Source organism: Nelumbo nucifera, chromosome 8 (assembly GCF_055504915.1).
Source record: "Nelumbo nucifera cultivar China Antique chromosome 8, China Antique-T2T, whole genome shotgun sequence".
Classification (NCBI taxonomy): Eukaryota; Viridiplantae; Streptophyta; class Magnoliopsida; order Proteales; family Nelumbonaceae; genus Nelumbo; species Nelumbo nucifera.
The window spans coordinates 3,513,650-3,653,542 of record NC_142656.1 but is presented as its reverse complement, the minus strand read 5'-3'; the positions used below and the strand labels follow the sequence as shown (position 1 = coordinate 3,653,542).

General features: G+C 37.8%; 5 protein-coding genes across 10 annotated transcripts; 4 read left to right on the top strand and 1 right to left on the bottom strand.

The window, feature by feature from the left end:
* Positions 1-3,536: 3,536 nt before the first annotated feature.
* LOC104600613 (phospholipid:diacylglycerol acyltransferase 1-like) lies at positions 3,537-38,934 on the bottom strand. Of its 2 annotated transcripts, XR_735693.3 has the most exons (8): positions 38,034-38,934; positions 37,143-37,365; positions 36,711-36,994; positions 35,264-35,591; positions 17,342-17,601; positions 4,150-4,642; positions 3,790-3,872; positions 3,537-3,717 (listed from the first exon to the last, which is right to left on the bottom strand). XR_735693.3 is itself a non-coding variant. In XM_010263668.3 (7 exons), exons 1-6 carry the CDS (start codon positions 38,474-38,476, stop codon positions 4,159-4,161), a joined length of 2,022 nt encoding a protein of 673 aa, XP_010261970.1. In that variant the 5' UTR covers positions 38,477-38,934; the 3' UTR covers positions 3,537-3,872; positions 4,150-4,158. The 2 variants fall into 2 exon arrangements, 1 of the variants encoding a protein (XP_010261970.1); XM_010263668.3 differs by having other exon boundaries at positions 3,537-3,872.
* A 22,733-nt stretch (positions 38,935-61,667) lies between these two features.
* On the top strand, positions 61,668-67,753 carry LOC104600612 (protein Brevis radix-like 4). Of its 3 annotated transcripts, none has more exons than XM_010263666.3 (7): positions 61,668-61,831; positions 62,174-62,341; positions 62,420-62,616; positions 62,709-63,091; positions 65,513-65,648; positions 66,190-66,584; positions 67,460-67,753. In XM_010263666.3, exons 3-7 carry the CDS (start codon positions 62,497-62,499, stop codon positions 67,536-67,538), a joined length of 1,113 nt encoding a protein of 370 aa, XP_010261968.1. In that variant the 5' UTR covers positions 61,668-61,831; positions 62,174-62,341; positions 62,420-62,496; the 3' UTR covers positions 67,539-67,753. The 3 variants fall into 3 exon arrangements, with proteins under 3 accessions (XP_010261968.1, XP_010261967.1, XP_010261969.1); XM_010263665.3 differs by having other exon boundaries at positions 61,670-61,837; XM_010263667.3 differs by having other exon boundaries at positions 61,675-62,054.
* Positions 67,754-90,941: 23,188 nt separating this feature from the next.
* Positions 90,942-101,176, top strand: LOC104600611 (uncharacterized). Of its 2 annotated transcripts, none has more exons than XM_010263663.3 (10): positions 90,942-91,417; positions 93,824-93,867; positions 94,504-94,630; positions 95,472-95,610; positions 96,356-96,951; positions 98,269-98,602; positions 98,749-99,019; positions 99,208-99,300; positions 99,476-99,916; positions 100,710-101,176. In XM_010263663.3, exons 1-10 carry the CDS (start codon positions 91,243-91,245, stop codon positions 101,043-101,045), a joined length of 2,556 nt encoding a protein of 851 aa, XP_010261965.1. In that variant the 5' UTR covers positions 90,942-91,242; the 3' UTR covers positions 101,046-101,176. The 2 variants fall into 2 exon arrangements, with proteins under 2 accessions (XP_010261965.1, XP_010261966.1); XM_010263664.3 differs by having other exon boundaries at positions 90,979-91,417; positions 95,478-95,610.
* Positions 101,177-106,742: 5,566 nt separating this feature from the next.
* Positions 106,743-123,420, top strand: LOC104600610 (omega-amidase, chloroplastic-like). 2 transcript variants are annotated; one of them, XM_010263657.3, is made up of 10 exons: positions 106,743-107,329; positions 110,979-111,095; positions 112,237-112,461; positions 112,621-112,714; positions 114,328-114,402; positions 118,846-118,924; positions 120,821-120,836; positions 122,614-122,694; positions 122,817-122,899; positions 123,005-123,420. In XM_010263657.3, exons 1-10 carry the CDS (start codon positions 107,051-107,053, stop codon positions 123,090-123,092), a joined length of 1,137 nt encoding a protein of 378 aa, XP_010261959.1. In that variant the 5' UTR covers positions 106,743-107,050; the 3' UTR covers positions 123,093-123,420. The 2 variants fall into 2 exon arrangements, with proteins under 2 accessions (XP_010261959.1, XP_010261960.1); XM_010263658.3 differs by lacking the exon at positions 114,328-114,402 and having other exon boundaries at positions 106,819-107,329.
* An 8,522-nt stretch (positions 123,421-131,942) lies between these two features.
* LOC104600608 (protein BIG GRAIN 1-like A) lies at positions 131,943-133,979 on the top strand. Its single transcript, XM_010263656.3, has one exon. It carries the CDS (start codon positions 132,435-132,437, stop codon positions 133,779-133,781), a length of 1,347 nt encoding a protein of 448 aa, XP_010261958.1. The 5' UTR covers positions 131,943-132,434; the 3' UTR covers positions 133,782-133,979.
* The last annotated feature ends 5,914 nt before the right edge of the window (positions 133,980-139,893 follow it).

Genomic DNA, 139,893 nt, shown 5'->3' with positions numbered 1-139,893 from the left:
ATTTTTTTTTTGCCAACTACTATCATGCACCATCATATAGAATTGGGATATGTTGGAAAAACAAAAAAGCTAAGGGTAGAATCGGTATGAAAAATTTGGGTCTTTCGACCACACTAATTGGATCATTCTCATTTGTTATATATGGTAGTAGATATAAATTATTATTTTATTATGCAAATTTTGTTCATTTTCTATAATTTATGTTTTTTTCTTCATTTTTTATATTTTTTGTAAATTTTCTCTATGTTTGATGTTATTTGTAATTTATATTATTTTCTTCATTTTTTGTGTTTTTTCACAATTATTTTGCAATGACAATATATACAATGGGGAAAACTATAAAGTTGAGGGTAAAGTTGGAAAGTAAAATCAGGGTTTTTTGACCAAACCAATTGCAACATTCTCATTTTTTTGATATGGTATAGCTTTGTAATTTATGTTATTTTTCTTCAATTTTTATGATTTCCTATATTTGTTGTAAATTTTTTATGTATTTCTTTGTAATTTATATTATTTCTTCATTTTATTTGATTTTTCATAATTATTTTGTAATAACATATATAGAATGGGAAAAAAATATAAAGTTGAAAAGTAAAATCAAGGTGTTTTGACCCAACCAATTGCAACATTCTCATTTTTTTAGTATCATATAGAAATTTCCATGAATTTCTATAATTTTTGTAAATTTTCTATGTATTTCATTGTTTTCGTTGTAATCTATTTTATTTTCTTAATTTTATGTTTTTTGTAATTATTTTCAATGGCAATATATACAATGGGGAAATATAGAAAGTTGAGAGTAAAGTTGGAAAGTAAAACTAGGGTGTTTTGACCAAACCAATTGCAACATTGTCATTTTTTTAGTACTAAATTAATATTAAAGCCCACAATATGATTCATATTATCTAATTAAAATTAATATTAATTCAATAAGAGGGGTCTTTTGTATTATTTTAAAGTTTTGGTGTTTAGATGATTTCACATGCACTATGTTAATCCTAAGTGAGGTTCATGAATTTTTTATTTTTATTCTAAATATTAAGGTGGATTTATAAAATAATTGATTGATATATGATTTTAGCAAAAACATAAATAACGATAAATTACTAGTTATGAGTGGGGATGGCAATTTTCCCCATCTCTGACGGGGACCCAACTTCCCCAACCCGATGGGGTCGGGGATGGGGATTGAGGTCCTCGCCCCGCCCTGACCCTGATTATATATATAAATGTTATTTATATTAGACATATATTATTTATACTATATATATATATCAAAACATATTTAAAACATTATTTATAATTTAAAGTTTTTATTTATTTTTCAAAAAAATACTATTATCTAAAAAAGATTAAGGGATTCGAGTTCCCTGCTTGGGGATGGAGGACAAATTTTATCCCCGGTGGGGATTGGGGACGGGGAATATGATCTTTGCCCCATTGCCATTCCTAGTTATGAGATCTCCAATCACCATTTAACAGTCCTTAACTCCTTATGTGTCATGTGTGTAATTGATGAGAATTCATGGACAGTTGCAATGAATTAAATGAAAATAGTATGTAGCAACAAGGTAAAGATGATAAGATCAAATACTTGAGTGATCAAAAAAGAACATTGGAAAACAAAAATTGTTGAAGGTAAATATGACAAGTAAAATCAATATACAACCATGTTAACAGTTTGTATTCTCATTTTTTATCATTGAAAATAAATTACTGAAAAAACAAAAATCATAGATGGTGAAAAGAAAAAGTAAAATCGGGCTTTTTGACTTAAAATTGTTACTATCCTCATTTTTATAAATGGTATAGGAAGAAAATTTATTACAATTGCTCTTTTACCCTATATACCCATACCAATTTGTCATGGAGCTTTAAAACATTTTTTTTTCCCAAACAGCCAAGACTTTATTTGGCATCCCACTGCCCCTGAAAACGCCTGAAAAATGATATGTACATCATGTACGTATGGCACATATGATACTTTGAACCTTTGTTTAAATAGAAAAAAAAAGTTTTGGTTTAAATGTATAAGCTGCAGCCACTGTCCCTGTCAGGCAAATGCTCATGCGTCATGGTCATCTCTATCTCCAGGGATGTCAATTTAGATTTGGTCCAATCCAATGTGAGCTCATTACAAATGGACTAGGCCCACCCAATTCAACCAATCTGCTAAAATTTGTTTTTAATTTAGATTAATTATAATCCAAACCTGATCCATTGACACCTATATTCTTATCTTTTATCAATGAAACAGATATTGGCTCAATCCAACCCAATCTAATATAAATTTGTTACAGATGGACCAGGTCCAATCCAATCAAGTAAATACATTGGACTATTGAATCTGGACTGATCCAGTTCAATGTCTTGATGGTCCATCCAATCCATCTAAATTGATTTTGGTTTGGACAGGGTCCAATCCAAAACCGGTCCATTGACACATAGATGATACGCCAATATGCCTGCTCATGTTATAGACTTGAAAAGACAATAGAGTTTCGTAAGATGATGAAATTTTTATGTAACCTTTTTGCAAGTGCTAATAGAACTAGTCTGATGCACACAGCATACAATAGAGTTTTGTATGCAGCAGATCCCAATGCAAACCGATCTAGATCTACCCTATGTCATCATAGCATGCACACAGCAGCAGATCCATGCTCCAAACAACCATCCCTCAAAGTCAAAGCCCAACCCCCCAAAACCCTGATGAAAGAAGGATTCGATTTCAGGTGTCTATTACAACCGCCAGAAGGAGACTTTACCTGCAAAGCCGAGTGGCACCTTCAAATGGAACTTTCATTTACCATTATTGAAGAATGCATGGGTAAAACTGCTTCTATTCTACTAGCACCTGCAAAGGCAAAGGTTACATAAAAAACGCCATCATATGTTCGTATTACTAAACACCCCTTTCTCCCCTCGTATTGTGTAGACATGTAATTATATGATCACAATGGATTAGTCGTAATATGAAAGACCCGCCTTTTTTGTCCAGTCTAACAGTGGGTGGGCTTCGATAATAAAACAAGCATGCAGAAATGAGCTTTTATCATTTTGTCGGTTTGTCCATTGCTTTTAAGCCTCTTTCTGTACCATGTCTTTCCGGAATCATAGATTTACAGTTATGGCCTGGGGCCATCACAACTTACCAGTCATTAGAATTAGATTAGATAGATCTTACATAAGAGAGGGCTAGACAAAAAAGATGACAAGTTATTGGAGTCCCAGACTGCTGACAATTCTCGTGTCCCCGGCGTCCCAGACATTAGCTTCTGCTATAAATAAATATAAAGTAGAAACCACCTCACATTATAACAAAAATTAAACACATGCGCGCACACACACAAATCGCCTAATCTTCACATGTTGGGGAAAAAAGAGAGATGTTAGAAAAGATAAAAGTGAAAGCATTTTGGGGAAACAAATTTTTGTATACTTATTTCACTCAAAACAGATGCAGGACTCAAAAGTCAAAAGTTCACATGTCCTCTCATACTCCACCAAGTAAAGCTTGTCGCCAATTAGGATAACAAAGGAACAATACACATTAATTAATTATACCCTCATCATAACAACAGATCTTGATATCACAGCTTTAAATAATTAGATATCATTCACATTTTCCAAACCAGGAAAAGGGAGGAGCAAAGGAATGGCAGTAATAACAATAAGAGAGGAATTCAAAACCATGGGATCCTCCAAGTGCCAAACCTGACAATGTTACATTCCATGAAAATCAAACTAAAATAGAAGCAGATGAAGCTGGGAACCTTTCATTTATACCTTTCTTCATGTCTCTAGGTTTCATCTGAATTTGAAAAACTGCATCATTATCAACGGGCCTGCCATGTCCCAAATACTCGTCCCTACAGGGCAATGAGTTGAAACATAACTTGAGTTTTTTTTTTGATAAACATATATAAGCAAATTCAAATTTCAGGTCTTCTAGCAAAAACAGGAATAAGCAAAATCAAAAGGTTAGCTGCATCCATATTCCATAAGCAAGAGGGAAGCCAGTTACATTTGGCTCTCTCAAGAAACTGGAAAGCAGTGTTAATTTAGGCAAATATAAATAGGTCGAACAGAACCTGTATGTATCACATTAATAATCCTAGGCAGTAAAAATAAATATATATTCAATACCAGCCAAGACTAGAGCTGTAAGTTGATCTTTTCAGACCACTTGAAGATATCCGAGTAAACTTGATCACCCCCCAACTCTTCTCCTGTAGCACCTGCTGCCACCCGTATAATATCCTCAATCAATGCAAAATTGCCCATTATGTCAACATGTGCACCACTCTGGGTTCCCCGGCCCTCTAGAAGATTTGCTGGAGGGGCATGATCATACTCCCTAATGAATGTGCGAATGCCTGAAGGGTTGAATCTAGTTTTCCCACGCCAAGCTTTTGCGCACATAAAACCTGCACTTAGAACAGGTACAGTTTCGTCTCCATCAACTGAAAAAACTCCTCCTTTCAGACAACTACCCGCATTTTCATCCTCAGCTGATGTATCAATCTGGAAGGGGATGCAGCATTCAGCAGCTGGATTCAATTTGTAAACATATGCTCTTTCTGTGGGGATGCCAACTCCATACATTGAATAGATCTCCATGTCCGGAGCATATGGTAATCTGCCAAAAAATGGGATGTGAAGCAGTAGCAATCAAGATTAACTTATCCAAATAAGACGCTTTACTCATCAGAGGAAGAATCCGTACATCACCATAGCAATAAAAACTACAATAGGTCTCCCTTCAACCAACATGTTTTGGTATGTCAAGACCAAAAACAGTGTGAATATGTAATGTAACTGCTTATTTGTTGGAAAGTGATATCCAGCACTAAAGAATGAAGTCTTTGGAAAATTATATCCCCAGGAAATTTTGGGGATATCAAAAGTAGCAGTACAAAAATATCATCAAGTCTGAGGAATGTTATCTCCTAAATATTTGCATGGAAGTGAACTTGCTTGATATTTGAATAGTCCAGTCTTCAAAACTTGAGGGTCTAAAGTGGGAGGATGTTAAATTGGGTAGGTTTAGGATAATTATATAAGCTTTGTGAATTTTCTAGTCATTTTCCCTTTTGAAATTCATCTTCCATTCTTTTATATGTTATCTGAGTTAGACCAGTCCTGAAGTTAATATAGAAGAAAATGAAACTTAACATAGGTTGTGGGCAACATAGCATGACATATAAAATCCACTCTTGCAATTGGAATTTGATAGAATTCCAATGGGCAAGTCAAAATTTTCATTCCACTGTAATACATATGTTATCCTAAGTTCTTCTCAGATTCTGAATATGGGATAAATTAGATGCACAGCACAGACAATATCTTGTCTTATGCTGACCTGTTTTGAAAGATAGAAATAGGTGATTTTTTTTTTATGGCAAATCATATTTAGTTAGGGAAATCATTGGAAAGATTGAAAGCACAACCTTCAAGTACTTTTGTTGATATTAATCAGAAACAATTTTGGGATCAATGGGATAGTGTAACTTTTGAATCCTCTCCAGGTGTCTTGGAATTTTTATGTCACGTTTTATCTGTTTGGTTCTATCCTCTAAGGTTTCAATTTTGTGGGAACTTCCATTTCCCCCATTTACCAAAAAAATACCAACTCTATACAGTCCTTTTAATTTAATTGTTGTTTGTGCATTTTTTTGGCTTACATTTCCCAATCTTTGTTCTGGGAACCAGGTGAAGTTCTGGGAACAACTTTGGGTGGGAGATGTGCCGTTGGAAGATCAATTTCCCTCTGTATTTTCTCTTTCCGGTATAAAGGGGAACCTGTGTCTACTTTTTTGGTCCCTTTTGAGTCAAACTTTGGGTTTGATTGGGATTTGGCTCTTAGAAGAGGCCTTAGAGATAGTAGAATCTAGACTTTATCCCCCTCTAGTGTCTTTTCCTGTGCCTCTTTCTTTAAGTCTCTGGTGCAACCTACCAACAACAATGTCCAAACTTTTCCAGTAAAGGAAGTATGGGGTAAACCAATCCCTCCAAGGATTGGAGGTTTTTGTTGGGAAGCCTTATTGGAAAGATGCTGTTAGTGTCGAGTATGTAGGGGTATTTCTATCTTTATACTTATGTTGAGGTTGCTGATCTGTAATATTATATTAGAACTAGTGTCCCTCACTTAAGTAAGGGCACATGTGTTTTTTCCATTATGTTAGTAATATAAAACATGTCTGGCCGAATGGGAGAGGTAATTTTTCTCTCATTCGAACCAGACTTTTCTTCTCTCCTTTTCTCTCTCTCTCTCTCTCTCTTTCTTTCTTCTTTCTTCTTTTCTCTTCTTGGCTGTTATCAGACTAACAGAACTCAAGGGCAGGCCGAATCATAATATGGTAGCAGAGCACAACTAAGCAACTCGGATCTGCCCAGATTTCTGTTTTCTGCGCACTCAGTCTAGGGTTTTCTCTGTCATCGATTGGAGATTGAAGAAAACTGAAGAGAGGAGAGCTTGAGAGTTCAGCAATGAGGGTCTGAGAATGAGAGTTTCGAACCTACTCTCTCTTAGCACCCTAACATTCTTTTATTAAGATATATTTGAATAATTACAAGGAGGCCCTTAGGTGGGCAAGAATTTACAAAGAACTTAATATAGACAGAATGGGCCCAGAATAAGGCCCATTACAGAAAAGAAACATAAATAACAAGAAAGAATAAACAACCTATGGGCCATTCGGCCCATCTTCTCTACAGAGTAAGCCCGACTGTGTTTCGGGCCGGGCTCGGGATTTGTCAAAAAAGCCTGGCCTGAGCCCGGCCCGGCCCGACTCAGTATTATATATTTTATAAAATATATAATATGTATTTTATATATTATATAAAATATATATATATATATTTATAATTTAATATATATATATATTATTCTTTTCTTTATAATTTCAATCTATCTCTCTCTTTATTCAGCTGCTTCAACATTAATAATAATAATAATATGGGCTAAATTTCGGGCCCGGAACCAGGCTCGGGCTTCGGGCTTTTTATGAGGGCCAGGCTCGGGCCCAAATTGTAGGCCCGATGGTCGGGCCGGGCTCGAGCTCGGGCCTTAAAAAAATTTGTTAATACACAGTAAAAGCTTAGCCCGAGCCCGGCCCGGCCCGGCCCGACCCATGAACAGGTCTAGGTAGCAGTAAGAACAACATCACCCCAAAACCTGGTAGGAACATGTGAGGCAAATAAGATACTTCTTGCAACTTCAACAATATGCCTATTTTTCCTCTCAGCAACCCCATTCTGTTCTGGGGTCCTAGCACATGAGCTTTGATGAATAACCCCCATGTCAGAGAGATAGCAGGAAAGGTTTTTTTCAAAGTATTCTTTTGCATTGTCAGATCTGAAGATTTTAATCCTGGTATCAAATTGGGTTAAAACAAATTCATGGAATTGTCTTACAAGTCTTGGAACTTCATCACGGGATTTCATCAGGAATATCCAAGTGAATCGAGAAAAATCATCAATAAACAGGATAAAATATTTATAGCCACCCATGGAAGGTAAGTGGTAAGGCCCCCACACATCAGAGTGCACAATATTAAAAGGAAAAGAAGATCTTTTATTACTCAAAGGATAATTGTTTCTACAATGCTTTGACAATTTACACGACTCACAATGAAGACTAGACAAACTAATTCCCTTAAACAGTTCAGGGAAAAGATGACTCAAGGCAGAAAAAGACAGATGACCAAAACGATGATGACACAACATAATCCGACTAACAGACTCTGAAGAAACAGATCCAAGAGCAGCATTCCTAAGATGATCAGTGCATTGTTCTGGGGTATCAAGCAGGTATATTCCGTTCGCCTCATGGCCACTCCCAATCACCTTCTGAGACTCCAGATCCTGAAAAACACAGTAGGAAGGAAAGAAGGTTACACAACAGTTTAGTGATTTGGTTAAACTGCTTACAGACAACAAATTTGTATTTAGTTTAGGTACATGAAGGGCAGACGGTAGGAACAAGGAATCCGTAGCCTTGATGGTTCCCTTACCAGAGATAGGGGCAAGTGAACCATCAGCTAAAGTGATTTTATCACGTCCAGGGAACAAGTCATATGAAACAAATAGGGTAGAAAGATTAGTCATATGGTCAGAAGCACCTGAGTCAATAATCCAAGGGATCTTGAGATTACCTGAAGTGGTAGCATGATTGGCAGAAGCCCTTATACCTGAATGAGCAAATGCTGAAGCAGTAGAAGAATTGCCTGAAGGGTTGGAAGAAGAGGTCACATCACTCAGCTGACTGATCATCTTCCCAAACTTTTCATATTCTGCTCTCATGGCTGCCAACTGTGCAGAAGCAGACATTTCTTCACTATCTGGCCCGACAGCTACATTTGCACTTCCTGATCTTTTACTATCATACTTTTTCTGAAACCGACTGGGAACAAGATTAGGATGTAATTTCCAACACTTATCTTTGGTGTGCTTTGACTTCTTGCAGTACTCACATACAACTTCTTTCTTTCCTATGCCACCAGAAGTTCCAACATTCCCTTTGGCGTTAATCCCCATATTGGCAAAGTGATCATTCATATCAGCCCCTTGAACCTGAACAGCCCTTCTGCTCTCTTCACTACTCACCAATGCATAAGCTTGTGACAAAGAGACACACTCCTTGGAAAGAATATTTTGTTTTGTGATATCATATTCTGGGTTTAGTCCAGTTAAGAACTCAAATACCCTGTTCCTTTCAACCAATTTTCTATAGGTCTCTGCATCATTGGTGGTGTCCCAAGGTACAACTTCTATTAGTTCAATCTCTTGCCATAAGGACTTCAGGGTTGAGAAATATACAGCAAGAGGTTTCTCCCATTGTCTTAAATTCTTTACATCACTTCCAATTTATATGCCCGGGCCACATTGAGTTTTTGTGAATGGGTTTCCGCAACACTGTCCCAAATTTCTTTTGCTGAATTCATCCATAGGTAGTATTGGCTGATTTGCGGCTGCATTGAGTTCACAAGCCACCCAATGACAGTGTAATTTTCTTGCATCCACTTCTCGTAGGATGGATCATCTTCTGGGGGAGCCTTCTTACTCCCGGAAATGAATCCCCACTTTCCTCTACTACAAACATAAATCTTTACTGATTGTGACCATGCCAGATAATTAGTTCCATCTAGTTTAACTGTGGTCACAGTCAATAAGGAATCATTTGGAGTTCCCTGAACCAGTCCATATTCGGCACCACTTTTGTTTTCAGACTCTGAGGAGTACATCATGTAAACACTCTAAATAGAGTTCAGCCGACCACAAGAAGACAATATACTGAGTTCAGCCTTCAAGAAGTAATCAGAAACTCCTAGGCACTGTGCAATCAGCCGAAGTACCTTTTCAAAGTTGTGCACTCAGCCAAGAAGAGTAAATACCAATCGGTATTACTGAACAGGCCTTTTCACAAACACAGTGTGGGCAATAGAGACAGCCCCACTGTCAAGGAAGAGAAAAGACCCCAAAAAACAGTTCGTACAGCCCCTTAAAACAGCCAAAATATGAGTAACAATACACAGCCTTGTTACAAGGATGTTTCGGTAGGTTTTAACAGTCCAAGAAGAAGAGAAAAAACAGCCCAGAAATTTCTGGGTTAAACCAGATTTAATGCAGTCGAAGGTAGTACAGAACAGCTAGGGTTTTCGGACACTTCAACAGTCCAAACACAGTCGAAGATAATACAAAACAACCAGAAATTGAGCACAACTTACAGTTCGAGCTTCAACAGTCCAAACACAGTCGAGCTTCAAAAACAGAACAACCAGTCCAAACACAGTCGAGCTTCAATAGTCCAAACACAGTCGAACTTCAGAGCAGAAAACTGAGCACAACTTACAGTTCGAGCTTCAACAGTCCAAACACAGTCGAGCTTCAAAAACAGAACCGAGTTGTTCCCACCAGTCCAAACATAGTCGAGCTTCAATAGTCCAAACACAGTCGAACTTCAGAGCAGAAAACTGAGCACAACTTATAGTTCGAGCTTCAACAGTCCAAACACAGTCGAGCTTCAAAAACAGAACCGAGCTGTTCCCCTTCTCCTTCCCCTTTTTTTTTTCTCTGATTCTTCCTGGCCACCGAACCCCTTCCCCAAGAGATTCTAGTCTTGGGCTCGTCCACTGACCTCCAAGAATTAGGCAGTATGTGACTAAGCTTCCAGTCCTATGATATTCAGGTTCAGATATGCTCTGATACCATGAAGAAAACTGAAGAGAGGAGAGCTTGAGAGTTCAGCAATGAGGGTCTGAGAATGAGAGTTTCGAACCTACTCTCTCTCAGCACCCTAACATTCTTTTATTAAGATATATTTGAATAATTACAAGGAGGCCCTTAGGTGGGCAAGAATTTACAAAGAACTTAATATAGACAGGATGGGCCCAGAATAAGGCCCATTACAGAAAAGAAACATAAATAACAAGAAAGAATAAACAACCTATGGGCCATTCGGCCCATCTTCTCTACAGAGATAAGGGAAAGGGTTGAAAAGGAGTAGTCGCCCTCTTCCCTTGGAGGTCTCTATTGCCTCCAGTTGTGTTGTTCATGGTCGTTGCTGTGGTTTCTAAGAAGCCCTCCCCTAATCGATGAAGAGAAGAGGGCTGATTCGTGTGGTGCAGTGGGTGTCTTGTGTGGTCTGATTTCTTTTTGTGTGGTTTGTTTTTCGGGTGATGAGGTAAGAGATTTCTATGCATATTTTTGTTATGAATCAAATAGGAAGTATGTTTCAGATCGTATGGTGGAATTTCAGACTGTAGTGTGCTAGGGTTTATGTTGTTTTTTAGTGTGATTTGAAGGGGGAGTGGTCCTCATATAGTGTGGTGAGATTTCAGATAGTCATGGGGTAGGGTTTGTGGTGTAAAGAGTGCAATCTTCAGCAATAACAAGTGTTGAAACCAGTGTGATCAAGTAGTGTGCAATGTGCCGAATTCAGTAATAATAGAATTCAGCAATGGGAGAAAGCAGTGATAGCAAATCTAATGTGATGATACCTACTGACTACCTGAATGTTCAAATGACCTCCATTAAACTGAATGGAGAGAATTATGTACCTTGGGCTAAATCTATAGAAGTTTTTCTGAAGGGAAAGAAGAAGGTGAAACACATAAGGGATGAGAAACCTTCCACTGATTCTCACGAGTATGATGACTGGGAAGAAGAGGATGCACAAATTATCACGTGGTTATGGAACCGTATGGAACCCAAGATTAGTGTAAATTTCATGTTTCTTGACACTGCCAAAGATGTGTGGGACCATGCTAAGAAGTTATATTCTGGTCATGACAATACAACTAGAGTATATCAGCTGTATCAGGAATACTTTAATTTGCAACAGGGCAATCAAAGTCTTGAGGAGTACTATGCTAGTATGAGAAACATTCGTAATGAGTTGAATGTTTATCACCCCCTCACTTTTGATGTCAAAATTCAGCAACAACAGAGAGAACAACTTGATGCGACTCGATTTTTGGTGGAGCTGAAATATGAGTATGAACCAGTGCGGGCTCAGATACTAGGAGGGTTAGCTCTCCCTTCCTCAGAAGAGGTGTTTGCTCGACTTCGGAGGACTTCCATTGGATCTACTTAGAACTCTAATGTTTCTGATAGATCAACCTTTGCAGTATCAAGGGGCCGTGGTCTTAGAGGTGGAGCTTGGGGAGCTCAGTCTGACCGTAGTGGTAGCAGTGGTCCAGTATATGGCCGGAGTGGTGGTGGTGGACCTACATATAACCGTGGTGGTGGTCGTACTGGAGGTAGAGATTCAGGGGGAGCCCGTGGCAGAGGACGTGGCTCGGTTCCGAGAAGATGTACTCATTGTGGTATGGATGGACATACCATTAATTATTGCTATGACTTGCATGGTCCACCCTCAACTTGGGCCAATCATGCCATGACTAGTGACACCAGTTTTAGACAGGAGAGTCGTTCAGATGATCAGATGCCTCCTACATCCACAGATGTTCCCGGGAAGGAGATGGTGAGTGTTCCCCGTGATGAATATGAGAGGTTTGTCCAATCCACATCTCAACAGAACACGGCTACTTTTGCACACTCAAGTATGGCTTGTTTGGCATCCACACCCAATCCTTGGATTATTGACTCTGGAGCCTCCGATCACATAACTGGAACTCCAGGTGTGTTTTTTTCCCTCTCTCATTTCTCAACATCACAATCTGTTACCCTTGCTAATGGTTCCACATCCTCCATTTGTGGTCTTGGCAATGTTAACATGACTCCCTTATCTTTATCCTCAGTTTTGTATGTACCTAAATTTCCGTTTAATCTTATGTCTGTTAGTAAGTTGACCAAGTCATTCAATTGCTCTATTACTTTTTACCCTTCTTCGTGTGTTTTTCAGGATCTCAAGACGGGGATGAAGATTGGTGGAGGGCATGAAGCCGGTGGATTGTATTATCTTGACGGTGGTGGAAGAACATCAACAGCTCTCCAGTCATCTCTCTCTCATCTCTAGTGGCACTATCGATTTGGTCATCCTTCGCTGAAAGTTTTGAAGTCTTTGGTTCACTCGTTGAGTCAACTTTCTGTTTTAGATTGTGAGTCGTGTCAGTTGGGGAAACATCATCGTGTTCCCTTTAGTCTTAGGGTTGATAACCGTGTGTCAAGTCCTTTTTCCTTGGTTCATTCAGATGTTTGGGGTCCTTATAAAGTGATGTCATACAATGGATATAGATATTTTGTCATTTTTGTTGATGATTATTCAAGGATGACGTGGCTCTATTAATAAAAGAAAGGAGTGAATTGTTTACCATCTTCCAAAAATTTTATGCTGAGATTTGCAACCAATTTGGGGTTCACATTAAAATTTTTCGTTCCGATAATGACCGTGAATATTTCTCTTCATCATTTCAAGAATACTTGGACCAACATGGCATTATACATCAGACCTCATGTACCTACACCCCACAACAAAATGGGGTGGCTGAGAGAAAGAATCGTCATCTTTTGGAAACAACTCGATCCCTCATGCATCACATGAATGTTCCCAAACCCTTTTGGAGTGGTGCGGTGCTTACTTCTTGCTTCTTGATTAATCGGATGCCCACGTCTATCCTTGATGGTCATTCCCCATTCACTACCTTGTTTCCCACCTTGTCTCCGTTTCCTCTTTCTCCTCGGGTTTTTGGGTGTGTCTGCTTCGTCCATAATCTGGGCCCCAAGAAGGACAAGTTAGATGCACGATCCATTAAGTGCATCTTCCTTGGCTATTCCCGGACCTAGAAAGGGTATAAGTGTTATCATCCTAGTTCTCGACGTTCCTTTGTGTGTGCTGATGTTACCTTCTTTGAGTCTACTCCGTTTTTCTTGGGGTCCAGTGATGCTTCTTCCTCCTCATCACCTCCTCCTCTTCCACTTCCAGTTGCGGATTCTATTCCCCTTGTTCCAGTTGTGACCAAGTCCTTGCCTCCAATGCCACCACCTGTTGAACGGCCACCTATCCATCAAGTGTATACACATCGTCCACATGTACTAGCTGCTACTTCAGCTCCATCAACGTCAACAGATTCGGCAGTTGTCTCCACACCAACCCCAAACCCAGTATCTGATCTTGATATTCCCATTGCCTTGCGGAAAGGTAAACGCACTTGTACCCTTCATCCTATTTCTAATTATGTTTCACTCACTCACCTTTCCGCTTCCCATCGCCAGTTTATCTCTTTGTTATCCTCAGTTGTTGTCCCCAGGGATGTCCAGGAAGCCCTTGCCTCTTTAGGGTGGTGCCGTGCAATGGAAGAAGAACTCTCAGCTCTAACTCATAATCATACTTGGGACCTCACCACTCTTCCTCCTGGGAAGCAGGCTGTCGGTTGTAAGTGGGTTTATACTGTTAAGTATTTACCTGATGGTAGTGTAGAGCGCCTGAAAGCTAGATTGGTTGCTAAAGGGTACTCCCAAACCTATGGTATTGACTACATAGAGACCTTCTCCCCAGTTGCTAAGATAGGTTCGGTTCGTGTTGTGATCTCTCTTGCTGCTATGTATGATTGGCCCCTCTATCGGCTTGATATCAAGAATGCTTTCTTGCATGGTGATTTGCTCGAGGAGGTCTATATGGAGCAACCACTAGGGTTTGTTGCTCAGGGGGAGGATGGTAAGGTATGCAGACTAAAGAAGGTTATTTATGGGCTTAAACAGTCTCATCAAGCATGGTTTGGTAGGTTCAGTGAGGTGGTAAAGAAGTTTGGTATGAAACAGTGCCAAGTTGATTATTCAGTCTTCAGTCATGACTCTCAGGCAGGAAAAATCCTATTGGTGGTGTATGTAGATGATATTGTTATTACCGGGAATGGTAAAATGGGCATTGACAGGTTAAAGAATTTTCTACAGGAACATTTTCAAACAAAGGACCTTGGTAAATTGAAATATTTCTTGGGATAGAAGTAGCAAGGTCTAAGCATGGTATTAATTTGTGTCAGAGGAAATATGTGCTTGATTTGCTGGAGGAAACAAGTTTGTTAGGTGCTAAACCAGCTGAAACACCTATGGAAACAAATACTAAGCTGAGTAGTGATATGGGTGAAGTGTTTGAAGACCCTGGCAGATACTAGCGACTTGTAGGTAAACTGAACTACCTAACCATTACTTGGCCAGATATTTCATTTGTGGTTAGTGTGGTAAGTCAGTTCATGCAGAAACCTTTGGTTCCTCATTGGGATGCGGTTCTAAGAATTGTGAGGTATTTAAAAGGGGCTCCTGGTCATGGTTTGATATACAAAAGTAGTGGAAAACTTGAAATAGAAAGATATACTGATGCTGACTGGGATGGTTCTATGCCTGATAGGAGGTCTACCACAGGCTATTGCACTTTTCTTGGGGGTAATCTGGTGACATGGAAAAGTAAGAAGTAGACAGTCGTGGCGAGAAGTAGTGCAGAGGTAGAATATAAAGCTATGGCACATACTACTTGTGAATTAGTGTGGCTAAGGAACCTTTTACAGGAGATAGGATACAATGTTAACACTCTAATGAAGCTCTACTGTGACAATCAGGCTGCAATTCATATTTCTTCTAATCCGGTGTTTCATGAAAGAACTAAGCACATAGAGGTTGACTGTCACTTTGTGAGAGAGAAGGTGCTGAATGGAGTGATAGACATTGCATATGTTAACACAGGGAACCATTGGGCTGACTTATTTACTAAAGGGTTGAGTCGGGGAAGAGTGGACTACATATGTAACAAGCTGGGATTATATGATATATACTCACCAGCTTGAGGGGGAGTGTTAGTGTCGAGTATGTAGGGGTATTTCTATCTTTATACTTATGTTGAGGTTGCTGATTTGTAATATTATATTAGAACTAGTGTCCCTCACTTAAGTAAGGGCACATGTGTCTTTTCCATTATGTTAGTAGTATAAAACATGTCTGGCCGAATGGGAGAGGTAATTTTTCTCTCATTCGAACCAGACTTTTCTTCTCTCCTTTTCTCCTCTTTTCTCTCTCTCTTTCTTTCTTCTTTCTTCTTCTCTCTTCTTGGCTGTTACCAGACTAACAAAACTCAAGGGCAGGCTGAATCATAATAGATGCAATACTTGTGATATACTCCAAAGAAAAAGGCCTAATTGGTGCTTGTCTCCAAATTGATGCATCCTGTGCAAGGGTAACGGTGAAAGCCCCTACTACTTATTAATTTATTGCTCTTTTTGGTTCTGATATTTGGGAATGGTTTATGGCTTTATTTGGATACAAGTGGATCCCTCCTCCAAGTATACAAGGCTTGTTTGCTGTTTCTTTCTTTAGGTGGCCGAAGAGAAGGGGTAAAATCATGTGGAGATGTGTGAGATCTGCCATATGTCAGACCCAAGGGCGGAGCCAAGTATATTGTGGTGGTGGTGGGGTGTCCTTGGCCTCCCAAACTTTTTGTTAGATCAATATTTATATATAGTTATTGGGTCCTTGCCTCCCCTTCCCCCCCCCCCCACCCCCCCCCCAAAAAAAAAAAAAAAACAACTAAAATGTTAAATGATCATCTTTAATGCTCCTCCAACTCCCAAAATTAAAAACTTTGTTTATTTTTTCTTTAAAAAATCTATAATAACCTTCCACTCCATTTCCCTACACAGCCTACCTCCTCTACTGATCTACTCCCACCTCATTTTCTTGTTTTAACTCCCCCCCCCCCCCAAGAGAAAATTCTTGGCTCCGCCACTGGTTTTGGTTATGGGAGAAAAGGATTTTCTGAAAAACAAAGGAAGAAAGAACAGATTATTGGAGTTATTACAGTTGGGGTGGTGCAATGGTTAATATCTTTGGATCTATTTGCTGATGTCTCCACCGGTATGTTGCTTAACAATTGGAAGGAGGTGGCAATTTCTGCACCAGCTCATTCAACTGTGTCCTCTGTGGTCACCACCAGCCCCTGGTTTTGTAAAATTGAACTTTAATGGGGAGTAGTGAGGGCAATCCAGGACCTTCAGGTGTAGGAGGTGTTTTCAGAGATGAAAATGGGAAGGTGGTTGCATTGTACTCAGGTCCCATTGGGGTTGGTGACTCTCTTAGAGCTGAGATGTATGCTTTATTGGAAGGATTAAAGAAGGCAAAGAAGCTTGTTTTGGAGCAGCTACAGTAATCCGAACCAGTGAAGAAGGAAGAAGAAGATGAGGAAGAAGACAAGAGAAAGAGAGAACAGGAGGGTTTAGTCGAAACTGATTAGTCACCCATTCAGTCGACCCCCTTATGTTTATTAGGTTCTAATTACACTTACAAAGACTAAATTGCCCACACTTAAGTGTGGGGCAGAGTGCTCTAATAAAACAGCCACATAAGCAAAGTACTTAACTGACATGAGATTACTAAACTACCCCTATTCGGCTCACTCTAACAAAGCTGAATATTCAAAAGCTGATGGTTGAAGGAGACTCACAGTTAGTATTAAACTGGTTAGGGAAGGACAATGGACTCTAGAGTTATGCTAATGAGAGGAGAGAGGTTAAGTGGTTATCCAGGGGATTGGAAATTCAGTTTCATTGGGTGAAGAGAACTGAAAATGCCTTTGCACATATTTTGGCAAAATAGGGGGTGGGAAGGGTCCAAATGTTTTGGGCTAATTTGTAATTTTCTTTTCTTGTTCTCTTGGGAAGAGTTAAGTCATTTTATCTCCTCCCCAGAGTGCTGTATGTAATCCTGTTTTCTTATTAATAATATGAGTTTCTGTTATTGATAAAATATAGATTTATTAACTACAACTACTTGCTTTTACTTTACCTTTTCCAGAGAGAGAGAGAGACATCAACATTCTTATCAAAAGGAGAAGGGACAATTTCTTGAAGTAAAAAAGCAACTTGCGATAACAAAGAAAATGGGTTCTCACTTTGTTTCTAAGGGATTTGACCAGTATTTGTAGTGTTTATATTTAGGATCATCTAAATTGTCAGCAATTCCATATGAGAATTGAGCACCTCCACGCTTCATCATCTTTGGGGCAACAAAATGTAGTAGATCCAAAATTGATCCAGCTGTATAAACTTTGTAGTCTGCCACAGCTTTGATACCTCCCCAGCCCATGTCATGGTACTCTATCCATACATCGTGACAGGTCATATTTGCAAGGCTATTACCTTTAACAGCACCCTGTACATTAACAGGCAACTAAGTAAAGAAATAGATAAGACTTTAAAGAAATCAACTTATAAAAAATGTCAATTCTAATTGCATAGACAAGATGGTCACTCTAAAATGATAGATCCCATTGAATTGAGTTTATGAGCATTAAAATGCCATGAGAAATAAAAGAACCATAAACAACAGCACAAGAATCTTCCATAATTTGCAAAAAGACATGCATGTAATAATGAAGAATGCTTCATATTGAATTTTGAAATTGAGTGACGTTCTTTCTGACACAGATAAAGAGTTGCAGCATAATTCCATGGAAGTATTTAGAACACAAAGCACCTAAAGAAGCAGAAAGGTAGTATATTCAATCCCCAAAAGTTATTACATGATCTATAAATAAAATGCACCCCAGAGAATTCTTTTTCAGGCTTCAAATCCTCAAAAGTTATCTGTTTTCTCTTCTAACCATTAATAGTTATTCTTTTTGCAAGAAGCACAGGAGAATGTAAAGAGCAACCCTACTCTCCAAACTGGTTAGAGAAGCAGACAACTCAAAATCTCAACAGCCGTAAGCTGACAATATCAATTAATCAAATAAAATCTAAACTGCAGATGTTTCCCACCTGGCATCCCCCACTCTGATTCCCTCTTTTTGACCCCGACCTGGCTAGGCTATATACATGGAAATCCATTTGAACAAGCAGTTCAGGTTGGTAGATAATGCCAATGCAAGGTCCTTCAGTCTTTAGTGGAAACCAACTGAACACAACTTGACAATTTCTTTCACCAACTAAGCCATTCCACTCCCTTTATAAATCTCAGTTTGTAAGAGCTAAGAGTCCATCCCTTGGAGAAAAGCTAGCCAATGCATTAAACACTCTTAGGATTTAATCAACTGTGGTTCCTTGAAACTCCTCTTTAGTCTTTTCCAATGTGCCACCCTTGTTAAATAAGTGTATATAATACTTTCTGCATTTTGACTTTTGTTTTCAAAATTTCACTCACCTCAAAAACACTGTATATGTATAATGACCACTCTTCTACAACACCATAGAATTTCCCTTTTTGTGTGCATACAAAGATATTTAAATGTAAATAAATCTACTACCTTAGAAGGTGCTGACCATACAACACCCAAGAGATTACAAAAGTAGTCTTACACCCTCAAAGTAAAAGGACACCCAAGGAAGAGGTAATTTACATTCTCTCCACTCCTTTCATAACAAGGAGGTTTGGTCCAAACCTGTCCCTCCAAAAGTGGGAACCCTCTGTTCGGAAGTCTCTCTTGGAAAAATAGACACCTTGGATGTTATGCAAAAAAGAAGGCCTGGTCTTTGTATCTCTCTTAACCGGTGTACCCTATGCAAAGCAAATGAAGAAAGTTATTACCATATACCAATCACTTACCCCTTTGTTGTAGGCCTATGGGAGAAGCTTTTTGATCTTTTAGGGTGCAGGTGGACAGAACTGGAGCATATTTGCAGACTTTTTGACCCTACAACTTTCAGGTGGCCAAACAGAAGAGGAAGAGTCTTGTGGAGAAGTGCTAGAGCTGCTTTGGTGTGGACTGTTTGGGAGGAACAAAATGCCAGAGTTTTTAATGATAAGGAGAGGGATCAGACATGTGTGCTGGAAAGTATTCTATGTAGGGGCCATAATCTGGGTAAAATCCTTGGACCTGCTCTCACCCTACTCTTTTGAAGATATAAAGAGGAATTGGGAGCAAGTAGCCAAGAGTTCTGAAGACAGAAGTAAGCCTTTGGTGGAATGGAAACCTCCTGATGTAGGTGTGGTTAAATTAAAATTTGATGGCAGCAGTTTGGGTAACCTGGGAGATGGGACCATTTGGAATAGGGGGAGTCTTCAGAAATGCTGAAGGCCAGATTATAGCTCTTTTTTCCGGTCCTATAGGGAGGGAGATTCAGTTAATGCAGAAATCCAAGCTGTACTACAAGGAGCGGAAATTGCAAAAGAGTTGGCAGTGGAGCATTTTGTAGAGAAGATGGGCCGAATGGCCCATAGGTTGTTTAGTCTTTCCTGTTATTTATGTTTCTTTTCTGTAATGGGCCTTATTCTGGGCCCATCCTGTCTTTATTAAGTTCTGTGTAAATTCTTGCCCAACTAAGGGCCTCCTTGTAATTATTCAAATATATCTTAATAAAAGAGTGTTAGGGTGCTGAGAGAGGGTAGGTTCGAAACTCTCATTCTCAGACCCTCATTGCTGAACTCTCAAGCTCTCCTTTCTTCAGTTTTCTTCATGGTATCAGAGCATATCTGAACTTGAATATCCTAGGGCTGGAAGCTTAGTTACGTACTGCCTGATTCTTGGAGGTCATTGGACGAGCCCAAGACTAGAATCTCTTGGTGAAGTGGTTCAGTGGCCAGGAAGAATCAGAGAAAGAAAGAGGGGAAGAGGAACAACTCGGTTCTGTTTTTTGAAGCTCGACTGTGTTTGGACTGTTGGAGTTTGAACTGTAAGTTGTGCTCAGTTTTCTGGTTATTCTGTTTTGAAGCTCGACTGTGTTTAGACTGTTGGAGTTCGAACTGTAAGTTCTGCTCAGTTTTCTGGTTGTTCTGTTTTTGAAGTTTCGACTGTGTTTGGACTGTTGAAGTGTCCGAAAATCCTAGCTGTTCTGTACTATCTTCGACTGCATTAAATCTGGTTTAACCCAGAAATTTCTGGGCTGTTTTTTCTCTTCTTCTTGGACTGTTAAAACCTGCCGAAACATCCTTGTAACAAGGCTGTGTATTGTTACTCATATTTTGGCTGTTTAAGGGGGTTGTACGAACTGTTTTTGGGGTCTTTTCTCTTCCTTGACAGTGGGGTTGTCTCTATTGCCCACACTGTGTTTGTGAAAAGGCCTGTTCAGCAATACCGATTGGTATTTACTCTTCTTGGCTGTGTGCATAGCTTTGAAAAGGTACTTCGGCTGAGTGCACAATGCCTAGGAGTTTCTGATTACCTCTTGAAGGCTGAACTCAGAATATTGTCTTCTTGTGGTCGGCTGAACTCTGTTATTGCTTGTCCTCATTCAGTATACTTGTATAAGTCATCTGAAATCATATTTAAAATGTGTACATGATGTACTCCTCAGAGTTTGAAAACAAAAATGGTGCTGAATATGGACTGGTTCAGGGGACTCCAAGTGATTCCTTATTGACTGTGACCACAGTTAAACTCGATTGAACTAATTTTCTAGCATGGTCACAATTAGTAAAGATTCATGTTTGCAGTAGAGGAAAGTGGAGATTCATTTCCGGGAGTAAAAAGGCTCCCCCAGAAGATGATCCATCCTACGAGAAGTGGATGCAAGAAAATTACACTGTCATTGGGTGGCTTGTGAACTCAATGCAGCCACAAATCAGCCAACACTACCTATGGATGAATTCAGCAAAAGAAATTTGGGACAGCGTTGCGGAAACCTATTCACAAAAACTAAATGTGGCCCGGGCATATAAATTGAGGAGTGATGTAAAGAATTTAAGGCAAGGGGAGAAACCTCTTGCTGTATATTTCTCAACCCTGAAGTCCCTATGGCAAGAGATTGACCTAATAGAAGCTGTAACTTGGGACACCACCAATGATGCAGAGACCTACAGAAAATTGGTTGAAAGGAACAGGGTATTTGAGTTCTTAACTGGACTAAACCCAGAATATGATATCACAAAACAAAATATTCTTTCCAAGGAGTGTGTCTCTTTGTCACAAGCTTATGCATTGGTGAGTAGTGAAGAGAGCAGAAGGGCTGTTCAGGTTCAAGGGGCTGATATTAATGATCACTTTGCCAATATGGGGATTAAACCCAAAGGGAATGCTGGAACTTCTGGTGGCATAGGAAAGAAAGAAGTTATATGTGAGTACTGTAAGAAGCCGAAGCACATTAAAGACAAGTGCTGGAAATTACATCCTAATCTTGTTCCCAGTCGGTTTCAGAAAAGGCATGACAGTAAAAGATCAAGAAGTGCAAATGTAGCTGCCGGGCCAGATAGTGAAGAAATGTCTGCTTCTGCACAGTTGGCAGCCATGAGAGCAGAATATGAAAAGTTTGGGAAGATGATCAGTCAGCTGAGTGATGTGACCTCTTCTTCCAACCCTTCAGGCAAAACTTCTGTTGCTTCAGCATTTGCTCATTCAGGTATAAGGGCTTCTGCCAATCATGCTACCACTTCAGGTAATCTCAAGATCCCTTGGATTATTGACTCAGGTGCTTCTGACCATATGACCATCTTCTCTACATTTCTTCACATTTAACGATTGGAGGTGCCTCCAAATTGGTTATTTGATGGCTAAAAGAGCTACAGATGGCAGCCTGGCCCTACAGGGGGCAATGAGAAGAATTAAGTGGCTAATGTCAAATATCTATCACATTTCAATGGGAAAGAAGATCAGCAAATGAGCTGGAAGATTTCCTAGCCAAACAAGGAGCACATAGGAATAAGCTCTTTTGGGCTCACTTGTAAGCTTTATGTTGTAGTTTAGAGGCTGCACCTTGCGCTTCTTTGTGGGGAGTTGTATGATGTATACTGTGTTTTTTATTCTAATTAATAAAATTACCATTACCTATCAAAAAAAAAAAAAAAAAAACATATGCACAAATTGGTTCTTCCTCGATGGATCATGTCAATCATGTTAATGATTTTCAAGCCAGCTTCCTAATGGAAGACCTTTACCTTAGGAAGAGCAGGTCCAACCCAGAAAGTGGCTGCTAGGAAGGGGGAATTTCATCAAGGGACATGATGAAGGGAAATCAAGAAAATTGACCAATAGGAATGAAGGCATTCAATAAACTAATAATCTCAAATCTTTCATGGTTGCTTCCCCTTCTAAAACCCAAATCCTAGAAAATGCTTGATACAGAAATGGAGGCCAAAGAGGGTAGAAGCCTATTTTTGTGCAGGGTAATGGAATAAAGCCAAGGGAAACCCAAAAAAACAAAACAAGGTCATCCACTACTGACCCAAGTTTCCCCCCAAAATCTAATTTTATTTCTAGATACAACACCATACCTAATATGCCAGGGTGCAATTTGAGCAGGCTCAAGTTGGGAATTTGTTAAAATTTGAATGGGCCCAGGCCGATGCAATGTAAATTTTTCAAATTAGACACTGAAGGGATTTCTTACTCTATAAGATTCATTTTGAAGCCCAAGTTCCAATTCAGCCTTGAAGGTGAAGGATGAGAATGAACAAAATAAAACAAACAGGTCATTATTTACTATTGGAAAGAATAAACAAAGAAGGGAAGCCTCTTTCAAAGGGGACACCTTTACCCAAACATCTTCCCAAAATCTTACTTATGTCCCGATGCCAAGTCAATGGTCATACCTCATATGATTAAGGAAAAGGGGAAGGATATCATGTATAGCTCTCCAAGGTGCAGCAAGGGTAGCTATGTGCAGACAACCAGAATCCCATCCATTTCTTAACAACCCATGAATACTAGCTACGACTTTATGCCACAATCTCTCATTTTCCTCAAGAAAGCACCAAAACCACTTGCTCAAGAAAGCCAAGTTTTCACACTCACATTGCCAATTCCCAAACCCCCTTCTTCCTTCTTCTTGGTCACCTTCTCCCATCTCACCACCTAGTCAAGAGTCTTAAAGCACCGAAGACAAAGTTGCTTTTGTTATATGCAAATTTTGTTTTTGAGAAGTTGTGGTGGTTCAGAGAATGCTTCGAGAAGGAAATACATCATTTATGCAAACAGGAAAATAAAAAAACTGGAACTGGGTAGTAGAGGAAATTAAGAGAAAACTCTGGCCTAAAGGTCCCCTAACATTAACTCCTTTTCAAGAAGGTAAAGCCTTACTGGATTTGGCCAATACTAACAAGAAGATCCATGTGTTTCCAAACCAGACAGAAGAGGGTTTGGTAGTCATAGGAAAATGAAATCCAAGCGCCAATAGTGTTAATCTCATGGGAACCCCAGTGGTGAAAGTGGTAGGGCTTCCCTTACATTCTGGTAAGGAGAAACCTTCAAGATGATTATGAACCTTTGTGGGGGTACTTTAGAAAATCTGGATACCTCAAAAATTAGAGTGACGACCTTCAGATTGGTGGGTGTCAAGCTTGAAGCCATTTCTAGAATGTTGGAGGTGGATATCAAAAACACTACCTACAACTTCTGGCTATTGTCGTCGTTGGAAGCTTAGTTGTTGATGGAATGGTCGAAGGTAGAAGAAGATGGGGATGTGGCAAATGATGGGACACATGGAGGTCGGGAGAAGAAGATTGATTTGAATTTGAATTTATTGAAGAAAACCCAATTGTTCCTTCTCTTAAAAGGTGTTGGGTAGGTTTCCAAAGAGGCAGAGATATCCGGGCCGTCTAATAGTAATCAAAGGGTCTCATTTAGAACATACACTCAAGTGGTAGCAGAACGAAGAGGCTTGTGCTACAAGTTTGCTGAAAAAAGCAGTAAGTGCTAGGCCACCAGTTGAGACCAGCAATTTAGTTGGTCTACCTAAACCACAACCAATAGGTCATATGACCTTTCAAGTGGTCAGGTGGAGATTGGGGCTCGAGCAATGGAAGATGGTTCCATCGGTCTATCTTCATCTAACACAACCCCTAAGGCACCCTAGTTGGCTATAGCGGATGTTTGGAGGTTGAAAAGGCCTGACCAAGATCCAGGGAGGAAGATGTTATAGGGTATTCCCTCTGGATATACTTTAGCTTGGAAGCCAGTGTTGAGCAGTAACACTACGAATCCGAATAGACCAAATCTGAAGGTCTCTAGAGATATATGTGATGACTCAAACGCAAACAATGGATCGGAGGATTTGCGGTAGGAAGAAGACTTTGAGGTAGATCAACCTTCAAGTATTGGTAGTACCGACTCCACCAAAGCCTATAAAATTTTGGATGATGACTCATTGGGGGACAGAACTCCTTTTTGAAGATTCCTCCAATTGTCTTTCTTTGGACTTGAAAGGAGCTAGACAGCTAGCTTTGAAGTGCCCACTTCTATCTGTTGTGGCTAAAAGAGAACTGAAATCAATTCTAATGGAGGCACCCATACTTGGAATCTGGGTTGCAGCACTGACCAAAGTCTAGAAGCACAAGAGGAATAGTCAATGCATGCTATCCAGGTATTATCTAAAAAGAAAAACAACCTTGCAAGAAGCACTCAAGGACTAGCTTACAATAGACTAGAGCAGGGAGTCTCTTCCCCTTTATGTCCCTCTAGCTCTTTTCCTTTACATAATTTTCTTGTCCACGATTTTCCTCTAATGTTGCCTCCCCTTTTATTGCAAGACTAGCGAGAACTCTACCTTCTCAAAATGTTTTCAATCCAAGTGCCACTCTGGCTGGGTGAGGGGACAATTCTGCCAGTAAGTTAGAGGAAGAAAGGGGAAAGATTTTAAATCTAATCCTAGAAAATTTGTTAGACATGGTTGTGGAGAAGAATCTTGAAGATTGTAGGTTACATCATCTCAAAAAACAAGTACAAGACACCCTTCAGGCAAGGATCAAAATTTCGATACGATACGTTGGGTGTATTGTATCATATCTTTTGGGTTCTGAAACACATGTTTACAGGTGTTTTGGGAACCCTTTCTTTTTTAATAAAAAATATATAAAAACCAATTTAAAAAACTAAAAAAATATAAAAGCGCATGCTTTTTAGTACCAATACACCTCTGTCAATACACAGAGGTGTATCAATACTTTGAACCTTGCCTTGAGGTAGAATGACTGGCTTAGGAGAGAGTTGATCCTATAGAACAAGTAGGGAGGCAAGGAAAGGGGAGAGAAGGCAGGTGAAAAATTAAAAAAAGGGGAAACAAAAGTCTATTTGAGAAAAGGTGGAAAAGAAAGAAGAGTGAGAGTGAAAAGCTCAAATATGGAATAGCCTATGAAAAGGAGGAAAATAGGAGAAAGGAAAGAAGAAAAGGGGTTTGCTAAGATTAAGGAAACTTTCCTGGACCTTTTAAGCTAGTTCAATGAAGGTCATAAGTTGGAATGTAAGAGGTTAGGAAGTACAAATAAAAGAAAGTTAACAAGGGATGTCCTTCGGAAAGAAAGGCCTGACTTGGTTATGATTCAAGAGACCAAGTTGTCAAAATAGATAGAAATTGGATTAGAAGTATTTGTGGATCTAGGGGGGCTTAGTTGGACTTTTGCCCCTTCTTGGGGAGCTTCTAGGGGAAGTCTCACAATTTGGAAGAATGAGGAATTGGATTGTGTGGAGGAGCCAATAGGCCAATTTTCAGTCTGTGTTTTTTTTTTTTTTTTGATGAATAATTGATTACTTCATTGAATTTAAGAGAAAGTGTACAAGAGAAAGTGAGAGAGAGACAAGCTCTCTTATCTCTCCCCTTTAACTTTAGTTATAATTACAATTACATTTGTGCCCAAAATGTTTGAATTCTCCCAACCCCTTGCTTGGCTAGTGCATCAGCCATCAAATTAGCTATTCTTTTCACCCACTGTATTCTCAGTTCCATGTCCTTTGTGATCCATCTGAATTTTTTCTTCTCATTGTTATATTTCCACATCCTACTTTCCTCATCCAGTAGCCAAGCCACTACCAGTTTGGAATCCCAATTTTCAGTCTCTGTTAAAATCAAAAGATCTTCATATGGGAGAGAATGGGCCTTAACAAATGCGTATGGCCCCAATCCTTATAGAGATAGAAATTTGTTCTGTGAGGAATTATCAATTGGTGTTTGGGAGTTTTTTTAATGTTATAAGGTTCTCAGGTAAAGCAAACAATCCAAATCAGGGTATATCTACTAGCATGAGAAAATTTAATGGACTAATTGATTCCCTTGAACTAAAAGAAATTCCCCTTCTGCAAGATGACTTGTCAAATTACCAATCTCCCCCAACTTGTTCTAAGTTAGACAAATTTGTCTTTGCATTTAATTGGGAAGAAGTGTGGGGGATCTTGGTTTCTAGAGCCTTGCCCAAAGTCACCTCAAATCATTGTCCCATTTGTATTGAGAAAGAATCTTCTTTTGGAGCTCCCTCACCATTCAAATTTGAGAATATGTGGCTGGAAGATCCATCTTTTAAGGAGAAGGCTAAAGAGTGGTGGGGAGAGATTGGTTCTCTAGGAAGAAAGAAAATTGTAAGTTTTTCAAGAAAATTAAAGAGGTTGAAAGAGAGAATAAAAGTTTGGAATAAAGAACATTTTGGAAGGTTAGAAGAAGTTCAAGAAAATATTTTCTCAAGGATTGAAACTTTGAATAGAATAGAAGCTCAAGGTTTGATGACAGAGGAGCAAAGATGGAGTCTGAAATTAAATCTAGAAGAGATTTTGAGGAAATAAGAGATTAGCTGGAGACAGAAATTCAGATGCAAATGGCTGCTAGAAGGGGATGGTAGCTCCAAGTTTTTTCACTCACTTGCAAATGGTAGAAGGAAAAAACATCATTTATAAAATAGGAGTGGAGGGTCAAAAAATAGGAGAGGAACTAAAATTACAAACCAATTAGAGAAATACATCGAGGATTTTTTGTGGCACCTGCGAGAGGGAAAAAAGGATCATTTAGATAAATGGGAATTAGTTTGCAAACCCAGGGAGAAAGGTAGCCTAGGGATAGGGAACTTAGCTCTGAGAAACACTGCACTGCTAGGTAAATGGTTATGGAGATAAATGTTTGAAAAGAGATAGGCTATGACACAAGTTAGCCCCCCTAGCAACCTCAACTTCTCCTCGAAAAGTCATTCATGAGGCATACACAATTTTCTTCAATTCCATCAGCTTTGATGTGGGAAAGGGTAACAAAATCCAGTTATGAGAAGACCTTTGGCTAGGGGAAACACCAGTAAAAACACAATTTCCTGAGCTTTTTGCCTTTTCAAATCTCAAAGGTGAAACTATCACACCTCCTCAATGAATAAATTGGAATCTAGGCTTCAGAAGGGACCTAAGGAAAAATAATTGTGCTTCTCTTATCCACCTACTTGGTCTTTTGGAGACAGTGTTTTCGGATGAAAACCTTGAGGACTCTAGAATCTAGTCAGCCTCTCCTGATGGTCTCTTCACTTGTTCTTCTTTTTCCAGAAACCTTACTTTGCCTACTTCTTTAAGGGTAGACTTCTTGTTGAAAGAGATTTGGTGCAAGCCTGTTCCACCTAAAATTCAAGACTTCTGTTGGGAAAATTTCCTTGAAAAGATTAATATTTGTGATATGGTGCAAAGAAGAAGGCCTAATTCTTGCCTTTCTCCTCATATGTGATTTTTATGTAGGGTTAGTGGCAAAACTCTTTCCCATTTATTAATCTCTTGCCCTTTTGTGCATTGCATTTGAGAGTATTTTTGTTCTCTTTTGGTTGAAAGTGGGTTCCTGACAGGATGTAGTTGATATTTTCAATCCTAACTTTTTGAGGCAACAAAAAAAAAAAAAAAGAGGAAGGATATTGTGGAGAGTTACAAAGGCAGCAATAGTTTGGGTTGTCTGAGAAGAAAGGAATAGAAGAATCTTCAATAGAAAGAGTAGACCATTGGAGGAGGTAATAGACAACATTAAAATAAAGGTTACACACTAGGTAAAAACCTTGGAAAGCTTTCAACTTTTCTTTGTAAATGATATTTTTAGAGCCTGGACAAAGGTGGCATGGTCCTAATTGGTGTACCCTCTGTAGAGCTCACGGGGAGCACTGTTACCATCTATCCATTTCCTGCCCACTCTCTACAGAATTGTGGGTTTGGCTTCTCTCTTTGTTTGGGTGTGTTGAAATAATTTAGTTATTTGTGTTAGGGTCTGTTTGGCTAGTTAAAGCGTTTTTTTATTTCTGTTATTGTACTCACTTGCAGCAGGGGCACAAGAGTCTTTTCCCTTCTTATTTCTGCCGCCCTATATAATATAATAAAAGCTGGCGCCGCCAGCACTGTTCTATTGCTCCAAACTTTTTCTTCTTCCTTTCTTCCTTCTCCTTTCTCTCTTCTTTCCTTCTCTTCGCTACTTCCTCATATTTCAATCGGATTTATTGTCAATATGGTATCAGAGCAAGGCTGTTGAATCTGGGCGACCAAGTTTTTTCTCTTCAAGTTGCTGAATCTGGGCTGATCAAATCAGATCTGCAACTGGTACAACCCTAAAGTTTTCTTTCTTCTTTTATTTATTTCCTTGGTCGTGTACCAAGTGGAGAGCAAATGAATCCAAACCACTGAATGTCGGTAGACTTTTGTGAGGGTTATATCTTTTATTTGTTGGATCGTGTGATTCTGTAAATGTCGGCAGACTTTTGTGAGGGTTATATCTTTTATTTGTTGGATCGTGTGATCCTGTACCTATGAAAAGGTGACTGTAGGTCGTAGATGACCTGTTTTCTCTGCTCATTAGTCTGATTTCATGTGTGTTAGGATCTCTCTTATTGATTAATGCTGTGGTGGAACTTACACGTTATTGATTAATGCTGTGGTGAAAATCAGTCTCGTCATAGTTCCTCTTTGGAAGTTGGTGTTGTTTGTTTTTGTGCTCAGATTAAGTCCAAAACTGAATTGTTGTGCGTGGAGCTTTTGTTGATAAGGAGGGATCCTAAGTTGAGAGTTTAGATAAAAAAAACTTGTGCTTACCATGTCATCTAAGAATTCTGCTACTTCAGAGATTCCAGGGAGCCACAATGGAGTGAGTGGGGAATGGATATGAGTTTCCCCATGGCTGTTATTCCCTTTGATGGTCTGAACTACCTTGAGTGATCTAGGGGAATAAAACTCTACATCACTACTAGGGGGAAAATAGGATACATCAATGGGAGAGTGAAGGAACCGAAGTATGGAATATGCTGAATATGATAGGTGGAACCAAGAGAATAGTATGGTGATGTCATGGCTCTTGGTTTCCATGTTGCCACAGGTAAGGAAGACTTTTATGTGGGCTGAAACTGCTTGTGAGATATGGGAACAAGCAAAGTCCACCTATTCAGAGCAGAGACACTATGCCAAGATATATCAACTGCAATCTGAATCTTCTACTTGCAAGCAGGGGGAGAGGAGTCTCTCGATAGACTATTCTGATTTGACATCGATATGGAAAGAACTTGATCACTACCAGAATGTGAATTGGAAGTGTGATGAAAATGCAAAGGCGTATAAGTCACTTGTATCTCAGCAACGGGTCTTTGCCTTCCTCCTAGGGCTGAATCCTTCATATGAGTCCATCAGGGTGCAGATCTTGGGTAGTAAAGACTTGCCATCAGTTCGGGAGGTGTATGCCTTAGTGCAGTCAGAAGAGAGTAGAAGAAGTATGATGAATTGTGTAGAGGGGGAGTCAGTTGCCCTAGCTGTCCGGGGAAATTCAGATACAAATGTTGGAGGTGCTTTTAAAAAAGCTGACTCTCAGAAGAGAACAAATGATAAGAGTAAACTTTGGTGCACTCACTGCCAGAAGACACGACACACGAGAGATACATGTTGGGATCTCCATGGAAAACCTACATGGGCACAGGATTTGGGTAAGAAGTCAACACCTGGTCAGGGCAAGAAACCAAGCCAGTAGAATCAGAAAAAGTATAACTCAACTAATATGGCGTCGACAGAGACTAGTCCATTGGTAACTCAGGAGAGGCATCCCAGTTCTGACCCTAAGGAAGAAATTATCAACTCCTTTCATGACCATTTGGAATTGTATGGTAGGACTCTCCGCCAGATGGATTCTGGTCCTACTCCCTCTACCTCTTTCGCGTCTACATCAGGTAACGCTGCCACTGCCTTCCATGTGTCATCTCATACCACTGATTCTCCTTGGGTTATTGACTCCGGAGCCTCAAACCACATGACCGGTAAGTCAAATTTATTTCAGACATATAACCTTCTCTCTGGGAGAGATAAGGTGAGACTAGTTGATGGTTCTTTCTCTACCATAGCTGGCCAAGGTACCATACCTCTCCCACTCGGCCTTACCCTTTCTAATGTACTGCATGTTCCGAAATTACCTATAAATTTGCTGTCCATTAGTAATATAACTCACTCCTTGAACTGTTCAGTCACTTTTTTTCCGTCTTCATGTGTGTTTCAGTATTTGACCTCGGGGAAGACGATTGGTAGAGGAAGCATGGTGGATGGTCTCTACGTGTTGGAGAATAAAGCTGGTCTTGTGGCTACAGAGTCCATGAGTTTGTCAAGTGAGAGTCAAGCCTATTTATGGCATAGTCGTCTAGGTCATCTTTCTTTTGAGTCATTAAAAGTTATGTTCCCAAAGTTGTTTGAGTCCTTGTCAGTGAGTCAGTTACAATGTTAGACATGTCAATTGAGTAAACATTGTAGAAGTTCTTTACCTTTGAGAAATAAAAGATCTGAATTTCCATTTCATATTGTTTATTCTGATGTTTGGGGCCCTGTTATTCTACCCACTGAGGTTGGATATAAGTACTTCATTACCTTGATTGATGATTACTCTAGATACACTTGGGTTTACCCTATGCGATCTCGAGATGAAGTGCCAAAATTTGTGAAAGACTTTCAACACATGGTCTTCACTCAGTTCCAAACTGAAATCCATATCTTCCAGTCGGACAATGCGAAGAATACTTCCATAGTAATCTCACGGAGTTTTCTGCTTTGAGTGGGTCACTTCAGCGAAGCTCTTGTGCCAAGATACCCCAACAAAATGGTGTTGCTGAGTGAAAGAACCGTCACCTTCTCGAAGTAGCTCGTGGCTTATTAATTCGTATGAATGTGCCAAAACGTTTTTGGATGGATACAATTTTGTGTGCTACATACATCATCAACCGTATGCCATCTCGGTTACTAGAGTATAAGGCCCCACATCAGCTTCTGTTTCCTACAACTCCGTTGTCTACCATTCCGATGCGTGTTTCTGGGTGTCGTTGCTTTGTCCATAACTTGTCCCCTACTCGAGGTAAGCTTGATCCTCGGGCCATTCCTTGTGTTTTCCTTGGTTACCCTTTATCTCAAAAGGGGTATCGTTGCTATGATCCTACCTCTCGCAAGTACTATGTCTCCATTGATGTATCATTCTTTGAGAATCAACCTTTCTTCTCGGTTTCTCTTCAGGGGGAGAGTAGGGTTGAGGAGAAACAGGCGGCTCAAACTCAACTACCTCCTTTACCCGATCCTCTTCCATTCCGGGTTTTTCATCATCGCCATAAAAGCCAACAAAGTTCAAGAGCCGTGGAACCTGACACTATGCAACCAACATCATCGGATTCACCAGAGGCAGATCCGTCTCATCAGCCAGGTACACTTGCTCCTACTGATATGCCTGTTCCTCTCAATGGTGATTCACCTGTCATCAATGATCTTGATATTCCTATTGCTAAGAGAAAGGGTGTTAGATCTTGTACCACTAATCATCATATCTCTAATTTTGTGTCCTATGATCACGTTTCACCTTCATTCTATGCATTCATCTCTTCTGTGGACAGTGTCCCCGTTACTAAGAATGTGGCAGAAGCTTTATCTATCAGGATGTGGACTATGCAGAGACTTTTGCTCCAGTAGCCAAGATGAACTCTATCAGGATCCTTCTTTCATTGGCAGCAAATCTTGACTGAGAACTTCACCAATTGGACATCAAAAATGCTTTCTTGAATGGTGACTTGGAAGAGGAAGTGTACATGACCCAACCTCCAGGTTTCTGTGCCAAAGGCAGTGAACAAAAGGTGTGCAGGTTAAAAAAAATCTTTATATGGGTTGAAACAATCACCTCGGGCTTGGTTTAGTAAGTTCCATTTAGCAGTTCAACAGATGGGGTTCAAACAATGCCAGTCAGATCACACTCTATTTGTGACAAGAGGTGAAGGGAAAATTGCAGCTCTTATTGTGTATGTGGATGACATAGTGATCACAGGAGATTGGGAGGCTGAAATACGAAGACTAAAAAAAATTCTTAGCCACTCAATTTGAGGTGAAAGATATAGGCCCCTTACGTTATTTCCTTGGAATTGAAGTTGCCCGCTCTCACAAGGGCATCTTTATTTCCTAACGGAAATATGTACTAGATCTACTAGAATATACAGGCAAGTTGGAGGTAAAACCAATTGACTCACCAATTGAATCTAATCATCAGCTGGGAGACAGTCAGGGAGAGTTTTTGAAAGATGTGAAGAAGTTCCAGAGACTCGTAGGGAGACTCTTGTATTTGCCTATGACCAGACCTGATATTGCTTATGCAGTGGGTGTCCTTAGTCAGTTCATGCACAACCCTAGGACAACTCACTTTGAAGCTGCAGAGAGGATCCTTAGATACCTCAAGAAGTTTCCCGGAACTGGTTTGTTGTTCTAGAAACATGGTCACTTAAAGGTGGAAGTATATGTTGATGCTGATTGGGCAAGAGCAGTCGATGACCGAAAGTCTACCAGTGGGTATTGTGCCTTTGTAGGAGGAAACCTGGTCACGTGGAGAAGTAAAAAACAAAGTGTGGTGGCTAGATCTAGTGCTGAAGCAGAATATAGAGCGATGTCTCATGGGGTTGCTGAAATCATGTGGATAAGAAATCTGTTAGGTGAACTGGGTTTTGTAGTGAGCAATCCTATGTCACTCTACTGTGACAATAAAGCTGCCATCAATATTGCTGCTAATCCAGTCCTGCATGATAAGACGAAACACATTGAAGTGAACAAGCATTTTATTAGAGAGAAACTTGTAAATGGAGAAGTGTGTACTCCATATGTCAGATCAGAAGAACAACTTGCAGATATCTTCACCAAAGGTTTTCATCATGTGCGGCACAATGATTTGTGTGACAAGTTGGGCATGATTGACATCTATGCTCCAACTTGAGGGGGAGTGTTGAAATAATTTAGTTATTTGTGTTAGGGTCTATTTGGCTAGTTAAAGCGTTTTTTATTTCTGTTATTGTACTCACTTACAGTAGGGGCACAAAGGTCTTTTCCCTTCTTATTTCTGCCGCCCTATATAATATAATAAAAGTTGGCGCCGCCAACACTGTTCTATTGCTCCAAACTTTTTCTTCTTCCTTTCTTCCTTCTCCTTTCTCTCTTCTTTCCTTCTCTTCTCTACTTTCTCATATTTCAATCGGATTTATTGTCAAGAGGGTGTAATTGGAGCTTGCCAGTAGAAGTACAGTTGATCTTTGACCAATCTACCTTCAACTGGCCTACAAAAAGAGGAAATCAATGTGGAGATGTGCGAGAGCAGCCTTGATTTGGACAATATGGGAAGAAAGGAATGATAGAATAGTTCAAGAGAAGGAAAGAAATAACCAACAACTAAAAGATTGTGTATTGAATAGGGCAATACAATGGTTGGAGACTTTGGACCTGTTCCATCAGTTCTCCTTTAATGACTTTTGGAGAAACTGGTTGGCAATAGCGAGGTGCTCTTTCATCAAGAACAGGGTAATCCCAAGATGGTGTCCTCCGGCTGAAGGCTCACTGAAACTGAATTTCGATGGTAGTAGCTTGGGCAATCCAGGGCTTCTGGAATTGGGGGGGGGGGTCTGAGGAACGAGCTTGGAGAGGTTGTTCTGTTGTACTCGGGCCCTTTGGAACTTGGTGACTCTGTTAGGCCAGAAATGCTAGCTGCTGTACAAGGGGTGCAGTTTGCAAACCAAATGGGGGTACAGCAACTAATTATTGAGGGGGACTCAAAGGTGGTGGTGGGCTGGCTAAGGAAACCTGATGAGACTGTTTGGTGCTGTAGGAACGAAGTTAAGAAGATTAAATGGCTAACAAGGAATATGTCAGTGTCTATTCAGTGGAGTTTAGGTGCAGTTTGCAAACCAAATGGGGGTACAGCAACTAATTATTGAGGGGGACTCAAAGGTGGTGGTGGGCTGGCTAAGGAAACCTGATGAGACTGTTTGGTGCTATAGGAACAAAGTTAAGAAGATTAAATGGCTAACAAGGAATATGTCAGTGTCTATTCAGTGGGTGGAAAGATCAACAAACGTTTTGGCTGATGTGTTAGCCAAGCAAGGGGCAAACAGGGAAGAATTGTTTTGGGCTCAGTTGTGATTCCAGTAATCTTTTCCAAACTTCTTTGTATTATGTCAGGAGAGGCTGCAGCTCATGCCTCTCTAAGGGATCTTGTATGAGGCTGTAATTCTGAATCAGTTTCTGTTTTAATAAAATTGCATTATTACTCATCAAAATAAAAAGATAAGGATGGAATGGAAACCTCCAGAAGGAAACAAAGTAAAATTGAAGTTTAATGAAATCTCCTTTGGATATCCAGGTATGGTAGGAATAGGTGATGTGTTCACAAATTTCAAAAGCAGGAAATTAGCTCTATTTTCAGGACCTATTAGAATGGAGAACTCATTGAAAGCTGTATTATTGGCTTTGCTGCAAGATCTTCAATTAGCAAAACAATTGGGTTACAGACAGGTGGAGGTGGAAGGGGATTCAAACTTCAAAGCTAATTGTTTCATGGGCTAACTGTAACAGACATATTCCGTGAACTCTTATACATGCTTTTAGGGAAGTGGAAAGTATTGTAAAGGACATAAATGCTGAATTTAAAATGGGAGAGAAGGACTTTAAATGGGTTAGTTTTAAGGCAGCAATTGTTTTTTTTTTTTTGGAAAAGGTAAAGTAATATTTAAGGCAGCAATTGTTTTGAGCTGCTATGTAATCCTGAGTGTAGTTTTTTGGGTCAGCAGGCCTGTCTCCTATATGTACTAACTTCATTCCTCATTTATTATAATAAAATCTTTTCTTCTGCTGATAAAAAAAGAGGAACCTATAACCTCTGTTTTTAGCCAATTAAGAATAGATAGCAAACTAGAGAATTACCCGAAAATCAATCCTCTCAATTTTTGATGAATGTGCCTTTGCTACATCTTTCCCAAATGATATGATCCTTCCATAGTTCACACTTTTTACTTGACAGTCCAGACTCTCTGTGTTATTATGGTCTGGAACTTGAGTATCATTGCTTCTTTGTTTTTTTGGACCACAGTTATAGCCTTCTTCGGGTGACCAGTCCAGAGTGCCCCAGATGGTGTCTCCGCCCTTTGGAATCATTGACATGGTTGAATCCCAAGTACGAGTCATCCGCATTACATGTTGTAAAGTTTGAAATCCAAATACATCTTTATCCAAAACACCTGGTGCAATTGCCCTGCACAAAGGGTACCATTTAGTTCAGAATTCAAAGCATGCTGCAGTCAAACAAATATACACATTTTCATGCTAAAAAACAATCAGAAGATTCAGAAGAAGTAATAAACCTCAATAGTATGTGACTAATATAAGTTTTTTGTTTGTTAAGAAAGAACTTAATGTGTTTACTCATTTGCTAGTTGTACTTGTATCTAGCCTCAGTCAATCTGTCTGTCAGTCTGTTCAGTGTGGAATCATGTCCCACTTGAACGGCTGAACCTATTGCAAAGCTTTTTATAGTTTCCATATAACTTTGAAGCCAAAAATAAGTGTCTGATTGTCAAGGAAGATAATAAATTTAAAAATGAGAATAAAGAAAACATGGATTCTTTTTTTTTTTTGAGAAAGTAATATATTAAAGATTCCTAAAATTTCAAGAAACATAAACATACAAAAGGTGTTAGAGAACTCATTATGCTATGGATATAAACAATGACTTTTGAAGAATATGAGGAGACACATTCCTAAAATTAACAATAAAACCTTAAATGCTCATTCTGTTATTTATCAAAAAAAATCTCAAATGCAAAATAGGTAGGTTATCTTGGATCACAGTACATAGACAAGGTTTATAACTATGTACCACAATGTATGAATTTAAGTGCACAAAATCAAAGGTAAGTGTGAACAAACAGTCTCTGCAATTATTGGACTAACATGGTTTGAACATTAAGCTTATCTTTTTTATTGTTATCAGCAACCGTTTTGAACATTAAGCTTATCATGTCAAAGAGAAGAAGAACCATATCATACTTTATCTTTTTAAATGAACAACAATAGGCTCATACTTAAATAACATTTTGTGAATCCCACTAAAAATAAGTTGGTATAGTTCACAGTGAAACACAATTGGCAATGAAAGCCTGCTCATTAATAATAAAAGACTACTTCAAGTGCCTTGGGAACAAAGTAAAATAGGCCTTAATATGTCCAGTGTTGCAAGTCTTTTGCTTGGGTTACAAGAAGTTTGCACACTTGGAAGTGATACTTGGAAAATTTTCGCACATAATGCAGATACAAATCAGAACATGATGACTGTTTAATACTACAAGCTTCATAGTAGTTAAGCAGAACAAACCTGGCAACAGCAATGTCCCTGGCTTCAGAAGAGAAAAGTCCCGATACTGCTTTTGGAGCACCTAAAAATGGTCCACCTATGTTCATTACTGCCTTTATATGCTTAGCGCACCAATCTGACCCACCCCCACCACCCATTGGAGCTGGTGATTCAACCCACTTCATAAAATGCAAAAAATACAGAACTCCCATTGAATGTGGAATGACAACTACCTTTTTCCCACCATTTGTAGCTACCATGAGTTCTATATTACTTTTTATCCTGCTGAGGGTCTGGTCTCGCACCTGATAAATGCAGTTTAACAAAAATGTATAAACTGATTACACAGAAACCCATGAACTACCACTACAGAAGAAAATAAGAAATACATACCGCAAAGAAATACAAGATGCACAAACATAAATGGCTTAAATGAAATTTCCAAAAGCATACCTCCGTGTTCTGAAATGAGAGCCTCCAGTCATAAGAAGCCATGTACATGGTTTTCTCCTCATATCCAATACGAGCCAAATTAGCAATCAGAACTGCCCAGACAAAATAGCCAGGTGCAAAGTAATCTGCTGCAACAAGTCCCGGGACAGGCCTAACTCGTATACCGGGAGGATCCAGTCCAGTTTCATTGTCCAGTGACATGTGCTCAACCCAACATAAAGGTCTGTTGATGATCCAAACAAACACAGTGCAAGGAATTTTTCTAAGTAGTCACTTCACATATGTACTGTTAAGCGTTGCTTGTCTAGATCAGCCAATATAATCCAAATATAATCAAATGCAAAGGAACAAAGAATGCAGAATATTAGCATGACAAATGGGCCAAATCATCATAGTCCGAAATTAGGGAGGATATGTGAGGAAAGTAGCCTAGATTACATCTGGATTACCCACTATAGAAAAAGGGAAAAGAAAATGCAAGTTCATCATTCCATTTGACTAACTTTAAATAATTGAAAGCAAAGCTGTGCTTCAGATGTCATCAAAATTATATATATATATATATATATATATATATATATATATTCCATTTTCATTCGATGATAGCTGGGTCTTATGTTACAATTCATCAAACCTGACAATGAAACACCTTAAAAGGGAAACAGTCTGAAATTTTCACAATTTGCGTAAAAATAACATCTAATTGGTTAGGATCCAAAGATTTTTGCGTTCCTTAAAAAAACTACGGGACAATTGAAAAATCTCCCCCATGTGTCCGGTCGAAATTATGGGAATTTCATCATACGGAATTCTGAAAATTAGGCTAATAGAATGTGTTAAAATTGCCGTCAATATTCGTAGTTAAGGAAAAAGGAAAAAAAAAAATATTACCTCTTATATACTTCTCCAAATGTACCACCCCAAAGCCGCTTTCTGAACAACCCATCAGCGCACTGGTGCCCTTCCCAAAGCTCGAGGCCACCGGTAACGATCCCAGGAACGAAGACCACCGGGTGCTTCGCCCTCAACCCCTCTTTCTGCAATTTCACGCCGGGCGGATCGGGCAGTGGCCCGGTAATGGCTTCGGTGACATATTGAGGAATCGATGCCGGCATGGCATTATAGAGAAACAGTAGAAACCACCAAATCGAGCAGATGCAGCCAATAAACCAGCAGCAGCTATTAATGCAAGACCATTTCTTCTTCTTCTTTTTCACCTTCTCTTTCTCCTTCTCCTTTTCATTACCGTCGAATTTGCTTTCAATCTCTTTACGATCACCCAAATTGGAAGTTTGCTCGATTTCGGAGGCTTTTCTACGCCGCAGCATCGACATATTCGTTTCCTCCTTACTCTGTTCCTTCCCTCCTTACGTTGTTAACGTTGCTGCTCCTATTGGTGGGAATTGGGAAACCAGACGAATCTTTCTTCGGTAAATGATTGATAGAGTCTAAGCTGCATTGTCGAATCCTCTTCGCCTGGTTTCTTTCTATATATATAAACTTCTCAAACCCTAACCTACACTGGCGTTGTAGTCTCCATCGTTCAGAAACGAAGACACCGTTTGTTGTTGCAGCAGCAACCTGAAGTCACGAATCGGAGTTTTCCTGCCAGGAAAGAGTGGTAGTTTGTCGTTGGAGCCGCCGAAGTCCTGAGAGGCTCCGCCTCAGCTGGGCTTTTTTTATGTAGGGAGACACATTATAGAATATAGTGTGAGAGCAGAAGAGACGGATCGTTTTGGGGCGTTAGATGAGTGAGATTGAACATGGCTTGGCAAAGTCGGTTGGAGCTTTGTATGTGGTCTGAGCGTAAGGAGAAGTTGGATGTCATATGGGAATGGGACGATCGATGACGTGGAAGAGTAGCTGGCGTTGGAGATATGTCAAATATGTCCATTGCCATTGGTCAGGCGGAACGGAAGACTGCCGTAGAAGAGTTCGGATTTTCAGTAATTCCTGCACCAACAGATCTGTGACAGGCTTTAGTTTTCGGAACCAGTGTAAAGTTCTGCCACACTTTCAAATCAGAGTATGACAGGTGTCCATTACACTACGTTAATATTAAATAAGGTTATATTATCTGAAAATTCTCCGTCACTTTTTTTTTTTGTGTGTGTTAGATTAGTGAAATCTCCCCTAAAATTTGGTAATTGCAATTTATAACACATCTGCAAGTTGAGAATCCTCTAAAAAAGGGAATTTAAAGTTGCACATTAGCAATTTTATATAAAAGGCAAATTTAAAAGAGTTTGAAAATAAACATTTTGGTAAAAGTGATGCATAATTTTTTTTTTTTTTTGACATTTCCATACCTCGTTTTAGAGGATTTTAAGAGAGGGAGGTCATGTTAGAAAATTTATGGAAGATGATTGGAATTACTTAAGACGAGGTTTTAGCAACAACCAGAAACTACATGGGAGATTTTAGAAATTTACCCGGGGGTGTTTGATATCATTGCCAATTCCTTCCAGCGTTTGTGAAATGGTGATTTTTCAGAAATCGCCAGTTTTGGTTAGGGCTACTACCAATGGGGCAGGTTCGACCCGAGGGACCCAAACTGATTGGGGCAGTTTGGAACAAATTGGTCGGTTATGAGTCCTGATATAATGTTCTAATTATTATTGGTTTGGAACTGGTTTCATCCACTTTCGAACTGATTTAGACCTGACTTGAGTTATTTACATATAATATATATAATGTATAATATATTAGATAAATTATATATAATATATATTAAACGTATATATTTATTTATTTCTTAAAATCGGGTCCATCAGGTCAAACCTAATTGTCCTAATAATTGATCGGTTCAATTTTGGGTCTAAAAATTACATACCATATCGGGTATGGTTTGGTTCCATGTCCTCAATATTCCTTGTCAAATTGGTTCTGATTCTAGCATATCCCAACCTAACCCGTTGACAGCCATAGTTTTGATTGTTTAGTACCGCTCTTGCCATGTAAGCTGATTTATGAGAAATTAGCAATGAGTTCTTTTAGGATAATTGTCTTTAGGGGTGTCAACGGTATTCGAAAATACAATTTCGAATTTGATATTCAATATAATTGAATCAAATTCGGATAATTTGAATATCTAATCGGACGAATTCGAATATCATATTCATACCGAATGGTTAATTGGATTCGAATTTGGATATGACCTTATTCGATTCAATAAATATCCAAATTAGACTGATTATTTAATTCTTATATATAATATATAAAATATTTAAATGTCTTATATAATTTATATATATAATAATTAAATTATATAAATAATTTATATATTTATAATCTTTATATAAATTTTATATAGTTATTAATTACCTAAAATAATTAATTAATCGAATTCGAATCAAATCGAATGTTGGAATATTTAATCGGATTCGAATTCGAATATTAATTGTTAATATCCATCGGATATCGAATTGAATTATGATATCAAATTTTCTAGTTGTATTCGAATTCGGGTATTGCTTGATCTGATTCGAATTTGATCAGTTTGCACCCCTAATTGTCGTTTGTGTACATGTTGAATGCCATGCCATATTTCAAAAAAAAAAATCATTGAATTTCGTGATTCTTTATCCAGACTTGACTTCAATAACCAAATTTAGGCCAAATTTTTTTTTTTTAAAAAGAACTCTAGAACCAATCAATCAAACAGCAATTGTCATTATGGCTTTGAAGTGCCATCAATTTTTGAGAAATTTGGAAATGATGCCAAACATTACCTTTTTATTTATTTATTTTTCCTGGCTCAGTCCCATCTTCCTTACATACTTTTCAAAAACTCCATTGGATCATGGACAACCCCTACCCTCACCCCTTGAGGTCAAGGAATTTTTGTTATCAATAACTTACCTTTCTTTATGGCCTCTTCGTTTTCATTTTTCGGTAAGTTATTTGGGTAAATGTATTTAACGAGTAAGTGTTTCTTGGGAAAGACTTATTTAGGTTAGTGCATTTACTTATGTTCTTTTATTTTCCATGTAAATAGGATAATAATCATTTTAGTCATAAAAATCAATATTAAAAGGAGTGTTTTTGTCCCATTCAAGTGTTGGCAACTTTCCCCCTAGGTGGAAAAGTTATTTATCCACCTACGATATGGGTATCAATTACCCGAGTAAGTGAAACACAAGAAAATAAACTTTCCCTAACCCCTACATAAATCTAAAAAAAGAATATAGAATTCTTGGTCAATGAGAATCAAAATCACATCGACCAACTTTCCCCCTCTCAAAATTCATAGAAAGAACACCCCCTATAAACCATCATTGGTTGTTACAACTCAAATTGGCTCAAGTTATAACTTGAGTTTGGGCCTTTAAATCAGGTCCATTCAAATTTTAAGAAATGACCTATTTTACTTGTCCAAGTTGCACCCCTAGTGACCATTAACAAAAGTTATTCGAGTTGACTATTAATTATTTTTGAATCATTTAAACTAACCTCGATCCTAAATAATAATTGTTTAAAAAAGTAAACACATTAGAAAATAAAACAAAAATATTTATTCTTTTACCTTCCTCTAAAACTCTCGAATGGATTACATGATAAACTTCATATTCCCACAATCTTTATTCATAGCAAGCTCAAAGATATAATAAATTTATAAAAGGCCTTCATCTTGTAATGATTGATCTCTAATAGTTTTTTATAAGAAAACAAACAAATAAAATAGAGGGGTAGCACGTCCCCAAGTTACTCAAATAAATAAAATAAAGGTCTCTAAAAAGATTACAATATTGAAACTTTGAAAGAAACAACACTATTAGGAGAAGAAAGATCTTTATTTAATTTGCTGTCTGATTCTTTCTCTGTACACGTGCCCATATCTCCTTCATCTAATAGGTTTAAAAAGTGATGGTAAGGTAAAAAATTGGAGAAAATGGAAGGGAAGATGGTTTGTTGACCGATAGTTCAAGGTTCAAATTGTATGGTAGACGGGTTGCTGGCTGAGTCAATAATGTTGTATAAATATAGCGGGTTAGAGGTTAACTCAAATCGATATTTTTGTAATTATTTTATTTTTATTAGTTATTTATTTTATTTTTATTATGATATATTTTTAATTATTGTGCATTTTCGTTATAAATTTTTAATAATGATTGGAGATTGAACTACTTTTATTTATTAAAGATTAAAATATTAATTTAGATGACATTAGGAGTGTTGTTCATGGCCTGGTTTAGTTCGATTATAAGTTATTTGGCCAAGTAAATCGACATGGTCAGGTTGGGGAGTTGGTTCTTGAAATCTGCTGACCATTAGTGACAACCAACTAAATCGGGTTGTATTGGTTTGTGTTGATTTTCGATTTGCTCAATTGGTTTAAAAGATTACATTGAAAACTTAATTTTAAATTTTAAAAATTATATTAACATTATTAAAAATAAATTTATAATATAAAATATTTGAGACTAAGAAATGTGGGAATTTTCTCACTTTCCCTTATTAAAAAATTATATTTAAAATATAAAAATATTAATATATATTTGTGATTGGGTCATTCAATTTTGGTCAATTTACAAATGGCCACAATGGAACTGATCTCAATTTCAACCGAAAATATTAGAAACAGAGCAATTCAGGTTGAATTGGTTGGTTTTATTAATTCGATGAATAAACTTAACTAAAATAAATTATTGTTATTTTTGTATTATAAAAAATTATTAAAAATATTATAAAATATAAATAATTAATCATTATTTAAAATGTTAAAAATATAAAACAATTGTATACTTTTATCTATTTAACTTTCCTTAACAAATTTCATGCATAGCACATGTCACCACTAGTTATGATTTATGACCATATCATCGGATTGTCGTTCCCAATGGTCGGGTGAATGGAGGAAAAATCAGTTACTCCCTTTGATGTAGCACTGAACTGAAACGGTGAAATCCATTGTGACTCCAACTTACATCACTTCATCCAATCAAGTGAAGCCACTTTAACAAATAGAAGGTCCTAATTCGCGGTTTTAGTCCACGCTATTTCCATTGGTGTAGCTGAATTTTTCATGGGATAACAATGTGTTAAAAAACAATCCGGAATCAAAACTGTTCTGGCCATGTTTGAACGGATTATCTGACCAAAAAAAAAATCTCTGTAAATGCAATTTCCATTTTTCATTTAAACCCAACTTTCCAACCAACATTTCGGAAGCTCTTAAATTCACATTGCTCCTAAACAATCATTTTATTTTTCATCAAAGAGAGGTCGTTTCGAAATCCTAGATCGTCATACGAGAACTCTGGAAACACTTTATATACTAATCCGTCGATAAGAAGCTGCTGAATTTGGTCTTTAGCAGCTGTTCATTATGTGGTGTAAAGCCACCAATACACACACCGACTTCGATTTGACTTTTGTTTACGTAAGAGGAGTGAGTTCGCATCACCGCCCCACACGATGGTTGACTGACACCTGTCCAGTCGCACGTGGTGGGACGTTCCCGGGTGCAATGCTAATGGGACGGATGTTAACTCTGTCCGTTAGCCTCAAAACGAACTCGGCTTTAGTATGTGATTCTCCGAGCTTTTCCTATATTCCCGCTCCCTTGGAGTTCAAATCGGAAGCTCTGACCCCTTTCTCTGCCCGAGCTCGGATCTCCACCGCCATCTCCGTTATCGGCGATCAGACGTCCAAAAATCCCGTCTTCAATATGACTATAACTTGCACAAAAAAGCACACCAAGTGGCTTCCAGAGGAAGTTCCAGAAGCCAATGACTTAATATGTAGACAACGATTAAGGAGATGCAAAGCCTTATTTGTCAAACATTCCAGGCTTATTTCTTTCTCCAAACAATTGAGCTTTTGTCCTCAAAATCCTACTAATCCAAATTAAAATTCCAAGTTGCAAATGACAAACAAGGGAGGGGAGAACAACATAACAGAGAAGGGGGCGTCGGAGACAATAACACTGATTGAAGTTAATTTTCTTCCTGTACAAAGGACCAATTAAACAAACTGAGAGACCATGTGACAACAGTAGATAGTTAAGACCCCATTTGCTTGTAAGGAAGCTAAAGCAGAGTATCAAAAACAAAATCCCCTCTATCACAGACAAACCCTACCAGGTCCTACTCACCTGTTATCTGTAGAGAAATAACACTCAAAGGATGACTTACAACGTAACCCAATGATGCAAAACACATCGGAGTGGGGGAGGTAAGTGTGTCTCCATTTGTATATATGACTTTATGTATCAAACAGAGTTTTTTTTTTCACAAAAATGATTGAGCGTTTGAGGTTGGATTTAATAGACTCCTTAGTTTTTTCTTCATAGAGCACTGGTTTCTTGAAATGAAAAACACCCGTACAAAAAACGATGGCTGGAATGTACTGACGGTGGCCGGAGTGATTGCCGGTGCCGAAGAGGAAGGTGGAAGAGGGTAAAAAAAGTCTGGTTTGAAAAGAAAAACAAAACATCAACGGAAAGTTTAATGAAAAAACCAAAGTCCCAAACAAAAAACGAGGGTTAGAGCTTACCTGGTGATTGAAGAGATCGCCGGTGCCGGAGATCCGAAGTCGGAAAGAAAAAAAACCCTTTTGAATTCGTTTTAAGGCTAACGGGCGGGATTAACGTCCATCACGTCAGTATCGCACGCGGGAACGCCCCACCATATGCGACTGGACAAGTGTCAGTCGCACAGCGTATGGGGCGAGGCGCGGTGGAGCGGGGATGCGAACTCACCTAAGAGAAGCGTAAACCCCCTAATGGTGGTCTGGCAGCATCCAAGGCCATCGCATGATAATCCTCCTGTCACGTTCGTTTCACTCAAGTATCTTGAGATGCAGCCGGCGTAAGAAGTCTTGCCGTTAGAGTCATACAAAACACCAGTCGTGTCGTAAGTCGTAACCAACAGCCGACGTAACATTGGACGGCTTTCCAATGTTACACGGGGGAGGGGAAGGACATGGTAGTTGGTAGTGTATGACTCTTCCTAGAAATTCCCAGAAGTATACATGCACTATTTAGCCCATTTCAGGAAGAGTCATACACTACCATGTCTTTGCCCTAACTTTGGCTGTTGGGGTCCAATAACATGAATCCAGATTTCCTGCACTTGGTTTCGTGTATGCTAGAGTGTATTTTCAATCGAATTTTAACACGTTGTGGTTTACATGTCACGGGGGTAAACGCTGGGGCCCCGTGCGGCACTCGAAATGGGCGAGTAAGCCTACGAAACAAAGCAAACACACACACAAAGGCAACAAGAAGGTACACGAATTAGCAAAAGGCTACTTGTATTGCATAAATCGGTGGTAAGCACAAGCACACAGTACAGTGTCGAGGGGATCTCGTGCTTAACCTTTACACGCTTATGAGCTCACTCGACTACCTACCTCCCCTCAAAGAGTACGTTAAGCTTTTGGGGGAGTGACAATAAGAAACGTCAAAAAGATGAAAAAGCATACTACAATATTACAATATTGCCATTGGCAGTCCCCCATACAAAAGTACATGTTTAGCCCACCCATGGCACACACTTGGACGTTGGAGTTGCGGCTGAAGGCACAGTGGATGGCACTTGATGGTGCGACGAAGAGAACCCTTGTTACAGTCTCCCCCACTCAATTCAGTCTTCGTCCTCGAAGACTAGCTTCTGCTTGAGGCTTCAACTTGTTGTTGGTGAAAGAAGGTTCTTCGACTGCTCCCCGAACCGGGTTTCTTCCAACTTCTGCTTGAGGCTTCAACTTCTTGTTGGTGAAAGAAGGTTCTTCGACTGCTCCACGAACCGGGTTTCTTCCAAGGCCCAGATAGTAGGTTGGGTAGATTGCTAGTGGATGTTCTCGATGGTGGGGAAAACCTATGGCTAGTCCCTAAGTTAAGTCCCTGCTTGGCTGCTTCAAGGTAGGATTTTGACTTGTTCCTGATGGTGGTAGAAAGGTTGGTGGCCAAGGCTAGGTCAAAATGGTATTTTGGATTGTTTGGGTGTTGGTTCCCATGCATTTTTCCCCAAGGGTGACTCGCAAGGCTACTACGGGATTTATCTTGAGGGATAATGTGAATGTGGCCCCTAAATGGCTCAGGTGGCACTCGCTCTCCCCGATGGTTGTGGCAGTAGGTGTGGGCAAAGTTTGTCACGGCCTTGGGTCTTCTGCTTTGCTTGGTGGTTGTTGACACGCACGAACCCTGTTGCTGGAGAGGTGTAGACGGCTGGATGGCCTGCTGCTTCCTGCTGCTGTTGCAGTTGTTGGCTTGAGGGGCGACTTCTTCCGCCAGTGGAGTGGGGAACTTCTCTGCTTCCTTCAGGTTGGTGTTGAACAAGGCTTCTTCGTGAAAAAGTTGTAGTGTAGAAACTTGCTTCCCATGAACCTTAGTAGAAGTTGTAACTGGTACCATGCAAGGGGAGCGCTCGTCCAAGATGCATAAAGAGTTGATGTGAGGTAGGAGTGCTGCTTCTGCTTGTCTCATGAAGTCCATTCCCAAGACAACTCGGAAGTCATTCAGGGGTACCACTGAAAGATTAATCTTGCTTGTCCACGGCCCAACTTGGAGGTCAACCCCACGAGCCATGCCTCAATCGCCTTTGCCCCGGAGTTCACGGCCTTGATCCACCCTGTCTCTTTCACAGTGTTTAGCTTGAGTCGCTTGGCCTCGGCAACTGAGATGAAGTTGTGGGAAGCCCCTGTATCAACAAGGGCTTGAGTCTGCTTCCCGCCAAGGAGGATGTCTACATACTTCAGCCCCCTTTGGGCTTTCTTTGGCCTTTCATGATTGGGCCCTTTCTTCACCATGGCGTTAAAGAGTTGAAGGGCGCCCACTCTAGGCGCCCGTACAGACTTTTCCTCATCACTTTGCTCGTCATCACTGAGCTTGGCGACAAGGGCATTGATCTTCTTCTTGGTTGGGCAGTTGCGAACCAAGTGATTTCCCCCACAAAGGAAGCAAGAAATTGGGGACCCAGCAGTTCTGGGCTTGTAACGGTGCTGAGGGCCTTGCTCTCCTTGTGGCTTCTTCCCATAGTCTTGTCTTGCTGGCTTGTTGAAGCTGGAGTTGTCGTACGGAGGGCGTGAGGGACTTGCTCCCCCACTCGATTTAGGGGAACGCGGGTTTTCTGGCTTAGGGTTTTCTTCATCTGACAAGCTGGTCTCATTGAGTTGCTCCGCCACTGCCATTGCCGTGGCGAGGTCCTGTACGTTGCGGCGTTGGAGTTCTAGTTCGGCCCATGGCTTCAGTCCGTCCATGAAGTTGAACAGTAGATCCTTGTCGGACATGTCCGTGATCTCCAAGGTAAGGGCTGAAAACTCATTAACATAATCGTGGAGTGAGTCTTCATGCTTGAGTGATTTCAACTTCTTCCGTGCCAGGTACTCTACGTTCTCTGGGTAGAATTGCCGCTTTAGTTCTCGTTTGAAATCAGCCCATGTCTCGATGGTGCACGTACCCCGTTCAATGTCTTGGCATCGCCTGCGCCACCATAGCATAGCAATGTCAGTCAAATACATAATCACTGTACGAATTTGCGTTAGGTCATCATCAATGCCAGCGGCATGGAAATATTGTTCCATTTGCCACAAGAAGTTGTCAAGTTCTCTAGCATCTCGGGAGCCGGCATAAGGTGTAGGCTCCCGAATCTTCACACGAGCAGGGGCCAGTGTTGTGGAGGGGCTTGGAGTGCTGGCCACTAGTCTCTTGAGGAGCGTCATGTCTCCTCTAAGATCATCCAATTGAGTCTGGAGGTCGGAGGGAGAGGCCATGGCCACTTTCATGGCCACCCATTCAGCTCTCATCTCATCCACCTGGTCTTGGATGTCAGATCGAGATGAGCTCCCTTCTTGTCGGGATTTTGTTCCAAGGACTTCCTTGAGGGTTCTATTCAGGACGTCTTGGACCTCGTTCATAATGCCATTTAAACGGGCTTCTAACTCCACCATGGAGCTCTCAATTGTTTCCACATTCAAGTGGATTTCTTCTACTCGGTCACGCATCTCCCCAACAGTCACTTCACAGCGAAGGATGCGTGTGTCGAAGGCAGCAAGCGCGTCAACTGACTTGTCAAGCTTGCTTGTCTTGGATGTGCGACCCCCTGGGGTCTTCTCTGTAGTGGCTTCAACGCCTAGAGACTCATCAGTCTCCCTCGCATGGGCAAGGCCATGCCTAATCTCGTCGGTGAGTTCCTTGTTGTGATTCATTGTGCCACCACTAGTGTTGCTATGCAAGGGTCACGAGCGTTGAGGAGCAACCCGCTCTGATACCAACTGTCACGGGGGTAAACGCTGGGGCCCCGTGCGGCACTCGAAATGGGCGAGTAAGCCTACGAAACAAAGCAAACACACACACAAAGGCAACAAGAAGGCACACGAATTAGCAAAAGGCTACTTGTATTGCATAAATCGGTGGTAAGCACAAGCACACAGTACAGTGTCGAGGGGATCTCGTGCTTAACCTTTACACGCTTATGAGCTCACTCGACTACCTACCTCCCCTCAAAGAGTACGTTAAGCTTTTGGGGGAGTGACAATAAGAAACGTCAAAAAGATGAAAAAGCATACTACAATATTACAATATTGCCATTGGCAGTCCCCCATACAAAAGTACATGTTTAGCCCACCCATGGCACACACTTGGACGTTGGAGTTGCGGCTGAAGGCACAGTGGATGGCACTTGATGGTGCGACGAAGAGAACCTTTGTTACAGTATGCACATCCGTTTCAATATGCCAAAATATTAAACGTTATAATTTTAAAAAACATTTTTTGAAATTAAAAAAAAAAGAAAAAAGAGAAGAACTATTCATTTTCTTCCCCAACTCGACAGCCAAAGAGCGGTGGCCGGCTTCACGGATACACCCTTCAATCCTTCTTTATTTCTATGGGTAACAGAAGTTGGTACTCAGAAGATCATTTTCTCTTATTTGATCACTCGCTATGGCATCGAACAACGTTGACAAATAACTCTTTGAAGAAAAACAGAGCTAGCGCCTAATGGGGAAGTTACCGTTTGGGTAGTTTGAATCTTCATTTAAGTTTTAAAATCTTCTATGGTTGTTGACAATTTAAAACAGCCAATCTAAAGCTATTTCACGGTTTGACTAGCTTAACGTTATTTGTGTTTTTTCTTGTCTTATGTAATTCTTACTAAGCTTGTTTCAAGTAATGCATTCTAAGAACCTTTTGTGTCAACGACTCTGCGCATATTTCATTTCTTGATTTGGATTATATTCTTTGTTTTATTTTGCTTCAGTTTCTACAGGGGTATCATTAATGACATTGACTATTATCAATGGCGAGTCTACTACCTTTACCGTCTTACCTCCCTAGTCTAAGTCAATTATTAGTGAAATTAGAATATGAAGGGGGATCTGCTGCTCCTCCGCACCGTGGCTGAATCCAAATTAAATAGGGTGGTTGGAAGAAGAAGAAAGAAGAGAGAGATAGGAAGAGGACGAGGGTGTCACTCTCCAATTGTCAAGTTGGGGAAGAAGATGAATTCACATCTTTTTTAGTTTCAAAAAATGTTATATGGAAAACATAACGCGGCAAATTTTTTGTTTAATTTTATGGCACATGTGAGCCAGATGTGCATGTGAACCACAACGTGTTAAAATTCGACTGTAAGTGCATTCCGGCATATACGAAACCAAGTGCAGGAAATCTGAACTCTAATAAGATAAGCTGTTGAAACAGTTTATATCAATGCTTTTATTTTTAGTCAAAATAAATTAAGATGTAATTATTAATTTATCGATTCTTATAGCATTATCAAAAACTCTCTTATTGGTCCCAACAACTAAAGTTTTTTCCCCGTATAACATTGCAAAGCCGTCCAAGTGGGTATTCGTCAGTTGGCCTTGCAGCAGCAGCGATATGTTTAGAATGGGCTAAGTAGTGTTGAATATATGTCGTAATGCTGGAGTATCATTAGTGGTGTTGCAGAACAATCGAAAATCACAGGAAAAAAACTTTATATTACATTGTAAAAATTTGAAGAAAAATTAAGGGTAAAGTAGCTTTTTATCTTTCCATTACGGGTTTCTAACGGCTATTTAGAAATGTCAGGGCTATTTTAAATAATTTTTTAACAATAAGGTAGGTTAGTGCCCATTTACTAAATTATGAGGGTAGTTTAAGTATTTAATCCTTTTTTTTCTCTATTTCTGCAATCTACAAAACATGAATTGGGATTTACTCCTCCCCATGGGGTGGGACTGTGAGGTTGGTATTAGGTGCGCTCTGTGAATGGTAGATCCAGACTCATAAAACAATACGCTCTCCAAAAACTTGCTCCAGATCACTGAAGTGAGATTAGGGCTGTAACAGTTCAAATTTGGATCAAATCCAGTTCCATCCACGTCCAATCCCGCTTATCAAACCATTGGATCTAAAATCTGATATACGGGATTTGGATTTAATCTACACTACACCCATCTAATTATATTTATAATAACAAAAAGAGTAAAATACATAAATAAGATTAATGATTTTTAACTTGTATTCGATTTTAGCCTTCGTAGTTTTGGGGTCGATTCTAGGGTGCCCTCATAAATTTTCCCTTCCCCCGTAGTGCGCTCTATACTACGGGGTAGCCCATCCCCAACCCTGGTGCAAGGATCATAATATATCTATTACTGATTATTAGAGACCTACGATAGACTTCATGATAAAGTTCATGGCATGATTGCGATGAACTTTATCATGATATAATCATTTTCTTATCCTGATAGATACTATTTGATAGAGTTTTGTAGTAACTTAAACTAATCTCTTAACTTGTGTTGTATACAAACTCAAACTCTAACACAGTTGTATTGTACTCAATATTTATTTGATCATCTATAAATAGGTCAAGATTCAATCAAATCATTATCGAACCATTTACCCAAACTCTCTGTTATTCAAGTTATCTATATTCATGCAGATCGATCTAAGTTTTCATGGTATCAGAGCAACGACGCTCTTAGACATCGGTTCTGATGGCTTCCGTCACTCCTGCTGCCTCAATGTCTCACACTCGAACGTCAGCTGAGTCAATGACTATCGACAACATTGATAGTCTGTTCTTCCTACACCACTAGGATAACCCAGGTACGATACTGGTCACCGTTCCCCTCACCGGTGACAACTACGTTACCTGGGAACGCACCATCATTATGGCCTTATCAGCCAATAACAAGATGGGATTCGTTGATGGTTCTATAACCAAGACAACATCAACAGACCCTCTACTTCCATCCTGGGTTCGGGTGAACAACATGGTTTTATCGTGGATCTTGAATTCATTGCACAAAGACCTTGCCCCAACGTCCTATATGCTGAATCCACATCTGCCAATCTGCCATCTGGAAGGATCTTTGGGAATGCTTCTCCATCAGCAATGGACCTTGAATCTATCAGCTCTAGCGTGCCATTGCTACCCATTACCAACATTCTCTATCTGTTGCCACTTATTACAATGCACTAAAATTTTATTGGGATGAGCTTACAACTCTTGCCCCGATCCCAATCTGTTCCCGTGCGTCCTCTAAGGACTTCAATACTTACCAACAACAATCACATCTCATGTAGTTCCTCATGGGCCTCAACGAATCCTATGCCCATGTGTGCTCTCAGATTCTGTTGATGGACCCTCTGCCAGTGTTGCTAAGGTTTACTCTCTTGTTCTTTAAGATGAAGCCCACAAGCTTATTCATGCCCAATCCAGTGTGACAGATGTCGCTGCTCCCTAAGGATCTCATGCCACAACTGACTCGATGCACGTCAACTACAATTGACTCGACGCACGTCAAGTTGTTGTGTCATTCCACACGTCATCATGTCATTGGATGGGGCCAAATTATCCTTCATCATAATAATATTATGACATTATTAATAATTAATTTCAAGAATAATATTTTTATATAATTAACATTTTTATTAAATGTTATTAGTTTTTATTAGTTATTAATAAATTTATTATATTTTTAATAATTAAAAAAAAACAAAACATTAAATATTAATTAATTTACCAAAAATATTAAATATTAGTATTATGGCCTATATAGTATATGGTAATGTGGTGAGAGCTAGATCCTCCCTTCACCTCTCTCTTTCTTTCTCCACTTCAAATCCCTATAAGAGGAAACACCAAGACCAAATGTGCTGGTGAGAAGTCCAAGGAAAAAACTAACACCCAAACTAAAACCCCTAACCAAAGAAAAAAAACAAACATGCTAGGTTAGGGTTAGCAAACATCAAAGAAAAGCACAACAATACCCTAATCCCCCACATCACAAAGATTGAGATATCAAAATGGACTAAAAGTTTCTAGGAAGGCCAAGGCTGAGATAGAAAGGTAAAGAGAGGTGACAAGGCAGAAGAGAGAGGAAGAGGAGATATGGAGCAGAGAAACATATGGAGAAGAAAAAGGTTTATGGTAAGGTTCAAAGTATTGACACATATCGGCCTATATTGGCCGATACATTTCCTGTCGATGGCTTCTCGATACGCCCCTACAGGGGTTGTATCGGGTCAGACCATGCTTTAGAGGGTAGCTGAGACTTAAACTGACCCCTCTGAACCGGTTTTGAAAAAATAAATAAATAAAACATTAAAAAAAGGCACCAATACATGCTGATATGCTCTATTAGTGTATCGGCCCGTATCGATACTTTTAACCTTGGTTTATGGCTCCAAGGTAGAGTAAGGGTTTAGGGATTGAAGAAGGAGAAAAGAGAGAAAGGGAGGGAGAAGTAAAAGAAATGGGGAAGAAAGAGAGGCCCAAAAATGAGAAAAACATCGGGGAGATGATGGTTGTCCCCCCACCCCCCCTTGGGGGCGGGAGCCCTTGTTTTGACGTCCAAGAATAAAATTAACATACCTGATGATAGCAGGAAGTTGATGATGCTTGCTTCACCCTATTTTGAAGTTGAGAACTCAAACTTGAAAGCTTGAAGAAACAAATCCTTTTGGAAGGTAAAATAAATATTTTACTTTTTATGATGGTTGGTTTGAAGGAAGGTTTCCTATTATATCATGATTATGAAGCGTGATTAACTATGAAAGTAGTTGGAAAGGAAGTAGGGGAGATTGCTGAGGTGGCAACTTAATTGAGAGAGGTGGAAAAGAGAGAGGGAATTATTGAGGTGCCTTCTTGAGAAATTAGAGAACGACATAAGGAGGAGGGGCTAGGAGCTCTTAGTTGAGGCACACTCAGTAAGCATACCAAGTGAGCAATCATTCAGTGCTCGACATCTGTCCCAGCAAACATACCTCTCCACGCACATATGTTTCTCCTTTTAACATCCATTGGGTTGTGTTCCTGATATCTCATTGCATTGGTAAAAAAAAAAAATAAATAAAAACCTAGGTTTATACTCTATTCACCAACCTACTACCTCTGCGACCAATGTTCTTCCACCAGGTAGTTGTTGACTGAGAAAGAATGAAAGGAGAGAAAGAAAAAAAAAAAAGGAAAGGAAGGAAGGAGGGAAGAAGAGGAGGATATGACGTTTACCGGCTGGCAATGACAATGATGATGGCGACGGTGACAACAGCTGCAAATTTCAGATCTGATATCTAATTAAGAATTGAGATTGGATTTCTCTCTAACCTCTTTAAATATTGTTTCTTCTTCTTCTTCTTCTTCTCTCTCTCTTTCTCTCTCTCTCGCTCTTCCTGTCTTTGGGATCTAGTGATTTCAGATCTGAGATCGGTCTTGTCTCAGTTCCTCTCCTCTTTAACCTCTTCTGCATCATTTATTAAACTGCAAACCACTGTTTGGGTCGAAGGGGTTGACAGTTCGGCTGCCCGAGTCAATAGTTCTCTAACCAAGTCAATGGTTTTTTGCCCAAAAACGAGTTAAAGGTGAAATAGAACTGGTTGCTTGAACAGTTTGTAGGCTCAACAGTCCAACCATCAGATTCAAGTTCAAAAACATTTGTTGCAACTACAGTTTTTGCATCGGTGCCCTAGCAACAAATCAACAAGTTTTTTTTTTTTTTTTCCTATTAGAATCCTCTTTGATGTAGGACGGGTAGGGGCCAAAGCTAATACCAACTTAGGATCTACTAGGAAACTAAAGTTTTTATTGAAGATGGATGGATACATACCAAGAGAGAGTTCACTCGCGCGTTCAGGTCTCTCTCTTTCTCTCTCACCAAAACAATAATATAACTGTGGGATATTAAAATGGGGTTTGGATCAGCTACTAACAGACGGTGTAAACAACATGCCAACATCCCAATTATCAGCCATTGTAATCGTACATTGGCTGGGACAGATGTCAAGCATCCGTTGTGTGCTTATTCAGCGTGTTTACCAAATGTGCCTACTAGGTCATACGCACACTACAACACTCATCTAGATAATAAGTAGCCTCGAGTTTTTTTAGTTGAAGGGTTGAACTTTAGGTAAGCCTAATGCACATTTTAGAACGTTGGCCACAAGAATTTGAACAAATTTAGCAATTTAACAAGCCATTTCATACCAGCAATTCACTTGAAATTACAGTCTTGCCTGTGCTTTGAATTTTTGTATGTGTACCAAGCAAGTAGAATATTTTAACTGAAAACTTTCATTTTAGCCAAGCCTAAGGGAGGTGATGAATATCTACTAATTGTTATTAGGGTAAATTTCAAGGATCTTCCATGTACTTTGGGGTGTAACGCTTAGCCCCTTGCTGGTGTCAATAATTAGTGAGAAAATTGATATGCCATTTTTCTGCTCTCTAAAGAAAACTCAAAATTGAGAGGAAGAGGTTGGTGATGGTGATGGTGATGGAGATGATAGCAAATGATAATTTTAGGTGAGACAGATAAAAGTGATAAATGAGAACAATGAACTGGTAGTTGAGCGATGTTGAAAGAGGAGACAGAAGTAGACACAAATGAAACAGGTATTGGCCATTGTGGGGGGTGACTGGGTGTGAATGTGAAGAATGAAGATGAAACAAGTGAGTGATGACCTGAACGATCAAATCGTTAGAATATCATTCAATTACGATTGTGGGTCTGGTTTTTGTAAAACTTGGGATTTGAAAAAAAAAAACTATTGATTTAGTTAAAACCTGTTCAAACCCTTAACTTTGTTAATCGGGGTGGGGTGATTTTATGCCCATTTTGAGTAATTCCTCATCATCTATGCTTTGCAAGGTGTTAGGCAAAAACAAAATCATTTTTTGCTTTAAATCACAATTTTTAACATTTTTTATAAATATAAATTAAATGTAAATAATACTTATAAATGTATATACCTACATATGCATATAAAAAGTATGATGATCTGACCAATTCAACTCATATGGTTAAACCAATGATTCACCACTTAGGCTCTATAAATGCAAATACATACAAAATAATATAAAATATAAGATTTTGCATTCTATATATTTGCATTTGTACTTTTTCCAAACTGAGAGTTAGAGAAAAAAAAGTTGTATACTTGCATTTACACAGCCTTTTACAAGAGACCGGATCTGCTCCTCACATAGGGCGCTTCACTCGTACCTCACATGCACATTGTACCATGCATTGGAAACATTTCCCGTATTTATGAATTATTATTCACGGGAGATGTTCCCAATGCACGGTGAATGTGTATGTGAGGCACTCCCGTGTGAGGAGCAGATCCCGCTCCCTTTTACAACCTTGCATTGGAAACATCTCTCTATAAAAAAATCATACAAGTAAAGAAATATTCCCAATGCAAAACACTGCTTCTACATGTGAGGCGCCCCCGTGTGAGCTCACGTGACGGTATGAGTTGCTTCAACATCCAGTTCAATTTTTAAAATACTGCTTCTACATCAGGAGCTCACGTGGGCTTAATTCTGTACTATCTCTTCCTTTTTCCAAGAGTCTATACCCACACGTGTTATGCACGGATTTTAAGCAAATGAATAAGGATTTCTTTTGGTTGAAGCACTTTTTTCCCCTTCCAACCACACAGAAAGGGTTCGCATCCGCCCCCCACAGTTGCCCCCAAATGCATGTCCGCCTATAGGACAGCTGTTAGATGTGCCCTATTAACTTTTTCTCGCCCAAAAGGGCATTATCCCATAGGTTATTGTGTGTTCGTATCCTCTTTCTCCAAACTCTAATCTCAAAACTTAAACCTAGGTTATTCTTTAATCTATGCCCACACGCGTGGAATGTATTTGGGGGGCAACCCTGTGGGGGGTAAATGCGAATCCACGCAGAAAAGTCACCATAAAAAGAAAATCATCAATGTGACACATTCACACTGCTATGTAATCACTAAGGCTATGTTTGGTTTGAAGGAAAAAGTAGGGAATAAAAGGAAAAGGAGGGAAATCTTTACAAACCTGTAATAAATTTTTCTACCTTTCCTTTTCTTTCCTTACCCTTTTCTTCAAATCAAATATGGCCTAAAGGAAAACATATACAAATCTTGTAAAAGTTTCTTTTCCTTTTCTTACCTTTTCCTTCAAATCAAACACAACCTTAAGGAATTATATCTTTTTTTGGGTTAAAAACTCAATATGGGGGCATTTTAACAGCCAAAAGAAAATCATTAAAATAAAAAATTTCAAATGCAGCCTAAATCTTGTTTATTTGATAAATTACGGTTAAGGGACGGATTACCCGCTATTCCGCTATCCCCAGTCGTGTAGCTATAGGAGAACGACTGAACGATAGAAATTTCTTTTGCACTTTTTAAAGCAGAGGACCAAATAAAATGTAACAATTGGCTATTAACGAAACAACAAGCAATTCATAAGATATGACGGTGCAGGTTATGGAAAACCAAATGGGGCCTGGCAGTCAGTTTTTCTTTTGAAAAGCAAAACCATACGAATTGCCAAACACCCCATAAATCAAATGACTCCATTTTAAATGGCATCCGATAATAGTCTGTTGCATGCATCAATCTATTTTATTCATTTTTATTTCTTTTTTTGCTTAATAGATTTAGGCCCCGATTTGGTTCACAGGAATAGGGGTCTGGAATCGGAATCAGAATCGGAGTAGATTATTCTAATTTCAACTGCTTGATCGAGTGGAATCAGAATCTCATTCTCATTCCTACCGGAATGGCATTCTCATTTGAAGAAATAGCCATTCCCTGTCCCTCCCTCAATAAAGTCATGTTTCTACTGATTTTAATTCTCATTCTTATTCCTATCTTAACGAAATAGATTATAGGAATAAATCATTCCAATTCCGATTCCGATTCCAACCGTAAACCAAACAGACCCTTATTTATTTATTTGTAATTAGATCTGTAATCAGAATGTTATCTTATCTGGGGTTGATAACGCACTAGTTCATTACTTCATCTACAAGGGCCAAAGCCCTAAATCATATTAGCTTCGGGCTTTACTACTCTCTTCTGCCGTCAGAGGCTCAAACTTGCAATAATGGCTATGGGCTCAAAGATTGGCCCAGATTCCTAGCGTGTTTCGTTTTGATTTGACATGTCTCAGTTAAGTCCAAGTTATCAATTTTATACAAGGCACGTCTAGCCCAGGTTTTGTCACCATATATTAGGTAGGTAATAAGGGCCAGTTTATCAATTTTATACAAGGCACGGCTAGGGGATGGGGGATGGGCTACTCCTGTTCTATAGCCCAATGAAGCTAAAAAAATGGTACGTCTAGCCCCAAGTTTTGTCACCATATGTAGATACTACATATAAGGTCTAATTTATCAGGCATCTCTTGAGTAAAACTAGTACTTGGAAGGATTCCCTCCTGGGGTGTACTACCCCCTGTCTTGTATCTTGTATGGCACATTCTAAAAAAGGCACCTCTAGGCCTAAATTTTGTCACCATTATAAATAATAGAATCTAACTAAATTCATGGTCTCCGTATTTTTGAACCATCATTACACTAAGACCGTTTAGCTCAAAAACCGTAGGCAAACAGTTGCGTTTCACTCCTAATTAAACTATCAACCGGAAAATCAATGACTAAAACAGTTCTGATTCTAAGTCGGATTTTAAAACATTTGAAGGTCCAGTTCCAGTAGCTATTAAACAATCCACTTGTACACACGGATATATGCTTACATATAAACATTGTAGCCCAACCCGATCAGACCAGTAACATGGTCCTCCTTGTGCGAGATGACACATTGTAATGTGGCCCACAAATGCACTTGCCCAACCGTTTCATTCTTTATTAGGATGAGATCAGAGAAAATGCAAAAGGAAAGATTGATCATCAGATATTCAGATGGACGCACTCTACTACTCGTTTGTTTGGAAAGAAGTAGAACTGGAGAAGTTTACAATTTGTTTGTTATTGGAGTTTCCGAGTTGGTGCTTGGAAGACACTAAAAGTGTAAGTTGGGTTGTCCAGTTTGAAAATTTTCAACTACATCGGGCTCAGGTGGGGGCTCCGGGCCCATTGCTAATTTGACAAAGTCCAATCCAATCCAATTTATGTTGTACCACTGAAATACATTATAGGCCTTGTTCATTTTCTGGGGAATTATTTATCCGGATAAATGTACTTATTCAGATAATACTTATTTAGAAAATACTTACCCGTATAAATGTATTTACTCATATTCTTTTGTTTTCCAAGTAAATAAGATAATTGCTTTTTCAGCTATAAAAAGTTATTGCTAAAAGGGGTAGTTTTAACTCATTCAATTATTGATAACTTTCCCTCATAGGTATCACTTATCCATATAATTGATAAATTTTCTATAAATCCCTCATAAATCTGAAAAAAAAAATAGATAGTTTAGTCAATGATAACTAAAATTCCATTGACCAACTTCCCCCTTTCAACATTCAAAAAAATGAATGGACAATTGGAGCGAACAAAAAAAAGTGTAATAAATTAGAACTGGATCGGATTTAATATCGTTCTGGTTATGGAATCTTTTGTGGGTCGTCTTTAACGGATTAACTAATCTGGTTCAACTTAAAGCAACGCTTGGTTTAACAATCCACCGGCTACTTCTGTACACGAGGGGCAGGGCAAATGCAAACTACTCTCATAGTCGGTGTCGACGCGAATATGTTTTGAACCACAAGTTGAATGTCATGTGATTTGCATGCGCAAGAGAAGAAGGGAGAGATGGATATTGATAGACACAATAGAGTGCGTACAACATGTAATAAAGATGTCGATTGTCAAGGGGTGGAAATAATGGGCCCAATAGTGGTGGGCCTCTAGCGTAATTCACCATGAATGCAGCTTCAGTGGTTCTTGTACCGAAGCTACGATGCCATCATGACCAGTCCAGGAACCAAAGACACTGGGTTGGCCCAGTCTCGCAGTGTCGTAACTCGTAAGTCGTGAGTTGTAATATATATATCCTACACAATTGTTTACATAGGAATCCGCTTTTCAGGTTCATGTCCGTAGTATGCATATACCATAGTGCATTACACACAATATAATAGGAGTGAGGTGGGTTGGGTAATTGTTGGACCGACACTTGGCTATCTGCTGGGAACCAGGGTTATACAAACCAAATACGAACAAAAAGTCATAATTTTTAAGGAATATTATTATTATTAGGTTTATATAAAAGCAGCAGATGGTCGCATGCACGACAAGCAAAGCATATACTCACTCGTAAAATAATATGCAAAACAAAAAAGCAAAAGCCATATTAGGGCTAACAAATCAATTTGCTTAGGCTAGCTAATTCCACATTCTACCAAAATCCCATTCTTTGATTACAAGGAACGTGTGTAAAGAGGGAGACCAGGTAATGAATAATTGTCTATTCATGTAAAGGAAAAAGAATGAAGATTGTCGCCACAAAGAAAGGCATCCTTTCATTATTCTTGAAGGACTTTTCCCTGAACTAATTATATATGTGAGGCCTGAGGGGTGTCCATGATATTAGCTGTCCGAGTGCGCATCATTTGTGTCAATTAAATGTACCTAAAAAGCAACGGTGTAACTGTGTAAGGTGTATGGATATATGGAATAGAAGTTGCACACCTAAATAGGCGTATTTTTCGCACGCTCCACCCCTTTTCGCTCTCCTCCGTAACTATTGCTTTTCAAGGACGATGTCTGTTTGGACGCCGGTATCAAGTATCAACTACAGAAGGGCTACGAAAACGAAACCAAATCAGAATTGAAGTAAACCTGTCTCAGACTCTCAGTTGCTGGTACGTTCGATACCAGTATGGGGTTGCTAACATGTTCACTTCTGATTGGGTTTCTTAGCCCCCTATTACACAGACCCGTTCGGCCGTTCCCGTTCAGATCTCTCTCTCTCTCTGTAAAAAGAAGTTGGACCACACGACACTGAACTGAAGTACATTTCTGCTAGGACTGAAAAGCACCCGGCCCGGATCCATTTTGAACGTTTCGGATCAAGAATTCAAGATATATGTTAATTTGCATTTATCTCCTGACCTAGGTAAATTAGATTCAGTTCCGGTCCGGCCAGTTTATGGTCCCGGTAATATATTGAGTAAATAAAGTTTTATAGGCTGCTATATGGATAAAATATGTTGATCAAAATCAAATGAATGGGTTTCCGATCTGATTGTTATGCACGTGATGGGACTTCAATGAAGATCTGTTTGATACTTGTTTTTCGGAAAAAAAAAAAAAAGAAAATAGATCTTATAAATATATGGTTTATCTGTATATACAGTGAGGACAAGTACAACGAGATAGAGTTTCTGGAATAATGTAGGGTCCGTTTGATAAGGACGTTGGGCAGGGCTTCATCCAACGATATATCGGAGAATTGGAATTGCGTGGGGCCCATCCATTCGTGTTTCAAATCCATAATTTCTCTCACTCTCACACTCATAACAACCGCGCCTCTTAACTGCTCCTTCATTGTCTCTCTCGCTCATACACACTGCATACAGCCTTCTCCTACGTTGTATAAAAAAAACTCTTAAGATCGGCGATTACTCGGCAACTTACCAGCTTCGGAGCTTCCAGTTCCAGCTTCCATGTCTTTAGGAGAAAGACGCCAAAAAAAAAAACGAATTTAATATCGGAGGTGAGTTATGAGATGGGCCGTCGCCCGTCGAGACTCGAGGGGAGAGAATAAAAGCCGGGGCTACCACTTTTGGTGTGTGGGGCCACCACTCGAATATCGAATTAATTCCAGCAATAATAATCAGACAGGAGTACCGGAAAAAACGGGTAAGTCGTGGGTCCACCGAGATTATTATAACATCCTCAGTCCTTACCTCACCACCACTCAATAGTTCCACTTCCTCCTTTGTGTTCCTCTTATGTTTTCGGTAAAAGTTTCTCCTTTGTGTTCATGCAATCAACATAAGAGATTGATCATTCATTGAGATCAACGGCCGATACCATTTCAGGGGCGGGATCTGGGGGGAGGGGGTTTGACGAAAATGAGCGAGGAATTGCTTTTCTGGATAACCGTATGTTCTGTATACTTCACGAGTTTTGATAGAGTATTTACGGTATATAGGAATGAATGTATCATGTGCTTCACCTGTTAATTATACTCTTTTCTTTCAAACCTCGTCCTACACAGTAAAGCTAGAATACTGAAAAGAAGTGAAAGAGACGACCCCACCAAGATCTTAGCCCTACAGATCTAAGACGGTGTGCATCTGGTTGCAGGTAAGATAAAAGGAAGCAATCTGCAGTTACACACAAATATTTCTTTCTTCATTTCGCCTGGGGTCAGTCTTCAGTTGGTGGGAGTGGGACGGGAAAAAATAACGCGGCTTCTGGCTCCAGGTTCTTCCTTTCGATCCTCTCGCTCGCAAATTGCTGATAACGGAGCTCTATTTCCTTCATTAAAGCTATGATGAATACTCCAGGTCCAGGTCTCTCTCTCTCTCTCTCTCTCTCAAGTCTCAGCCTCTCTGGTCCTGGTTTATCATATCGATTTATTTATTTATTTATAAATTTCTTTCTCTGTTTTACGGACTGGAACATCTGAGCGCGTAATTTATGGGGGTTATTAAAGAGCCTGTGCACGAGTGGTAGTGTGTTGTCACTCGAGCTTTCAAACTGAAACGACTGAATCTTAGAGATTTCGAGGTCCGGTCTCCAGATGTAACAGTCATAGATGACGGACAATACCATTTTTGAAGTTCTGAATTGTTTCTTTTTTGTTATGTTTGTTTTTTTTGTTTTGTTTTGTTTTTTTTTTTTTGCAGAGATCGGATCCATTCTTTTCCTCGTTTATTTGGTTTCCGTCGAGTTTTGGTGGTTTTAAGCATGTCGGTGCTGCATTTGGTTATTTAAGCTGAGTGGAGTGGATGAGTGGACTTGGTGGTAGCAGAACCAACCGCGCAAACAAGAACAAAGAAAGCAGGATCTTCGAGGTTTGGTTTCCTCATGCAATAAATGCATGGTTGCTTCATGTTTAAGCTTTAATTCTGAATCCTGTTACTTTGTTACAGGCCCTTCCATCTATCGCGAGCTTAGACCATCGATTTAGGGGCGCAAATACAATAGGGAACAACTGGTGAGACCAAAAATGCTGACGTGCATCGCTTGTTCCAAGCAGCTTGGCGGTGGATCGCTTCACGAACCAGAGGACGACGATACCATTGGCACGCCGAGCACTAAGCAAGCTATTAAAACTCTCACCGCCCAGGTAGACCAAGCGAGGGTTCTTTTCTAGTCTCTATCTTAGCTTACTTCATTCAGCGGGACTTAGGGTTTATAACAGAACCAGAAAATTTTCAGATCAAGGACGTGGCGCTTAAGGCGTCGGGGGCATACCGACATTGCAAGCCGTGTTCGGGAGCGTCGGGGCATCATCAACACCAGAACTATGCGGAGTCCGAGTTGACCTCGGCGTCGGAGAGATATCACTGCTCTTACCGTCGGACGGGGACGTTTAGCTCGAGCTCTACACCGAGGATGTGGGGGAAAGAGATGGAAGCAAGGTTGAAGGGGCTTTCGAGCGGCGAAGGAACCCCGCCGTCGATGAGCGGACGAACCGAGTCAGTTGTGTTCATGGAAGAAACAGAGCCCAAGGAGTGGGTCGCACAGGTCGAACCAGGTGTTCTCATCACTTTCGTTTCGCTGCCTCGGGGAGGCAACGATCTCAAGCGGATCCGCTTCAGGTATTTTTCATCATAATCGTTTAACCAAAGGTTGTGATTAGTCAATGTTCACATGTTCTAAGTACCATTTTGTTGTGTACGTCTTAATTCATGTCCCTGGCTAGATTTTCATCTCATCTGAGCCTAATGGTGATCGCTGAGAAAATTCGCATCCAAAGGCGATATAATTCGATTGCTACCAAGTTGCATATATGGCGGTTGCATCGCTGTAATTTCTCTAATTTTATTATTATTTTATTTTGGGAAAGGGGGTATGTTAGAGGCTTGGAGCCTATGCTTTTTATTCTTTTTTCCCCTTGATCGTCTTGCAAACTTCAATTACAAGCCCCCCCCCCACAGCACATTATTTCTGATATTATCATCGGAAGATATGCTCAATATACGGCGAGAGTGTGCTGTGGGAAGTTTGGGGACAATCTTGTGGGGCTGATTTGGTCTCCGATTACAAAGTATATGAAACAAAAAAGCAAATAAAGAATTCTTTATTTTTAATGTGTGCGTCTGAGTCTCTCTCCCCCAAGTCAGAGTGTAGTAAATTGTAATGAACAAATTGGAGACAATCAAGCATAACACGACAGGGTATGGTTGGGTGCTGAGGCCCGTCCTTGAGTGGTTCCACATGCGAGCACAGGGAGGAATTGGTATCTCCTCCCAACCGAAAATCGTCCCAACACGTTCCAACCTAATATGAGATATTGCTGGAACGTGTTGGGACGGTTTTTGGAAGGAGGTCCAGACCCCAGTGACGGAAAATTATCATAAATTAGTTTTCCTGTACGTTAATGCAGTCTGTATCTAGGTCTCGTTCTGCTAACGAAGATCTCTTAATTTTTGGCTATAGTCTGTAGCCTTATAGGAACCCTAATGAAAATAAACTGTCTGAAAACCCAATTTGATCAGATGCTGCCGAGATGAATTACACAGGTATGGATGTAGGCCGTTTGATAAAAAGCTGTTTTATGATATACGGAGACAATAATGAAAAACAACCTTTTCAGTTTCAAATATCAACCTACCTTTTCCAATGATTCCCCACCTAACTGAAATAGAGGGGTCATGACCTAATTTAATTTCAAATATTTAGGTGTGGGTTTTGTTGCATATACTGGCAGAGAAGGTGGAGCCGATAGAAAAATTGATCCAATCAGCACCATTAACGGAAAAAGACACTGCTTTGAGTTCCGCAACTTGAAGTGGGGAACGCTTACCAAGAACCATCGTCGTTTTTAAGCATGGCTGCATTAGCATTGTAGCAATGATTTTTGTTTCTTTTGGCAGTAGCAAAGATTGTTTTGTTTTTCGTTTCCTCTTCCAAGCTACTGCAATTGTCATTTTTGTACCTGTTGTCTGTTGGCTCTGGAGGTTTACCCATATCCATAAATCTCTTGTGTTCCATTAGATTAATAAACGACAAAAAAAGCCACCTACGTTAGAAACAAACAGTTTTTTTTGACTGTGCAACTTTAAATTCTTGTTTCCTGGACCGTGGGGGTGGTGGGGGTAAAAGGAGGGGAACAAAAAAATTGATTTAGTACATGTTGACCCCGAACTTGAACTTTGTTTTTGATCAGCTGACCCAAACTTTTTAGGCTTTCCCAGTTACATCCGGTAGCCCTGTGATGCCAGTCTGTAAAGTCAAACGCTCTAGCATTTTAGTGGGGTTCCACCTGTTCAATGTGCAATTAATAGTTGTTGCATAAATGCTAGCAACCATGGAACTGATTGGAAGTAATATACAACTGCTTGCTGCACAGCTATTATCTGATTTTTTTGAGAGAAAGCTATTATCTGATTTTTTTGAGAGAAAGCTATTATCTGATTTTTTTGAGAGAAAGCTATTATCTGATTCAAGAAAATAATATCAATCCTATCAAATTTGTGAGTCCAATAAGCACATGCTTGTTTCATTAACCCTGATTTATGAACATAACATTCTTAACACCTTTATGTTTTTCTTAATTTTATATGTTGTCTACTGAGGTGCAGGCCTTGCATGCAGTGCAATTCCATGGCACTTCTTTTTGGAAAATAGGTTGTGTCAGGACTTAAAAATAATAAAAAAAAGGTTGTGTCACGCACCATATCTGTTGGGTGTAGGAAAATATCTTACTAGATCTACCAGTACATTTTCAAGTATAATAATTTTAATTCTCGCTGTATATTCTACATTTACTTGGAAAAACATTTTTTTGTAAAAGACTTAGCTATTTATTGTTTCAAGAAACTACATGGATGTGTTACTCTTTCAGAGGTTTGTTTAGATCATTGTGCGAGACGCTTCATGTTTGTGCATGCCTCATTGCCTCGACTCCAACTGAATTTCTCTTCATCTGTTTTGCAATTATGAGGAATAAATAATGAATATAGACAAGTTCTTATTAGTATGTATATCCTTTTCTTTTTCTTTTGCCCCTTCACCAGCCGGGAGATGTTCAACAAATGGCAAGCTCAGAGGTGGTGGGCTGAGAATTATGACAAAGTCATGGAGCTCTACAATGTCCAGAGGTTCAACCGACAAGATGTCCCGCTTCCAACACCCCCGAGATCCGAAGACGAGGTTAGCTCCCAACCCCTTGCTTACAATTTACAAGAGGGATTGTATTTTGGGAAACAAGGTAAAGCAATAGAACATTGCGGACCCGTTTGGGACTTGAGAGGGCTGAAGCGCAGCGGCTTCTGGCTTTCCGAGGTTGCCCTACACGAAGGCCTTTACGCCATGTTTTGTGAAAAATCCGGAGAGACCGAATCGGCTGTCAGTCATGTTAAGCAATAAGCATTTGGGCTGTCCTGTCCGCTTCAGCCTCTTTAGGTAACTTATCCGGAGCGACTCAAGGCTTCTGCTCTGAACCCGCTTAACTGAACGTTCAGGTCAGCCCTCTCGGACGGGCGATGCAAATGTAGCATATATTGGCCACTACCCTTTTTTCTCTCACCATCTGAATTTCCAGCAAAATGGTTACAACAGAGCTATCTCCATTGCAAATTGAACACACACACATATATATATATATATATATATATATATATATGATTAGGTCACCAAAGAATATCTGATTTCATTTGTTGGATGTCCAAAATGACCTTTCTCCCTTGTTCAGAGCTTGAAGATCGAATCAGCTGAGGACAGCCCAGTTACACCTCCGTTGAACAAAGAGCGCTTACCCCGCAACTTTCACCGTCCCACGGGAATGGGCTACTCATCCTCGGATTCACTTGAGCACCATCCAATGCAGTCTCGTCATTACTATGACTCGGGTGGCTTCACATCAACACCAAAACTTTCAAGCATCAGCGGACCCAAGACTGAAACATCATCAATGGATGCTTCTGTAAGGACGAGCTCGTCCAGGGAAGGTGACCGCTCTGGAGAGCTGTCTATCAGTAATGCTAGTGATCAGGAGACCGAGTGGGTTGAGCAGGATGAGCCTGGTGTTTATATTACTATAAGAGCATTGCCTGGTGGCACCAGGGAGCTGAGACGTGTCAGGTTCAGGTGAGCCATTTCTAGCATCCTCAAATCTTGATCATTTTTTTTTGGCGTATGTTAGACTGCACAAAGTCAACCATGTGGCAGCTCCAAATAGAGGCTATATATGACAGATGAAGGATGATTTTGTTGATTAACCCTTGCCAGTTAACCTACTTTGTGAAATCTGAGGATTGTCCTTACCCTGGATTTCAGATTAGGATCTCTTTGTCTGATGTTTGAATCTAATAGCATTCGCTAGTTGCTAAAGAGTTAGTCATCCAAATCCGAATCGAACTGGGGTTAAAGAATCAAAATCCTAACTCAATCCTACAGGGTAAGGCGGGTTTACTGTTTAACTCAACCTATTGGCGTCCCTATCTTGATCATTTGATAGAGCCTGCATGCATGTTATATTTACAAGCATTATAAGCTAAGCCAGGGTGTGAGTTATTAATTACTGTTCCTATTTATAAACAGAAACTTAAGAGATCAAAACATCATAACATTACTTAAAAAATATCTGCATGAACTTGATCTATCCATGAGCAATTATCTATAAGCTTTTTCCCTGTTTGTTTTGTCCCTGAGATGGAAGCCTTGTAATTTTGAAATAATAAATAACATTTCAGAAAATGCAGCTAAAAAACATTTTAGAAAATTATCATTTAGCTGGTATAGTTTTTTAGGGCTGTAAATCTATCTGGGTTGGGTCGAGTGTCCCTCCGCGAGCCTTATTTCCCGGATGAAATATAATAAAATAATCAAGTACAAGTGTATGAAAGTTCAATTGTTTATTGTGGCTTTATATTTTAATTTATTCATTAGATGGACGGATTGACTTAACTTGAGTTTGAATTGAACCGTGTATGTTGTGTGTATTGACCATTGGTGTGCTACAGCCGAGAAAGGTTTGGGGAAATGCACGCTAGGTTGTGGTGGGAAGAGAACCGAGCCAGAATACACGAACAATACCTGTAATGTAGATCTATATGCAATACACGCGAGGTTGTGGTGGAACTAGAGGTAACGCGTTACTTGGATGCAGTCTATATTCAATTTTACTGACAGTAATTTAGCGTGATCTGGTTGATATGTATTAAGGCACCATTCACCAACATCTTGAAAGACGCAAGGAATTGCTTTGCATCTGGTTTTCTTTACTCTCTTAATTATTCGTTTCGGTTGAAGATTTCTAATTGAGGGTTCTATATATATATTTTTACTTGTTTGTATTTTTCTTTTGATTGTCGAGTGGAACATACCAATTTGGTACGTGGAGTACCGTTGCCGTAGGTAATGGTGAGAGATAAGAGAGGGTTTAGATTCGGCAGGAGTGATTATAAAAAAAAAAATTGTTAATAACAGTAATAACGATAGTAATTAACTTACAATAACATATACTGCTTCGGATTCCCTTGTTCTCCTTAGTCGTTTCTGCCTATGGGCTCACGTCTTTTTTACGCAAACACCATTGTCTATGATTCCTTGAATCAAGGACTAATAATATCCAATGATATTATTCGGTGGAGTTGAAATTGCAGGAACAGAAAGCTTTCTAAATATAAAGACTATCAATTTCTTTAATCCTCAAAAACACGGTTCACACTTTACACCCACTGGACGGCGCGTATCTGACAAATATGGAGTTCGTTGAGATCCAAAAAGGCTGACAGACTTCTTTGTTCTCTGCCTTCTTTTTTAATTAAATGTGAAAAAGGCCAAATCTGATCTGAGTAAATGCAAGCGCAATCAGAAGTGTCATTCCCTAAGCACCACCTGATGTGTTGTTACGTTATGTTAGTTCGCATTGTGTTTCAGTAAGTGCATAAGGCTGCGTTTGGAAAGAGTGTAAATTCCGGTTAAGTGCATTATTGCACTCCGGTCTAAAATTGTATGTGTTTGGAAACAGTGTAAAAAGGCCTCTATTATTGATGGAAATTTGCAAACACCCGATGATTTACATTGATTTAGCGGTGGAAAATTACATCGGTTTTTTCGAAGTAAAAAATCACGCCCTATTTCATCGAAGGAAATAGAAGAGGAGTTTATGCTCTTCCACCAGCACGGCACTCTGAGATCTAAGCAACGGTTATTCTTAGATTTGAGATCTGAGGAGTTCGAAACATCCACCAACAGCCTTGAGGAGTCCGAGCATCAGCGTTTAAGTCTGCGTTGAAATCAAAACAATGAACCTCTTCTCTGTTGAAGTTTGCGTTTAAGCTGGTGAGAGAACAACGAACCTTTTCATTTCTCCATCCGATTTACTGATCAAATATTGATCTAGTGTTATTGTGTTCTTTTATTTAGTTTTTCTCTTGTTCAAAGTTCCTAACCATCATCATTTTTAGGTCCCCTTCAATGTATCTCTGAAAGTGAAAGTAAGATTTCTCCTGATTTTCAGTTTCTCAATATGATCTGTAGTTTTTACAGATTTGGAAAATTTTCTATCTTGTAGTAACATTTATAGATGTATATGTTTTTTTATCTATTCAACATTTCCCCTACATTTTGTAGTTATTATTAGATCAGATCTATAAAATATTTCATTTGTATCCCCTGCATTTTGTAGTTAAATATCGTACTTAAGTTGGGAGGCTTTGTAGTTAAATAACCCTAATTAGTTCAATTAGAGATTGTCATGACTGTTGTAAGTTGTGATGAAGGCGGATTTGGCCCTCTAGTGAAATTGTAACACCTGGCACCTCATGCAAACCAAGTGCAGCCTCTTGACAACTGGGCAGCTCAGGAAGCTCGGGCAGCTCGACAGAGCTTGCCACAGCTTGCCACTTACAGACAGCTCGGCATGGCTCGCCACAGGCAGCTCGGCAGAGCTCGCCACAGGCAGCTCGGTAGAGCTCACCACAAGCAGCTTGGCATAGCTTAGGGAGTTCAGTATAGCTAGGGGCAGGTCGGCATAAGCAGCTCGTCACGGGCAGCTGGCCACTCTACAGGCAGCCTGGCATCTTACGAAGAGCTCGACACTTACAGGTAGCTCGACACTTAGGGGCAGCTCGGCGTATCGTAGGAAGATCTCCTACTTGACAGATCCAGAGACCTGCGCCCACGTCTCTCACTAGGCGGTGCCGTGCCTACTAGTCCTGAGAGTTGTCCCTTGATTAGTAGAGCCGTACTTTGCAGCAGCCGCCTGCACCCGCCACCTCAGCTCTAGCAGTAACGGTTGTGGCAGAGAGATAGAGGTGGTTACGCTTGACTTGACAGAGGTTGTTATGCCTGATTTGACAGGACACCACTATATAAGGACTCCGACCCTCAAAGACAAGGGGGAGAGAATGAAAAAATTGAGGTAATCCCTGCTCTCTAGCTCTCTCATTCCTCTAATATCATCTTTAAGCTCTCGACAATCAGAGTGCTAACTTAGGCATCGGAGAGTCCCCGCCGGGTAAATACCCTCGGGCCCCCTGGTTCAGTTCTCGCAGGTTCATCAGCTCCCGCCGCCTACAAAGAGGAAGAAAGATGGAGTTCTCGCATGTTCCTCAACTCCCGCTGCCTACAAAGAGGAGGAAAAGATGGAGTTCTCGCGGGTCTCTCAGCTCCCGCCGCCTACAAAGGAGAGGAGATCACCTCATGCAGAGGGCAGTCGGGTTGCGCTACACCAGGGAGCTCCACCATCATTTGAGTTACAGGCCGCCTAGGAGCAGGTCAAATGACGAGTCCACCAAGGTAGTTCACCACCAGGGAGCTCGTCACCAGGTAGCTTACCACCAGGGAGCTCGTCACTAGGTAGCTCACCGCCAGGGAGCTTGTCACCAAGTAGCTCACCACCAAAGAGCTCGTCACCAGGTAACTCACCGCCAAGGAGCTCGTCACCAAGTAGCTCACCACTAGGGAGCTCATCACCAAGTAGCTCACCACCAGGAAGCTCCACCATCCTCTCTTGGGAGCAGGTCAAATGGCGAGGCACTTAACCAAAAAAAATTGGTACGTGACCAGAAACGATTACATCAAGTTGCTTAATACTTTCATTCATTTTGTCCATTGCTTCAATGAAATGTTCAAATGATTTACTCTTTGTACCATGTACTCTCTTCTTTGCCCCTGATGAATATGAACTTGTACGAGAGACATTGGTATGGCATTGACCACCATCTTCATTAATGTTTACAGTGCATGCAGCAGGAGTGGATGCACCATCATCCTCGGCATCATCGTCAACATCAAAGGAATCCCCCCCAACATTATAACCCAAACCCCCCTCTTCTTCTAGCTCAGCTCCTGTCATGGCATAATCTCCACTTGGTTGATCATTCCCGATTTCCAATTGCATCTCATCATACGTTTCCATCATTCATCCTTTCACACAATGTGCAAGAGGGTTAGCCTGCATTCAATAAACCAAATTTTCATGGTTGGGGTTTCTTGTCATTTGTAATAACAGTATTGCTAGTATAATACTCAATGCATTGGTTTAACTGCAAGTACTCCTCCCAAACTTGTGTGTCGGCTTGTATTTGGTTTCTTGCTTCATTCCATGTAAATGGGTTTTAGTGTGTGCATTCTACTTATCAAAAACCTATCAGTCATTTCCTTGCATACATGAGTGTATGCAGATGTTTTGAAGCCTTTATCTATCTTGTTGCCAAGGGAAACCTGTTCGGCCAAGAGCTCTATCATGGCCTTATCCATCGCATCATTCCATCGGATCTGCCGACTACGCTTTGCTTTTATATGACTGGACGCGATATTGATAGTGCCTTCTTTCCGGATTATCGATTTATTGGATGACCAGCAGACAAATCTCTAGTGTCCTTACCTGACACCATTCCTAGTAACCAATTTCATCCCATGAAATAAATGTAAAATGTACAATAAATCAACCTTATATTAAAGTGAAAATTATTTGCTAAAAATAATGATTATCATAACAATAAAAATTAAGATGATGACCATTTCTTACTAGTAATAAAAGCATAAAGGTGATGTTTGCCACATTAGCTATAAGTACCAATCCGAAAGTCAACTATTCAAATAATAAAATATAGATGAAGCAACATTTATTTAGAGCATTAAATCAACAATAATCGTAAAGGCATAAGTTGTAAGGGTATTGACAGGATGAGTTTTGGGAATTTCAAATCTACCTTTTCAATCTTCCATCCACATCATTCTTGCATGCCCGCTTGGACTATTGCTTCCCCAAGCCATTGGAAATTTTAAATGTAACCAATATCTTGTGAATCATGTATAGTTTTGGAAAAAATATGTTAAGTCTATTGACAGGATGAATTTTCTTTTTTTATTTTAAGAATAAGTTGTAAGGGTAGACCCACCTATGGATTCAAATCTATATTGGAATTGAATTGAGTCCTGCCTTGGAAGTATCAAGGCCTATTTTCTCTACTTGTTTCCTTTTAAAAAACATATTTCTTATTTGATCCTCTCTTACTTCTCTTTTATGTTTTTCAAAATGCTTGAATTCAATTTTTGCATATATAGATCTTGGTCTAAATTTTATCATGTTGTTATGGTTTCTTTACAACATACAAATCCATGTTTCTTTATCCTTGGATCCTTATACAGCCCACAACAGATCTGATTTCAACTGACCCCACATCTATGACACATCAATGCTTTTTGTCTCATCCATCCACACCCTCCTATTTTCATCCACACCCTTCAATGGCTTACTTTAGTTAAAACAAAATATCTAAATCTAAATAAAAAACTCCACCAGCAAAAGGCAAATGGTTAAACCATAAAACAAAAGAAAAAATGATTCCCAAACAACAAATGGACCAATCAACATTTGTAATCAACATGACAAAACAATAAACAAAGATAACAAAATCTATTAAATCAGAAGATCTCCATCTAATCAGAAACCCCACCAAAAGAAGACAGATGGTTAAACCATAAAATAGAATAAAAGGAGTAGTTGCTTAGCAAATTATGGACAGAAGTGATGGACTTGGGAGGGTTTGATATCAATGTCCTAGATGCAGTATTCAGGTATTTGGGTGGAAATGAAAGTGAGGCTAACCTATTTCTTGCTAGGCAAAAGCCGTTCCGAGAGCAGATGGTATGCAACATCTTATCAAAATTACCCGGATTTCGGAAGCATTAGACATACTTTAAGCTTTCTATAACTTCATTACAATTTGATCAACTTTCACAAACTATGGTTAATGTCATGTTTTTTGATAGCTCACAATCATGGCATATTTTGATTCTTTATTTGAACTAGACACAAATTGTTTTGTTGAATGTGAACTTAACTAGCAGATGGTTTTACATAGCTCTATATGCATAATCTCATACTTTAGTGATTACAGCATTTATGATATGGTTACATATGTTTTTTTTTTTCTTCTCTACATGGCTCTTTATTTTATGTTTTTTTTCCTTCTCTTTATGATATGGTTACATATTTTGTAGAATGAGGCTATGGCTATATAAAGAAAAGGTTTGAGTATATTATATTAATGAGGATTGGTTTTAGCTAGATCAAGAATGACTCTCTCTTGGGGGTCTATCAGTTAGCCATGCATCAACTGCCTTGCCCAGTTTAAAAGTGATATGCTGAACAAAATCATCTTTTCTATATAAGTTTGAGTCATAGGTGCACCAAATAGGTACCAATTCCAACCCCATGGAATTTTGCCCATGTTATCTCCACAAGTCCTCTTCCCATCCCAAATCTCCACAACTATTTTTGAATCCATGGTTTGCTCATCATCCATGGTAATCCACTCCCGTGCGGCCATGCCCCCTTCTTTAGATCAAGATATCATTTTCCATGCAACAAGATGGAATCTCTTCTCATCATTTAGGTCATCCCACGGAGATTCCCACCTAATCTTCAAAGTATCATTTAGTCTATATAGCTTATGATATTATGTTATTTATTCTCTAGTGTATGGAGTAAGTTCTAAAGAGGTAAAAGTTAATTTTTTTGAGAAAAGAGATGATCAAGTAGTGTTCTATCCAAAATATAGATGTCCTTTGTTGGATTGAGAAGTTGAGGAATGAATTGCTTTACATAAAAGGAAGTATCCAAAGTTAAGAATAGCACGCCCAATGAATGTCAGAATGAATGTTCTGGTGGAAAATTTACAGCTAAATCATTATATCTGTTGCTGGTAAGAAATGTGGTTGGAAGGGACAATAGAGCAGGGTATGAGGTGACCCCATTACTCTGAGGGTTGAAGCCTCTTTGTGGTTAGTTGCATTGATTGTATTAATTTTGTTATGGGTGGTTAGTTGCTAGGAAGAAGTGCTAGTTGCATTAGTTACTCTAAGGGTTGATCATAAAAATTTTGTTTGGTGAGGTAGCTTGTCTAATCTGCTCTTTGTTTAGCTAGCCCATATGCTTGGCTGTTGCAGATCATTTAACCCAACTATCGGACTTGATCATTTAACCAAACTATTGGCTGTTACAGATCATTTAGCATTTTTTTATATATTGGTATTTTTTATAGGATGTGTTTCTTGATTATTTTGGACTTGATTACAAAGTATGGAGAAATGGTAGACGACTTGATTATTTTTCTGAGGATAGTCAGAAATGGTAACATTTCTGGACTTGATTACAAGTGTCCAGAAATGGTAGACACTTGGTATCTGAGGCCTAGCCTCAAATTATTTTTCTTGCAAAATATCCCCAGTCAAATTCATGCGTCTAAGTAAATGGGGATAGCATACACGTTGTCAATTTAAATTATATAAGGAGGCTAGAATGTTTATGGACTGTACATTCTAGCCTCATGGCTAATTAAGCTATAGACACGTACTTTTATGGATTGTACATTTAATTGGTAGCATACACGTTTTCAACACCACAAGTTGTATTTTTGGCAGCATACACGTATTTTTGGCACAATGTATCTGCATCTACTATGCTTGATTATGTTTTACATCGGTGTATTCTTTCAAATGGTAGCAAAAGTACACCGTATATTTTACATCTTCGTGCCAAACATAAAAGGTGTAAATTAGACATGCAAAAACAAACCAGCTTGTAATTTTTCAAACCAGTGGAATGTAAAAATACACCCTGCAATTTTGTAGTTACATTCCTTCCAAACGCAGCCTAAAATTACTATCTGTTTGCGCTGAATTAGATTGTTGGATATGAGATACGAATAACGATGTTACAAGTAGAAAAACCATTTAATATATATTCACTTGATGGATTTGATGAAACTAGAATTTCCTCAAGACAATGCAATGATGTGCGATCTCGTGCTCTCTACTAGCGGATAGTTCGGACGTCAGATTACGTAGGTCGCCTGGTCGAGTTATAAAAAAGAAGTGATCAGAATGCCCGAGTTGCTTTATTCGGGGTGGGCATTCCGATGCTTAAATCAGCAAACAGACAATGTAATGGTGATGCTCAGATAAATCAGTCAGCCAACTAGGCACCTATATCGTCCTGGATCAGCAATTGGTGGGCCTTCTTCTAGCCCAAGTCTATGTTGTTGTTCCTTTGGAAAGGGGGATGGTTTACAAGCCACCATGCTTGCATCTCGCAATATATCAAGAGTGTACTTCTTTTGACACAGAAGGAATCCTTCACTTTTAAATACCTCAATTCCTAGAAAATAATGCAACGGTCCAAGATCTTTCATGGGAAACTAACTTTGGAGATATTGTTTGAGAGCTTGGATCTGAGTGGGATCATTACCCACAACAAGTAAATCATCAACATATGCTAGAAGCACAAGAGTATAACCATGCCCAAATGACATGAAAAGAGTATTATTTGTTGTTGGTTGTGAAAAACCTCGTTGCTTGTGAGCTTGGGCCAAGGTAATGAACCAGTTACGGGGGGCTTGCTTGAGTCCATAGATGGATTTGTTTAGGCAACATACTAGTTGATCATTGGATGATATAAGCCCTAGAAGTGGCAACATATATATATATATATATATATATATATATATATCTTCATGGAATTCCCCATGTAAAAATGCATTGTTGACATCCATTTAATGTGCTTCCCATTTATGAGCTGCAACTAATGCTAAGAGGCATCGTACTGTCACAAGCTTAGCAACTGGAGCATATGCCTCATTATAGTCAACTCCTTCAGTTTGAGTGTAACATTTGGCTATAAAGCGTGTTTTATGCCTCTCAATGGACCCATTTGGTTAAAACAGGGTCTTGTAGACCCATTTACAACCAATAGCCTGTTTATTGGGTGACAGCATGGTAGGTGTCCATGTGTTATTGGTATGAAGGGCATTGAGTTCATCTTGCAAGGCTTGTTGCCAACAGGTATGTTTTTGGGCTTGTGAATAAGTCATGGGCTCACAAGGAATGTTGGTGGCTGCCAAAGAACAATTGGGCAAAGGGTACCGAATGGTAGGGCATACGTAATGATTTAAGTGAACTGGGGCCCGTCTGGTCCTGGTGGGCTGATGGGTTAGGAGAAATGGATGGTGTGGGTGTTTGTATAGGAGAGAGTTTAGGACCATTATTTGGAACTGGACCTGTTGTTTGGTCAATGGTTGATGGAACCGGGTTCAATATTGAGTTGGGAGTTGAAGTGGTTGTAGGTTCTAATGATGGCTCAATGGAATTTCGAACTTGTTCAATGATAGGAAAGCGAATAACAGGGCTTGTATTGGGTTTGCAATCTTCAAGTACAATATTATCATTGTAAGGGAATTGTTCCTCAAAGAAAACCACATATCGAGAGACAAGGAACTGATGATTATCCAAGCTGTACAATATGTAACCTTTCTGTCCATGTAGATAGCCCACAAACATGCATCTTGTGGACCTTGGAGCAAATTTATCTCTGCCTCGTACTAGAGTTCAAGCATAACATAGGCACCCGAACACCTTCAAATTATCGTAATTGGGTGTCTGTTGGAAGAGTATTTCATAAGGTGTCTTGGCTGGCAGCACTAGAGACGACAAGTAATTTATTATGTGTGCAGCTATAAGTATGCACTCTCCCCAAAATTTAAGTGGATGGTGTGCTTTGAATCTGAGTGTGTGTGTAATTGGGTGTCTGTTGAGCAAGTACACCCATGTTGCTCGAGATAAGTCATCAACTATGGTTAGAAAATAGTGTGCACCGCTATGAGGAGTGTGGTAACCACCCCAAATGTCATAGTGTACTATCTCAAACAAAGACGTAGTATTACTATTGCTGACAAGGAAAGGAAGCCTCGTTTGTTTGGCTTTAAAACAAATGTCACAGCATTTATTTGATGGTGAAATGATGTACGTCCCATGGATTTGAGAAAACTTGGAGTAGGAAGTATGTCCAAGTCTTGAATGCCACAATTGGGATCTGACAGAGGTGGAAGAATGAAAAACTACAAGTGTTGTAGATGGCACATGAAAATGGTACAGACCATCACACATGATACCCACTCCAATCAACTTCCTGGTTACTAGGTCTTGTGTAATGCAGAATGTAGGAAAGAAGACAATAGCACAGCTCAATCGTGATGTTAGTTTGCTGACTAAAATTAAATTGCACTTGAAGTCAGGTATGTGTAGGACATTATTTAAGGTTAAATTAGGGGTCAAAGGTACTTCAAGCGTTGATGCAACAGATAGAACTTCACTGTTGGGTAACAAGATTAGTTTATGGCACTCATGTGATTCAACTTGATATTTCTCTTTAGCAAGTCATGTGGTTCGAGGCTCCACTTTCCAAGAGCCAGGACTCAGTATGAATGCTTTGAGATGAATTGGATGTGTTACTTACAAAGTTTGCAGCAGTTACAACTGTTGACAGGGATTCACCATCGAGCAAATTGACTAGTTGTTGATATTGTTCAATGGTTAGTACGGGAATTGGAGAGTTCTCTTCATATTAAGTCATTGAAACTTGATTTGAGGTTGATAATTGTTTCTTGGATTTTCCAGACTTAATCTTGGTTTCCCAGTCTGGAGGATATCCGACAAGTTCATAGTACCTCGATTTGATCCTAATTTCTTACAATGATCGCAGCGTGGATGAGGTTTATCCTTTTATTACTGTGAGGACTTAGATCATGGTCCATTTGCAAAGAAAGCCACACTCTCAATGCTTGATGTTCAATGATTACTCAGGAAAATATGTTTTTCCTCTTGCGTAATGAGTGCATACAACTTATTAACAGCTGGCAAAGGTTCCATGGTCAGAATACTTGACCTTATGGTACTGAATTGGTCATTTAGACCACGAAGGAAATGATATACTCGTTCTTTCTCTCTTTCATTCAAAAAATCCTTTGCTGCTCCACCACAAATGAGCAAGTTAGAGTATCAGCATATACGGAGATTGCATCCCACAAGCTCTTGAGTTTTGTGTAGTATACTACAACAGATAGATTTTCTTAACGAAGAAGGGGTATATCTCGTTTCAACTCAAAGACTCGGGGAGCATTTCCTTGAGAATACCAATATTCTAAATCTTTTCAGATATCTTGGGCTAACTCTGCATAAGCTACACTTTCATGTAGATCTCTTGCTAGTGCATTAAAAATCCAAGAAATTACCATAGAATTGCACTTGGACCATTTTGGGATCGATCCATCAACAAATCCCATTTTGTGTTTAACATTAAGAGCATTCATCATCGCACACCTCCATGTTGGTCAGTGGACAACAACATTTTTGAACAATCGTTGACCCAGACGGTCAGACCGTTCGGCCCGAAAATCGTTCAAGCAACCGGTTCCGTTTTACCCCTAACTCGTTCCTGGGTCAAAAACCGTTGACTTTGTCAGAAAACCATTAACTCGGACAGTCGAATCGTCGGCTTGTTTGACCCAGACAGTGGTTCTGGCCCAAGAACTCTCTTCTTCGTCAGAAAACATACAAACTCAGATCTAAGTTCGGGTCTCAGTTGTCTCAGATCTGAATTTGTGTCTCGGTTGTCTCAAACCTGAGTTCGTGTCTCAGATCTGAGGAAGAAGAAGATGAAAAAGATCTGAGAACTCAGATCTGTGTATGTTGTCATTGCCTCACCGTTGCCATTATCATCGCCAATGAGCGTCGAACCACCTTCCTCTTCCTTCTTCTTCCCTCCTTCCTTTCCTTTCTCTTCTTTTCTTTTTTCCTTTCTCCTTTATTTCTTTATTTTTTCTTTCTTAACTGTTAACATCTCCTCTCCTTTCTCAAATCTCATAACTCATATAAAATAGTTGCCCTAATATGCAAACCGTCTGAACCGTTTAACCTGGACGGTTGAACCGCTGACCCGAAAACCAGTAGATAGAATGGTTCCATTTCTGAATCGTTTTTAAAACCTTGGTCTCTAACAAGCAAATTTGCTCCCACGCTTGAATTGGAGTATGATCCGTCAAAATTAAGTTTCACCCAAGTAACTAGTGACTTCACTAATCTATCAACAACAAATCTCAAGAGGACGAGGGGTGGAAGATAATCTATCCTGAGTCATGACTGAGGGAATCGCTCAGCTCTCCTACCCCTTCCAACTGAATTTGTCAATCGAAGTTCTAGTACATCATATATAAATACAGCCATCAACCACTTAACCATGGTGTGATTCCACGCGTAACCCTAGAAGTAAGGGAGCCTAAAACTGAATCGATTCTTATGTTAACAAAAAATTGTACAATATAGGTATGATCATTAATGATATTTAACAAGAAATATTATTTTTATTGTTAGTTAAAATTATATAGTATACACATTTGAATGCATGGGAAGACTCGTTGCCCCACATTGTTTGGGAAAGGGAGTTGAGTTTGAGTATATATATAGACTTGCTCTCTCTTTTGGTAGGGACCCATAGTAGGAAAGCACTATATATAGATGTTCATATACATGTGAGGGGACGGGGCGGTGCACGTGTACGTGTATGTGTATATGCACGCTACACTGAATCATTTTGGTTTTGACCGGTTTAAATAGTTTGACTTTTGAATTTCAAAATTTATTTTTAAACGTTTTCTTTTTCTATTTTCTGTCTCCTCTTCTTTGTGTCTCTTCAAATAGGTGCATTGTTCTGAAGAGACATTTCTCTGAAAGGACACTTCTTTGTGGTGGTTTGCGGAGGTTTGGTAAACGAGTGCACGCCTACCAGTGGCCTGTGGGCTGTTTTATCTTGGCGACCGATTTGCAATCACCCGGTTGCACCATAGGGAGCAAATACGGGTTTAAGGAGAGTGACAAAGTGGCACGACTCAACCCTCCTTCTCTCTACAATTTCTTTGATTCACAGTTCTATAACACTACAGTTTTGCATTGCAAGTTCTTGGTTTGGAAAGCGATTACCGATAAATTCCATTCTGCCTTCTTTATTATTTTCCAACACTTGTTGATTATCCCATCAAATCAAATTCGTGTAGGACAGACAAAACCTAATTGACTACAAATCAAATTTCATGTAGAGAGATTTTTAGTCGAGTTAAAATGTTTTTGCCTCTGGGTCATAGGTCATCCGTTCAATAGTCTGAATTGAATGGGTCAAATTGTGTTACATGAATAATATATAAATTCATACATACATACATACATATATACATATATATATATAATGTGTAATTATATCGTACATGTAATATATGTATTATTTTATATTTACTTTATGTTTTTTATTTTTTATTTATAAAAATATTATAATCTATAATTTGAGGCCAAAAGGAGGTTTTTAGCAAAAAATAACGAGCAAGGCACCTTGAAATAGAGACATTGGAGTGCAAAAAACATTTAGGCTATGTTTTGTTTGAAGGTAAAGGTAGGGAAAGGAAGGGAAAGACAATAAAACATATACAAGGTTTGTAAAGATTTCCATACCTTTTCCTTCATTTCCCTACCTTTTCCTTCAAACCAAACACAGCCTTTGTGTTCAACCTATCAATTAATCACCAAGTCAAACGGGTAAACAATTAATCCAACCGTGGATTACGTGGTTTTTGTCAAAGTCAATGATTTTTTACTATTCTCTGAGTTTGACTGTTCAAACAATTCAACCAATGGGATCAAACTGTGGTTTAAAAACAAGGGTTTCTAAGGGGTAATTTTTTGCCTTGAATATCAATAAAAAGTAATATTTTTATAAAATAACTAAAATAAGAGAACTTTTTAAAAAAATATATCAAAAAAGGGCAGTGGCACTGTTCATTGTCTTCCTCAGCCTTCTTTGTATTCATGCCAGTCATTTTAACGGATCAACAGTCCCGACAGTCCATCCCGCGTGCTGGAGGTTCCAGAAGTCGGAAATATGATGGGCTCTATGCGAGACAGGTTCTTCCAGAAGAAGAAGTAGAGCAGCTCCTTGGAAGGGCTGGCAAAAGGATCTCCGGTGAAGCCAGGTTCGCCAGTGGAGTTTTGTTGCAGGGAATGAAGCCAACGCGGGATGCTCTACTTCTAGCTCTCGGGGCCCCAACATTAGTCACCGTTCTCTTGTATGTCAGCATAATGTTCTGGGCACCATTGTCAAAAAGCAGAGCGAATGACGGGTAGTTCAAGTCGTCTGGCTGAAGAACTTGATTAGTAGGAGGACAAGTGAAACTCCACCGAGCTAAATCTGAAGAGGAAGAAGAACCAGCAGCAACGTCTCTGATTGGAGTAAATTTGTTGTTTAGCATATAAGTTGTTGTCATTAGAGCTGATTTGATCGCTGAGGGAGACCAATCTCTGTGTACAGGAGGGCAGCCAGGCCACTCACATGTGGACATGACATGGATGTCCCTAAGATTATCTTGAATTCAACACTTCCTTTATCACTCTTCAGCTGAGTCGGGCTCACTGTAGGAGGCCAGGCAGCCAATATATTCAGCCCTGGTGCCATAACATCTGGCTTGATCACATCAGGTGCGATTGGGTTGGGTCCTTTTGCCAGTCCTTCCAAGGAGCTGCTCTATTTCTTCTGCTCGAAGAACCAGTCTCGCATAGAGCCCACCGTATTTCCGACTTTTCGAACCTCCGGCACGCGGGATGGACTGTCGGGACCCATTGACCCGTTGAAATGGATGGCATGAATACGAAGGAAGGAAGAGGAAGACGATGAACAATGCCACTGCCCTTTTTTGATAATTTTTTAAAAAAATTATTTTATTTTAATTATTTTATAAAAATATTATTTTTTATTGATATTCAGAGCAAAAAGTTGTTATTATCTACTTTACCTCCATCAATTGGATGGGACAAACCGGCAGAAATGTTATACATAAGTGTCAAGTATTTTGATTTTAAGGATTTTTAAACTGTTCATTCCATTCCCAAAATTTGTAACTCCACCGTACAGGTGGGATAAGTGACAGTTCGAAATTGATGTCAATTTATGAGTGAAACTGGAATTGTTGTAAATCTGCGGTTCAAATCAGAATTCTGAGTAGGGTACAATTTAAAAATGTCATGATTTTAAAGCCCAAAATTTCAAGACTTATATCATTAGAAGTGTATGAGTTTCAGATTATGATGGTTATAAAATTAAGTTTTACCAAATGCTTAAACAAATACGTTTTAGCTAAATTTTGTTTTCTACAGTACAAAGCTCAAAAGGCAAAAATTAATCAAAAACAGCTTTAATTAGTTATCAAAAATAGACCAGCTTCATGTGAGTCGTATTACGGAACTTGGGTGTCAAAGGCAAAATTTAATTGGCTAATATAATTTTATGATGGCATCCTTTCAAATGATCATGACTCATGAGAAAATGTGGAGGTGACCTTGGGAAAGTGATGTTTTTGTCCACTATATAACTGCATCACTTAAATTAGTCATGTGGGTATTGGTATCAAATTATAGTTCCAGATTTTGTTATATCATTTTTTACAACACTCCAATTAGATACTTTAGATTTCTGATATTTTGTTCATCTATTGCAATTATGGGTTATTAAAATTCTGGGTTTGGGATTGGGTTTTGTGTTTAGGTTCGGATTGGGTTTAGGTTCATACCAAGCCTATAAATTTTAGGGCCGGGTTTGAGCTTAATATTTCAAGTCCAGCCCAGGCCCGATTTGTCCGCATATATTTAAACTTATACTTTTTGTGTATAATGTATATATATGTATACATGTTATTTTATATTATATTGTATATTTTATATATAAATATTATAACATTACATGTATAATTTATATTATATATAATATTTTATATTATATACTACATAAAACAAAATATTATAGATATATAATTTAATATGTATATTATAAAAGACATTGGCCCGGAATTAGGCCCGGCCTAGTCTAGGCCTGTATAGACCTCGGCTAGGACTTATGTTACAGGTCCTGAACCTCGGGCCCGGGCCTAAACTATAATCCTTATCATAAGTACAAAGCCCGGCCCAACCCATGATCATGATCGCCCCTAACTGCAAGATGGCAGACCGGACCATTGCGGATTATATGTTTTATCGCCTCATATGGTTAAGTTCATAAAGTGCATTTTTAGTATTAATATGCATCGTTATGAAAGCTACTTTTTCGTCTATCTAGCTAGTACAATGGATTAATTATCGTGGAAAATGTTCTATCATTAGCTTTTTTATTAGGTAAGAAAGTTATAGAAGCCATGCATATAATGATATAATTATTATAATATATATGAGTTTACATTGGCGCCCCATAGGCATTTCACATACATATCTTGAGATCAGATCTGTTCCTCACACCAACTGAATTTGTGCATCTCAACCCGATAAGAGTATGGAGGGGTTTTGAGAAATGGGGAGGGGGCATTACCTGATATTGGTCCCTGCCATCCAAGGTCTTGGACTCTTGGGAGGTGTAGACTGGATAAGGACCCACATTAGACTTCATTAAAGATGCATAAATTACAGTTTTAGGCCCCGTTTATATGGGTGCAAATGGATATGATCCGATCCCAGATCTAATTTTATTTGGTTGAATTCGCATTAATCTTGTTCGGATTTTTGGATCATATTCAGATCACCCCTTTATCTGTTTGAGAAATATATATTATATATTTATAAATATAAATATAATATATATATATGCTATTTATTTATTTTATTTTTATTTTATTTAATTTAATATATTTTATTTTTCTTTTAATAATTTATTATTTTTTAAAGAAAACAAGTCAGATAGGATTATCAGATCTGAATATCCGATTTACCAACAAGATTTGAATTCAAATTGAGTCCTATTTGATCTGAAGGATCGGATCAGATTTGACATGAATAGTGTCAGATTGGATTTGAATATACATTTATTCAAATCCGATCTGAGGTAAATTTTCTTGGGTAACACTTATTCATATCCATAAAAAAAAAAAAAAAAAAAAAAAAAAAAAAAAAAAAAAATTAATAAGGACAAACTTATCCCATCATGTTTTATAAATGTTTTCCCCAACTTTCCCATGTGAAAAATGGGTAAATTGTACATGGATAAATGAAGCTCTCTTTACCGTGGGATATAGTACCTAACTCAAAAAGAACACTTTAAAGTTGGTCAATGGAAAAGAGATACCTATTCACCAAATTTACCCTGTTTATACAAGACCTCAATATGAGATCAGTTGGTAATTTGTCAAAATTTGAATGGGCCTGGCTAAAGGGCTGATCTTGAAACAGTGTAAAAAGTTATCTTGGCTCAACTTATATTGTGCTCCTAGCCGAACCCAATAACTATGTTATGGGCTTATGGGTTGTGCAACCAATAGTAATGCCCCGAGCTAGAATATGTATGCAAAGTGGGAGATTGAGGCGGTGTTTGGCATCGATGTCGCTTTTTAAGTCACATAGCACCACATTAGAAAAGGAGGTGTTTCAGAAAATAACTTCTCATTTGGTATTGTTTTTCTATAAAAAGTGTTGCTCCAGAGCATATTCATTGTTTTCTCAAAAAAGTGTGGTATGAAGAAACGCCAAATTCAATATTTTCTAAAAAAAACAGCCCATTATTATCAACGGTGCAATGATGTGACATCATATTGAATGTTGGATAATATATACCAATGCTAAAAATGATTCTACAGCATTGGTACCAAACAAAACAGTGCTGCTTTCCCAGAAAACACCCTATGTGGTAGCATTGTTTCCAAATAAAAAATAAACACCATTTTCTTAGAATTGTATTCCCAACACCGATGCCAAACACCTACTCAGTGGTTCTGGCTATATGCACTTTATTGGCTGACATGCACCCAGGGTTGTTATTGGTTGCACAGCTAATTCTTTTTCTTTTTATCCCTGAGAAAAATTGCACAGCTAATTCAGAATCTATGAATGTACACAGAACATATATATCATCATATATCTATCACAGACTACATAAATATGCAGCATTACCAATCATCAATTCTAACCTGTCTAATCTATGTAACCACAGGCCTACATGATCTCACTTTGTTTCATCTTTGAGTATACTATGCCATTCAGGCTTCAGCTATTAAAAGGGGCTTTGGTTCCACAGTTACGTTAATTCTCTATATAGATCAACCATTAATAATAATAATAATAATAAAAGAGCATGTTCGATTCCCTATCTATACAGGGGCTGTTTTGCAGGTCGTTTTTAGGTAGATATTTCAATAATTCAAGTAGATGAGAAGATGAATTTAACTTTTGGGGTTTTGTCTTTAAGGTTGTGTTTGGTTGTAATGTAAACAAATTTGTATTGATGTAAAATTATGACAGTATAAATGATTTTAGTATAAATTCTGACTTTTTTTTATTACGAATTTTAGTTTATTTTATTTGATTGCAATATAAATAAAGTAAATTAAGATATGAAGCAGAATAAAATAAAACTCAAAACAAAAATTTGTATTTTTTTCCTTTACATTCCCATGCATTTGTACTAGTGCAAATAAAATCGCACTGCAACCAAACGCATCCTAAAGCTTAAGACTGTTTGGTTTGTATTGTGGTTTATAGGGCTGTTAAAAACAGCCGGAAAGACCAAAAGTTTTGTTTGAAACTTCCTGATTTTCAACTTTTTCGGTCTTTCTATAGGTTTGTATTCAGGTCTTTTGGTCTATATGATGCCAAACAAGAAAATGCCTTTTTTTTTTTCTTTCTTTTGAGCCTCCAACATACTGAAAGACATGTCAGACACCACCATGATAACTTTAATGGTAAGCTTGAATAAATGAGACTAAAAGACTGTTTCATAATAGTTGAGGTTGTTGAAATGAATTGTTTGTTGCTATGTTTTTGGTAAACAAAATAAGTAACTTGCGTGAGAAGTTAGGTTTTGATAAGTAATTTACCATAAACCTACTAACAAACCAAATGCCATGTTAGGATATCACAACCTACTTATTGATTAATTGGTCATCAATAGACCTGTTCATGGGCCGGGCTGGGTTTTTACTCTTCATTAATAGAAATATGTTAGGCCCGAGCCCGAGTCTGGCCCTAATAAAAAGCCCGAAGCCCGAGCCTGAGCCGGAAGCCCGACCTAATAAAAAAAATTAGATATTTTCCCTATTCAATAATCAATATAAATAATAATTTATTTACATTAAAAAATATATATAAATTCAAAATTTATTTATATTAAAAAAAGAATATAAAGAAGGGAAAGAGGATGTGGAGAAGAATAATTCGGTTGGAAAAAGAGGGGAAAAAGGTGAAAAAAAGAAAGGTATTCGACTAGGGTTTTTAGGTTTAGTTATAGGTCGGACCGGGGCAGGCTATTTTAGCAAATCCCGAGCCCGGCTTGAATTTATTGCAGGCCGGGCTTTTTGGCCCAAGGTTAAGCCTGCGGGCCTATATAGGTGTTCAAGCCCATCCGGGGGCCAGGCCGACCCATGAATAGGTCTAGTCATCAAGGGGGTGCTTGGTTCGTGGTTTTGAAAAGGAGTGGTATGGTTCCTAAGCCAAACCGATCTCTTCTTTGAATATGACAAATTTTTTAACCATGATATTTGATCATTGATTGAATGATTCATGTGTACATGTGTTTTCACTATTTGCTTTGATTGTACTATTGTCTTAAAAGAGAGACATTATAATTGGAATCATATTGGTGTGGGGCATACCTTGCTTGCATTGGTGTACCATGTTCCTTAGTTGAGAAAGCTTTCTATAAAAAGTCTTTGTTCAAAAAAAAAAAGCAGTTTCATTGGTTGTGGAACCATGAATTGATGGTTCCAAAACTAACAACTGTATTCAAATCACATAGATGACATTGGTTATGTCCATGAAATAGCTAGATAAATCATGATACAATCATAAACCAAACACCCCCTAATAGACAGGTTTAATTGTTTCAACAGTCATTGCTAGGGGTGTTCAGTCCAGTCTGGTTTGGAGTTGGAGAACATCTCAAGCCGAACTAGTAAATTGTGGTATAAAAATTTCTCAGTCCAGTCATTGCTATGGGTTGAGCCATATAGGTCAAGGATCTAAATGATAGTGTTGAACTTGGGTACTAACTACTACTCCATTTGGAGTCTAGGCCTCTGTTTGGTATCACTTATTTTAAGCATTTATTCAAAATTTCTAATTAGTACTTAAAATAAGTTGTAGGACCCCATAATAAGTGAAAATTAAGTAATTATTTATATTTGACGAAAAAACTGAAAGTAAGTAATTATTTTTGAAATAAGTGCTTAAAAGATAAATAGCTTTGGGCCAGCTTTCTTTTAAATGCTTGTAAAATAAGTGTTTTTTAGTGTGACAAAATTGCCCTAAAAAAATCTCCGAATTCCTAATATCGCCCCATTATCGTCTTCTCCATTATTGCATTATGGCTGCGATGGTGAAACAAAAAGGTGGCGTGGAGGATTTCATGGTTTAATTATGTGAAATCCCCCCACCCTCTTTTAGTTCTCATCGTTTTTTGGGGTGTGATTTTTAGTATGGTAGGTTCTATTTGGGAAAGAGGCAAACCACAAAGCCGGTGGCAGTCTCTTCGTTGGTGAGTTCTAAATCCGCTTTTCTTATTTTCCCTATTTGTTTACAAATATATGGTCAATTATGTATTATTTATATCAATGGTTTTTTTATGTTAAAATCTGAATTATACAAGTAAATTTTGTGGTTAAAATGCTAATAGTTGTTTATAATTTTAGTTTATATATTTTTTTGATTAATCACAAAAATCATTATTTGTTATTATCGAAATATTGTATCCAAATTTGATTTGGTGCTTGAAAAATAATGATAATAACAGTAATATTAAACTAGTAAGTTGTTGTTGTTATTATTACATGATATTATTTTTCCCATTACTTATTGTATTTTCTTAAATAAATTTAAATATTTAATAGTGTCATGTGTGTGGTACATGGGCCCATGTGCATGGTGGGGTTATAATTGTCATTTTCATCAAAATGAAACAACACACCCACACACACATACATACATACGTAAGTACATACGTACATACATAATTAATATATATATTTTTTAAGTTAGGGTTATAGTTGTCATTTTCACAAAAATAAGTACTTATAATAAGTGTAAGTGATTTGGGAAAGGACCTCGAAACATTAATAAGTACTTAGGCCAAGTTTGCAAATGCTTAAATACATCTGGTTATTTGAATAATCACTTATTTTGGGTTGGAACCACACTAATAAGCACTTATTGGTTTTTGGAAAATAAACCCGAAATAAGTGCTTATTGTGTAGAAGCCCAAAATTCAGGCTTTACTTTTTAAGTTTCTATTTAATGAGCGCTTATTTCCTTTCTGGCCTATCTTGGCCTGCCACATCATTTTGAAAAATACCCATACTACCTCTCTTTGAAACAAGTACTTATCACCAAATGCTTATGATCACTTAATAGAATAAGCACTTATCCATATGCATTTACTCAATAAGTACTTATCTTTCAAATAAGCACTCTCAAACATGGCCCTGTTCAAGTAAGTATTTGTTTTTCAAACCGTTTATTCGCCAAACATTACATAAGATTGTAAGGAGGGAAAGGTGTACCTCTGACTCTTGTGTGTTGCAATGCATTGGATCATTGCTGTGCCATGACATAAGTAACATAGCAAAGCCGTTTTTCAACAAAGGCCTAATTGATTCATAATTAGAATCGGAATCAAAATCCATCAAAACCAGAATAATGATGGATTCTCATTGTAAGGAGGGAGAGGGAATGGCCATTCACAACCATATTGAGAATATCTTCCACTGATAACTTCAAGAGGTGTTCCCAATACACACTAAGATGTGCGTATGGGGTGCAGATGTGATCTCACCATTCCACAAATGGGAAATGCCATTCCACATAAAACGGAAATGGGATTTTGATTCAGTTCAACCAAACCATTCGATATCAATTCTGATTGTCGTTTGTAGACTCTATTATTGGGAATCAAACAGACCCTAAGTAATTATCTTCAATTTCATTAACAATCAAAACTTGTATGATTTTGTTGACTTCAGTGGATGACGTGGTGTTGATGTGGAAAGGGTATAATAATTTTCATATCAAGATGATGGAAAAACTTTGGCTGTTGTGAATATTTTTGGGAATGCCACTTTATAATAGAGTGGGGTAAAATAGTAATTGCCCCTATTTCCTTTTAAGGGTTTTTACCGCTCGGTCCATATCTCAAATTCTAGTTTTATTGTATAGTTAGGGGTAGGTGCCAGCTCAGAATTGATGCTAATTCACAGCCAGGTATGGGTGTTATAGGTGAAGTTGTTCATAAATTTGAATTGTTGTAGGTCTACAGTTTAAATTTGAATTATGAGGTGGGTTGAAGTCTAAAAATCCCTTCCTTTTAACCATAAACGTAGAAATGATCATAAATTGGCGAACATGTCTAATCTTAAAACCATGGTCTTTAAAACCGACCCGGAGACCAACCTGGTCAGGGGTCCACTTCCCGGTTCAACTCGAATGGTCGGCCTATTCTGACAAAAAAAATTAAAAAAAAAAAAGAACGGTCAAAACCGTTTGAATGATTAACCACCTGGTTCAGTGGTTTGCTGACCAAAATCAACTTTCTTTTTTTTAAGAAAACCGGGTTTTGGGGGAAAACGGAACTAATCACCTAACCGATTCATGGTTTTTCTGGTCCAACCGTTCGATCCGATCCGGTTTTGAAAACAATGATTAAACCACGAGTAGCTTCCAACAACCAAAGTTAACTCGACGATAAGCATTTAAACTGTTGAGTTAGTGTTTTGAGTAGCTTCCAAATCCTAGCTTTTTGATAGTTTATTGGGCCGACCACTCAGCTTAAACCATGAGACTGGGGCAAAGTGTTGGTTACTTTAGCTTAGCTGTTTTCACGCGGTGGCCTTTGCCTTTTGCCTCTGCGAGGTGGGCCATGTTTAGACCTGTTCATGGGCCGGGTGGCCCGACGGGACGGCCCGGCCCCCAGACGGGCTTGAACATGTTTATAGGCCTGCGGGCTTAAACTCGGGCCAAAAAGCCCAGCCCGCAATAAATTCGAGCCAGGCTCGGATTTTGTCAAAATAGCCCGACCCGACCTAAAATTAGACTTAAAAAGGGTTATGTGATTATGTCCATTTGAATAATTTTTTTTTATTTAAGAATGTAAAGCTGTGTTTTAAAACATAAAAGAAAGGGAAAAAACCATCTTGTAGGCCCATTGTTCATTTAAATAGGAAAAAAAACCATCTGAATTATAATTTTTTTTATTAGATCGGGCTTCGGGCTTTTTATCAAGGTCGGGCTTGGGCTCGGGCCTAGCGTATTTCTATTAATGATGAGTAAAAGCCCGGCCAGGCCCGGCCCATGAACAGGTCTAGCCACGTCCAGATTTGTACTTATAAGCAAAATACTTATATTTACTTATATGCTATTTTTTATTTATAAATATATTTTTATAAATTTATTATATTATTTATTTTTTATAAAAAATATGTATATATGATGCAAATAATTAAAAATATATTTTTTTATTTTTACTTTATTTAAATTAGTATTTTTATTTTTTCTTATTAATTTATGAATTTTGGAAGAAAATACATCGAATTAGATCAGATCTGAATATCCAATTTATTAATAAGATGTAAATTTAAATCAAATGCTATCAGATTAGACATGAACAATATTAGATCGGATTCGAATATACCCTAATTCGAATCCAATCGAATTCATTTGCATCCCTACCCGAAGAGCCCAAAAGCTCAATGATATCGACTGAATCCAAGCTTCAGCCATCGGTCCATGAGCCCACGCAAACCCGGACAAAGATACATTGCATCAGCTGCTGCGCGGAATAGCGAGGTCAACGGAATTCTATGATATCGGTTTGGAATGGTTACACAATGAATCTCATGAAATTGACCCGGGCCAGATATCCGATTGGACCAGACTGAAACAACCGGCCTGTGGGGGACTTTTGTGGGCTGGGCTGTCAACCACTAGCTACTAGTTAGTAGCTACTCACACTCGTTTCTTATTTCACAAGATGTTAAAAAAAAAAAAAGAAAAAGAAAGAAAGAAACGAAGGAAATTTAGAAATTAGTAACCACTAACCAGTAACAGTAAGGCAAGGCTACGTTTGGTTTGACGGAAAAAAGTAGAGAAATAGATAATAACTACTAATGAATTTTTTAGAGGTCTTATTATTAGTCTCCAGAGTAAAACGTTTTCAAAACCCTCGCTCGCCAAACCTTCTTGTTTCCCTCTCTGTCTTTCTCTCTCTGTTTCGGCCATTTTCGCGGTATTTTTTTTGAGGGATGCAAAGCTGCGCGAACGCTTTGTTTCGACCTCAAAGATCTTTTTGTTGGTTCCGTCTCCTGCTCTCATCTCGTTCAATAGTCGTCTGAGGGTTTATTTTCTTGTTTCTAACTATTATCTTCCCCGTTTCTTCTATCCCCTTTTACTCCGGACGGAGATGAACTCCGGTTCGCGGCTCGACGGTGGAACACAAATTTTATCTGCTCGTGTCCGAAAAACCATCCAATCCATAAAAGAAATCGTCCAGAATCATTCCGACGCTGATATTTATGTGATGCTCAAGGAGAGTAACATGGATCCTAACGAGACGGCGCAGAAATTATTAAATCAAGGTGTGCTTATATATTCTAGGAATCTTTAGTTCGGTTTTGTTGTTCTTATTCTTTTTGTTTTTTTCTTTTCCTTTTATCTATTAATATCCCGTGTTTGGTGGATGGGTTTTACTTGGTAGAAGCCTCATTTAACCTACGAGATTAGTTTAGGGATTGCTTGCTAGTTATTGCTATTTTAAGCGATTCTGGTTCTGCTTATTTTCCTTTTTTTTTCGTGGTTTAAGTTTCAACTTGAACTGAAGTTTGTCTGTTTTTCTTTTATTCAATGCACCCTGTGGGTGTTTAGGATTTGTAGCACCCATGTAAGACTTTGTTTGCGGACTGGTTAATGCACTGTATATATATATATATATATTTTGAATTGGTCTATCACTAATTTCACTGGTCCTTGGTGCTTTCGAGGCAGATTTTTCATAATGCCCATAAGGTTTGATTGGTGTAGACTATTTTTCGACTATGTTGCTGTAAGCAGGGTAAAGGCTAAAGGTTTGATTGGTGTAGACTATTTTTCGACTATGTTGCTGTAAGCAGGGTAAAGGCTAAAGGCGGAGGCGAGGCTGTTGTGCGTGGAGAGATGAGGCATAGACCCCATTTCCCAACTTCCAAGGCGGGAGCCCAAAAAAACACAACTATAATACAAAAAGAATATTAGACACTAAAAACAAAAAATTATCTAGTTCCTAATATAGTCGTATACCTTAGGTAGTGGTCACAGGTTTGACTTCTGCCAGCTTAACTAAAGTATTAACCATGTTACAAAGTCAACCAAAGCTACAACAAAAAGAAAACTGAACCTGTACACAAAGAAACATATTTTCAAACTAAGTATCTCTTGTGCACCAATTCAATTTATTGGAGCCCCAAAAAGTTCAAGCAAAATGTATATCACAAACTGAAAAGAAATATCTAAACTACAAATAGTCACATTAAAAAATTTGATGAATGAATAAGCAATAATTTCAGTCTCGTCATATATAGATAGATAGACTATATGCATGCACATATTCTATGTATCTTTAAAAGGGAAACTCTGCTGGCAATATAGGGAAAACTTTCTTTTATAATAGGTTTAGGGGCAGTTTGATAACAAATGAAATGGGTGAAATGAATGATTTATTGCTTTGCCTTTTAGTGGACAAAACAGTCACATATTAAAAATACTTAGGAGTATACTTATCGACCCAATATACCATTCAGCCATTAGGATCTCACTGACAACCTATTGAATAACTTATTTACTGATAGATAGAGAAATAAGCGATTAAGTTCAGCCACTTCAGTTGTTACCAAACCAGTGGCCCTTAGATTGAGGCTTCTATGCTCCTAGTAAATGACCAGAAAAGTAGGAAATATTTTTTTCCTAATATTAAGGGATACAGATCAATGATAAGCCCAGTGTTTTCTTTAACCTGCATCAGGGGGTTTCATCCAACTTTTGACGGTAGTATTCTACACTGTTTTTTAATCTTATCGACGTGAAGTTTGAGATAAGTAAGATCACTTAACTATGCTTTTCCTGATCAGTAACTAAAAATTTTATTAATAGCGTAAACAATGTTGAAAGTAGAGAATTTTACATTTCCATATTTTCCAATACAAAAGAGCCTGCACATTGCTGCTCACCACTCCCCCTTAGATTGAGGCTTCCATGCTATTAGTAAATGACTGAAAAAATAGGAAAATACCTTCTTTTTTTTCTTTGATATTAAGAGACACAGATTAAAGACAAGCCCATCTTTATCTTTGACCTGCACCTGGTGGTTTCTTCATCCTACTTGCAAGGGTAATTTTCTACATTGTTTTTAGTGTGAATTTTGAAATAAGTAAGATCATTGAACTGTTATTTTTGGTTTGGTCATTAACTAAAAAATTAATTGATAGTGTGAACTGTGAACCATGTAGAAGTATTTACAGCACCGAACTGAACATTTCCATATTTTCCTTGTAAAAGAGCCACCACATTGTTGCTCACTCCTCGGCTCAAATGGTTAAAATGAAGCCAAGACATGTATTGTTTTAGCTTGAGGTATATCTAGCTCATTTAAGTGTTTATATCCTTAATAAAGATGTTTTTTTTTGTTAACTTTCTTGGATGAGAGTTTAACTTTCTAAATAATATATAAGAAGCAGCCTTTCAGAGTTATATTTCATAGTTCAATATATAATATCTTGTGTTTCAGTACTACATGTTGTTTTGCACTGTAACCACCAAAAATACTTGAGGCGTTTTTACTAAGTTCGACATGTAAACTGAACTTGGTCCAGCATTCTTACTTCGTTCACTGTTCATGTCTTCTTGCTGGTGGCTGTGCTATGTGAAGCCATTTGCATTGTGATTTTTTGTACGGTATTATTTTAATCTTTCTAGCATATTGATATTATATGACTTTATGTTTTTTTCTTTAGATCCATTTCATGAGGTGAAGAGGAAAAGGGACAAGAAGAAAGAGGTATGCCATGTATACATTGTTGTGGCCTTATGAAATAAACATTTAAGTTCAAGCATGGAGAACCAAATTCATATTGAGCTAGCTTCTAACATATGTTTTTCTATCACCTCCATTTTTTAGTCATTCTCTGAAAAATGTTCTTCAATGAAATTCTATCTTTACTATGATTTGGAAAAGATTGAGAAGATGTTTTATGATAATTGTGTTTGATGTCTTGGGAGTTGGGATTAGATAGAACCTTTGGCACAATTCTACTTCAGATAAGATAGCCCAGTGCATTATCCATGTATGCATTATCTCTAGTGGATTAGCAGAATCATTATGGTTGCATTTACTTATATGTTTCATTCACAACATTCAGTGTAAACATACAGTTCGTAAGTCTCCTAGAAATTACTAAGAGGCAAAAATGTGCAAAAATGTAATATGTACAGAATATTTTTTCTTGATCAGCTATGTACAGAATACTTTTTAACCAAGGTCTTATTCATACAAATATTGTAACAGAAATACATACCTACTTGGATCCATCTTTTAAACTCTTCTACAAGTTTGCTAAGGATTTTAATTATTGGTAGGGACTTCACTTTAGTTTTCTATTTGACTTATTAACATGCCTATTACCCATTGCCCCAGAATATAAATTACAGAGGGTCTATAGATCCTAAAAGACAGTCTGAGCATTTAGGACAAGCTGCAAAATCTCATACATTTTCAGACCGTAATGCTCGACGAGGAGGTTATGTCCGGAATGTGTTACCTGGTAAGGCAAAAGCATAAACAAGTTCAATACATGTTTTTAGAGGTGTTTTTATCTGCAGTTGTTTTGTATCTGAATCAATTATGGCTGTCGTGATTTTTGCTATCAAGCGACATGGTCTCCACACTCTTCTGTTGGTTGGTACATATGTGAATCTCTGAATCTCATAACTGTTTAGTCATCTTATTTCCATTTCTATGCTTGAGTTCTTTTAAAAAAGGCTATTACCCAATGCTTGAGTGTTTATACAAAAGATAAATATAATGGTTGTATATTTGCCAAAAGAGTAGCATATTTTGCATGTACTTTTTCATCTACAGTCTCTTTTTGTCACAAGTTAATTTTTTTCTCCACCAGAGGTGCTCCACTTTGTGGAGGGTGTTTTAGAATTTTCTCATGTTATGAAAATTTATTAGAGGTCATTTTTGTTCATTATTCTGTGTTCACCATCTGAAATTTTCTGTTTGTATCTACATGTGCACATGATACTTTTAATCAGGCTATTGAGTTTTTTGTTTTCATCTTGATCTTATTCATCCAGATTAATTATTGCATTCACTTGTATTTTTGGGTTTTAGGCTTATAGCTATAGTTATTGGGAAGCAATTATCTTTCACGTTTCAGAGTTTTCCAAATTATTCTGTTCATGCTATAAATAGCTGCATACATTACTTTGCAATATGTTTTCCTTCAAACCGTTCATGATGCACTCCCATATAAATAGACTACACATATTTTGGAAATGTTGCATGTGTTTTCTGTATCAACTGTTGGATTATCATTTTGGAAACATTTTGATATTCTTTTCTCTTGGCATGGGAACTAAATGATAAGATCTGGCTAGATGCAGGAATTAGCAGAGAGTTTCGTGTTGTGAGAGATAACAGAGTTGGTCAAAATTCAAGTAAGGAAATAAAACCTGCATCAGTTCAGTGTTCAACCTCTGCTAACGAGCAAACATTTTCTGATGTTTCTGAGAAAAGGTATTGTCCCCTCTCTACCCAACGGAAAGAATAAAGAAAAAAAAGAATTGGCATTCATTATTCAAAAATTAATAGTGTTTTGGTTGTGGTGATTGACTAATTCTCGGAGTGCACAGTTGTGAAATAGGTGCTTGGTTTTGGGGTGGTATATAAATATATATTTTAACATTTATGTTTATATATTTAATTCAACTAAGACTGTTCAAATTCCACAGTAGTTCTGAAATCTTATAGTTTGTGATATGATTGACACCTCAAATTATGAATTAAAGGGTTTTAACTTGAAGCTTAAGAGCTGATCTTTTTCTAAAAATTTCTTATGCTTATTCTTTGAATCTTTAAGGCTGATCCATGAACCACTGTCTAGGTTAAACAGTTCAGTGGTTCAACCGGAACCAGCTGGGTAACTGGATTATTACCAAGTAAACAGATTTTGCATTTGAATAGTTTAGGGGTGAAGTGGATTCAAGAATGTCTGAGTGGCAGGTTGACTGGTCTGACTGTGGGTTAAAAACACTGCTCCTAAGTGCCATATTTGTTGTTTATCTTCCACATTTGTTGACATTTGGCGTTTTGATGTATTAAAGGGTGGCAATGCTCTTCTTGGTTTGAAATGGTATCATTCTTCTGGAAGTATTTTTCCCATGTTTATGTAATGGATATGAAAATAGCTATTGTCAACCTATTGGTTGCATTCAAAATCTTTTTCTTAAAATTTCTGCTGATGGTCAGTTCTTATTTGCAGCTCAACAGGTAATCCATCTGATCAAAAGAACCTGGGTGCCAGAAACTCAGAGGTGCCGAAGTTACCTCAGACTTTAAATGGGTCTACTAATTCTGGTGCCAGACACCCTCGAGAGACTAATTCCAATGGCAGTCATAGGAAAGAGTTACCGGATGAGCCTCGGGTTACAGAACTGAACTCAGCTTTGCAGGTGCAAGGACAGAAGGCACACAATTCACAGCTATATTCTTCAACGTTAACATCAAGGAATTCTGTGGTTGGGGTTTATTCCTCCTCTTCAGACCCTGTTCATGTCCCATCACCTGATTCTAGGTCATCTATTAATGTTGGGGCTATCAAGCGTGAAGTTGGGGTGGTGGGTCGCAAACAATCTTCTGAAAATTCTGCTAAACAGGCATTGGTTCCAAGCGGTTCTTTCTCAAATTCACTCTTGGGGAAGGATGGTTCTACAACAGAGTCATTTCGACCCTCAATCACAAAGAGTGATCAACCCATTTCAACAGCTGTTCATGAATCTGTTAGCATGCCTGTTAGTAGATCTTTTCTGAACAACCAGTATCATGGCAAGCCACATCAACAACTTAACCATCAGAAAGGTAAAACCTTGTTGCTTAAAATTTCTTATGTTGACTAGGTCATGGGAAATTTGTATTGTTCTGAAATCTGACTTAAATATACTTGTCTAGCATGCTTATAGACAAATTTCTCCACTAACCACATATTTTGATTGGTAATCAACTCTGTTAGCCAGCATATTAGCCATTCTATCTTACCTGATTTTGATAATGGGTATGTTTATGGTTTGGACCCATCTGTCCCCAAAATCTTGGGATAATTGGCATGGGTATATGGACTCATCTTATATTGGACAATAACTATTTTACATTTTTTTAACTTAAGATTATATAAGCACATTAGTTAACACTTTAGATGCATTCTGTTATTAATATTTATAAAAGGAAATATTAGCAAGAAGGGAATGACAATTTTGAGTTTGTAATGTAATAATTAAAAACTCAAGATGTATTAGCGTATTTAAAATCCATGGCACATAAAGTGAAAGAGCCTTCCTGTTTTGAAATTGCATTCATCCAATTTTTTAACTTCTAATGGCAATATTTCTTTTAACAAAAATTAATTATGCTTAGTAGCAAGTTGGGCAGGCACCTGGTATTAATCATAAGGCTTTGTCCAATTGAGTGGATACTACTCAAATCATCAAATTTAGTACTGAAAAATGATGTGGATTTGGCGTATTCAACAGATCCCGCATCCCCATGTAATGGTGCATCTTAAATGGGTGCCTTGGGTAAAATAAGGGTTTGGTAATCATTGATGCATGTGCAAGTTCACATTATTTCTCAGTGGGTGAGGTATCTATTAATGGCAAGAAATCTGGTTTCCTAGTTAGCTTGTATGTTTATAAACCCTTTTTTGATAGCTGTTCATTGTGGACTTCTCTATTTAGCCTTCCCAATTACCCAATCTACCTAAGAACGTCGATAGCCACAGAAATTGTTGCAAAGATTAAAAAAAATTTTCTTTCGTCATGTGGATATGCAAAATATAACTAAAATCCTTGTGTGGCAATTAATGTTAAGATCAATCCATATTCATCAAGAAGATAAAAAGTGTTGACACGAATGCATAATAAATTCATTTTCTCTTTCATCCAAGTGATTCCTACAGTCCTTTTTCTTTTTCTGTTCAGCATATAGAGTTATGCAATATTTGTCTTTTTAGATGTTTCTTTTGTTCAGTGTTATGTGTTTGATCATAATAACTGTGATCAGGTAGTTCATGCCGGGTCCTACTCTTAATATTCTCTAGTACTTTTCTCAAAAGAAAACAAAACTCCTGTACTTTTGTTCACAATTTTCTTTTGTTGATTTGGACTTGACTCCTTGATACAGCTTCTCAGTCAAATATGGAGTGGAAACCAAAGTTGAGTCAGAAGTCCAACAATATCAGCCATGGAGTAATTGGACCGGTTGCAACCTCAACTCCTATGGATAATTCTTTGGATTTGAAATCAGAAGCTGCAGACTTGCAGGAAAAGATTTCAAAAGTGAAAATTTTTGAGAATCAGCATGTATTTATACCACAGCATCTTCGAGTTCCTGAGGCTGACCGCACTCAGCTGACCTTTGGCAGCTTTGCATCAGGATTTGACTCTACCAAGAGCCTTGCACCTGAATGTCAAGCAGTTGGGAGTGCAGAAGAATCAAAGGGCGAACCTTCTGCAAGGTTGGTCCTATTTGTTGGTGATAGCAACCATTTGATTATTTTGTTGAATATTATCTTAATGTTCTAGCTCTAGCAGCCATTTGATAATTTTATCTTTTACATATGGACTATTGTTTACCTGACAACTTGAATGGCATGGATGTCAGTGCATCGGCTTCAGCTCTGTCTGCCTCGAGTGAAGATGCTTCTGGTAGTAACCAGTTTGATTTGTTAGATGATAAAGTTAGAAATTCTGAATCCAATTCTCCAGCATCAGCTGTAGCTTCTGAAAATCCATTGCCTGAAAAAAGAGAGTCTTCAAGTCCCCAGAATTTGGAGAACTATGCAGATATTGGATTGGCTCGGAATGACAACCCACCATTCACTTCTGGGGAGCCACAGCAGCAGCAAGATCCTCCTGGTTTACCAAGTTTCTCAGTAAGTCTGGCCTCAAGTTGGGAAGGATGTTTGGTTTACCTCAAGCCCCTGATTCCATTGGGGTGGGCTGTCTTCTCAGGGGATTACCTTTTTTTGGCTTTTAAATATTTGTTATATTGCAAATTTGCAATATATACTATGATTTGTACTTTGCTTTCTTATCCCTGGTCTTTCTGAACTTTTGTCAGGCGTATGATCCCCAGACCGGCTATGATGTAGCATTTTTCAGACCCTCAATGGATGAAAATGTACAAGGACAGGGTTTATCCTCCCCCCAGGAGGTATGTTTATGCATCAGAAATTCTTGAATATTTTCATATATTTGTAAAATGGTCTTACAGTTTTATGAAAAAATTAACTAGCAATGCATGCAGATGTTTCCTATTTTAAGTTTCTCATATTTAACTTTATTCAATCATTAAATCCAGGACATTTAATGCATCTTATGATCTGCAGGCTTTGATCTCACACACAGCAAACAGTATCCCAGCATCCACAGTGGCAATGTTGCAACAGCCGGTAGCACAGCTGTATCCTCAAGTTCATGTCTCTCACTACCCAAATTTTGTGCCATTTCGCCAGTTCCTCTCTCCAGTATATGTACCACCAATGGCTGTGCCTGGTTATTCTAGTAACCCTTCCTATCCCCACCCATCAAATGGCAGCAACTACCTACTGATGCCAGGAGGTAGCTCACATCTCACTGCAGGGGGCCTCAAGTATGGAAATCAGCAGTATAAGTCCATACCTGTGGGCAGTCCTACAGGGTTTGGTAATTATACCAGTCTAACTGGATACACTATCAATGCTCCAGGAGCAATTGGTGGTGCAACAGGGCTTGAGGATTCAACCAGGATCAAGTTCAAAGAGGGCAATCTTTATGTTCCAAATCCTCAGGTAAAATCTACTCTGTTCCTGACTAGGGGATGTTAAGTTTGATGTTTTGGATATATCTACTGCAGGAGTCTTTGGATGATCGGAATCATGGTTTAAATTTTTGTGGACATATTTTTGGAGTTAAATTCTATCCAAATTTGGAGGCCACCTGTAGGAAGTCAAAATGGATTGATATCATATGTTTTTTTAACACATGGGAAAAATAAGCAGGAGATAAGATAGAGAAATTGGCGATGGAATTAGAGAATAAACAATAGAAAACTTAGTTTAGATAAGGCTAGGGAAAATATATATATATATTTTTAACTTTCGTAACGAAAGGATTAACAATCTGGAGCATGTTCATCCCTTGGTTGATTACAAAAGATGTCAGCTGCAAAGTTAGACCCTCTGTGAAGACAACTGAACCGTGTGCATTGTAGTGCTCTTACAGAATGATCCAAACACGTCTATATTCTTACCTATTGCTTTGGGTGCGCCTGTAGTTGATACCATAGGGACTGGAATGATGTTGCTTGTATTGCGCATGGTTTAAAGTATTGACACGCTCAATACTCAATTTTTGAATATCGAGCATGTTCCCACATTGATGGTCTTATACTACTGTTTGACACCTGGCACGCATTGAAATCTATAATTCCTATTATTTGAATTTTCAGTGGACCTGAAAACCAATAAGTATTGTACAATACGTATTGATACTTTGAACCATGGTATTGGGCTATTGGGTAAATGGACTATTTTGGGACATTTAGAACTCATGAAACCTTTTGCTGCTGGTGCAAAATGACAGGCCGAGACATCAGAAATCTGGATTCAGACCCCAAGGGAGATTCCTGGCATGCAATCATCTCCATTTTATAACATGCAAGGACAAGCACCTCATGCAGCATACTTGCCATCGCACACAGGACATGCTTCCTTCAATGCAGCAACGGCACAGTCAACTCATATGCAGTTCCCCGGTTTGTATCATCCCACTCCACAGCCAGCGGCGGTTGCCAATCCTCATCATATAGTCCCTGGCATAGGCAGTAATGTGGGTGTTGCTGCAGCATCACCTGGGGCTCAGGTTGGTGCGTATCAGCAACCTCAACTTGGTCACATTAATTGGACCACAAACTTCTGAAAGGAAATGGCTATTCAATCCCTTGTTAACAAGTGATCAAGGTTAGTTATAGTCCTATTTTTCTATGTGAAATTAAAAGGATCCATTGTCTTCTTTTTTTCTATTTAATGCAAGTTGTGTTTATTAAGCAATACCCTCTGTCGTATTCGTATAATATCCATTTTTACTCAAATCACATGCTTCCAACTTATCCGTGGGTGCGCCGATTGGATTGACTGTGGGCCTGTGGCCTTGAACACTGGTGGTTGGGTACCGTAAATGGCACATTTACCATGTATATTAATATTATTTTTTTTTGGCCCTTTCAGTTTACGGGACCGAGTCTAGGCTGCCTTTAGTTGTAGCCTGTAGGAAACAGATTAGTACATGATTGATTGGGTAGTCTTGGGAATGGGACTGTTCCAGTCCAGCGTCAGATTGGTCTTCATGCATGCTGAAGAAGTTTGTCTTTTTTTTTCACCCATGGTTTCTTTTTCTGTTAATTCGCTATAATTTTTTTAGGCTGATATGTTTGTCCTATTATTTTCATCCGTTTTTATATGTTATTATTATTTAATAATAAAAGGAGTGTCTCTGTTTAACTTGATTTTGTTGTGAGTTACAAAAGGAAATCAAAACTATCTGGCTTGAAAATAAATTGGTTCTTATAAAAGGAAAACAAATAGTTGTATGACAAACGTGTTGTTTAATTTTTTGGTTTTGGAAAATTCGCAATTAGTATCTTGTACTTTGGGTCTAGTGCCACTTTGGTTCCCTTAACTTTAAAATGTGACAACTTAATAACCAAAGTTTCAAACTGTGTCAACCTAGTACTTGTCGACTGTTGTTAACCAACTGTTATGTAGCATTTAAAAAGATGCAAATGCCTTTCGAGTGTTATCTAATTCTCTTTATCAACCATCCAAATGTTGATAAAAAATGAACAGTCCCAAATCCTTGCCTCTTCTATTCAAGAAAGTTGGGGTTGCCAGAATGTCTATTAAGACGTGACTCCAACTTTCTTGAATAGAATAGAAAGTATTTGTGACTGCTCACTTTTTATTAATGTTTGAATGGTTAATAAAGAGAACTAGATGACACTAGAAGGGCATTTGCATCTTTTCAAATGCCACCTAATGGTTGGTTAATGTACTAGTTAACAATAGGGACTAGATTGACACATTTTAAAAGTTTGGGTACTAAATTGTCGTGTTTTAAATTGCAGAGACCAAAGTGGCACTAGGCTCAAAGCACATGGTACTAATCGAGAATTTTCCCTTTTGGTTTTTTGGCAACAAACTACACCAAGGGGGGTGTTCTCCAACATGTTTTGTTTTAGAAAATAAAAACAGTTGTCACGTCAGTAAAAACAATATAATTTTGTTGATGTGGTATTTTCAAAAACAAAACCAACCCTTTTGTCAAACACCCCCTAAATAGATATTTATTCCAAAGTATGCTTTGTTTTGTGATAGATCATTCTGATGGTTTTAAAAAAAGGTAAATGTATTGTTTAAACTTGTTTTTGCTTTCTCAAAACAAGTTGAAAACACAAATCAAGAACTTGTTTTAAATTTTCACTTACATGTTTCAATATTTATTTTTTTGCCGATATGGCAATTTCCAAAACAAACGAAAAATGAAAATCATGTTGTTGAAGTGGAACGCCACCAAAGACATTCGTCCTGCTCGGGCCTCGGAGTGGATGGTTACTGAGACAGGGTCATGGCTCATGGGTTAATTGTTAAAGTGTTCAATCATCCATCCAATTCAAATCTCCATAACTCCTTTACATAAAAAAATGGCTTTAATGAACTTTTAAAGTTATTTTACATCAAAATTAACCTAATATATTAATACTCGTCATCGTATATTAACACATATAAATGGGAAAAGTTTGTCCAACAGAATAATTGGGTAATTTAATAACTATTTAGGTTGTGGTTCCTAATTTTGACAACATCCTACTATGTAATTGGGTAATTTAACCTAGCAGAGATTTTTCTTTTTTTTTTTGATTTACTGGCAAGTTCCGAATCACATCCCACTAATACTGTAAAATAGGTTGAGCTTTGTGGTTTCTCATCCTGGCAGCTCGTTTGGTCTGGTGAACGCTCCTTGAATGTTTTGTTGACCCAGAAAAAATTTCAATTTGTCCACACGGGCTTATTTGGCTATGGGTAAATAAATAACTGGACTAGTAAAATCTAGGGAAGAGGTCTATTACCATTTCTTTCTTCTATAATCTATTCTTTGTTTTCTGAGCCAATGAGAGGTTGCTTGAAAGTTGAAACCAGTCTTTTAAATAACAATGTTTGAACTTATCATGACATTGAGAATTGAAAAAAGTGATGTGTTTTGGCACAACATATATTGCAAAATAGGTGGCAACTTAAGTGATTGTGATTCGGTAAGTTCTTCGACTGATTATAGGGGAGACTTGAGATCCTATTTAGGGAGTTACTGGGTATGGGGGAGGGCTACATGAATTAAAAAAAAAAAAGGAAAAAGGTTTACCACACTTTCGAAACATGCAGGTGCCGCCGTTAGGTGACAAGCCGATGACCCGGTAATCAAGATGTTCACTGGTTATTGGAGGTGCAGGATAGCTAATTTCAAACACCTTAATTGACTTGGATTTGGACTATAATTATTGATAGGTTAAGCACGATTTCCCTATTAGGGTACATATTTATCCATACCCCGTGAGCCTTTGGAAGAGAGTGTGAAGTTGTTAATAAATTATTAGGAGTATATAGTAAAAGAAATCATCATAAAATATTGAGGATCAGAAATTGGCCTCCATTCTCCAAGCTTATTTTGTTAAATGCCCACTAAAACTTGTTTTGTAAGGCTCAGTTTGGAAAGAGTATAAATACGAAAATGTACAATGCAAATACATACAAAATAATACAGAATATAAGGTTTTGTACTCTACAAATTTGTATTTGTATTCTTTCCCTGTAGATGCATAAAGTCCTAAACCATCATCATCCAATTTGGGTTTTGGTGATCTAGGGGAATTGGGTGGTGAAGTGGCAATCTAAACCGAGCGCAGAATGGACTAAATGGGCCCATCACTCAATTCACTTGATTGCTTACAAAAAATAAGTTAAATAAAGGTGCACGCAGCATATATGGTAATGCAAATTAAGGCTCAATTTGGAAAGAGTAGAAATACAAATATGTACTGTGAAAATATAAAATACAAGGTTTTGCACTCTACAAAATTGTGTTTATATTCCTTCCAAACTGAGCCTAAATATTTTTTTTGGTATTGAATCGTAGGACTGTGTTCCCCATAAAGGCTCTAATTTTTTTTTTTTCTTTGGCATACCACAACACTTCAGCAACAGTCTAATAAATCTCCACAAAATCTGGTAGGACTTGAATCCACTACTCTGCTGGGACAACCCAGTTAACGTACCAACTGAGCCATCATTTAGTTGACAAATTAAATGATTTAATTTTTATGACTTCTATAAGAATAAGGACAAGTATCTGCTTTGCATGTGTGTCAGTAAATATTAATCATATATTACATATGATATTTATATTTAAATTTTATAACCTGCTAATGGCCTTTGCCAGGAAAATACATCCTCAAAGGACCTTCATTGAAAAGGCTTACACATGTGAAAAACACATAATGGGCCACACACCCTTTGTATGCTGAAATTCAATTCATTAAATGTAGAAATTGTCCTTAGATTTCAGTTGGCGAATGCTTATTTGTGAACCAAAACCAAGTGAGAGGAGGGTGCAGGTAAGGCCTATTGACCTTACCACAGAGAGCCTGCATCTACACGGATTTGACCCTGTGCTTCTAAGGGATACCAAATGACTATGGTTTTATTTGGCACCATTGCTATATCTACCTGAAACGTTTTGGATTGATAAATATAAATTGGTGAGACATGTATTGTCACATAACTTGTGAAAGCTATTTTAACTAGAAAAGATTCCAGCTGTAGAGCTATTCTGAACCATAAGAGCATCAAATAATAATTGTATCATTTATACACAAAACGTTTCAGGTAAAATCATCAATGATACCAAACAAGACCTTAGGTGATGTTTGTAATTAATGAATCGATGGTGATTCTTTCTCACCAATTATCTGGAAGATTGTTGTTTTGTATCATTTATGCCAAGCCGATTTTTGAGAATTTAGCTTTTTGGTGATCCCTAGAAAAGTCTGGCCTTTTTTTCTTGAAAATCACCAAAATTGACCAATCAAATAGAAATTTCAACGCCATTCCTCTAATGATGATATAGTATATGTTTGGCTCCGAAAAACTATTTATTGCTTTAAACATTTATTTGTACAATTTTATTTTAAACATTTCTTGTTTTTGTTGTTTGGTTGGACATTACTTTAAACTCTTTTTTTTTTTTTTTACTTTTCACCTTAGATCAACACCCATAAAAGTATGACGCATAAGTATTTCATCTCAAGAAATGTTGTGGCATTGGAGGAAATGGGAATTTGACATTTCCCCATATACTACATGCACAAAAATCAAAATGTTTTTAGTTTTTCGGTGTTTATTTGATAAATGATAAATGTGATGTTTGGCATCAATGTCGTTTTCTTGGAAAACGACACTATGTAGGCGTTACATAAAAGAAACTGGTGTTTCAAACAACACCCTCTTGTTTGGTACTATTTTTCTAAAAAACAAAATGTTGCTCCAAACCATGCCTTGGAAATAGAGAAAGTGTGGTCTGCATCAATGCCAAATTCAGGCGGTGTTCGAAAACCGCTTAAATCTCGTGGACAGGACCGGTCCTGTCCACACCCCAATTTCTCATCCACGGTAAAATCTCGTGGTTGGGGACCATCCACACTTGATTTTTGATCTCCTACTTCACACTTTCCCTAAAAAAGGCTACCTTATTGTCTATGTCACATTTTAATATTTTTGTCAATAAAATATTAATTATTTTATTTTTTAATTTTAATGTTTTATCAATAAAATTATATTTTAAATATATTTTTTAAATTTTAATTATTTTACTTTTGTTTTTATAAAATAATTAATATTTATTGGTTAATATTAATTCATTGATGCATTTTTCAATATATTTATCATATAAAATGCAAAAATTAGATATTTATGATTAACTATGTAGATCAAGGTTTTTGAACCGCTGTTGACCCGGACGATCGTATTGTTCAGCTCAGGAACCGTCCAAGCAAGTGGTTCCATTTTACCCCAAACCCGTTTTTTTGCTAAAAACCATTGAAAAAGTCAACAACCCGTTGACCTGAGTGATCAAACCATCAACCCGTTCAATGGTTTTTTATTGTTTTTTTATTTTTAATTATTTTTTTTTATTTTTTTATTTGTTTGTTAGAACGGACAGTTCATTTGAATTAGACGATTGGACCGTCGACCCATAAACCGATGGCCATAACGGTTCCATTTCCAAGTCATTTTTTAAAATGTTGGTGTAGATCATTCATAAAATGTAATGAGATACATGGAATAAAAAAAATGTGGTCTGATCCACACCATACTATAGAACGCCACTATAGGTGTGGACTAATCCAATCCACATAGTTTGTTCATAGTTCATAACAACTGTGGACTGTAGACTATGGTGTGGTGTGAATTGGTTCCTACCACAGGGTGGGGTGTGGACCACTAACTTTTCATCCACACTATAGAACACCCCAATGTTTTATAAGAAAAATGATGCATTATTATCGGCAATGCAACATGTAGCATCATCTTAGACATTGGATAATATAGATCAATATTAAAAGCATTTTTGCCTAATACCAAACAAAACCACTGATGTTTTCTTAGAAAGTGCCTATGTGCTAATGAAACAATGTTTCTTTCGATAAATGCCTACGAAACCGAACATCACGGTAGACCCGATTTAGCAGTGATTTTTCAAGAAATCATCCTTCGTACCAAACATCACCTTACTGAGAGACCATCTTAGCTGGATCATCTGAAAGGCCAAACTAAAATAAGGTCGAAATCGCAGAACATGATGCGGCATCGCCGAAAATGAAAGCCGGACATGCCTTGCTTTCGTCTACCATCCACTCACGAAATCCTACTCTCTCCAATTCCATCAGTTCCTTCTCTCCCCTGTTTCGTTCAAACAGTCTCTTCACTTACCCCTCTGCGTTGGGAGCCAAACGCGCTACCAGCAGCAGTACCAATTATAAACTCTCGAGGTCGAGGCTGATCGCCAACGTGTCTCCAACAATGGCGTCTGCTTACAAGCCTGAACAAGCTAGGGTTCCTCCTGCGCTTTCGTTGCCTGTCCCTCCTGTAACCAAGGCAAGACCTTTATCTTCTTCTTTCCATTCATTTTCTTCTCCAATCCAGAAAATATGCTATTATCTCAGGTTGTTAATGATTTTAGAAGTTGCTCCCCAAGAGAAAGTATTAACTGATGTAGAGATTAATTTTCGATTGTTGAGTTCAGTACTTCAATTGGACACGAAGAATTGGTGTTTGCTGTTACTTCAGATTGTGGCTTAAGTTGACTCTGCTACTCTTTTCTATAATCCAGATTAACCCGGGCTTTTGTTTTTTGTTTTCTAATAATAACTTTTTTAATTTTTTCAAAATTTACTTTAACTAGTTTGCTCGATGGTAAGCTGGGCAAGATCGCTCCATGGTGGTTATATGCCTTGTGGTGACTGGATAAGAAACAAAAGCAGATAGCAAGAAAGCCAAGAAAGAAAGAAGAGAGTGAACACTAGATTCGGCCAAATTGCCTATGTCGACGGGTATCAACTCGGAGCTTTTCTTCTTCACTATAAACAAGAGAACATACAACACTAAAATAACCTTAGCAGAACCTCACTCGTACATGACACCCAATACACCCAACACCATACTCCTCTCAACACACTGTATACAATGTGTATAATGAAAATGAAAATGAAATGGAATGAAATGAATGGAGGAGGGGACCCTTATTTATACTTGTAGAGAGGGGTATAAAGGGAATTTTGAAAAAAGAATTACAACCACATACTTAAGCGGTAAAATAGTCTTTTACCGCTAAGTAATAGAAATAGGTGGGCTCCTACCGGTGGCCCACCGATTGTTATATGGTGGGCTTAATAGGTAAGCCACCGTTTGTAATTTGGTGGGTTCGGTCAGTTTGTTTTACTAGCCCACCGAATCTATTTTAACATTCTCCCACTTGAAGACTATTTTCATAGTGAAAAACTTTCTCGAGAATAGCTGCCGATCATCTTTTGTTAAGTAGCTTTAAGTCCTAGAGAAGTTCTACACCAGATAAACTTCTCTCTCATCATAGGCTTTGTTAGTATATCAACAACATTATCATTGGTGTGAATATTTTGTAATGAGATCTACCCATCCTCAACTACTTCATGAACAAAGTGATATTGTACATTAATGTGTTTGGTTCAAGCATGAAAGACGGGATTTTGTGCTAAGTGTAATGCACTTTGACTGTCACAATGAATAGTCACAATTTCTTGCTTGATGTGGAGTTCTTCAAGCAACCTCTTTAGCCAAATATTTTCTTTGCATGCTTGTGTAGCTGACATATATTTTGCTTCTTTTGTAGATAAGGCCACTACAAATTGCAATTTTGATGCCAACTCATTGTGCCATTAGCTAAAGAAAACACTTAGCTAGTAATTGATTTTCTATTATCATGACCTCCTGCATAGTTTGCATCTACATAACCAACTAGCTTCAAGCTTTGGCCACTATAACAAATAGAGACTTTAGAAGTACTCTTCAAGCAACGAAGGATCATTTTTACCACACTCCAATGATATTTTCTTGGATTTTCCATGAACTTATTGACTGCTTCCTATGTTTGTGCAATGTTTGGTCTGGTGCACACCATGACAAACATAAGGCTCCCTACTGCTGATGAATATAGTATGTGGGGCATCTTTGTCTTCTTAGCTTCAGTGTTCGGGGATTGTTCTGAAGACAACTTACAACCAATAGGAAATGGGATACCGTCTGGTTTGATTTCTTGCATGTTGAAGCGGCACAAGATCTTTTGAACATAACTCTTCTGAGTTGTCCAGACTTTCCTGTTCTTTTTGTCCTTATATATTGTCATTCCAAGAATGTGATTAACTGCCTCCAGATCCTTCATGTCAAACTCCTTAATAAATGAGCTTTCAGTGTTGTGATACTTCCTTTATCAGTACCTGTAATTAGCATGTCATAGTAAAATGATGGAGTATGTGCCAAATCATGACTGAATTGATCACAACATTTGCAACGATGGCGTCGTTGACCATGGTATCTCCGATCAAGTGGTATGGCTTTCCTTGTAATTTTCCCTTTGCAATCACCATAGCTCCTTTATTGATCTTTAATTGGCCTTTTTCTCCAGAAAACTTGTAACCGTCCTCATCAAACTTTCCTAGTGACAAGAGACTCTTTTGCAGTTATGGAACATGTCGTACACTAGTGATTGTATGAGTGATGCCGTCAAACATAGTAATTATGACGTCTCTAACTCCTACTATTTTCAATGTGTTGTTGTCGCCCATGTAAATAGTCCTATCATCGCACGATTGGTATGCGTAGAACCAATCTTTCCACAACGCCATATGGGAAAGAAGCACCAGAATCCAATATCCAGTTATGCTTTAGATTTTCACATGAATCAACAGACAACACCTCACAATCTTCTGATGAATTACTTCCTTCTGCAATGTTTCCTTGGGAATTCCTTGAATTTGGATCTTGGTCAGAGTTGGGCCGATTTTGATATGCTTTGGTTGTCTATAATCTTTTCGAAGGTGACATTTCGAAGGTGACATTTCTGATGAATTACTTCCTTCTGCAATGTTTCCTTGGGAATTCCTTGAATTTGGATCTTGGTCAGAGTTGGGCCGATTTTGATATGCTTTGGTTGTCTATAATCTTTTCGAAGGTGACATTTCTTACCGCAATTCCAACACTTGAGTCCTTTCCTTTTGCCTTTCGACTTGAATCTCGTTTGATTTCTGCTAGAGCTGCTTCTCTCATTGGATCTACCTTGTACCATCATTTCATCACCTGAAGAATTCTCATCAACTTTTCTACGAGATTCTTTTGTAAGCAACATAAAAATAGTAGATTCTAATGACAGATCTTTGGTATTGCTCAAATCCATTATCAAACTATCCCAAGAATCAGGCATGAAGCAAAGCAAAAGAGCAACCTTTTCTTCATCGTCAATACATACCTCAATAGCTGCTAATTTGCTTACTAGAGTGTTGAACTCATTCAAGTACAAATGTTGGCAGAACACAAGAATAGAACCGTGAAGCTCTGATACCAATTGTTGGAAATGGTGCAATGGATGATATAATCTGTATGTGCATAGAAAGAAACAAAAGCAGATAGCAAGAAAGCCAAAGAAAGAAGAGAGAGAGAACACTAGATTTAAGGTAGTTTGGCCAAATTGCCTACGTCCACGGACAACAACTCAGAGCTTTTCTTCTTCACTATAAATAAGAGAAAATACAACACTAAAATAACCTCATTAGAACCTCACTTGTACCCGACACCCGATACACCCAACACACCACACCTCTCAACACACTGTATACAATGTATACAATGAAAATGAAATGGGATGAAATGAACGGAGGAGAGGACCCCTATTTATACGTGTAGAGAGGGGTATAAAGGGAATTTTGAAAAATAATTACAACCACATACTTAAGCGGTAAAATAGTCTTCACCGCTAAGTAATAGAAATAGGTGGGCTTCTACCGGTGAGCCACTGATTGTGATATGGTGGGCTTAGTCAGTGAGCCACTGTTTGTAATTTGGTGGGTTCGTTCAGTTTGTTTTACTGGCCCACCGAATCTATTTTAACAATATTCTTTATCGATACACAGAAATAGGTAAGTTCCTGTTTAAACTACCTCAATGAAGCTTAAAAATAAGGCTCTTTTTTTCTGATTATTTCTTTTGTCAATTTCAGTTCAAGATTGCTCTTTGTCAACTGCAAGTGACTGCTGATAAGGAGAGGAACATTGCTCATGCTCGCAAAGCAATTGAGGAGGCAGCAGAAAAGGGTGCTCAGCTTGTTCTCTTGCCTGTATGTTCAAAATGTCTGTATACATCATTCAATTTAAAATTTTTATTCTTATTTGAAAATGTGAGAAATCAAATTCCTCTATTAAACACTACCTAAGTTAATTTGGTTCAATTCGGAGGATTTTTTCCCATGGTTTTGTGGTTGTAGAGAAATATGATTGGAAGAAGCATTGAAATCAATACGTAAATGAAGTAGACTATCTCACATATCCAAAGCAGAAGAAAAAAAAAAAAGAGAAAAGAAAAGCTAGATATCATCAGTACAATATCAAGAGTAAACCAAAAATTTGTTTGAAAATAAGATTTCTCCAATCTCCACGTCTTCAAATTCCAGATGGGCCATCAATAATCCAAAATAAGGTTTCCAAATCAGCAAACAGCTTCTTGTTGTCCTGCTTCTTACCATAAAAAAATATTGTATTCCCTCCTCTCCAAATTCCTCAACAGTATGCAAATCAGAAAATTTTGCTGTGTTACTACCTGCAAGAGATGGCCATGTAGAAAGGATTTTATGACGATGGACATGCCTGAAGACCGATTTTCTACAAAGAAAAATACCAAATGAAATAATCAATTCTTTGAGATATAAATAATTGTGGCATCTCCACATCTTCTTTACTCTTATAGTTATTGCACATGAAGCAAAGACTTATCATCCTGAAACCTGTACCCTTCATATGATCAATGATAAAAATGTTGTCAAGAGTAGGCAGTGCCAAGTGAAGGCCTCTGTCCTTAAGGTATGAGATTGTCCCAAATTCCTTCGGCCTAAGGAAATACACCAAACAATTTGATCACTTCCAATCTTCAAAACGTTGGCTGTTGTAAAATTAATAGTAGATAACTATGAAAGGGAGAAGCAACTACACATAGAGTAGACAATATTTAACATGGTTTGACAATGGCTCTCTATGTCCATGAATGAAGCACCTTGCTAGGAATTGACCATAATGGCATAATCCTAATTGGATTACAGCCTTAACTTCTGCTAGTTTCTGAAGCAGAAACTAAGAGTGTGCATTATTGCATTGCCACTATCTTTGGTATATAACTTGTTGGGTATGTCTTATCATGTATCAAGAAACCTTATTGTGTGATGAAAAAGTTACTTGTTTCATATTCCATAATTTGTTTAATGTCAGGAAATATGGAATGGTCCATATTCAAATGATAGCTTTCCAATATATGCGGAAGATATTGATACTGGAGGTGATGCATCTCCTTCAACTGCAATGTTATCTGAGGTAGCTCACCGTCTCCAGATCACAATAGTTGGTGGCTCCATACCAGAACGTTCTGGCGATCGTTTATACAATACTTGCTGTGTTTTTGGCACGGATGGGAAACTGAAGGCTAAACACAGAAAGGTATTTGTCCACACATCCTTTCCATGTGCTAGATAACCATATAATTTAGCATGTTCCTTTTTTTGTTCTCTCCATCATCACATTATCATGGAAAATTGTTTTTGTTATTAAGGTTGGTTTAACAAAAATTTCTGACTCAAAGTATCTCTGTAATTACAGATCCATCTTTTTGACATTGATATCCCAGGGAAGATTACATTTAAGGAATCAAACACTCTCACAGCAGGAGAGAACCCTACCATCGTGGACACAGGTTTGATGTGCTTATTTGCATTTGGACCTTCTTTGTTAGGCTTTGTCTCAATGCCTATATTCTTCTTAAGAATGTATGCATTTCTTGATATAATGCAAATGCTGGTGATTTTACTAAATTCTGCCACTGATATTTCCTGTGGCTGTTGTGTGCTTTGCCTTGCTCGCATTCTTGAATCTTGGCCTTCTTATATTGTTTAGAACATGTCCACATAATTGGGGTTTTGTTTTAACTACAAAGTTCTGATAATAATAAGTTGATAACCTAGAAAGGCTATTTGGACATGTTCAAGTTATTTGTAAAGAAAACAATTAGTTATGAAGTGCATCATTTTGAGGGAAGATATATCGATTAGTCATGAAGTAAATCCTTTTGAAGGAGGCTATAAGTGATTATCCTTTTCATTTATTTGGCCATCTATTTTTCCTAATGGATAGAACTTTTGCTGCTTTATTGGACTTTTAGTTAGCCCTTTGAAACTTTATCTTTTTTAAACATGCTCTTATCATTTTAATATGTCATTTTGCAGCTGATAATGCTATTTAAATTAGATCATCCTGTACTTTTATTTCATCAACTTAAGCATTACTTTTTGTTTTTGATAAGTATCACTTGAGAATTACTCCTATGTTTGGTTTTGATGGTTGTGGCCTACCGAAAGTTATTTCTCACTAATTTATCTCAACAGTGTATCTTTTGTCTTGCCAACTGTGTGAATGTTTTCTTGGCATTTCTTAGGTAGTCGTGGAAGGGGAAAAAAGGAGATATGTAGCATCTGTTTGTGAAGAGTGTAAATACAAATATGTAGAGTGCATTCTGGTCCATGCAAATGCAAAGTTGGTTTAGTTTTGCATTGATAAATTTACTTTCTTGCCAAACGATTTTTAGTTGTAATGGGTGCAAACATGAATCCCGAGATTGAAAGCTCCCATTTTGGATGCAAGCATGCCTTGAAATTTGTGAAAGCTGTCACTTTCAGTAGATGAATGCATGCTTACCAGCAAAACTGAACCACCAGACTGCATATATGCACTGAACCAGCATTTGCACTCTTCCCAAAAACCAAACTCCTAACTAGGGGTGTAATCAAGTTGAGCTTTAGTTGAAGAGTTCGAGCTTGAGTTCGTTTAGAATTACAATAGAGTTTGAATTGAATTCAAATCTCAAGGTGTGTTTGATTAGTTATTCGAACTCGACCAATAAAATGTTTGGCTTGAAAGCTCGCGAATCTGGCTCGATTAATATATATATATATTATAGAATATGGAAATATATTTTTAATATACATGTATATTTTTATATTTTATAATATAACAAATTATTATATATTATAAAATATAAAAATATATTAGTTTTTTGAGATTTCAATCTGAACTTGAACTTATCAAATATTTAGTTGAACCGAACTTGAACTAGAAAATAAAGTTCAAATCAAACTTGAACTTGGACTCAAATATAGGAGTATTTTAGTTGAACTGAGCCAAGACATGCCAAAGTTCGGCTCAGCTTGGTTTGATTGCACCCCTACTCCTAACCATGCATCATAAATAATATATATATATATATATATATATATATATATATATATATATTTTTTTTTTGTGTATGTGCAGATATTGGGCGTCTTGGTATAGGTATTTGTTATGACATTCGATTCCAAGAACTAGCAGTGTTATATGCAGCAAGAGGTTTGTTCCATGTTTACCTCTTATTTTTGATATTGATTGTTGGTAATATCTACCTTGATGCTTCTAGTTGTTGATTAAATTTGTAGTTTAATAATACGGACCATGTGAGCAGAGCCTTATCCCAGGACCTCCATAGTAATGTAGTCATCATTTCATCAATATTGAATTTTTGGCCATCTTAGGTCTTAGGTTGCCTTGATCTTTGGTTAGTGGTTTGAAGATTAAATAATCTTAGGTTTTTTATCACAATATTAAGAATTTCTTTGTATTCTATGATCATTTTATTTCAGACAAACTGTCCAAACCCAATCACTTGACCTAACTGACTCAACCTTGGTTGCTTTAGGTTTGAGGCCAATTCAGTAGTTGGGTTAAGGCTTTGTTATATTTGGAGTTGGGTTATGTTTGAGGTTTGGTTGTGTTGGTCTTAGGTTGGTCTCTCCATTTCTATTTGGTTTTGTCTTCCTTGTGAGAGTCCAACTTTTTGGATTCTAATCATGTGGTAATTTCTGGTTACAAGGCTTAAAGTTAGTCTTTTCATCTGGTTGGATAGATTCCTTTACCAGGGGATTTATGGCCTTCAGATTTCTAATTAGAGATACAGAGGCTTTAGCTCCTATCTTGAGCATCTCATTCTTGTGAGTCCCTAGTTGGCTTAGGGACATTTTGATAACACATAACAGCTGAAGTGGCTGAACTGAATGACATTACTTTATCTTTTAGTCAGTGTTTTAAAAGCGCAAGGCGCAGGGGTCAATTTGCACCTGAGGCGAAAGGCGAGGCGTGCACCTTTTTAGGCAAGGCGCAAAAATAAAAAAGGCTAAAAAATAAAAAAAGCCAAAAAATTCAAAAAAACGCAAAAAAAAATAAACATAATGTTAATAAAAATATAAACTTTAATTTTAAAATAAATGTTTTAAAAAACCTATTATCTAATATTAAAATACATAATATAACATGTAAAGCATATTCAAATGAGAATTTAAAAATAAAATCAAATATATAAAACATTTTCAAGCATAGAAAACCCACAATCTCTTTTTTTCTCAATTGCATTACTTCAAGTGGCTAATGTGATGTAAAAGTACTAGTGAGGACCCATGCGATGCACGGGTTTTGTTGAGTGAAAGTGAAATAATGGAAATGCATAATAGTAAACACATTTTTTCTATTTTTCATTGTAACACTATGAACTAATATCACCATAGGCAAGGATTATAATGTTTAAATTATATAATTTATAATATATACAAAAAAACGAATGTATTTTAAATACACTCTGAACTAATTACATTTATTTCTTGAAGAGTATTGATAATTAGTACATATTTTCAAAAGGTAATTTTAATGGTTATATATATATATTTAATTTTTGGTAATTTATCATATTTATTAGAAATCATGTTAATCCATTTTTGGTAATTTCTTGGATAATTTTTGGTAATTATGACAAAATTATTGGTACTTTATTTTTGGTTATTTTCTTGGTTAATTTCTGTTCATTAAATGTAATTTTCTGCTATTTATAGCTTAAATTTAATTAAATATAATTACTTTTAATTACAATTTAAAATTTAAATATATTACTTATAGTTTCAAATATAATTTAAATAATATTGAAAATACAATTTAAATTATAACTTACATTAATTAACAATTTAAAAACTGTTAATTAACAAATTAATAAAAATATTAATATTTTTTAATAAATACAGTATTTTAATAAACACTATTAATTTATAAATACTGTAATCAATAATACTGCAATTATTGAAAATATTGTAAAATACAGTTAATTATTAATACTGTAATTTTTAAAAATATTATTAATAAAAATACATTATTTTAATAAATAATGTTAATTATTTAAAATACTGTAATTAATGTTGTAATTATTAAAAGTACAGTTAATACTAATACTGTAATTATTTAATTACCGTTAATTAATAAATACTGTAATTGTTAATACTGTTTTTTAATAAATTATAACTTACATTATATTAATTAATAAATACATTATTTAATACTGGTTTTTGAATAAACACTGATAATTATTTAAAAAAGACTATAATTATTAAAAGTACTGTTAAATATTAAAAATATTATAACTATTATTAATACTGTAAATTTTAAAATACAGTAATTATTATTACTACTCCCTCCCTCCCTCCCTCTTTCTCTCTCTCTATCTCTCTCTCTCTCTCTTAAATGTCTTTTTTAAATGTAATAATAACATACATTAAAAAAAGAGGCCTTAGAAAATCCAAAGGTCTCTCTCTAATAGTGTGCAACTTTATTAATCTAAACAAGATAAGCAATGATTACATTTTTATATTTTTAAAACAAAAGAAAATAGGAAAAATGCAAAAAATTGAAAAAAATAGACAAATAGCTTCTCTCAAAAATTAATTTTAATGGTTATTTTTTTTTTAAATTTTTGGTGATTTGTCATATTTATTAGAAACCATGTTAATCGATTTTTGGTAATTTCTTGGATAATATTTGGTAATTATGACAAAATTATTGGTACTTTATTTTTGGTTATTTTCTTGGCTAATTTCTGTTCATTTAAATATAATACAGTTTAAAATTTAATTATATTACTTACAGTTTCAAATATTATTTAATAAACATTGTTAATTAATAAATACTGTAATTAATAATACTTCACTTATTGAAAATACTGTAAAATATGGGTAATTATTAATACTGTAATTATTAAAAATACTGTTAATAAAAGAATATTGTAATTATTAAAAGTACTATATTAATTAAAAATACCGTAATTATTAAAAATATTTTAATAATTAAAAGTACAGTTAATATTGTTAATTAATAAAATACTGTAATTATTTTATTACTGTTAATTAATAAATACTATAATTTTTAATACTTTTTTTAATAAATTATAACTTACATTGATTAATTAATAAATACATTACTTAATACTGTTTTTGAATAAATATTGATAATTATTTAAAAATACTATAATTATTAAAAATATTGTTAATTATTAAAAATATTGTAATTATTTATTAATACTGTAAAATTTAAAATACAGTAATTATTATTACTACTCCCCGTCCCTCCCCCCCCTCTCTCTCTCTCTCTCTCTCTTAAATGCCGTTTTTAAATGTAATAATAACATGCATTAAAATAATAAGCCTTGGAAAACCCAAAGGTCTGTCTCTCTAATAGTGTGCAGCTTTATTAATCTAATCAAGATAAGCAATGATTACTTTTTTATATTTTTAAAACAAAAGAAAATAGGAAAATACAAAAAAATTGAGAAAATAGATAAATAGGGTCTCTCAAAGGAGAGACTTGCTGACATGGACCGTCCAATTTTATTATATATATGTAGATTACATTCCTGATTCTATGAGCTGCCTTTGTACCACGCCCTTCGAGGCAAGCCCAAACAAGTCCACATTAGGTCTTAAATTCTTAGTTCTCACACAAAAAACAATGATTTTATAGTTTTAATTTCTTTTTAAGAAGGCATTTTATTAGGATGAATGAATGAACAACATCCGTGGACTTGTTTGGGCTTTTCTTGAGGGGTGTGGCATTGGGGTCTGGGGGCGGAGCCCCCGGCCCAGCCACTAGACACAAAAAAAGCAAAAAAGCGTCAAAGTTTCAAAGGTGCACGCCTGGGCTGTGGCGCAAGGCACACCAGGCATGCGCCTTTTGAGAGGGCTGCGTCTAGGACCTGAGTGAGGCACCTACCCTAAAATGCACCTCGCCTGTGCGCCTAGGCGCGCATTTTAAAACACTGCTTTTAGTAAGTTATTAAGTAGGTTTTGAACTCCTTAGTTATTATATCCACTAAAGACAAATCATTAAGTCATTCAATTCAGCCACTTAAACTACGATCAAACAGTCCCTGATACTGTACTCGGCTCACTTGCAAGCCAAGTGGTAGGAAGGTTGGTACTGCCTTTTCTGTATTTTAAAATCCAAAAATTGGTATACTGTGTGTTTAAAAACTTGATAATAATATACTATTTGCTAGAAAATGATATTATTAACTTGAAATTGGTTGAAGTCAGTGAAATATGAATCTTTCAGTGGTCTTGATACAATCATTGAGCACATAACATTACCACTGGACTTGTTACAAAAAAAGCTTATATATCTGTATCTTTTAGGACATTATGCTGGGGAATTTTTGGTTCGCTGATTTGCTCTCCATGCCTCACTTTTATGTTACATGTTCTCTAAAGCAAATTATGTTTAAATGAGACAACATGAAGATGGTTTTACTTACATAGGGGTATGGAATTTCTACTACTTTTGGAGGTTTGCATGTAAGATGGTACTACTTGTCTTGTTGTTTTGCTCCACTAAATTGATCATCATATGTTATTACTTTGATGTTCACTGATTCTCTAATTCATCTCAATTTACTACTGATTGGGAGTATGACCATTTGGATATCAGGGGCTCACTTGTTATGTTATCCTGGAGCTTTTAACATGACCACTGGTCCCTTGCATTGGGAATTGTTACAGAGGGCAAGGTAATGGCATGACATAACGCATATTTGTATGTTTTGGAAATTAAAAAGATGGACTGAAGCAATGATTACGGAAAATTTTGACTGCTAAGTTCATGGCCCGTAGGAATGACTTATGTACAACAATGAGAAGCATGCATGTTGATCATTAATGCTGAACACTTTATAAGTTCTTGTACATGTTTCAAGATTTCAATAAGGAACATGTTTCACTTGTGGAGTGGATACCATTGGTTTTGTTTCAAAAGGTTAAATGCCTAAAAGGCTAGAACTTACTTTGACTCGTAAAACATTCAAGAAGTTTCTGATCCCTGTCCTAATAAGTGATAACATTAAGGAGCTCAGACAAAATAGGAGTCAATTAACAAACAAAGCTTCAAAGGCAACGTAGAAAGGATTCTAAACAGCTTCTAGGACTAAGCTAACTTCATGGTCTTGGGCTAATTGACTGTTGAGTATATGATTGAATAAGCTTGTTAACTGTACAAGAATCAAGGTAAAGGCTTGACATGGCATATAAAACAGAGCCCATGGGTGATTCTCTTACAACTATCTTCAAATTTTTAAGTTGTGTTAGGGTTCAATTAAATGGTTAGTGATCCATTATGGGTCTTCTTGACCAGTAAGTTGAATCATGGGTTGTTTTGTGTCCAAACCACTTCCTTTGTGACAGTAGAAATCACTGATTGCAGATTTAGTTGAATTCCTTGTGAAGGGAAAGAAGAAGAAGATGAAGATTTCAACAGTAGAGAAGAAAAGAGTAGGAAGTCAACCAGGATTCTTAGATTAACTCTAGCCGCCAACCCCTCATTATAATTTATACTTAACTTAAAGGATGAGATATTACAGGAATGCCCTTAGTAGGGCGGCTACTAAAGTAGCTGAACAGTCACAACTTAAAAACATAAACTAATGGGCCTAAAGCCCAACAACTTCCTAACTAAATAACTTAAAATAAGAATAAAAACAACTAGGCCCAACTCAACAGTGACATCATGATTGTATGGAAAGAGGAGACTCAACTTTGCCATTCAAATGAGATATCGTTAATAAAAGGTCATTATTGTTCCATCAAGGCCTCAACTTAATTTGCTTGAGTTTAGTTCCCATATGGAAGAAACTGGTGCAATTTGAATGGTAAAACATAGGAATCTATGGTTCCTTGTAGAAACATGGGAAAGAAGAATGGGAAGAGTAATTTTTTCCTTGTTTGATAAAAAGAACTAGGTTGTTGTCTACCCTTGGAATGCAAATTGCCTTTTTTTTATTATTCTGTTCAAAGATTTTTTAGAATTTTTTTTGATCAATAAAGATTATTTAGAAAATTCAGCCATAATATGCATATTATGTGAGAAATATGCATGTTTTTTAAAAGGGTTAAAACTTTTACTTGTGAACCAAGGCAACAAAGAAAACCTCTAATTTGCTTTCTAGAAGTACTTGGTAAAAAATGAGATGGTTCAATATTCTAATGTACTTATTATAGAATATATGTGTTTCTTGGTTGCTAATCCTAATCACAGGAAGTATATCTTTTTATATATTGTAGCATATTGTGTGAGAGAGTTTGGGTGGCTTGGCATATTCCTCATTTTATTACATTAATAGGATTTAATGTTTCAAATAAAAAAAGGAAACAATCAAATATTCTGGAAAAAGACTTACTTTTGATTCTTGAGTTGCTTCTGATGGAATTTGCAGTTGTATCTTTAACTTTCGCTTTCCGGTAGTGCAGTTGCACTTGTTATTTTATTTATTTAATGTTTTGGATCTCTATTCATATATTTATTCATTGTCGAAGGAGTATGAGCTTATCCAATTCATAGCTTTTCTAGGACTGAAGTTATTTTATAATTTATATATTATTACTGATATGAGTTTTCATGTCTCCATCTGCAGGGCTGCAGATAATCAGGTACTTCTAAAAACTGTTTTTGTTCCTCTGTTTAGCGGAAGTGCTTATTGTGTAATTAGATTTGGTCATCTGTAATTGCTGTTAAAAAAATTTAAACCCTTGTGATGAATAGAGGTGGTAAGGTTCTGATAGTTATGATCCTATTTGTTTTATCTCACTTGAGTGAGTTGCACTAAACCTGTTCCTCCAATTCTTTCTAATGCCATAATCTTTTGTCAATGAAAGAGCTTTATGAGAAAACATGAGAAAAGCTGTATGGTGAGTATGAGCTTCATATAACACATGGGCTTTGGACTCAGGATTCCATTTCTCCATTTCCTGCTTTCAGCCACTGTTCTAAAACCTGAATAGAAGAGCAATATTGTCCGGGTTGGATTGTAGTTGAGATATCATGTCTTTTCAAGTTCTCTAGTTCCGTAACCGCTTCTAAATAATCAAACTGTGATTTGAAGATTAGAAACTTAACAGCTTGTTGCATATTCTGTCCATGCCTTATCCGTACTATATGGGGTTGGCTACATGAGTCTTGTTTCTCCAATCCATTATATTTAAAGCCATATCCACTGTTAAATTATTAGTTCTTAAACAAATTCTTACTACTTCTACCCATGCTCCTTTTGGTCTACACCTACCTCTTCTTGCCCCTTCCGGGTGCAACAAATCACTTCTTCTAACTGGAGCTATTGGTGGTCTTCTATGCACATGGGCAAACCATCTTAGTCTACTTTCTCTCATTTTATCAGTTATTGAAGCTACTTCTAGGTTTTTACGGATGGCTGCATTCATGATCCTATCCTTTCTATTTTTTTTTTCACTCATCCATCTTAACACTCACATTTCTCCCACACTCGTTTTCTGATCATGTTGTTTCTTGACTGCCCAACACTCTACTCCATACAACATAACTGGCCTTACAACTGTTTTATAGAATTTTCCTTTTAATCTAAGTGGTATTTGACTATAAACAAAAGTCCAGATGCACCCCTCCATTTTGTCCAATCTACTCTAATTCTTTTGGCGACATTCTCCTCAATCTCTCCCTTGTTATGGATTATTGAACCAATGTACCAACAATGGTCACATTGAGTTATCTCTTTGTCTTCAATCGTAAGTGTATCTTGATTTCTGCTTCTATTATTACTAAATTTACATGTCATATACTCTGTTTTGGACCTACTTATTTTAAAACCTCTTGTTTCTAAGGCATTGGTCCATAAGCTTATCTTTGCATTTAATTCTTCATTAGTTTCATTAATTAAAACAATGTTGTTTGCAAACAACATGCACATGGAACTTCTTCCTGAATCCTGAATATGTTTAGTCAATTCATTTATGATCAGTGCTTAACTTATAAATGGATGCACTACTGAATTTCTATTTCAAAATTCCCATGTAAGCAATATATGTTTTTTTTAACTTTTATTCCCCTTATTTCTTTAATGAAAAGAATCAATGTTCTTTCCTATGATTTTTTGTTCTATATGCTTCTAAATTCATATCTTTCAATTTTAATTATTTAAAAAATATTCAAATTCTTTTACTTTGATTACCTTGCTTAGTCTGAATCTGTTAATACTGTTCTTGAGCATTTTTGCAGGTGGTAACTTGATAAAATTTACAAGAATCTTGTTCTTTCTGTTTCTTAGATGATCGAAGTTCAATGACCTTTTAAGATAAAAAAAAAAATCATGTTTGTATTTTCTTATGAATGGATTAACTAATCGCTTCCAGTTCCTCTGAGTGATGCTCTTAACCAGTTTTCATTGTATAATGTCAGTTGTATGTTGCTACTTGTTCACCTGCTCGAGATGTTGGTGCTGGTTATGTTGCTTGGGGACACTCAACCCTTGTTGGACCAGTAAGTAGAAAAATTAACTCGAAGGGCTTCAAAGTGATGCCAATCATCTTGAGACTTTGCAAGTTTGTAGATATTATGCTTGTTTTAATATGTTTCTGAAGTGCAATAATCAAATATTCCAGTTTGGAGAAGTACTTGCAACTACAGAACATGATGAAGCCATTGTCATAGCAGAAGTTGATTATTCATTAATTGAAGCCAGAAGGTGAGGCACTTACTAGCCTAGAGTATAATTATAACTTCCTTCTAACTCCTCCCATTCCTTCAACGGTAACTTGTTTGTTCTTTTATCATCGTTTTATACTTGCAGAACAAGCCTTCCACTTGAGAGGCAAAAACGAGGTGATCTGTACCAGTTGGTAGATGTTGAGAGGCTGAATTCACAATCAACCAAGTAAACAAAATTTTCAGCAAATAAGGGAGTTAAAAGGAAGTACTAGAGTGGAGAAGGGTGGTTGAAACTTGAAAGGTATTGATTTCGACACAAGAACAGCTGTTGGGCTTCGTTAGATTAGAAATGCTGGGAAGTGGGAAAAACAGGTAGCTTATGTAGATCTTTCCTGAGTTCTATCTCCTTGTTTACCTGTTTTTGTCGTCTAAGATCCTGATGACATAATACTGTTTCACAAGGTCACAAAGCTGTTTTTTGTTTTTTTGTTTTTTTATTCTACCTTCTTAACATATTTGAAATGTTTCATTAATAAAATGAAATACATTAGTTAACAATCCAAGTTTCCAATGCTATGACTACCCAATCACATTGAGCCATATCACCCATGTCCCCATTCTGTCCCCACTCTCTTATAATGTGAAGTTCAAGATCGGATTCGGTTCTAGCTGTGAGGATGGTGTGAGCGTGGTCTTCTGAGGACTGAATCCAAGTTCCTGGAGTTCGAGGTTATTTCCGAAACGGGCAATGCCGCTGAATTTGATTGGGCAGGCCGAAGTGAGCTTCTAAGGAAAGAGAGGAAAAATCAAAAGCCTCCCACCATTATGCTGTTAAAACTTTTCTCTCATCATTGGATTGAGCCATGCGGAGTTTCAGGGAATAACTGAGTCATGTATTGGGATCAAAATCTGCTGCTGCTATTTCCTAGTTGCCATTTTGGGGCTGGCTAAATTGGTGAGCAGCATGTCAGAAAGAATTCAAAGAAATGCAGTACTTTTTCTTAACCCAGGTCCCAGGTTACTAAGGTGGAGTGGAAAAGGGCAAGAACCAATTCAAATTATCCTCTTCGGGATCAGCACCGGCTTAACTCCGGTACCAATGAACATCAATGTTTTCTTGCGCACGGGATGCATAGATTGCTTTATGAAGTTTGGTACCAATGAACATCAATGAGAAATGAGTTTATAAATTGTAACATTGATCGAATTCTTAGTGATTTTTTTGGTGATATTTGAAATTTGATAAATTGCTTCGTGAATTAGAAGCTTTTATCTGCAAATTGGATTCAGCTTCTTTATTTTTCTTTACCTGATCTTCTCGCGTTTGTTTTTTATTTATATATTTCCGGTGGTGTAGGAAATTTGGAACGGAATCGAGAGAGAGATGAAACACATTCAATTCGGTTTCTTCTGTAAAGAAGCAATAGAATAACACATGCTTGGAATGATCGAATTTGTTCCCCTTCTCCCTTCCTAACTTTTGTTAACCAAGGTTTGATGACACCTCCTGTGATGCGTCGAGGCAGCACAAGATGAGGACTCCATGTATTGCATAGTTTGTAGTCGGGCCAATGAGTTATGATATCTTGGGCTCATCTGAGTCTGAGGTTGAACGGTTTGATGGGATCCGTGATCAGTAGTAAAGTGTAGTTGGAGACGGAGACTCAACTTCATACTTCGCAAATGAACACTATAATAGTTGTTACTTCTTACTGAGCAAAAAGCTCAACCTGAACTGGAAAAAGTCGATCAGGCGAAGAAATGAAGTGACCTTCCTTAGGATGATACATGGTGCATTACTGTAAGGGGAGATATGGGAGGAATCTCTTGATTCAGTGTTTACTAATACTGATAGCCCAGAAGTAACAGAAACCATTGCTGTGAAATTAATCTTGCAAACTAAGGCCTCGGTCAGTGTGCTTATTGATGCCCAGCCAATTGGTGATTAATTGAATTGGAATCCTCTCCTCACAAAGTGTGCCTTACACCGATCTCAAAGCCACATCCCACTCTGTATTGGGAATATCTTCTTATGAATAATAAGTACAAGTAGAAGAGATGTTCTCGATGTGCGGCCGAAACAAGACTGGATCTGCTCCTTACACCTCGTGCCTCACAAGCACATCTGGTCATGCATTGGGAACATCTCCTGTACTTATTAGTTATTATTCACGGGAGATGTTTCCAATGCACGGTGGATGTGCCCGTGAGACGCTCATTTGTGAGGAACAGATCCCATCATGGTCAGAACATGTTATGAGGTCGGTGTGAGGCGTGCCTTGTGAAGAGCCAGATCCGGACTCTGATAGGGTAATGCAATAAAAAAAATAATAATAATAATAATAAGAGGTGTTGTACATTAAAGTAGATCATAAACGTGGACATGTGGGCCCCGTTGCTTAGTTGCCACGTGTGTATATTCGAGACAAACCAATTAACCAAGTAACCAATATGCATCGTCGGAATCGGAAGAGACGAAGGGGTTGGATTGTGGGTGAGTGGGATTCCAATTCCATCATAGGATTTGCTTTCTCAGATAGCGTACGTAGTAGCGAGGGCCGAGGGCCCCTCTTGAGTCTTGACCTCTTCTGCGCCATAGAGAGACATGAGAAAGAGATTCTTATGCAATGCACGTGATAAGCGGGGGGGGGGGGGGGTCCAGGCTACAGAGAAAGAAGAAAACTGAGGAGAGAGAGATGTGATAAAGCCATATAGCTCTGTCAGTCAGTCAGAGGACTCATCTGAATAGATTCATATGAGAAAAGAAAGAGCAGGACCGACTCTTGTCTTGGCTCTTGCTATTTCTCTCTCTCTCTGTCACTACTCTTTGATCATATCTTCCTTCTCGGGATCGCCAACTCGAATCCTTTTCCATCTTCTCTCGTCTTTGGACTTACTTTATCAAAGGCTGCCACCCCGCGCGCTACCCCCCTCTTCTCTCTATTCTGTAGTCCATTGGAATTTAGAAGCCAACACGGCAACACCCTGACCTTTTCTTTAACTCATCCTCAACTGAACCAGATGAAGTTGAACCAAAGCCATTAAGCCATCAATTTATATTTTTCATGGAACGAGGTGGGTGTCATTTCTCTGATCAATCTCTAATCTAGTATTAATTACACTATCAATACTACTTTCTTTCTTTTGTGTAGCGAAATAGCGACATGTCTCAGAAAAAAAATAGAGAAGGTGCTGATCACGTAGGTGGTCCTGGGTGCTACCAAACTCCATTGTCTCACCCATGCAATTACCAACCAGCGGTCCAGAACCAACCAACCAACAAAGTCAAAGCCACACCGACCAGCAACACAAAACCAGAAGCCGTTATTTATTGAAGTTGATTGCTTATTGGTCTTTGGTCCCCTACACGCTAACGATCGATATTAATTTGGCCTCATCTATCTCTTCTTAGCTGGTAGCTGTTAGCCTGTTACAGTTACAGAGGGTCACAGTGGTAGATAGACGCAGACTGGAAGGGGTGGGTCCTATATATTCTGTCCCTCTCTATCTATTCCAGTCGTTCCTGCTAAGGAAACCAGGCAATCTCCGTAATCTAGCTATATATATACCTTTTGACCCTTGTTAACTAGATCTTAGCTAGTTTGGAGTTTCAGTCCTGGGGATTGGCTAATGGCTAGAGAAATTCTATTCTACGCCCTCTATAAAGTATCAAAGAATCATATCCCCCATAGTTTTTAATTTTACCCAGAAAGAAAAAGAATCCCATAAGTTTTGACTTTTGACAGAGCTATATATACAGGGCTGGAGTAGAAGATTCCATGACTGAGTTGGTTTACCAAAATTCATGTATGAATATACAGTACCGGTGAAGAGAGAGTTTCTTACAGTGGTCTAGTTGTTCAATTTGCTGCCCATTATAATTGATTAAATTTCAGGACAAGGTATAGATGGGTTCAGGCTTGTTCATGCTTCAAACAATTTCTTTACAGATTGGACTCTACACTTTCACACGAGTGAATGTGTGATTTGGGAGAGCATCCTCGCATTACTGAGTAGTGCATTAATTCTTGGAATGAGGTAGATCTAGTTCTATCCTCCCAGAATTCAGGTGTTGGTCTATTTACCCATTTTATTTTTCATGTAAATAAGGCAATGACCATTTTAATCATAAAAATCCATAATTAAAAAGGGCATTTTTGTCCCATTCAAGTATTGCTAACTTTCCCCGTAGTTGAGGAAAAAATTCCATAAGATTCTTGATCAATGAAAACCAAAATCCCGTTGACTAGCTTTCCCTTCTCTCAAAATCCAAAAAAAGAACTTACACTTGAATACCTCTCTACTAATATGGCAACCAATTAACTGATTTGGCTCTCTCTACGTGTCCAATTTAGAAGAGATTCTAACATTAAATCACCCCCACAACACAATATCCCACTCCCTTCACCCACAAACAGCAACAGCAGTACAATTGAATAGAATGAATTTGTAATAAACGGCAATCCGTTGATCATCAGGTTGTTAAAATATTTTTTATTATGTCGATTACTATTTCCCTCCACGTTTCTTCTGAATTTTCTCTATTTGAAATTTGACATAAGCCATCAGTCATATCAACCAGAGTTGGACTTGGAACAACAATTGATAGGACGAAGTGTGCGTCAGTCAATTTATTATTACACATTATGTGATCTCAAATCTTGGCTTATATTTTTAAGTTAGGTGTGATCCACTCTGGCCTGCCATCAAAACCAAGGTGGGGTTGACACACTTACATGAATGATGGAGGCTGCGTCTTTTGTCTCCACGTGAATTCGATCCAACTCTTCACTCTTATATTTTCAGACGTATTAATTTCTCGAATTCAATTTGTTAACTATCGAATTATATAAGTTTATTTCAGTATACATCACATATGAGTAAGAGAAATGATTAATATTATGTATTTTGGTTCTAGTGCCACTTTGGTTTATGAATTTTAAAATATGATAATTCAATATTTAAAATACGATAATTTAGTATCCATTAGTTAGTCATTAAGTGGTATTTGTAAAGACACAAATGTCTTTTGATTATCATCTATTTTTTTTTATTAATCATTTAAATATTGACAAAAAATGAACAGTCCCAAACCTTTTTCTATTCAAGAAAGTTGGGTCATGTTTTAGTGAGCATTCTTTTGGTGACTTCAACTTTATTGAATAGAAGAGGCAAGGATTTGAGACTTTTCATTTTTTTTTTGTCAATGTTTAGACGATTGATAAAAAAATTTAGATAACACTTGAAGGGTATTTGTGTTTTTTCAAATGCCACTTAACTGTTGATTAACGGTAGCTACTAAATTAGCACGCTTTGAAAGTTCAGGTACGGAATTGTCATCTTTTAAAGTTTGAGGACCAAAGTAACACTAAGCCCTAAGTACAAGATACTAATCAGGAATTTTCCCTATAAATAATGTTTAATTATATGTTTATCTATACGACTCAGATTTCTGTTTTTAGTTTCCCTTACATATATATTTTTTTTTTAACTTTGGCTATCCCCATATTGTTGATCATGATCTGAATGGAATCTCTCCTTTCAAACTATCCATTATTATTAATCCATTTCTGGTACTCTGTCCATATATGCTTTCTAATACATTGATGGATATGATTTTCTTTTAGGTTATGTTTGGTTTGAAGGAAAAAGTAGGGAAAGGAAGGGAAAGACAAGGAAATCTATACAAGGTTTGTTAAGGTTTTCCCACCTTTCCCTTCCTTTCCCTACTTTTTCCTTCAAACCAAACACAATCTTAATGTTGCCATTAGAACCACCCATTTATTGGCCATGGTTGCTCTTGATTCGCAACATCCCACCACATTCTTTAGGGGGAAAATGCCACTTGTGGTTGAGGGGGGCTGGCCATTGTATAAGCATGGTCCAATGAAAGCGTCTGATCACCTTTTGATTTTTGTAATATAAATCTAAATTTTAAACTGAAAACCATAAATCTTAAATCTTTAAACCCTAAACCCTAAAACATAAACTCTATATTCTTGACCTTAAACCATCTGAAACTTAAGTATAAAATGCATTTGGTTGGATGCATGTCTTTTCTGACCAGGTAGGAGCTAATATTTTTCTGTATCACTTCTCTTTATTTGCCACACCATATTATTGTTGTTTATTCATGAAATGTTTGGGGTTGATCAAATAGAAATAGGAGTTAAAATATGAATTGTTATGCCACACAATCAGAAATGCTTTGGGTTGATCGGTACAATTTGTTGTTGTTACTTGAAACCAAGGTTCAAAATATTGTTACGTATCGGCCCATATCGGCCGATAAGTATCGTATCGGGGCCTTCTCGATATGCCCCTACAGTGGGTGTATCGGGTCAGGCCATGATTCAGAGAGTAGCTGGGACTTAAACCGATCCCTCTAAACCGGTTTTGGTAAATAAATAAATAAAACACAAAAAAAGCACCAGTATAGGCCGATACACCCTACCGTATCAATATTTAGAACCTTGCTTGAACTCTAAACAGCAATGATCAGTCCCGATGTACATTTTTTGGTTGAAGTGACTCCCTTATTAACATGACAACTCATCTTAAAACTATAATGTGGAATGACACGGAAGGGTTTTTACCCATTAAACCCTCACCCTGAATTTTGATAGATCCTACCTCATTGGTTACCATTTTTATGACACGGCTAGATTGGATACAAGTTTTTTTTTTTTTTTTTTTTCCAGTATCATAGTTGCACTCCCTTGGCATTATTGTGGAGTGGGTGCTGATGTTTCATAGACCCTGTTTGGCTTGCAGGAATAGGGGTTTGGAATCAAAATTAGAATGGGCTATTCTGATTCCAACTGTTTGGTTGGGTGGAATGGGAATCCCATTTTCATTCCTGCTGGAATTGTCATTCCCTGCTTATCCTTTGGGAATGAAATCTCATTTCTGCTGATTTCAATTCCTATTCTAATTCCAATATGAACTAAACAGACTATGAGAATAGACCATTCCGATTCCAATTCTAACTACAAAACAAATAGACCCTTAATTACAGCTTAGGCGTACCTCATTACTGTTATGATGAGGAGTCTAACCCAAATGTAATAGAATGCTAGTGAACATTTTTCTTTACTGGACTCTGATTTGGGCCATTTATCATTTATGTCTACAAAGCCAAATTTTGAGCAACAACTCTATCATAACTCTCCCTCAGTCTCTCTCTCCATAATTTGTTGTTGTTATATATATATATATATATTTTTTTTTTCTGAAATAAGACACGAGTAATGAATATGATTTTGGTTGCATCATCCATAGGCACATCGAAGAGGTGGGGGCACCAAATAAACGGTCTTCATCAGCCTTTGAGGTGGGCCATGTCTCTGGTTCTTTTGTTTTCTCAAATAATTTCGTTTTTTCAAACTTTTTCTTTTTCTCTTTAGAGGGATGGGCCGGGCCAAAGTGTAGCTCCCTGGCACAAATAATATGTGGGCAAGAGGTAGCAATGATGGGTACATATAATCCTTTGTTTTAGAAAGTTGCCCACTCAGTTCTCTCCCCCTTCCCCTCGTGTGTGTGTGTGTGCTGGCGTCGACATTCCGCCACTATCTCTATCTTATCTCTCTTCACTCTTCACTCTTCTCTTCTGCCATCAAACATCAAACATCAACCCCCCTTCTTTCTCTTCATTCTTCTTTCCCTTTGTAATTATGGTATACACAACAAACACAAGCGCTGATTCCGGCAACACGTGAATACGGAACCCATTTATCTAGTTTATTCTCCTTTTTATCCTGTCCATCTTTATTTATATATTCTATAATTCTTCTTTTTTGTTGAACAACCATTGCTTTTTCTTTTGTTATTCTAGTTAATACAGTTGAATTGTTTCTTAGTATTACTATTATTGATTCTTTTTTAGCTTATATATATATTAGGTATAAGTTTGTTACGGTTCAGCCGTTCAGGCATAAAATATGGCGTTGCGCCAGGCGCCAGCTCAGTGCCATCTCGCACCGCCACCACCAAACTTCCAACCTTCCTGACCCAGCTTAAGCTTCCTTTGTAATATTTGTATTAAATAAAGAAGAGAATAAAAGGGCAGGAATATTAATAATTAATATAGGGGCAAAGTTTAAAATATCGTTATCGGGGCCTATGGGGTCAGGTTATGGGTCAGAGGTAATCGGGATTTAAACTAATCCCTCTGAACTGATTTGAAAAAAAGAATAAAGCATAAAAAAAACACGGATACAGGCCGATCGATATTTAGAACGTTATATAGGGGCCTCATTTCATTATAAGACTTATGAGTGGCACTTCCGTTAATCACCACGTGTCTCATGTATAGAGAATCTGGACCCATCATCAAAATTTAATATATCCATTTGATTTAAAAATTGCTTTTGCTATCTAGGTTTTACTTTCTTTTGATCTTGCCCACCCATCTTTATTTTTTGATCTTATGATGGTCCACAGGCACAGGCTAAAAATTTCATAATCCATGCCATGAGTCGTATATATAGTAAACCCGAGTTTGGTTAACTAATTAATGAATATATAATTTCTAATTACTTGGGTAATTAGTTAACTAATGAAGACCATCTCTATATGTAGCTGCAGTATTATATTAGACGGCCCAAAGCCAAAACCCAACCCAATATCATCGTGAATCAGTGAATGGACCCCCGGTCTTCTACCTGAAAAGAAAAGACTCTAAATGAATGGACCCGGTCTGCTCTGCTTCTTTTTCCTTTTTCAATTTCCCAGATGCAAGGGGGCGAAAAAAGTAGGTCTGGTTTTTTGCAGTGTGCATTGAGTACACTACACACACACTTCTCTCCGTATATCTGAACTCTTAAATTCTAATTTATACGGAAATTAATTCATGGAATGAAGGAAAGAAAAATGAAATATATATATATATATATATATATATATATAATATGGTGGAGAATCTACACCGGAGAACTAAAAAGAAAAACGGTTTTAAATTCGAACAAAAAAAGGTAACCCAATCGCCACGTCATCAAATGCCAACCTGGCATTTGCCAACTAGGACTGCGCACGCGCACGCATGAACCCTATTACCCTACTCCTTATAAAGAAATAGAACACCATTCTTTCTCTCTCTCTAGTCTCTGGTTTCGACTCTCGTCTCTCTACTCTTCAAGTTCAAGGCGTGGCATTTGGCTTTCATTACTTTCCTCCTCCTTCTCATCTTTCTTCTCTTTCTTTCTCTCTCTTCTCTTCATAACTCATTTTCTCTCTGAAACCAGCAAAAAGAACAGGCCCTCAAGCACACATCGATTACACTGTCAGCCTATGTTCCCTTCTTCTCCGCATTCTCTCGCAGTTAACAGCTAGATACTGAGAGAAAACAACAGCAACAGATACTCTGTTCAAGAAATGTCGTCTCTCTTTCTCTGTTTTTTCACATGCTCTGGCTTGATTAATCGCTCTTGCAGCTTTTGACACTTCCCCAGCAGACAACAAAGCGAGAGTAGGCCGAAACCTTCTGCCGTTTTGCCCGTCTCCTCTCCCCGCCTGTATTCCCGTCTTCTTCTTTTTTTTAATACCAACTTCTTCGGTCTATAAATCTTCTAAAGATGGATAGTTGGGAGAAATCGCTAAGAGACGACAGATTTCTTCGTCAAGAGAGAAAGAACCCATCTTTCTCTTCCACCCTCCTCGACGCAATTTACCGTTCCATAGACGAAGGCGACGGAGAAGGAGAACAAGAACTTGTTCTCTATAGAGAAAGCATGGGGAGGAAACAGAGCTGTACCAGCAGCGGCCTCAAAGGAAGAAGTTTCTTAGAGATGGACAGTCTTCGGCGAGGGTGTATGATCGAGAAATGGATGGACAAAAAGGTAAGCGAGAAGGTCGTTTTCCGTCGTAAGTCGACGCCGGAGTTCGACCTCAAGTTACAGAACGATCGAAATTCCACACTCCTCAATTCCACTTCATGCTCTTCAGATTCTAGCTCCGGAGGTGGATTTTCTTCTTCGGAAGCGGAGTCCGTTTACGGAGTTAGATCGAGGTCGTCGGGTTTCACGGCGCAGAAGTCGAAACCGGTTCGAACTTGTATACCGGTTCGGTCGGAGAAACCTCTGCACTACTACGATCATGAACTAGAGATAAAGTTGCATGCTTTTGAAGAAACTCATCGTCGTCATCATCTGGAGAAAGATTCAGTTCCACAGCAGAAGCCTTCGAAAAACGAAGGCGGTCGTTTCATCAAGACTAAATCCAGAGCACTAAAGCTCTATGGCGATCTAAAGAAGGTGAAGCAACCGATCTCCCCAGGGGGACGACTTGCAATGTTTCTCAATTCTCTGTTTACTTCAGGTAATGCCAAGAAGGCAAAGATATCATCTTCGGTTGGTGGTGGGGAGGATACGTGTTCTGAGAGGAACTCGAAATCGGCGCAGGCGTCGACATGTTCGTCGGCGTCGTCATTCTCGAGATCGTGTTTAAGCAAAAGCCCATCTTCCAGGGGAAAATTGAGTAATGGCTTGAAGAGGTCCGTCCGATTCTATCCAGTTAGCGTGATCGTGGACGAGGACTGCCGACCGTGTGGACACAAATGTCTATATGAAGATGATCCGGGCCTGATAGTGAGACCAATTGCAGAGCCCCGGTTGATGAATGAGGAACTTAAATTCCACTTAATGGAGAAGAACAGGCGAGTGGAGGAAGCAGCACGAGATCTTCTGAAGAGCTATCAGAAGAAGAGTGATTTCGAAATGAGAGACGCCAACGTCGACGTTCGCGACGATGACGACGAAGAGGAAGACGACGACGATGATGCGGCGAGCTACTCAAGCTCCGACCTTTTTGAGCTCGAGAACCTAGCAGTAATTGGTATCGACAGGTATCGTGAAGAGCTTCCGGTGTACGAAACAACCCATCTCGATACGAATCGCGCCATCGCTAGTGGCTTGATTCTGTAGTTGTTCCAGCAATATTGTCATCAAAAAGGGGAAAAAAATATATTACCATCCTTTTTGAATTTTTATGGTTTGGAGGTTTATTCTACACCAGAGAATAATCAAATACTTACCTTTTTTTTCGGTTTTTTAATTGAAATGTTTTTCTTTAAGTAGTTAATTTTCATTTTAATTATATAAGAAGGAAAGATTTGGGTAAAATGCTTCTTCCCTCGAAGAATCAGAGGTTGGAATATGTTGATCAGAAGCAATATAGATGAACAGAAAAGAGAGAGAGAGTAAAGAGGAAGTAATGAAGATTCGAGATCACGTTCACACGCAAAATGGGAAAAGGCTTGGGAGACGAAAGAAGATGAAGGCGAGATAAAGCAGAGGCAGATCTTCGCTCTATCAAGTAGTAGTGAGTACTGAGTACTACGAGAAGAGAGAAAGTGAGAAGCTTTTGCTTTCTGTGCGGGACCCCATCCGTTCCCCCTCACCAGCCATCGCAGACATGGCCGTCACCAAAGAGAAGAAAAGAAATCGAGGAATATCTACTATTACTGCGCTCATTCCTTCTTTGCTTCTTGTTCTTAGAGATTGATGAGATTAGGATTCCACTTGGGATTTAATCTCGTATCCTATTCGTCAGATTTCATCGGTCAAAAAGAAGAAAAGAAGTTGGAGCCTATTAATCCGTTCTAAGCTTTTATATATATCTTTATTTATTCCCATTTTTTCTCCTCTTCCAAAGTTAAAAATATAAAAGAAATTTACTTAAACCTCTCCTCTCCTTAATTATCTGACAATAACTAAAGCTAGCTATCCCTTCAATTTGACTACGGACTGGAATCTTCTTGTTGGTTAAAATCCAATACTACCCTTAACTTGAATTAAATATGCTAATATATCTCACATTAGGGATAGCAATGTGGCAAGTTCGGGAATCTTTGATAAATTTTATACTCTATTCATCACCTTAATCTTCCAACTCATACCCTCATCAAAACTTTTAGCGGCTCCTTTCACATGAAAACGTAAAATCCTCCCTAACCCCAACCTGGAAGGTTATAACATCCCAAAACCCATCTTCGCCCCAAAATCTATTTTCCCAGAAAAAAAACCACTCCATTTGGACAGGTATATGCTGGTTAGGGTGATATTTGGCACTGATGTTGATTCTTTCTTATTGATTTTTTAAAAGTCAGTCAATTTTGTTATTTGTTATCATTTCCGTATAAACTGATTTTTCAGAATTAGACTTTTGAGTCTGCTTGGTTAGCTGGAGATCATGAAAATCACCAAGAATCGGTTTTTGACCGGTTGTCTGAAAATTATCAAAATCGACTAATGAAACATAAATTTCAGCGCAGATTCCACTGACGTGGATCTGACATGGCAGTGTTTCTAAGGAAATCTCCATCGGTGGCAAACATTCCCTAAATCAGAGAGAGAGAGAGAGAGAGAGAAAGAGTACACCTGATCTAAATATTTAATTGTTCTCTGCTCACTAACCAGTAGCCATAAGATGCCACAGTGGGTAGTTTTGATATTTAGAAAGGTAAATTGGTCAAGTGTTGAACAGACAGACAGATGGGAAGTAAATGGTCAAAAGGTATTAAGACAAGAGGAAAGTTTAGGTAACATTACCAAAATAAATTGTGTATGCAATTCTCCGGCGGATACTTTTACCCCTGAAATGCTTTTACTGGCGGTTAAGGAAGGTAAGTTTCAGGTGATTAGGACGTGAGATGAATAGCTTGTTCCCTAAAGGAGTATTGAGTGTATGACAACAGATCATTCATCTCCAATACATTGAATCGAATGTTCCAGCGTCCTTTCTTTCAAGTCGGAATTTGGGATTCTCAGGCTTTGCCAAAGCAATGTGGAAAGGTCCGGACTATATGACATCCCAATTCAGACGGACTGTCTCAATTCTGTTCACGTCTTTCTCCCTCTTTATTCTTATCTTTGCATCCAAAATGCAGCCCTTTTTCTAAAGCGTTTTATTCACTTGCACTTTGAGAAATTTTAATTCCTTAATTAGTCACTACAATACCCTATCATCCCTCACATTATTTTAAGGTGGCATTAAGTCCCCGATTGTTTTTTTGTAAGTTATTTATCAGGGTAATTACATTTATTCATGCTTTTTTATTTCGAAAATAGGGAAATTTTGTTTCATTCAAGTATTGGTATTGTACCTCTGTAATTGATATTTAAGAAATTTCACATAAATAAATTTTAAAAAATAACATAAATTTTTTAGTCAATAAAAACCAAAATCCCATTGACCAATTTTCTCTCTTCTCAAAATTTAAAAAACAATGAAAGTATTTTTTAAAATGTAATGGCCTAGGATCCAACCCTTATAACTGCAAACTGCTCTGTTCCCCATTGAGTAATATGCAATACCAAATTAAGAAAAAGAGGGCACACGTGCACGCTTACGTTTTCTTTTTCTTGTTCGCCTGCAAGTGCACACTTACCTTTCACTTGGAGATTTTGCAAATAAATGTGAATCCCTGGTTAGCATGCATCTTTTTTTCTTTTTCTAAGTTCAATAGATCAAAAATATTTAAAGCTAGATGATGATTATGATGACATATAAGCCCATGTACCTAATCATTATTCCCCCTCTTTTTTACGAATCGATACGGAGGGCAGGAGTGGAAAAGAAAAAAATGGGTGACATCAAATCATTTCTCACTATGTCAATCCATGTCTACTTTTAACCTACCCCTGGCTCTTCAAGACTTATAGCTTCAACCCATTAAGGTCAATTCTTCTTACTGGGTGCAATGGATTAACATTAACATAGTATTTTATTTGACCATTCGAAAGAAAAAAAGAAAAAAAAAAAATTAGATGGATTGTTATTATCATATCATCTGATTCTAAGTAAAGGGAAAAAGAAGTTGGTTGATGGTGATTGAACTCTTAAATCACACCCTAAATGAGAACAAACTGTTACATACTTTTAAGAATAACTTACAAGGACCACACCCACACAATCATAACATTGTGATATGCTTATTAAGTTCACTTGAAAATTCTTTTATTTGACTAATGTTATCATAAAGCTTTCTCTATTTAATTATACCTAACCCACATTAGGGTGACCATTAAATTATACCAAGAAAAGCCTAATCTATATAAATATATGTATGAACATGCACAAAAAGGGGTTTCAAATTCAAGTTACTGTTTAATTTACTAATAAGTTAATTAACAATATATGGTGATAAGATTGCTACCATTCTGATCCGGATTATTTAGTTGTGAACTTTTGGGAAGAAGGAATATAAAAAAATACTGGACATTGGACTCCTGGGATCTTAGACGACTGTTTGAGAGAATTTTAATTAGTAGGACAAAGCTTGTCAAATTTTGCATGGGGTTGATGAATTAACCATCAATGCTTTATAAGAAAAATCCAAAAGGGTTGTGCATGTATTAGCATTATAGCATGGCATGCTACCATAAAACTATAAACAATCGAGATTGAGCCCAATTGTAATCGATGATTCTTCATTTTTATAAGAGAAATACCGTACAGTTGGTGAGATGGGGGGTTGACAACAATTATGAGCTTAAGGTGATGGATGGGTCATGGGTGAAGGAATGAGGCAGGAAGCTTAGCAGTAGCTAGCAACAAGGCAACAACAACCTAGCCTAGGCGTTGACCCCCCATATATAACTCCTATGCCAATTCCCCAATCATAACCATCGATTCCCCCTATACATCTATTTTGCTTTCTTATTTCTTTTTATACATATATTTTCTTCTTATTTTAATAAATTGAAAATATTTGGGAGTTGATGTTTATAGCGGGGTGGGGTGGGGATAAATATATATTTGGGGAATTAATAAATGAATTCAGACTCTAAAAATGACTTCTCTATTTGGCAATTAAAGATAGAAAACAATAAATGATAGTTCAAAATGATCAAAAATCTTGAAGCTTCATTTAAAATTTCTTATCTTTCTCTGCACTATATATATATATATATATATATATATTTTTTTTTTTCATTTAATAATTATGTATACCATGGTAGATTAAGATGCTTATCAAACAATCTAAATATTCAAAGACAAAACCCCAAGAGTTAATTACATTTTTTGGCCATCTAGATTGTTAAATGGTCTTAGCCGATTGAACTAGACCTAAAAACAGGTATAATTTGGAAGGAACCCATGTATAGTTGGGATTATTAGGACTGAAGTATGGGCACTGGCCTAACCGTTATGTGCGCAATCCAATCGAGAAATTGATTACACTTGGGGCAAATGGTTGAGTATGAGTTTGACCATCCAACAGAAAGTCAGAAACCAAATCTTATTTAATTTGGTACGAAATACTAAGTTACTAAGCACACAAAGGATTAGAACTCGCAGGTATCAACTTAATTAATAATTAGCGAAAAGTTCCACAGGCTAGCAAAAAATAGTTGCGCTTGTTCCATCAAGGGTCGTTTCGTGGTGCTATAAAAAGCCCCTCATGTGAGGGCAACTTTTCACCCGTAGATTGGTGTTTCAGATGGGGCATTTGACAAATGCATGGTGACAGGGGTATGGTTGTTTTTAGTAGATCTCAATCAGACGTCCCAAAAGCTTGTTTGACAAGGGAAGTCGGTTATCCACTTTGTGCAGTGTGGTAGATGGTGTTGTTAGGAACAAGATATCAGTACCCTCAATTCTTACGCTATTACTACATTGAATTGAAGGCGAACGGCGAACGGCGAACCTACCTAGTTGATGTTTCTGGTGGGTGGCTGAGTGGTGGTGGTGACCATTCAATTTGCAGAAATTGTATGTCACTATTAGAAAAACGTAAATTACAAAGATCCCTTTTTATGGGGTTAGTAATAAATAACTGAGAAAATCTATAATGTGGGAAATACATGGTATGGGAAGAGCTTTAATCAATCAAAGTCCATTCATAAATTTTGACAAATTATATCTGATTGGCTATCATGTTTATGTTTATGATATCAGTTCATTGGTTAAAAATTTCTCAAATATCATATGTTTCTGATATCATAGTAAAAAATTACCAAAACTTTCACATGAACCTTATTTTTTTTCAATGCTCTTTTCTCTTAAATCCTAATTGATGAAAAATACCAAAATTTCTCTAAATGAAATTAGCTAAAATAACAAGAATGGTTTCAATGGCATTGAAAAAAGTTTTTTTTTTATAAATCTTAATTCATTTCATTGTCATGAATGTATCTCTTCATATTAAAATACAACAATTATCTAGTCCTTTCTCCAATAAATAAAAAAAACATAAATTTATATATATCATAAAGAAATATCTACCATTTCATTTGAATATCAATCTAGCTAAAAATCTATAATTATATATTAGAGCAATCAAGAGGACATCAACAATGTTATATTTAATAAACTATTTGAATCATAAATTATTCAAATAAATAAGAAAATGATAGTTTGGAGATTAAAAATGCTTAAACAGCTTAATGAAAAATTTTAGTGGAGGAAGGTATTTGTTGCAAAGTAAAAGTTTAGGGGGTATTATTTATCACGGACTCATATATTAAGGGGGGTGTTTGTAATTTACCTAAAAAAAAGATTGTACATATTTTTATAAGTGGAAGCATGTTAAGTATGTATGATGAAAGTTTGTGTGAATGTGTTGATTGAGGCCGGCCCCTACTTTTACACAGTTTATTAAAACCCACCCTAATATTCTAGAAATTTGAACATGTGACCTTCTCAGTTGATTCTCACCACAGAGAGGCAGAGAGGACAATTGGGTCTCTGGCTCTGAAAGTAGCTCCCCAGGAGGGTGAAAGGACAATTGGGTTTGGCCCTTAGCACAAACAGGATGCGACTCCAAAATATTGTACCACAACAAATGCCCTCCTCCTTAACAAATCTACAATTGTATGGTGTATTGTACAAAATTGTACTAATAAAAATATGAGGAAGCTAGTACTGCCATGTTCTCTGTCGACCCCGCACGTGCGCTGGCGCACTGGCAGTCTGCAACTGCGACTTCAAATCATGTGCCATACAAACAGTACAAAGTTGAAGTTGAGTACATTGAAGGGGGTGGGTGGAGCCCTGGAGCCGAGCCTGCTGATTACAAGGAGAAAGGAAGCG

What these genes read in the sequence shown, in the direction of transcription:
- LOC104600613 (XM_010263668.3), bottom strand. Translation starts at nt 38,476, where the DNA reads ATGTCGATGCTGCGGCGTAGAAAAGCCTCCGAAATCGAGCAAACTTCC. An exon ending in TTTGGAGAAGTATATAAGAG is followed by an intron (nt 37,366 to 38,033) that starts GTAATATTTTTT and finishes GATCATCAACAG; the next exon opens with ACCTTTATGTTGGGTTGAGC. An exon ending in TTGAGAGGATTGATTTTCGG is followed by an intron (nt 17,602 to 35,263) that starts GTAATTCTCTAG and finishes GTTAATGTACAG; the next exon opens with GGTGCTGTTAAAGGTAATAG.
- LOC104600612 (XM_010263666.3), top strand. Translation starts at nt 62,497, where the DNA reads ATGCTGACGTGCATCGCTTGTTCCAAGCAGCTTGGCGGTGGATCGCTT. An exon ending in CCCCGAGATCCGAAGACGAG is followed by an intron (nt 65,649 to 66,189) that starts GTTAGCTCCCAA and finishes TCCCTTGTTCAG; the next exon opens with AGCTTGAAGATCGAATCAGC. An exon ending in CTGAGACGTGTCAGGTTCAG is followed by an intron (nt 66,585 to 67,459) that starts GTGAGCCATTTC and finishes GGTGTGCTACAG; the next exon opens with CCGAGAAAGGTTTGGGGAAA.
- LOC104600611 (XM_010263663.3), top strand. Translation starts at nt 91,243, where the DNA reads ATGAACTCCGGTTCGCGGCTCGACGGTGGAACACAAATTTTATCTGCT. An exon ending in TGTCCGGAATGTGTTACCTG is followed by an intron (nt 94,631 to 95,471) that starts GTAAGGCAAAAG and finishes AGATCTGGCTAG; the next exon opens with ATGCAGGAATTAGCAGAGAG. An exon ending in TCTGATGTTTCTGAGAAAAG is followed by an intron (nt 95,611 to 96,355) that starts GTATTGTCCCCT and finishes TCTTATTTGCAG; the next exon opens with CTCAACAGGTAATCCATCTG.
- LOC104600610 (XM_010263657.3), top strand. Translation starts at nt 107,051, where the DNA reads ATGAAAGCCGGACATGCCTTGCTTTCGTCTACCATCCACTCACGAAAT. An exon ending in TGAAGGCTAAACACAGAAAG is followed by an intron (nt 112,462 to 112,620) that starts GTATTTGTCCAC and finishes CTGTAATTACAG; the next exon opens with ATCCATCTTTTTGACATTGA. An exon ending in ACTCAACCCTTGTTGGACCA is followed by an intron (nt 122,695 to 122,816) that starts GTAAGTAGAAAA and finishes CAAATATTCCAG; the next exon opens with TTTGGAGAAGTACTTGCAAC.
- LOC104600608 (XM_010263656.3), top strand. Translation starts at nt 132,435, where the DNA reads ATGGATAGTTGGGAGAAATCGCTAAGAGACGACAGATTTCTTCGTCAA.